Raw genomic sequence first — 144179 nt, 5'->3', positions numbered from 1 at the left:
GGTGAGACTCGAACTCACAACCTCGGCATTGCTCTGCTGTGTATTGCCTTATAAGTACCGCGCGCTAAGCGATTGTGCCACTGGAGCTACTTGACAATAACGTGTACCAAAATCCATGTGGGGATTAGCCATTTAAGCTATTACCATGAATGTATTTTGATTTGAAATGTTTTGCTGCTATAATAAGTCTGGCTTTCAAAGCCCATGCTGCAGGTGAGGCTCGAACTCACAACCTAGGCATTGCTCTGCTGCGTACTGCCTTATAAGTACCGCACGCTAAATGATTGCGCCACTGGAGCTTCTGACACATATCAAAATGATCAAACACAATGAGTGGAATCATATACAAAACGGTCCATTTTAAAGCAAGGCTACAAAGCTTGATCACACAAGCCCCTCTTGCCGAATGATTAAGACACATTCTACCTATTATGTACCTCAATTAGACATACCTATCCAATAGCCCTTGAACACTCTTTTAATGAACGATGACCATGCAGCTATATTCAGCCCTTTTGCGTTACTTTCTTAGAATTCTTTTAATTGTTTACAGCCATGCAATGCTCAAACAATCCTCTAGTAGGAATTTGAAATGCTTTGCTGCTATAATGACTCTGGCTTTCCAAAACAATGCTCCAGGTGAGGCTCGAACTCACAACCTCGGCATTGCTCTGCTGCGTACTGCCTTATAAGTACCGCGCGCTAACCGATTGCGCCACTGGAGCTTCTGACTCATATCAAAATGATCAAACACAATGAGGGGAATCAGAAACAAAACGGTCCATTTTTAACCAAGGCTACTAAGCTTGATCACACAAGCCCCTCTTGCTTTCTAAAACCATGCTCCAGGTGAGGCTCGAACTCACAACCTCGGCATTGCTCTGCTGTGTATTGCCTTATAAGTACCGCGCGCTAACCGATTGTGCCACTGGAGCTACTTGACAATAACGTGTGCCAAAATCCATGTGGAGATTAGCCATTTAAGCTATTACCATGAATGTATTTTGATTTGAAATGTTTTGCTACTATAATGACTCTGGCTTTCCAAAACAATGCTCCAGGTGAGGCTCGAACTCACAACCTCGGCATTGCTCTGCTGCAGTACTGCGCGCTAACCGATTGCGCCACTGGAGCTTCTGACACATATCAAAATGATCAAACACAATGAGGGGAATCAGAAACAAAACGGTCCATTTTAAAGCAAGGCTACTAAGCTTGATCACACAAGCCCCTCTTGCTTTCTAAAACCATGCTCCAGGTGAGGCTCGAACTCACAACCTCGGCATTGCTCTGCTGTGTATTGCCTTATAAGTACCGCGCGCTAACCGATTGTGCCACTGGAGCTACTTGATAATAACGTGTACCAAAATCCATGTGGGGATTAGCCATTTAAGCTATTACCATGAATGTATTTTGATTTGAAATGTTTTGCTGCTATAATAAGTCTGGCTTTCAAAGCCCATGCTGCAGATGAGGCTCGAACTCACAACCTAGGCATTGCTCTGCTGCGTACTGCCTTATAAGTACTGCGCGCTAAACGATTGCGCCACTGGAGCTTCTGACACATATCAAAATGATCAAACACAATGAGTGGAATCATATACAAAACGGTCCATTTTAAAGCAAGGCTACAAAGCTTGATCACACAAGCCCCTCTTGCCGAATGATTAAGACACATTCTACCTATTATGTACCTCAATTAGACATACCTATCCAATAGCCCTTGAACACTCTTTTAATGAACGATGACCATGCAGCTATATTCAGCCCTTTTGCGTTACTTTCTTAAAATTCTTTTAATTGTTTACAGCCATGCAATGCTCAAACAATCCTCTAGTAGGAATTTGAAATCCTTTGCTGCTATAATGACTCTGGCTTTCCAAAACAATGCTCCAGGTGAGGCTCGAACTCACAACCTCGGCATTGCTCTGCTGCGTACTGCCTTATAAGTACCGCGCGCTAACCGATTGCGTCACTGGAGCTTCTGACACATATCAAAATGATCAAACACAATGAGGGGAATCAGAAACAAAACGGTCCATTTTAAACCAAGGCTACTAAGCTTGATCACACAAGCCCCTCTTGCTTTCTAAAACCATGCTCCAGGTGAGGCTCGAACTCACAACCTCGGCATTGCTCTGCTGTGTATTGCCTTATAAGTACCACGCGCTAACCGATTGTGCCACTGGAGCTACTTGACAATAACCTGTACCAAAATCCATGTGGGGATTAGCCATTTAAGCTATTACCATGAATGTATTTTGATTTGAAATGTTTTGCTGCTATAATAAGTCTGGCTTTCAAAGCCCATGCTCCAGGTGAGGCTCGAACTCACAACCTCGGCATTGCTCTGCTGCGTACTGCCTTATAAGTACCGCGCGCTAACCGATTGCGCCACTGGAGCTTCGGAGACATCAAAATGATCAAACACAATGAGTGGAATCATATACAAAACGGTCCATTTTAAAGCAAGGCTACAAAGCTTGATCACACAAGCCCCTCTTGCCGAATGATTAAGCCACATTCTACCTATTATGTACCTCAATTAGACATACCTATCCAATAGCCCTTGAACACTCTTTTAATGAACGATGACCATGCAGCTATATTCAGCCCTTTTGCGTTACTTTCTTAGAATTCTTTTAATTGTTTACAGCCATGCAATGCTCAAACAATCCTCTAGTAGGAATTTGAAATCCTTTGCTGCTATAATGACTCTGGCTTTCCAAAACAATGCTCCAGGTGAGGCTCGAACTCACAACCTCGGCATTGCTCTGCTGCGTACTGCCTTATAAGTACCGCGCGCTAACCGATTGCGCCACTGGAGCTTCTGACACATATCAAAATGATCAAACACAATGAGGGGAATCAGAAACAAAACGGTCCATTTTAAACCAAGGCTACTAAGCTTGATCACACAAGCCCCTCTTGCTTTCTAAAACCATGCTCCAGGTGAGGCTCGAACTCACAACCTCGGCATTGCTCTGCTGTGTATTGCCTTATAAGTACCGCGCGCTAACCTATTGTGCCACTGGAGCTGCTTGACATAATCCTGTACCAAAATCAATGTGGGAATTAGCCATTTAAGCTATTACCATGAATGTATTTTGATTTGCTGCTATAATAAGTCTGGCTTTCAAAGCCCATGCTCCAGGTGAGGCTCGAACTCACAACCTCGGCATTGCTCTGCTGCGTACTGCCTTATAAGTACCGCGCGTTAACCGATTGCGCCACTGGAGCTTCGGAGACATATCAAAATGATCAAACACAATGAGTGGAATCATATACAAAACGGTCCATTTTAAAGCAAGGCTACAAAGCTTGATCACACAAGCCCCTCTTGCCGAATGATTAAGACACATTCTACCTATTATGTACCTCAATTAGACATACCTATCCAATAGCCCTTGAACACTCTTTTAATGAACGATGACCATGCAGCTATATTCAGCCCTTTTGCGTTACTTTCTTAGAATTCTTTTAATTGTTTACAGCCATGCAATGCTCAAACAATCCTCTAGTAGGAATTTGAAATCCTTTGCTGCTATAATGACTCTGGCTTTCCAAAACAATGCTCCAGGTGAGGCTCGAACTCACAACCTCGGCATTGCTCTGCTGCGTACTGCCTTATAAGCACCGCGCGCTAACCGATTGCGCCACTGGAGCTTCTGACACATATCAAAATGATCAAACACAATGAGGGGAATCAGAAACAAAACGGTCCATTTTAAACTAAGGCTACTAAGCTTGATCACACAAGCCCCTCTTGCTTTCTAAAACCATGCTCCAGGTGAGGCTCGAACTCACAACCTCGGCATTGCTCTGCTGTGTATTGCCTTATAAGTACCGCGCGCTAAACGATTGTGCCACTGGAGCTGCTTGACATGATCGTGTACCAAAATCCATGTGGGAATTAGCCATTTTAGCTATTACCATGAATGTATTTTGATTTGAAATGTTTTGCTGCTATAATAAGTCTGGCTTTCAAAGCCCATGCTCCAGGTGAGGCTCGAACTCACAACCTCGGCATTGCTCTGCTGCGTACTGCCTTATAAGTACCGCGCGCTAACCGATTGCGCCACTGGAGCTTCGGAGACACATCTCAAAATGATCAAACACAATGAGGGGAATCAGAAACAAAACGGTCCATTTTAAAGCAAGGCTACTAAGCTTGATCACTCAAGCCCCTCTTGCTTTCTAAAACCATGCTCCAGGTGAGGCTCGAACTCACAACCTCGGCATTGCTCTGCTGTGTATTGCCTTATAAGTACCGCGCGCTAACCGATTGTGCCACTGGAGCTACTTGATAATAACGTGTACCAAAATCCATGTGGGGATTAGCCATTTAAGCTATTACCATGAATGTATTTTGATTTGAAATGTTTTGCTGCTATAATAAGTCTGGCTTTCAAAGCCCATGCTGCAGGTGAGGCTCGAACTCACAACCTAGGCATTGCTCTGCTGCGTACTGCCTTATAAGTACCGCGCGCTAAACGATTGCGCCACTGGAGCTTCTGACACATATCAAAATGATCAAACACAATGAGTGGAATCATATACAAAACGGTCCATTTTAAAGCAAGGCTACAAAGCTTGATCACACAAGCCCCTCTTGCCGAATGATTAAGACACATTCTACCTATTATGTACCTCAATTAGACATACCTATCCAATAGCCCTTGAACACTCTTTTAATGAACGATGACCATGCAGCTATATTCAGCCCTTTTGCGTTACTTTCTTAGAATTCTTTTAATTGTTTACAGCCATGCAATGCTCAAACAATCCTCTAGTAGGAATTTGAAATCCTTTGCTGCTATAATGACTCTGGCTTTCCAAAACAATGCTCCAGGTGAGGCTCAAACTCACAACCTCAGCATTGCTCTGCTGCGTACTGCCTTATAAGTACCGCGCGCTAACCGATTGCGCCACTGGAGCTTCTGACACATCTCAAAATGATCAAACACAATGAGGGGAATCAGAAACAAAACGGTCCATTTTAAACCAAGGCTACTAAGCTTGATCACACAAGCCCCTCTTGCTTTCTAAAACCATGCTCCAGGTGAGGCTCGAACTCACAACCTCGGCATTGCTCTGCTGTGTATTGCCTTATAAGTACCGCGCGCTAACCGATTGTGCCACTGGAGCTGCTTGACATGATCCTGTACCAAAATCCATGTGGGAATTAGCCATTTTAGCTATTACCATGAATGTATTTTGATTTGAAATGTTTTGCTGCTATAATAAGTCTGGCTTTCAAAGCCCATGCTGCAGGTGAGGCTCGAACTCACAACCTAGGCATTGCTCTGCTGCGTACTGCCTTATAAGTACCGCGCGCTAAACGATTGCGCCACTGGAGCTTCTGACACATAACAAAATGATCAAACACAATGAGTGGAATCATATACAAAACGGTCCATTTTAAAGCAAGGCTACAAAGCTTGATCACACAAGCCCCTCTTGCCGAATGATTAAGACACATTCTACCTATTATGTACCTCAATTAGACATACCTATCCAATAGCCCTTGAACACTCTTTTAATGAACGATGACCATGCAGCTATATTCAGCCCTTTTGCGTTACTTTCTTAGAATTCTTTTAATTGTTTACAGCCATGCAATGCTCAAACAATCCTCTAGTAGGAATTTGAAATCCTTTGCTGCTATAATGACTCTGGCTTTCCAAAACAATGCTCCAGGTGAGGCTCAAACTCACAACCTCAGCATTGCTCTGCTGCGTACTGCCTTATAAGTACCGCGCGCTAACCGATTGCGCCACTGGAGCTTCTGACACATCTCAAAATGATCAAACACAATGAGGGGAATCAGAAACAAAACGGTCCATTTTAAACCAAGGCTACTAAGCTTGATCACACAAGCCCCTCTTGCTTTCTAAAACCATGCTCCAGGTGAGGCTCGAACTCACAACCTCGGCATTGCTCTGCTGTGTATTGCCTTATAAGTACCGCGAGCTAACCTATTGTGCCACTGGAGCTGCTTGACATGATCCTGTACCAAAATCCATGTGGGAATTAGCCATTTAAGCTATTACCATGAATGTATTTTGATTTGCTGCTATAATAAGTCTGGCTTTCAAAGCCCATGCTCCAGGTGAGGCTCGAACTCACAACCTCGGCATTGCTCTGCTGCGTACTGCCTTATAAGTACCGCGCGCTAACCGATTGCGCCACTGGAGCTTCTGACACATATCAAAATGATCAAACACAATGAGGGGAATCAGAAACAAAACGGTCAATTTTAAACCAAGGCTACTAAGCTTGATCACACAAGCCCCTCTTGCTTTCTAAAACCATGCTCCAGGTGAGGCTCGAACTCACAACCTCGGCATTGCTCTGCTGTGTATTGCCTTATAAGTACCGCGCGCTAAACGATTGTGCCACTGGAGCTGCTTGACATGATCCTGTACCAAAATCCATGTGGGAATTAGCCATTTAAGCTATTACCATGAATGTATTTTGATTTGAAATGTTTTGCTGCTATAATAAGTCTGGCTTTCAAAGCCCATGCTCCAGGTGAGCCTCGAACTCACAACCTCGGCATTGCTCTGCTGCGTACTGCCTTATAAGTACCGCGCGCTAACCGATTGCGCCACTGGAGCTTCGGAGACACATCTCAAAATGATCAAACACAATGAGGGGAATCAGAAACAAAACGGTCCATTTTAAAGCAAGGCTACTAAGCTTGATCACACAAGCCCCTCTTGCTTTCTAAAACCATGCTCCAGGTGAGACTCGAACTCACAACCTTGGCATTGCTCTGCTGTGTATTGCCTTATAAGTACCGCGCGCTAAGCGATTGTGCCACTGGAGCTACTTGACAATAACGTGTACCAAAATCCATGTGGGGATTAGCCATTTAAGCTATTACCATGAATGTATTTTTATTTGAAATGTTTTGCTGCTATAATAAGTCTGGCTTTCAAAGCCCATGCTGCAGGTGAGGCTCGAACTCACAACCTAGGCATTGCTCTGCTGCGTACTGCCTTATAAGTACCGCACGCTAAATGATTGCGCCACTGGAGCTTCTGACACATATCAAAATGATCAAACACAATGAGTGGAATCATATACAAAACGGTCCATTTTAAAGCAAGGCTACAAAGCTTGATCACACAAGCCCCTCTTGCCGAATGATTAAGACACATTCTACCTATTATGTACCTCAATTAGACATACCTATCCAATAGCCCTTGAACACTCTTTTAATGAACGATGACCATGCAGCTATATTCAGCCCTTTTGCGTTACTTTCTTAGAATTCTTTTAATTGTTTACAGCCATGCAATGCTAAAACAATCCTCTAGTAGGAATTTGAAATGCTTTGCTGCTATAATGACTCTGGCTTTCCAAAACAATGCTCCAGGTGAGGCTCGAACTCACAACCTCGGCATTGCTCTGCTGCGTACTGCCTTATAAGTACCGCGCGCTAACCGATTGCGCCACTGGAGCTTCTGACACATATCAAAATGATCAAACACAATGAGGGGAATCAGAAACAAAACGGTCCATTTTAAACCAAGGCTACTAAGCTTGATCACACAAGCCCCTCTTGCTTTCTAAAACCATGCTCCAGGTGAGGCTCGAACTCACAACCTCGGCATTGCTCTGCTGTGTATTGCCTTATAAGTACCGCGCGCTAACCGATTGTGCCACTGGAGCTACTTGACAATAACCTGTACCAAAATCCATGTGGGGATTAGCCATTTAAGCTATTACCATGAATGTATTTTGATTTGAAATGTTTTGCTGCTATAATAAGTCTGGCTTTCAAAGCCCATGCTGCAGGTGAGGCTCGAACTCACAACCTAGGCATTGCTCTGCTGCGTACTGCCTTATAAGTACCGCGCGCTAAACTATTGCGCCACTGGAGCTTCTGACACATAACAAAATGATCAAACACAATGAGTGGAATCATATACAAAACGGTCCATTTTAAAGCAAGGCTACAAAGCTTGATCACACAAGCCCCTCTTGCCGAATGATTAAGACACATTCTACCTATTATGTACCTCAATTAGACATACCTATCCAATAGCCCTTGAACACTCTTTTAATTAACGATGACCATGCAGCTATATTCAGCCCTTTTGCGTTACTTTCTTAGAATTCTTTTAATTGTTTACAGCCATGCAATGCTCAAAAAATCCTCTAGTAGAAATTTGAAATCCTTTGCTGCTATAATGACTCTGGCTTTCCAAAACAATGCTCCAGGTGAGGCTCAAACTCACAACCTCAGCATTGCTCTGCTGCGTACTGCCTTATAAGTACCGCGCGCTAACCGATTGCGCCACTGGAGCTTCTGACACATCTCAAAATGATCAAACACAATGAGGGGAATCAGAAACAAAACGGTCCATTTTAAACCAAGGCTACTAAGCTTGATCACACAAGCCCCTCTTGCTTTCTAAAACCATGCTCCAGGTGAGGCTCGAACTCACAACCTCGGCATTGCTCTGCTGTGTATTGCCTTATAAGTACCGCGCGCTAACCTATTGTGCCACTGGAGCTGCTTGACATGATCCTGTACCAAAATCCATGTGGGAATTAGCCATTTAAGCTATTACCATGAATGTATTTTGATTTGCTGCTATAATAAGTCTGGCTTTCAAAGCCCATGCTCCAGGTGAGGCTCGAACTCACAACCTCGGCATTGCTCTGCTGCGTACTGCCTTATAAGTACCGCGCGCTAACCGATTGCGCCACTGGAGCTTCTGACACATATCAAAATGATCAAACACAATGAGGGGAATCAGAAACAAAACGGTCCATTTTAAACCAAGGCTACTAAGCTTGATCACACAAGCCCCTCTTGCCGAATGATTAAGACACATTCTACCTATTATGTACCTCAATTAGACATACCTATCCAATAGCCCTTGAACACTCTTTTAATGAACGATGACCATGCAGCTATATTCAGCCCTTTTGCGTTACTTTCTTAGAATTCTTTTAATTGTTTACAGCCATGCAATGCTCAAACAATCCTCTAGTAGGAATTTGAAATCCTTTGCTGCTATAATGACTCTGGCTTTCCAAAACAATGCTCCAGGTGAGGCTCGAACTCACAACCTCGGCATTGCTCTGCTGCGTACTGCCTTATAAGCACCGCGCGCTAACCGATTGCGCCACTGGAGCTTCTGACACATATCAAAATGATCAAACACAATGAGGGGAATCAGAAACAAAACGGTCCATTTTAAACTAAGGCTACTAAGCTTGATCACACAAGCCCCTCTTGCTTTCTAAAACCATGCTCCAGGTGAGGCTCGAACTCACAACCTCGGCATTGCTCTGCTGTGTATTGCCTTATAAGTACCGCGCGCTAAACGATTGTGCCACTGGAGCTGCTTGACATGATCGTGTACCAAAATCCATGTGGGAATTAGCCATTTTAGCTATTACCATGAATGTATTTTGATTTGAAATGTTTTGCTGCTATAATAAGTCTGGCTTTCAAAGCCCATGCTCCAGGTGAGGCTCGAACTCACAACCTCGGCATTGCTCTGCTGCGTACTGCCTTATAAGTACCGCGCGCTAACCGATTGCGCCACTGGAGCTTCGGAGACACATCTCAAAATGATCAAACACAATGAGGGGAATCAGAAACAAAACGGTCCATTTTAAAGCAAGGCTACTAAGCTTGATCACTCAAGCCCCTCTTGCTTTCTAAAACCATGCTCCAGGTGAGGCTCGAACTCACAACCTCGGCATTGCTCTACTGTGTATTGCCTTATAAGTACCGCGCGCTAACCGATTGTGCCACTGGAGCTACTTGATAATAACGTGTACCAAAATCCATGTGGGGATTAGCCATTTAAGCTATTACCATGAATGTATTTTGATTTGAAATGTTTTGCTGCTATAATAAGTCTGGCTTTCAAAGCCCATGCTGCAGGTGAGGCTCGAACTCACAACCTAGGCATTGCTCTGCTGCGTACTGCCTTATAAGTACCGCGCGCTAAACGATTGCGCCACTGGAGCTTCTGACACATATCAAAATGATCAAACACAATGAGTGGAATCATATACAAAACGGTCCATTTTAAAGCAAGGCTACAAAGCTTGATCACACAAGCCCCTCTTGCCGAATGATTAAGACACATTCTACCTATTATGTACCTCAATTAGACATACCTATCCAATAGCCCTTGAACACTCTTTTAATGAACGATGACCATGCAGCTATATTCAGCCCTTTTGCGTTACTTTCTTAGAATTCTTTTAATTGTTTACAGCCATGCAATGCTCAAACAATCCTCTAGTAGGAATTTGAAATCCTTTGCTGCTATAATGACTCTGGCTTTCCAAAACAATGCTCCAGGTGAGGCTCAAACTCACAACCTCAGCATTGCTCTGCTGCGTACTGCCTTATAAGTACCGCGCGCTAACCGATTGCGCCACTGGAGCTTCTGACACATCTCAAAATGATCAAACACAATGAGGGGAATCAGAAACAAAACGGTCCATTTTAAACCAAGGCTACTAAGCTTGATCACACAAGCCCCTCTTGCTTTCTAAAACCATGCTCCAGGTGAGGCTCGAACTCACAACCTCGGCATTGCTCTGCTGTGTATTGCCTTATAAGTACCGCGCGCTAACCTATTGTGCCACTGGAGCTGCTTGACATGATCCTGTACCAAAATCCATGTGGGAATTAGCCATTTAAGCTATTACCATGAATGTATTTTGATTTGCTGCTATAATAAGTCTGGCTTTCAAAGCCCATGCTCCAGGTGAGGCTCGAACTCACAACCGCGGCATTGCTCTGCTGCGTACTGCCTTATAAGTACCGCGCGCTAACCGATTGCGCCACTGGAGCTTCGGAGACATATCAAAATGATCAAACACAATGAGTGGAATCATATACAAAACGGTCCATTTTAAAGCAAGGCTACAAAGCTTGATCACACAAGCCCCTCTTGCCGAATGATTAAGACACATTCTACCTATTATGTACCTCAATTAGACATACCTATCCAATAGCCCTTGAACACTCTTTTAATGAACGATGACCATGCAGCTATATTCAGCCCTTTTGCGTTACTTTCTTAGAATTCTTTTAATTGTTTACAGCCATGCAATGCTCAAACAATCCTCTAGTAGGAATTTGAAATCCTTTGCTGCTATAATGACTCTGGCTTTCCAAAACAATGCTCCAGGTGAGGCTCGAACTCACAACCTCGGCATTGCTCTGCTGCGTACTGCCTTATAAGTACCGCGCGCTAACCGATTGCGCCACTGGAGCTTCGGAGACATATCAAAATGATCAAACACAATGAGTGGAATCATATACAAAACGGTCCATTTTAAAGCAAGGCTACAAAGCTTGATCACACAAGCACCTCTTGCCGAATGATTAAGACACATTCTACCTATTATGTACCTCAATTAGACATACCTATCCAATAGCCCTTGAACACTCTTTTAATGAACGATGACCATGCAGCTATATTCAGCCCTTTTGCGTTACTTTCTTAGAATTCTTTTAAATGTTTACAGCCATGCAATGCTCAAACAATCCTCTAGTAGGAATTTGAAATCCTTTGCTGCTATAATGACTCTGGCTTTTCAAAACAATGCTCCAGGTGAGGCTCGAACTCACAACCTCGGCATTGCTCTGCTGCGTACTGCCTTATAAGCACCGCGCGCTAACCGATTGTGCCACTGGAGCTTCTGACACATATCAAAATGATCAAACACAATGAGGGGAATCAGAAACAAAACGGTCTATTTTAAACCAAGGCTACTAAGCTTGATCAGACAAGCCCCTCTTGCTTTCTAAAACCATGCTCCAGGTGAGGCTCGAACTCACAACCTCGGCATTGCTCTGCTGTGTATTGCCTTATAAGTACCGCACGCTAAACGATTGTGCCACTGGAGCTGCTTGACATGATCCTGTACCAAAATCCATGTGGGAATTAGCCATTTAAGCTATTACCATGAATGTATTTTGATTTGCTGCTATAATAAGTCTGGCTTTCAAAGCCCATGCTCCAGGTGAGGCTCGAACTCACAACCTCGGCATTGCTCTGCTGCGTACTGCCTTATAAGTACCGCGCGCTAACCGATTGCGCCACTGGAGCTTCGGAGACATCAAAACGATCAAACACAATGAGTGGAATCATATACAAAACGGTCCATTTTAAAGCAAGGCTACAAAGCTTGATCACACAAGCCCCTCTTGCCGAATGATTAAGCCACATTCTACCTATTATGTACCTCAATTAGACATACCTATCCAATAGCCCTTGAACACTCTTTTAATGAACGATGACCATGCAGCTATATTCAGCCCTTTTGCGTTACTTTCTTAGAATTCTTTTAATTGTTTACAGCCATGCAATGCTCAAACAATCCTCTAGTAGGAATTTGAAATCCTTTGCTGCTATAATAAGTCTGGCTTTCAAAGCCCATGCTCCAGGTGAGGCTCGAACTCACAACCTCGGCATTGCTCTGCTGTGTATTGCCTTATAAGTACCGCACGCTAAACGATTGTGCCACTGGAGCTGCTTGACATGATCCTGTACCAAAATCCATGTGGGAATTAGCCATTTTAGCTATTACCATGAATGTATTTTGATTTGAAATGTTTTGCTGCTATAATAAGTCTGGCTTTCAAAGCCCATGCTCCAGGTGAGGCTCGAACTCACAACCTCGGCATTGCTCTGCTGCGTACTGCCTTATAAGTACCGCGCGCTAACCGATTGCGCCACTGGAGCTTCGGAGACACATCTCAAAATGATCAAACACAATGAGGGGAATCAGAAACAAAACGGTCCATTTTAAAGCAAGGCTACTAAGCTTGATCACTCAAGCCCCTCTTGCTTTCTAAAACCATGCTCCAGGTGAGGCTCGAACTCACAACCTCGGCATTGCTCTGCTGTGTATTGCCTTATAAGTACCGCGCGCTAACCGATTGTGCCACTGGAGCTACTTGATAATAACGTGTACCAAAATCCATGTGGGGATTAGCCATTTAAGCTATTACCATGAATGTATTTTGATTTGAAATGTTTTGCTGCTATAATAAGTCTGGCTTTCAAAGCCCATGCTGCAGGTGAGGCTCGAACTCACAACCTAGGCATTGCTCTGCTGCGTACTGCCTTATAAGTACCGCGCGCTAAACGATTGCGCCACTGGAGCTTCTGACACATATCAAAATGATCAAACACAATGAGTGGAATCATATACAAAACGGTCCATTTTAAAGCAAGGCTACAAAGCTTGATCACACAAGCCCCTCTTGCCGAATGATTAAGACACATTCTACCTATTATGTACCTCAATTAGACATACCTATCCAATAGCCCTTGAACACTCTTTTAATGAACGATGACCATGCAGCTATATTCAGCCCTTTTGCGTTACTTTCTTAGAATTCTTTTAATTGTTTACAGCCATGCAATGCTCAAACAATCCTCTAGTAGGAATTTGAAATCCTTTGCTGCTATAATGACTCTGGCTTTCCAAAACAATGCTCCAGGTGAGGCTCAAACTCACAACCTCAGCATTGCTCTGCTGCGTACTGCCTTATAAGTACCGCGCGCTAACCGATTGCGCCACTGGAGCTTCTGACACATCTCAAAATGATCAAACACAATGAGGGGAATCAGAAACAAAACGGTCCATTTTAAACCAAGGCTACTAAGCTTGATCACACAAGCCCCTCTTGCTTTCTAAAACCATGCTCCAGGTGAGGCTCGAACTCACAACCTCGGCATTGCTCTGCTGTGTATTGCCTTATAAGTACCGCGCGCTAACCTATTGTGCCACTGGAGCTGCTTGACATGATCCTGTACCAAAATCCATGTGGGAATTAGCCATTTAAGCTATTACCATGAATGTATTTTGATTTGCTGCTATAATAAGTCTGGCTTTCAAAGCCCATGCTCCAGGTGAGGCTCGAACTCACAACCTCGGCATTGCTCTGCTGCGTACTGCCTTATAAGTACCGCGCGCTAACCGATTGCGCCACTGGAGCTTCTGACACATATCAAAATGATCAAACACAATGAGGGGAATCAGAAACAAAACGGTCAATTTTAAACCAAGGCTACTAAGCTTGATCACACAAGCCCCTCTTGCTTTCTAAAACCATGCTCCAGGTGAGGCTCGAACTCACAACCTCGGCATTGCTCTGCTGTGTATTGCCTTATAAGTACCGCGCGCTAAACGATTGTGCCACTGGAGCTGCTTGACATGATCCTGTACCAAAATCCATGTGGGAATTAGCCATTTAAGCTATTACCATGAATGTATTTTGATTTGAAATGTTTTGCTGCTATAATAAGTCTGGCTTTCAAAGCCCATGCTCCAGGTGAGCCTCGAACTCACAACCTCGGCATTGCTCTGCTGCGTACTGCCTTATAAGTACCGCGCGCTAACCGATTGCGCCACTGGAGCTTCGGAGACACTTCTCAAAATGATCAAACACAATGAGGGGAATCAGAAACAAAACGGTCCATTTTAAAGCAAGGCTACTAAGCTTGATCACACAAGCCCCTCTTGCTTTCTAAAACCATGCTCCAGGTGAGACTCGAACTCACAACCTCGGCATTGCTCTGCTGTGTATTGCCTTATAAGTACCGCGCGCTAAGCGATTGTGCCACTGGAGCTACTTGACAATAACGTGTACCAAAATCCATGTGGGGATTAGCCATTTAAGCTATTACCATGAATGTATTTTGATTTGAAATGTTTTGCTGCTATAATAAGTCTGGCTTTCAAAGCCCATGCTGCAGGTGAGGCTCGAACTCACAACCTAGGCATTGCTCTGCTGCGTACTGCCTTATAAGTACCGCACGCTAAATGATTGCGCCACTGGAGCTTCTGACACATATCAAAATGATCAAACACAATGAGTGGAATCATATACAAAACGGTCCATTTTAAAGCAAGGCTACAAAGCTTGATCACACAAGCCCCTCTTGCCGAATGATTAAGACACATTCTACCTATTATGTACCTCAATTAGACATACCTATCCAATAGCCCTTGAACACTCTTTTAATGAACGATGACCATGCAGCTATATTCAGCCCTTTTGCGTTACTTTCTTAGAATTCTTTTAATTGTTTACAGCCATGCAATGCTAAAACAATCCTCTAGTAGGAATTTGAAATGCTTTGCTGCTATAATGACTCTGGCTTTCCAAAACAATGCTCCAGGTGAGGCTCGAACTCACAACCTCGGCATTGCTCTGCTGCGTACTGCCTTATATGTACCGCGCGCTAACCGATTGCGCCACTGGAGCTTCTGACACATATCAAAATGATCAAACACAATGAGGGGAATCAGAAACAAAACGGTCCATTTTAAACCAAGGCTACTAAGCTTGATCAGACAAGCCCCTCTTGCTTTCTAAAACCATGCTCCAGGTGAGGCTCGAACTCACAACCTCGGCATTGCTCTGCTGTGTATTGCCTTATAAGTACCGCACGCTAAACGATTGTGCCACTGGAGCTGCTTGACATGATCCTGTACCAAAATCCATGTGGGAATTAGCCATTTAAGCTATTACCATGAATGTATTTTGATTTGCTGCTATAATAAGTCTGGCTTTCAAAGCCCATGCTCCAGGTGAGGCTCGAACTCACAACCTCGGCATTGCTCTGCTGCGTACTGCCTTATAAGTACCGCGCGCTAACCGATTGCGCCACTGGAGCTTCGGAGACATCAAAACGATCAAACACAATGAGTGGAATCATATACAAAACGGTCCATTTTAAAGCAAGGCTACAAAGCTTGATCACACAAGCCCCTCTTGCCGAATGATTAAGCCACATTCTACCTATTATGTACCTCAATTAGACATACCTATCCAATAGCCCTTGAACACTCTTTTAATGAACGATGACCATGCAGCTATATTCAGCCCTTTTGCGTTACTTTCTTAGAATTCTTTTAATTGTTTACAGCCATGCAATGCTCAAACAATCCTCTAGTAGGAATTTGAAATCCTTTGCTGCTATAATAAGTCTGGCTTTCAAAGCCCATGCTCCAGGTGAGGCTCGAACTCACAACCTCGGCATTGCTCTGCTGTGTATTGCCTTATAAGTACCGCACGCTAAACGATTGTGCCACTGGAGCTGCTTGACATGATCCTGTACCAAAATCCATGTGGGAATTAGCCATTTTAGCTATTACCATGAATGTATTTTGATTTGAAATGTTTTGCTGCTATAATAAGTCTGGCTTTCAAAGCCCATGCTCCAGGTGAGGCTCGAACTCACAACCTCGGCATTGCTCTGCTGCGTACTGCCTTATAAGTACCGCGCGCTAACCGATTGCGCCACTGGAGCTTCGGAGACACATCTCAAAATGATCAAACACAATGAGGGGAATCAGAAACAAAACGGTCCATTTTAAAGCAAGGCTACTAAGCTTGATCACTCAAGCCCCTCTTGCTTTCTAAAACCATGCTCCAGGTGAGGCTCGAACTCACAACCTCGGCATTGCTCTGCTGTGTATTGCCTTATAAGTACCGCGCGCTAACCGATTGTGCCACTGGAGCTACTTGATAATAACGTGTACCAAAATCCATGTGGGGATTAGCCATTTAAGCTATTACCATGAATGTATTTTGATTTGAAATGTTTTGCTGCTATAATAAGTCTGGCTTTCAAAGCCCATGCTGCAGGTGAGGCTCGAACTCACAACCTAGGCATTGCTCTGCTGCGTACTGCCTTATAAGTACCGCGCGCTAAACGATTGCGCCACTGGAGCTTCTGACACATATCAAAATGATCAAACACAATGAGTGGAATCATATACAAAACGGTCCATTTTAAAGCAAGGCTACAAAGCTTGATCACACAAGCCCCTCTTGCCGAATGATTAAGACACATTCTACCTATTATGTACCTCAATTAGACATACCTATCCAATAGCCCTTGAACACTCTTTTAATGAACGATGACCATGCAGCTATATTCAGCCCTTTTGCGTTACTTTCTTAGAATTCTTTTAATTGTTTACAGCCATGCAATGCTCAAACAATCCTCTAGTAGGAATTTGAAATCCTTTGCTGCTATAATGACTCTGGCTTTCCAAAACAATGCTCCAGGTGAGGCTCAAACTCACAACCTCAGCATTGCTCTGCTGCGTACTGCCTTATAAGTACCGCGCGCTAACCGATTGCGCCACTGGAGCTTCTGACACATCTCAAAATGATCAAACACAATGAGGGGAATCAGAAACAAAACGGTCCATTTTAAACCAAGGCTACTAAGCTTGATCACACAAGCCCCTCTTGCTTTCTAAAACCATGCTCCAGGTGAGGCTCGAACTCACAACCTCGGCATTGCTCTGCTGTGTATTGCCTTATAAGTACCGCGCGCTAACCGATTGTGCCACTGGAGCTGCTTGACATGATCCTGTACCAAAATCCATGTGGGAATTAGCCATTTTAGCTATTACCATGAATGTATTTTGATTTGAAATGTTTTGCTGCTATAATAAGTCTGGCTTTCAAAGCCCATGCTGCAGGTGAGGCTCGAACTCACAACCTAGGCATTGCTCTGCTGCGTACTGCCTTATAAGTACCGCGCGCTAAACGATTGCGCCACTGGAGCTTCTGACACATAACAAAATGATCAAACACAATGAGTGGAATCATATACAAAACGGTCCATTTTAAAGCAAGGCTACAAAGCTTGATCACACAAGCCCCTCTTGCCGAATGATTAAGACACATTCTACCTATTATGTACCTCAATTAGACATACCTATCCAATAGCCCTTGAACACTCTTTTAATGAACGATGACCATGCAGCTATATTCAGCCCTTTTGCGTTACTTTCTTAGAATTCTTTTAATTGTTTACAGCCATGCAATGCTCAAACAATCCTCTAGTAGGAATTTGAAATCCTTTGCTGCTATAATGACTCTGGCTTTCCAAAACAATGCTCCAGGTGAGGCTCAAACTCACAACCTCAGCATTGCTCTGCTGCGTACTGCCTTATAAGTACCGCGCGCTAACCGATTGCGCCACTGGAGCTTCTGACACATCTCAAAATGATCAAACACAATGAGGGGAATCAGAAACAAAACGGTCCATTTTAAACCAAGGCTACTAAGCTTGATCACACAAGCCCCTCTTGCTTTCTAAAACCATGCTCCAGGTGAGGCTCGAACTCACAACCTCGGCATTGCTCTGCTGTGTATTGCCTTATAAGTACCGCGCGCTAACCTATTGTGCCACTGGAGCTGCTTGACATGATCCTGTACCAAAATCCATGTGGGAATTAGCCATTTAAGCTATTACCATGAATGTATTTTGATTTGCTGCTATAATAAGTCTGGCTTTCAAAGCCCATGCTCCAGGTGAGGCTCGAACTCACAACCTCGGCATTGCTCTGCTGCGTACTGCCTTATAAGTACCGCGCGCTAACCGATTGCGCCACTGGAGCTTCTGACACATATCAAAATGATCAAACACAATGAGGGGAATCAGAAACAAAACGGTCAATTTTAAACCAAGGCTACTAAGCTTGATCACACAAGCCCCTCTTGCTTTCTAAAACCATGCTCCAGGTGAGGCTCGAACTCACAACCTCGGCATTGCTCTGCTGTGTATTGCCTTATAAGTACCGCGCGCTAAACGATTGTGCCACTGGAGCTGCTTGACATGATCCTGTACCAAAATCCATGTGGGAATTAGCCATTTAAGCTATTACCATGAATGTATTTTGATTTGAAATGTTTTGCTGCTATAATAAGTCTGGCTTTCAAAGCCCATGCTCCAGGTGAGCCTCGAACTCACAACCTCGGCATTGCTCTGCTGCGTACTGCCTTATAAGTACCGCGCGCTAACCGATTGCGCCACTGGAGCTTCGGAGACACATCTCAAAATGATCAAACACAATGAGGGGAATCAGAAACAAAACGGTCCATTTTAAAGCAAGGCTACTAAGCTTGATCACACAAGCCCCTCTTGCTTTCTAAAACCATGCTCCAGGTGAGACTCGAACTCACAACCTCGGCATTGCTCTGCTGTGTATTGCCTTATAAGTACCGCGCGCTAAGCGATTGTGCCACTGGAGCTACTTGACAATAACGTGTACCAAAATCCATGTGGGGATTAGCCATTTAAGCTATTACCATGAATGTATTTTGATTTGAAATGTTTTGCTGCTATAATAAGTCTGGCTTTCAAAGCCCATGCTGCAGGTGAGGCTCGAACTCACAACCTAGGCATTGCTCTGCTGCGTACTGCCTTATAAGTACCGCACGCTAAATGATTGCGCCACTGGAGCTTCTGACACATATCAAAATGATCAAACACAATGAGTGGAATCATATACAAAACGGTCCATTTTAAAGCAAGGCTACAAAGCTTGATCACACAAGCCCCTCTTGCCGAATGATTAAGACACATTCTACCTATTATGTACCTCAATTAGACATACCTATCCAATAGCCCTTGAACACTCTTTTAATGAACGATGACCATGCAGCTATATTCAGCCCTTTTGCGTTACTTTCTTAGAATTCTTTTAATTGTTTACAGCCATGCAATGCTAAAACAATCCTCTAGTAGGAATTTGAAATGCTTTGCTGCTATAATGACTCTGGCTTTCCAAAACAATGCTCCAGGTGAGGCTCGAACTCACAACCTCGGCATTGCTCTGCTGCGTACTGCCTTATATGTACCGCGCGCTAACCGATTGCGCCACTGGAGCTTCTGACACATATCAAAATGATCAAACACAATGAGGGGAATCAGAAACAAAACGGTCCATTTTAAACCAAGGCTACTAAGCTTGATCACACAAGCCCCTCTTGCTTTCTAAAACCATGCTCCAGGTGAGGCTCGAACTCACAACCTCGGCATTGCTCTGCTGTGTATTGCCTTATAAGTACCGCGCGCTAACCGTTTGTGCCACTGGAGCTACTTGACAATAACCTGTACCAAAATCCATGTGGGGATTAGCCATTTAAGCTATTACCATGAATGTATTTTGATTTGAAATGTTTTGCTGCTATAATAAGTCTGGCTTTCAAAGCCCATGCTGCAGGTGAGGCTCGAACTCACAACCTAGGCATTGCTCTGCTGCGTACTGCCTTATAAGTACCGCGCGCTAAACTATTGCGCCACTGGAGCTTCTGACACATAACAAAATGATCAAACACAATGAGTGGAATCATATACAAAACGGTCCATTTTAAAGCAAGGCTACAAAGCTTGATCACACAAGCCCCTCTTGCCGAATGATTAAGACACATTCTACCTATTATGTACCTCAATTAGACATACCTATCCAATAGCCCTTGAACACTCTTTTAATTAACGATGACCATGCAGCTATATTCAGCCCTTTTGCGTTACTTTCTTAGAATTCTTTTAATTGTTTACAGCCATGCAATGCTCAAAAAATCCTCTAGTAGAAATTTGAAATCCTTTGCTGCTATAATGACTCTGGCTTTCCAAAACAATGCTCCAGGTGAGGCTCAAACTCACAACCTCAGCATTGCTCTGCTGCGTACTGCCTTATAAGTACCGCGCGCTAACCGATTGCGCCACTGGAGCTTCTGACACATCTCAAAATGATCAAACACAATGAGGGGAATCAGAAACAAAACGGTCCATTTTAAACCAAGGCTACTAAGCTTGATCACACAAGCCCCTCTTGCTTTCTAAAACCATGCTCCAGGTGAGGCTCGAACTCACAACCTCGGCATTGCTCTGCTGTGTATTGCCTTATAAGTACCGCGCGCTAACCTATTGTGCCACTGGAGCTGCTTGACATGATCCTGTACCAAAATCCATGTGGGAATTAGCCATTTAAGCTATTACCATGAATGTATTTTGATTTGCTGCTATAATAAGTCTGGCTTTCAAAGCCCATGCTCCAGGTGAGGCTCGAACTCACAACCTCGGCATTGCTCTGCTGCGTACTGCCTTATAAGTACCGCGCGCTAACCGATTGCGCCACTGGAGCTTCGGAGACATCAAAATGATCAAACACAATGAGTGGAATCATATACAAAACGGTCCATTTTAAAGCAAGGCTACAAAGCTTGATCACACAAGCCCCTCTTGCCGAATGATTAAGCCACATTCTACCTATTATGTACCTCAATTAGACATACCTATCCAATAGCCCTTGAACACTCTTTTAATGAACGATGACCATGCAGCTATATTCAGCCCTTTTGCGTTACTTTCTTAGAATTCTTTTAATTGTTTACAGCCATGCAATGCTCAAACAATCCTCTAGTAGGAATTTGAAATCCTTTGCTGCTATAATGACTCTGGCTTTCCAAAACAATGCTCCAGGTGAGGCTCGAACTCACAACCTCGGCATTGCTCTGCTGCGTACTGCCTTATAAGTACCGCGCGCTAACCGATTGCGCCACTGGAGCTTCTGACACATATCAAAATGATCAAACACAATGAGGGGAATCAGAAACAAAACGGTCCATTTTAAACCAAGGCTACTAAGCTTGATCACACAAGCCCCTCTTGCTTTCTAAAACCATGCTCCAGGTGAGGCTCGAACTCACAACCTCGGCATTGCTCTGCTGTGTATTGCCTTATAAGTACCGCGCGCTAACCTATTGTGCCACTGGAGCTGCTTGACATGATCCTGTACCAAAATCAATGTGGGAATTAGCCATTTAAGCTATTACCATGAATGTATTTTGATTTGCTGCTATAATAAGTCTGGCTTTCAAAGCCCATGCTCCAGGTGAGGCTCGAACTCACAACCTCGGCATTGCTCTGCTGCGTACTGCCTTATAAGTACCGCGCGTTAACCGATTGCGCCACTGGAGCTTCGGAGACATATCAAAATGATCAAACACAATGAGTGGAATCATATACAAAACGGTCCATTTTAAAGCAAGGCTACAAAGCTTGATCACACAAGCCCCTCTTGCCGAATGATTAAGACACATTCTACCTATTATGTACCTCAATTAGACATACCTATCCAATAGCCCTTGAACACTCTTTTAATGAACGATGACCATGCAGCTATATTCAGCCCTTTTGCGTTACTTTCTTAGAATTCTTTTAATTGTTTACAGCCATGCAATGCTCAAACAATCCTCTAGTAGGAATTTGAAATCCTTTGCTGCTATAATGACTCTGGCTTTCCAAAACAATGCTCCAGGTGAGGCTCGAACTCACAACCTCGGCATTGCTCTGCTGCGTACTGCCTTATAAGCACCGCGCGCTAACCGATTGCGCCACTGGAGCTTCTGACACATATCAAAATGATCAAACACAATGAGGGGAATCAGAAACAAAACGGTCCATTTTAAACTAAGGCTACTAAGCTTGATCACACAAGCCCCTCTTGCTTTCTAAAACCATGCTCCAGGTGAGGCTCGAACTCACAACCTCGGCATTGCTCTGCTGTGTATTGCCTTATAAGTACCGCGCGCTAAACGATTGTGCCACTGGAGCTGCTTGACATGATCGTGTACCAAAATCCATGTGGGAATTAGCCATTTTAGCTATTACCATGAATGTATTTTGATTTGAAATGTTTTGCTGCTATAATAAGTCTGGCTTTCAAAGCCCATGCTCCAGGTGAGGCTCGAACTCACAACCTCGGCATTGCTCTGCTGCGTACTGCCTTATAAGTACCGCGCGCTAACCGATTGCGCCACTGGAGCTTCGGAGACACATCTCAAAATGATCAAACACAATGAGGGGAATCAGAAACAAAACGGTCCATTTTAAAGCAAGGCTACTAAGCTTGATCACTCAAGCCCCTCTTGCTTTCTAAAACCATGCTCCAGGTGAGGCTCGAACTCACAACCTCGGCATTGCTCTACTGTGTATTGCCTTATAAATACCGCGCGCTAACCGATTGTGCCACTGGAGCTACTTGATAATAACGTGTACCAAAATCCATGTGGGGATTAGCCATTTAAGCTATTACCATGAATGTATTTTGATTTGAAATGTTTTGCTGCTATAATAAGTCTGGCTTTCAAAGCCCATGCTGCAGGTGAGGCTCGAACTCACAACCTAGGCATTGCTCTGCTGCGTACTGCCTTATAAGTACCGCGCGCTAAACGATTGCGCCACTGGAGCTTCTGACACATATCAAAATGATCAAACACAATGAGTGGAATCATATACAAAACGGTCCATTTTAAAGCAAGGCTACAAAGCTTGATCACACAAGCCCCTCTTGCCGAATGATTAAGACACATTCTACCTATTATGTACCTCAATTAGACATACCTATCCAATAGCCCTTGAACACTCTTTTAATGAACGATGACCATGCAGCTATATTCAGCCCTTTTGCGTTACTTTCTTAGAATTCTTTTAATTGTTTACAGCCATGCAATGCTCAAACAATCCTCTAGTAGGAATTTGAAATCCTTTGCTGCTATAATGACTCTGGCTTTCCAAAACAATGCTCCAGGTGAGGCTCAAACTCACAACCTCAGCATTGCTCTGCTGCGTACTGCCTTATAAGTACCGCGCGCTAACCGATTGCGCCACTGGAGCTTCTGACACATCTCAAAATGATCAAACACAATGAGGGGAATCAGAAACAAAACGGTCCATTTTAAACCAAGGCTACTAAGCTTGATCACACAAGCCCCTCTTGCTTTCTAAAACCATGCTCCAGGTGAGGCTCGAACTCACAACCTCGGCATTGCTCTGCTGTGTATTGCCTTATAAGTACCGCGCGCTAACCTATTGTGCCACTGGAGCTGCTTGACATGATCCTGTACCAAAATCCATGTGGGAATTAGCCATTTAAGCTATTACCATGAATGTATTTTGATTTGCTGCTATAATAAGTCTGGCTTTCAAAGCCCATGCTCCAGGTGAGGCTCGAACTCACAACCGCGGCATTGCTCTGCTGCGTACTGCCTTATAAGTACCGCGCGCTAACCGATTGCGCCACTGGAGCTTCGGAGACATATCAAAATGATCAAACACAATGAGTGGAATCATATACAAAACGGTCCATTTTAAAGCAAGGCTACAAAGCTTGATCACACAAGCCCCTCTTGCCGAATGATTAAGACACATTCTACCTATTATGTACCTCAATTAGACATACCTATCCAATAGCCCTTGAACACTCTTTTAATGAACGATGACCATGCAGCTATATTCAGCCCTTTTGCGTTACTTTCTTAGAATTCTTTTAATTGTTTACAGCCATGCAATGCTCAAACAATCCTCTAGTAGGAATTTGAAATCCTTTGCTGCTATAATGACTCTGGCTTTCCAAAACAATGCTCCAGGTGAGGCTCGAACTCACAACCTCGGCATTGCTCTGCTGCGTACTGCCTTATAAGTACCGCGCGCTAACCGATTGCGCCACTGGAGCTTCGGAGACATATCAAAATGATCAAACACAATGAGTGGAATCATATACAAAACGGTCCATTTTAAAGCAAGGCTACAAAGCTTGATCACACAAGCACCTCTTGCCGAATGATTAAGACACATTCTACCTATTATGTACCTCAATTAGACATACCTATCCAATAGCCCTTGAACACTCTTTTAATGAACGATGACCATGCAGCTATATTCAGCCCTTTTGCGTTACTTTCTTAGAATTCTTTTAAATGTTTACAGCCATGCAATGCTCAAACAATCCTCTAGTAGGAATTTGAAATCCTTTGCTGCTATAATGACTCTGGCTTTTCAAAACAATGCTCCAGGTGAGGCTCGAACTCACAACCTCGGCATTGCTCTGCTGCGTACTGCCTTATAAGCACCGCGCGCTAACCGATTGTGCCACTGGAGCTTCTGACACATATCAAAATGATCAAACACAATGAGGGGAATCAGAAACAAAACGGTCTATTTTAAACCAAGGCTACTAAGCTTGATCAGACAAGCCCCTCTTGCTTTCTAAAACCATGCTCCAGGTGAGGCTCGAACTCACAACCTCGGCATTGCTCTGCTGTGTATTGCCTTATAAGTACCGCACGCTAAACGATTGTGCCACTGGAGCTGCTTGACATGATCCTGTACCAAAATCCATGTGGGAATTAGCCATTTTAGCTATTACCATGAATGTATTTTGATTTGAAATGTTTTGCTGCTATAATAAGTCTGGCTTTCAAAGCCCATGCTCCAGGTGAGGCTCAAACTCACAACCTCGGCATTGCTCTGCTGCGTACTGCCTTATAAGTACCGCGCGCTAACCGATTGCGCCACTGGAGCTTCGGAGACACATCTCAAAATGATCAAACACAATGAGGGGAATCAGAAACAAAACGGTCCATTTTAAAGCAAGGCTACTAAGCTTGATCACTCAAGCCCCTCTTGCTTTCTAAAACCATGCTCCAGGTGAGGCTTGAACTCACAACCTCGGCATTGCTCTGCTGTGTATTGCCTTATAAGTACCGCGCGCTAACCGATTGTGCCACTGGAGCTACTTGATAATAACGTGTACCAAAATCCATGTGGGGATTAGCCATTTAAGCTATTACCATGAATGTATTTTGATTTAAAATGTTTTGCTGCTATAATAAGTCTGGCTTTCAAAGCCCATGCTGCAGGTGAGGCTTGAACTCACAACCTTGGCATTGCTCTGCTGCGTACTGCCTTATAAGTACCGCGCGCTAAACGATTGCGCCACTGGAGCTTCTGACACATATCAAAATGATCAAACACAATGAGTGGAATCATATACAAAACGGTCCATTTTAAAGCAAGGCTACAAAGCTTGATCACACAAGCCCCTCTTGCCGAATGATTAAGACACATTCTACCTATTATGTACCTCAATTAGACATACCTATCCAATAGCCCTTGAACACTCTTTTAATGAACGATGACCATGCAGCTATATTCAGCCCTTTTGCGTTACTTTCTTAGAATTCTTTTAATTGTTTACAGCCATGCAATGCTCAAACAATCCTCTAGTAGGAATTTGAAATGCTTTGCTGCTATAATGACTCTGGCTTTCCAAAACAATGCTCCAGGTGAGGCTCGAACTCACAACCTCGACATTGCTCTGCTGCGTACTGCCTTATAAGTACCGCGCGCTAACCGATTGCGCCACTGGAGCTTCTGACACATATCAAAATGATCAAACACAATGAGGGGAATCAGAAACAAAACGGTCCATTTTAAACCAAGGCTACTAAGCTTGATCACACAAGCCCCTCTTGCTTTCTAAAACCATGCTCCAGGTGAGGCTCGAACTCACAACCTCGGCATTGCTCTGCTGTGTATTGCCTTATAAGTACCGCGCGCTAACCGATTGTGCCACTGGAGCTGCTTGACATAATCCTGTACCAAAATCCATGTGGGAATTAGCCATTTTAGCTATTACCATGAAAGTATTTTGATTTGAAATGTTTTGCTGCTATAATAAGTCTGGCTTTCAAAGCACATGCTCCAGGTGAGGCTCGAACTCACAACCTCGGCATTGCTCTGCTGCGTACTGCCTTATAAGTACCGCGCGCTAACCGATTGCGCCACTGGAGCTTCGGAGACACATCTCAAAATGATCAAACACAATGAGGGGAATCAGAAACAAAACGGTCCATTTTAAAGCAAGGCTACTAAGCTTGATCACTCAAGCCCCTCTTGCTTTCTAAAACCATGCTCCAGGTGAGGCTCGAACTCACAACCTCGGCATTGCTCTGCTGTGTATTGCCCTATAAGTACCGCGCGCTAACCGATTGTGCCACTGGAGCTACTTGATAATAACGTGTACCAAAATCCATGTGGGGATTAGCCATTTAAGCTATTACCATGAAAGTATTTTGATTTGAAATGTTTTGCTGCTATAATAAGTCTGGCTTTCAAAGCCCATGCTGCAGGTGAGGCTCGAACTCACAACCTAGGCATTGCTCTGCTGCGTACTGCCTTATAAGTACCGCGCGCTAAACGATTGCGCCACTGGAGCTTCTGACACATATCAAAATGATCAAACACAATGAGTGGAATCATATACAAAACGGTCCATTTTAAAGCAAGGCTACAAAGCTTGATCACACAAGCCCCTCTTGCTGAATGATTAAGACAAATTCTACCTATTATGTACCTCAATTAGACATACCTATCCAATAGCCCTTGAACACTCTTTTAATGAACGATGACCATGCAGCTATATTCAGCCCTTTTGCGTTACTTTCTTAGAATTCTTTTAATTGTTTACAGCCATGCAATGCTCAAACAATCCTCTAGTAGGAATTTGAAATCCTTTGCTGCTATAATGACTCTGGCTTTCCAAAACAATGCTCCAGGTGAGGCTCGAACTCACAACCTCGGCATTGCTCTGCTGCGTACTGCCTTATAAGTACCGCGCGCTAACCGATTGCGCCACTGGAGCTTCGGAGACATATCAAAATGATCAAACACAATGAGTGGAATCATATACAAAACGGTCCATTTTAAAGCAAGGCTACAAAGCTTGATCACACAAGCACCTCTTGCCGAATGATTAAGACACATTCTACCTATTATGTACCTCAATTAGACATACCTATCCAATAGCCCTTGAACACTCTTTTAATGAACGATGACCATGCAGCTATATTCAGCCCTTTTGCGTTACTTTCTTAGAATTCTTTTAAATGTTTACAGCCATGCAATGCTCAAACAATCCTCTAGTAGGAATTTGAAATCCTTTGCTGCTATAATGACTCTGGCTTTTCAAAACAATGCTCCAGGTGAGGCTCGAACTCACAACCTCGGCATTGCTCTGCTGCGTACTGCCTTATAAGTACCGCGCGCTAACCGATTGTGCCACTGGAGCTTCTGACACATATCAAAATGATCAAACACAATGAGGGGAATCAGAAACAAAACGGTCCATTTTAAACCAAGGCTACTAAGCTTGATCAGACAAGCCCCTCTTGCTTTCTAAAACCATGCTCCAGGTGAGGCTCGAACTCACAACCTCGGCATTGCTCTGCTGTGTATTGCCTTATAAGTACCGCACGCTAAACGATTGTGCCACTGGAGCTGCTTGACATGATCCTGTACCAAAATCCATGTGGGAATTAGCCATTTAAGCTATTACCATGAATGTATTTTGATTTGAAATGTTTTGCTGCTATAATAAGTCTGGCTTTCAAAGCCCATGCTCCAGGTGAGGCTCGAACTCACAACCTCGGCATTGCTCTGCTGCGTACTGCCTTATAAGTACCGCGCGCTAACCGATTGCGCCACTGGAGCTTCGGAGACACATCTCAAAATGATCAAACACAATGAGGGGAATCAGAAACAAAACGGTCAATTTTAAAGCAAGGCTACTAAGCTTGATCACTCAAGCCCCTCTTGCTTTCTAAAACCATGCTCCAGGTGAGGCTTGAACTCACAACCTCGGCATTGCTCTGCTGTGTATTGCCTTATAAGTACCGCGCGCTAACCGATTGTGCCACTGGAGCTACTTGATAATAACGTGTACCAAAATCCATGTGGGGATTAGCCATTTAAGCTATTACCATGAATGTATTTTGATTTAAAATGTTTTGCTGCTATAATAAGTCTGGCTTTCAAAGCCCATGCTGCAGGTGAGGCTTGAACTCACAACCTTGGCATTGCTCTGCTGCGTACTGCCTTATAAGTACCGCGCGCTAAACGATTGCGCCACTGGAGCTTCTGACACATATCAAAATGATCAAACACAATGAGTGGAATCATATACAAAACGGTCCATTTTAAAGCAAGGCTACAAAGCTTGATCACACAAGCCCCTCTTGCCGAATGATTAAGACACATTCTACCTATTATGTACCTCAATTAGACATACCTATCCAATAGCCCTTGAACACTCTTTTAATGAACGATGACCATGCAGCTATATTCAGCCCTTTTGCGTTACTTTCTTAGAATTCTTTTAATTGTTTACAGCCATGCAATGCTCAAACAATCCTCTAGTAGGAATTTGAAATGCTTTGCTGCTATAATGACTCTGGCTTTCCAAAACAATGCTCCAGGTGAGGCTCGAACTCACAACCTCGACATTGCTCTGCTGCGTACTGCCTTATAAGTACCGTGCGCTAACCGATTGCGCCACTGGAGCTTCTGACACATATCAAAATGATCAAACACAATGAGGGGAATCAGAAACAAAACGGTCCATTTTAAACCAAGGCTACTAAGCTTGATCACACAAGCCCCTCTTGCTTTCTAAAACCATGCTCCAGGTGAGGCTCGAACTCACAACCTCGGCATTGCTCTGCTGTGTATTGCCTTATAAGTACCGCGCGCTAACCGATTGTGCCACTGGAGCTGCTTGACATGATCCTGTACCAAAATCCATGTGGGAATTAGCCATTTAAGCTATTACCATGAATGTATTTTGATTTGCTGCTATAATAAGTCTGGCTTTCAAAGCCCATGCTCCAGGTGAGGCTCGAACTCACAACCTCGGCATTGCTCTGCTGCGTACTGCCTTATAAGTACCGCGCGCTAACCGATTGCGCCACTGGAGCTTCGGAGACACATCTCAAAATGATCAAACACAATGAGGGGAATCAGAAACAAAACGGTCCATTTTAAAGCAAGGCTACTAAGCTTGATCACTCAAGCCCCTCTTGCTTTCTAAAACCATGCTCCAGGTGAGGCTCGAACTCACAACCTCGGCATTGCTCTGCTGTGTATTGCCTTATAAGTACCGCGCGCTAACCGATTGTGCCACTGGAGCTACTTGATAATAACGTGTACCAAAATCCATGTGGGGATTAGCCATTTAAGCTATTACCATGAATGTATTTTGATTTGAAATGTTTTGCTGCTATAATAAGTCTGGCTTTCAAAGCCCATGCTGCAGGTGAGGCTCGAACTCACAACCTAGGCATTGCTCTGCTGCGTACTGCCTTATAAGTACCGCGCGCTAAACGATTGCGCCACTGGAGCTTCTGACACATATCAAAATGATCAAACACAATGAGTGGAATCATATACAAAACGGTCCATTTTAAAGCAAGGCTACAAAGCTTGATCACACAAGCCCCTCTTGCCGAATGATTAAGACACATTCTACCTATTATGTACCTCAATTAGACATACCTATCCAATAGCCCTTGAACACTCTTTTAATGAACGATGACCATGCAGCTATATTCAGCCCTTTTGCGTTACTTTCTTAGAATTCTTTTAATTGTTTACAGCCATGCAATGCTCAAACAATCCTCTAGTAGGAATTTGAAATGCTTTGCTGCTATAATGACTCTGGCTTTCCAAAACAATGCTCCAGGTGAGGCTCGAACTCACAACCTCGGCATTGCTCTGCTGCGTACTGCCTTATAAGTACCGCGCGCTAACCGATTGCGCCACTGGAGCTTCTGACACATATCAAAATGATCAAACACAATGAGGGGAATCAGAAACAAAACGGTCCATTTTAAACCAAGGCTACTAAGCTTGATCACACAAGCCCCTCTTGCTTTCTAAAACCATGCTCCAGGTGAGGCTCGAACTCACAACCTCGGCATTGCTCTGCTGTGTATTGCCTTATAAGTACCGCGCGCTAACCTATTGTGCCACTGGAGCTGCTTGACATGATCCTGTACCAAAATCCATGTGGGAATTAGCCATTTAAGCTATTACCATGAATGTATTTTGATTTGCTGCTATAATAAGTCTGGCTTTCAAAGCCCATGCTCCAGGTGAGGCTCGAACTCACAACCTCGGCATTGCTCTGCTGCGTACTGCCTTATAAGTACCGCGCGCTAACCGATTGCGCCACTGGAGCTTCGGAGACACATCTCAAAATGATCAAACACAATGAGGGGAATCAGAAACAAAACGGTCCATTTTAAAGCAAGGCTACTAAGCTTGATCACACAAGCCCCTCTTGCTTTCTAAAACCATGCTCCAGGTGAGGCTCGAACTTACAACCTCGGCATTGCTCTGCTGTGTATTGCCTTATAAGTACCGCGCGCTAACCGATTGTGCCACTGGAGCTACTTGATAATAACGTGTACCAAAATCCATGTGGGGATTAGCCATTTAAGCTATTACCATGAATGTATTTTGATTTGAAATGTTTTGCTGCTATAATAAGTCTGGCTTTCAAAGCCCATGCTGCAGGTGAGGCTCGAACTCACAACCTAGGCATTGCTCTGCTGCGTACTGCCTTATAAGTACTGCGCGCTAAATGATTGCGCCACTGGAGCTTCTGACACATATCAAAATGATCAAACACAATGAGTGGAATCATATACAAAACGGTCCATTTTAAAGCAAGGCTACAAAGCTTGATCACACAAGCCCCTCTTGCCGAATGATTAAGACACATTCTACCTATTATGTACCTCAATTAGACATACCTATCCAATAGCCCTTGAACACTCTTTTAATGAACGATGACCATGCAGCTATATTCAGCCCTTTTGCGTTACTTTCTTAAAACTCTTTTAATTGTTTACAGCCATGCAATGCTCAAACAATCCTCTAGTAGGAATTTGAAATCCTTTGCTGCTATAATGACTCTGGCTTTCCAAAACAATGCTCCAGGTGAGGCTCGAACTCACAACCTCGGCATTGCTCTGCTGCGTACTGCCTTATAAGTACCGCGCGCTAACCGATTGCGCCACTGGAGCTTCTGACACATCTCAAAATGATCAAACACAATGAGGGGAATCAGAAACAAAACGGTCCATTTTAAACCAAGGCTACTAAGCTTGATCACACAAGCCCCTCTTGCTTTCTAAAACCATGCATCAGGTGAGGCTCGAACTCACAACCTCGGCATTGCTCTGCTGTGTATTTCCTTATAAGTACCGCGCGCTAACCGATTGTGCCACTGGAGCTACTTGATAATAACGTGTACCAAAATCCATGTGGGGATTAGCCATTTAAGCTATTACCATGAAAGTATTTTGATTTGAAATGTTTTGCTGCTATAATAAGTCTGGCTTTCAAAGCCCATGCTGCAGGTGAGGCTCGAACTCACAACCTAGGCATTGCTCTGCTGCGTACTGCCTTATAAGTACCGCGCGCTAAACGATTGCGCCACTGGAGCTTCTGACACATATCAAAATGATCAAACACAATGAGTGGAATCATATACAAAACGGTCCATTTTAAAGCAAGGCTACAAAGCTTGATCACACAAGCCCCTCTTGCCGAATGATTAAGACAAATTCTACCTATTATGTACCTCAATTAGACATACCTATCCAATAGCCCTTGAACACTCTTTTAATGAACGATGACCATGCAGCTATATTCAGCCCTTTTGCGTTACTTTCTTAGAATTCTTTTAATTGTTTACAGCCATGCAATGCTCAAACAATCCTCTAGTAGGAATTTGAAATCCTTTGCTGCTATAATGACTCTGGCTTTCCAAAACAATGCTCCAGGTGAGGCTCGAACTCACAACCTCGGCATTGCTCTGCTGCGTACTGCCTTATAAGTACCGCGCGCTAACCGATTGCGCCACTGGAGCTTCGGAGACATATCAAAATGATCAAACACAATGAGTGGAATCATATACAAAACGGTCCATTTTAAAGCAAGGCTACAAAGCTTGATCACACAAGCACCTCTTGCCGAATGATTAAGACACATTCTACCTATTATGTACCTCAATTAGACATACCTATCCAATAGCCCTTGAACACTCTTTTAATGAACGATGACCATGCAGCTATATTCAGCCCTTTTGCGTTACTTTCTTAGAATTCTTTTAAATGTTTACAGCCATGCAATGCTCAAACAATCCTCTAGTAGGAATTTGAAATCCTTTGCTGCTATAATGACTCTGGCTTTTCAAAACAATGCTCCAGGTGAGGCTCGAACTCACAACCTCGGCATTGCTCTGCTGCGTACTGCCTTATAAGTACCGCGCGCTAACCGATTGTGCCACTGGAGCTTCTGACACATATCAAAATGATCAAACACAATGAGGGGAATCAGAAACAAAACGGTCCATTTTAAACCAAGGCTACTAAGCTTGATCAGACAAGCCCCTCTTGCTTTCTAAAACCATGCTCCAGGTGAGGCTCGAACTCACAACCTCGGCATTGCTCTGCTGTGTATTGCCTTATAAGTACCGCACGCTAAACGATTGTGCCACTGGAGCTGCTTGACATGATCCTGTACCAAAATCCATGTGGGAATTAGCCATTTAAGCTATTACCATGAATGTATTTTGATTTGAAATGTTTTGCTGCTATAATAAGTCTGGCTTTCAAAGCCCATGCTCCAGGTGAGGCTCGAACTCACAACCTCGGCATTGCTCTGCTGCGTACTGCCTTATAAGTACCGCGCGCTAACCGATTGCGCCACTGGAGCTTCGGAGACACATCTCAAAATGATCAAACACAATGAGGGGAATCAGAAACAAAACGGTCAATTTTAAAGCAAGGCTACTAAGCTTGATCACTCAAGCCCCTCTTGCTTTCTAAAACCATGCTCCAGGTGAGGCTTGAACTCACAACCTCGGCATTGCTCTGCTGTGTATTGCCTTATAAGTACCGCGCGCTAACCGATTGTGCCACTGGAGCTACTTGATAATAACGTGTACCAAAATCCATGTGGGGATTAGCCATTTAAGCTATTACCATGAATGTATTTTGATTTAAAATGTTTTGCTGCTATAATAAGTCTGGCTTTCAAAGCCCATGCTGCAGGTGAGGCTTGAACTCACAACCTTGGCATTGCTCTGCTGCGTACTGCCTTATAAGTACCGCGCGCTAAACGATTGCGCCACTGGAGCTTCTGACACATATCAAAATGATCAAACACAATGAGTGGAATCATATACAAAACGGTCCATTTTAAAGCAAGGCTACAAAGCTTGATCACACAAGCCCCTCTTGCCGAATGATTAAGACACATTCTACCTATTATGTACCTCAATTAGACATACCTATCCAATAGCCCTTGAACACTCTTTTAATGAACGATGACCATGCAGCTATATTCAGCCCTTTTGCGTTACTTTCTTAGAATTCTTTTAATTGTTTACAGCCATGCAATGCTCAAACAATCCTCTAGTAGGAATTTGAAATGCTTTGCTGCTATAATGACTCTGGCTTTCCAAAACAATGCTCCAGGTGAGGCTCGAACTCACAACCTCGACATTGCTCTGCTGCGTACTGCCTTATAAGTCACGCGCGCTAACCGATTGCGCCACTAGAGCTTCTGACACATATCAAAATGATCAAACACAATGAGGGGAATCAGAAACAAAACGGTCCATTTTAAACCAAGGCTACTAAGCTTGATCACACAAGCCCCTCTTGCTTTCTAAAACCATGCTCCAGGTGAGGCTCGAACTCACAACCTCGGCATTGCTCTGCTGTGTATTGCCTTATAAGTACCGCGCGCTAACCGATTGTGCCACTGGAGCTGCTTGACATGATCCTGTACCAAAATCCATGTGGGAATTAGCCATTTAAGCTATTACCATGAATGTATTTTGATTTGCTGCTATAATAAGTCTGGCTTTCAAAGCCCATGCTCCAGGTGAGGCTCGAACTCACAACCTCGGCATTGCTCTGCTGCGTACTGCCTTATAAGTACCGCGCGCTAACCGATTGCGCCACTGGAGCTTCGGAGACACATCTCAAAATGATCAAACACAATGAGGGGAATCAGAAACAAAACGGTCAATTTTAAAGCAAGGCTACTAAGCTTGATCACTCAAGCCCCTCTTGCTTTCTAAAACCATGCTCCAGGTGAGGCTTGAACTCACAACCTCGGCATTGCTCTGCTGTGTATTGCCTTATAAGTACCGCGCGCTAACCGATTGTGCCACTGGAGCTACTTGATAATAACGTGTACCAAAATCCATGTGGGGATTAGCCATTTAAGCTATTACCATGAATGTATTTTGATTTAAAATGTTTTGCTGCTATAATAAGTCTGGCTTTCAAAGCCCATGCTGCAGGTGAGGCTTGAACTCACAACCTTGGCATTGCTCTGCTGCGTACTGCCTTATAAGTACCGCGCGCTAAACGATTGCGCCACTGGAGCTTCTGACACATATCAAAATGATCAAACACAATGAGTGGAATCATATACAAAACGGTCCATTTTAAAGCAAGGCTACAAAGCTTGATCACACAAGCCCCTCTTGCCGAATGATTAAGACACATTCTACCTATTATGTACCTCAATTAGACATACCTATCCAATAGCCCTTGAACACTCTTTTAATGAACGATGACCATGCAGCTATATTCAGCCCTTTTGCGTTACTTTCTTAGAATTCTTTTAATTGTTTACAGCCATGCAATGCTCAAACAATCCTCTAGTAGGAATTTGAAATGCTTTGCTGCTATAATGACTCTGGCTTTCCAAAACAATGCTCCAGGTGAGGCTCGAACTCACAACCTCGACATTGCTCTGCTGCGTACTGCCTTATAAGTCACGCGCGCTAACCGATTGCGCCACTAGAGCTTCTGACACATATCAAAATGATCAAACACAATGAGGGGAATCAGAAACAAAACGGTCCATTTTAAACCAAGGCTACTAAGCTTGATCACACAAGCCCCTCTTGCTTTCTAAAACCATGCTCCAGGTGAGGCTCGAACTCACAACCTCGGCATTGCTCTGCTGTGTATTGCCTTATAAGTACCGCGCGCTAACCGATTGTGCCACTGGAGCTGCTTGACATGATCCTGTACCAAAATCCATGTGGGAATTAGCCATTTAAGCTATTACCATGAATGTATTTTGATTTGCTGCTATAATAAGTCTGGCTTTCAAAGCCCATGCTCCAGGTGAGGCTCGAACTCACAACCTCGGCATTGCTCTGCTGCGTACTGCCTTATAAGTACCGCGCGCTAACCGATTGCGCCACTGGAGCTTCGGAGACACATCTCAAAATGATCAAACACAATGAGGGGAATCAGAAACAAAACGGTCCATTTTAAAGCAAGGCTACTAAGCTTGATCACTCAAGCCCCTCTTGCTTTCTAAAACCATGCTCCAGGTGAGGCTCGAACTCACAACCTCGGCATTGCTCTGCTGTGTATTGCCTTATAAGTACCGCGCGCTAACCGATTGTGCCACTGGAGCTACTTGATAATAACGTGTACCAAAATCCATGTGGGGATTAGCCATTTAAGCTATTACCATGAATGTATTTTGATTTGAAATGTTTTGCTGCTATAATAAGTCTGGCTTTCAAAGCCCATGCTGCAGGTGAGGCTCGAACTCACAACCTAGGCATTGCTCTGCTGCGTACTGCCTTATAAGTACCGCGCGCTAAACGATTGCGCCACTGGAGCTTCTGACACATATCAAAATGATCAAACACAATGAGTGGAATCATATACAAAACGGTCCATTTTAAAGCAAGGCTACAAAGCTTGATCACACAAGCCCCTCTTGCCGAATGATTAAGACACATTCTACCTATTATGTACCTCAATTAGACATACCTATCCAATAGCCCTTGAACACTCTTTTAATGAACGATGACCATGCAGCTATATTCAGCCCTTTTGCGTTACTTTCTTAGAATTCTTTTAATTGTTTACAGCCATGCAATGCTCAAACAATCCTCTAGTAGGAATTTGAAATGCTTTGCTGCTATAATGACTCTGGCTTTCCAAAACAATGCTCCAGGTGAGGCTCGAACTCACAACCTCGGCATTGCTCTGCTGCGTACTGCCTTATAAGTACCGCGCGCTAACCGATTGCGCCACTGGAGCTTCTGACACATATCAAAATGATCAAACACAATGAGGGGAATCAGAAACAAAACGGTCCATTTTAAACCAAGGCTACTAAGCTTGATCACACAAGCCCCTCTTGCTTTCTAAAACCATGCTCCAGGTGAGGCTCGAACTCACAACCTCGGCATTGCTCTGCTGTGTATTGCCTTATAAGTACCGCGCGCTAACCTATTGTGCCACTGGAGCTGCTTGACATGATCCTGTACCAAAATCCATGTGGGAATTAGCCATTTAAGCTATTACCATGAATGTATTTTGATTTGCTGCTATAATAAGTCTGGCTTTCAAAGCCCATGCTCCAGGTGAGGCTCGAACTCACAACCTCGGCATTGCTCTGCTGCGTACTGCCTTATAAGTACCGCGCGCTAACCGATTGCGCCACTGGAGCTTCGGAGACACATCTCAAAATGATCAAACACAATGAGGGGAATCAGAAACAAAACGGTCCATTTTAAAGCAAGGCTACTAAGCTTGATCACACAAGCCCCTCTTGCTTTCTAAAACCATGCTCCAGGTGAGGCTCGAACTTACAACCTCGGCATTGCTCTGCTGTGTATTGCCTTATAAGTACCGCGCGCTAACCGATTGTGCCACTGGAGCTACTTGATAATAACGTGTACCAAAATCCATGTGGGGATTAGCCATTTAAGCTATTACCATGAATGTATTTTGATTTGAAATGTTTTGCTGCTATAATAAGTCTGGCTTTCAAAGCCCATGCTGCAGGTGAGGCTCGAACTCACAACCTAGGCATTGCTCTGCTAAGTACTGCCTTATAAGTACTGCGCGCTAAATGATTGCGCCACTGGAGCTTCTGACACATATCAAAATGATCAAACACAATGAGTGGAATCATATACAAAACGGTCCATTTTAAAGCAAGGCTACAAAGCTTGATCACACAAGCCCCTCTTGCCGAATGATTAAGACACATTCTACCTATTATGTACCTTAATTAGACATACCTATCCAATAGCCCTTGAACACTCTTTTAATGAACGATGACCATGCAGCTATATTCAGCCCTTTTGCGTTACTTTCTTAAAACTCTTTTAATTGTTTACAGCCATGCAATGCTCAAACAATCCTCTAGTAGGAATTTGAAATCCTTTGCTGCTATAATGACTCTGGCTTTCCAAAACAATGCTCCAGGTGAGGCTCGAACTCACAACCTCGGCATTGCTCTGCTGCGTACTGCCTTATAAGTACCGCGCGCTAACCGATTGCGCCACTGGAGCTTCTGACACATCTCAAAATGATCAAACACAATGAGGGGAATCAGAAACAAAACGGTCCATTTTAAACCAAGGCTACTAAGCTTGATCACACAAGCCCCTCTTGCTTTCTAAAACCATGCTCCAGGTGAGGCTCGAACTCACAACCTCGGCATTGCTCTGCTGTGTATTGCCTTATAAGTACCGCGCGCTAACCTATTGTGCCACTGGAGCTGCTTGACATGATCCTGTACCAAAATCCATGTGGGAATTAGCCATTTAAGCTATTACCATGAATGTATTTTGATTTGCTGCTATAATAAGTCTGGCTTTCAAAGCCCATGCTCCAGGTGAGGCTCGAACTCACAACCTCGGCATTGCTCTGCTGCGTACTGCCTTATAAGTACCGCGCGCTAACCGATTGCGCCACTGGAGCTTTGGAGACATATCAAAATGATCAAACGCAATGAGTGGAATCATATACAAAACGGTCCATTTTAAAGCAAGGCTACAAAGCTTGATCACACAAGCCCCTCTTGCCGAATGATTAAGACACATTCTACCTATTATGTACCTCAATTAGACATACCTATCCAATAGCCCTTGAACACTCTTTTAATGAACGATGACCATGCAGCTATATTCAGCCCTTTTGCGTTACTTTCTTATAATTCTTTTAATTGTTTACAGCCATGCAATGCTCAAACAATCCTCTAGTAGGAATTTGAAATCCTTTGCTGCTATAATGACTCTGGCTTTCCAAAACAATGCTCCAGGTGAGGCTCGAACTCACAACCTCGGCATTGCTCTGCTGCGTACTGCCTTATAAGTACCGCGCGCTAACCGATTGCGCCACTAGAGCTTCTGACACATATCAAAATGATCAAACACAATGAGGGGAATCAGAAACAAAACGGTCCATTTTAAACCAAGGCTACTAAGCTTGATCACACAAGCCCCTCTTGCTTTCTAAAACCATGCTCCAGGTGAGGCTCGAACTCACAACCTCGGCATTGCTCTGCTGTGTATTGCCTTATAAGTACCGCGCGCTAAACGATTGTGCCACTGGAGCTGCTTGACATGATCCTGTACCAAAATCCATGTGGGAATTAGCCATTTAAGCTATTACCATGAATGTATTTTGATTTGAAATGTTTTGCTGCTATAATAAGTCTGGCTTTCAAAGCCCATGCTCCAGGTGAGGCTCGAACTCACAACCTCGGCATTGCTCTGCTGCGTACTGCCTTATAAGTACCGCGCGCTAACCGATTGCGCCACTGGAGCTTCGGAGACACATCTCAAAATGATCAAACACAATGAGGGGAATCAGAAACAAAACGGTCCATTTTAAAGCAAGGCTACTAAGCTTGATCACTCAAGCCCCTCTTGCTTTTTAAAACCATGCTCCAGGTGAGGCTCGAACTCACAACCTCGGCATTGCTCTGCTGTGTATTGCCTTATAAGTACCGCGCGCTAACCGATTGTGCCACTGGAGCTACTTGATAATAACGTGTACCAAAATCCATGTGGGGATTAGCCATTTAAGCTATTACCATGAATGTATTTTGATTTGAAATGTTTTGCTGCTATAATAAGTCTGGCTTTCAAAGCCCATGCTGCAGGTGAGGCTCGAACTCACAACCTAGGCATTGCTCTGCTGCGTACTGCCTTATAAGTACCGCGCGCTAAATGATTGCGCCACTGGAGCTTCTGACACATATCAAAATGATCAAACACAATGAGTGGAATCATATACAAAACGGTCCATTTTAAAGCAAGGCTACAAAGCTTGATCACACAAGCCCCTCTTGCCGAATGATTAAGACACATTCTACCTATTATGTACCTCAATTAGACATACCTATCCAATAGCCCTTGAACACTCTTTTAATGAACGATGACCATGCAGCTATATTCAGCCCTTTTGCGTTACTTTCTTAGAATTCTTTTAATTGTTTACAGCCATGCAATGCTCAAACAATCCTCTAGTAGGAATTTGAAATGCTTTGCTGCTATAATGACTCTGGCTTTCCAAAACAATGCTCCAGGTGAGGCTCGAACTCACAACCTCGGCATTGCTCTGCTGCGTACTGCCTTATAAGTACCGCGCGCTAACCGATTGCGCCACTGGAGCTTCTGACACATATCAAAATGATCAAACACAATGAGGGGAATCAGAAACAAAACGGTCCATTTTAAACCAAGGCTACTAAGCTTGATCACACAAGCCCCTCTTGCTTTCTAAAACCATGCTCCAGGTGAGGCTCGAACTCACAACCTAGGCATTGCTCTGCTGTGTATTGCCTTATAAGTACCGCGCGCTAACCTATTGTGCCACTGGAGCTGCTTGACATGATCCTGTACCAAAATCCATGTGGGAATTAGCCATTTAAGCTATTACCATGAATGTATTTTGATTTGCTGCTATAATAAGTCTGGCTTTCAAAGCCCATGCTCCAGGTGAGGCTCGAACTCACAACCTCGGCATTGCTCTGCTGCGTACTGCCTTATAAGTACCGCGCGCTAACCGATTGCGCCACTGGAGCTTCGGAGACACATCTCAAAATGATCAAACACAATGAGGGGAATCAGAAACAAAACGGTCCATTTTAAAGCAAGGCTACTAAGCTTGATCACACAAGCCCCTCTTGCTTTCTAAAACCATGCTCCAGGTGAGGCTCGAACTTACAACCTCGGCATTGCTCTGCTGTGTATTGCCTTATAAGTACCGCGCGCTAACCGATTGTGCCACTGGAGCTACTTGATAATAACGTGTACCAAAATCCATGTGGGGATTAGCCATTTAAGCTATTACCATGAATGTATTTTGATTTGAAATGTTTTGCTGCTATAATAAGTCTGGCTTTCAAAGCCCATGCTGCAGGTGAGGCTCGAACTCACAACCTAGGCATTGCTCTGCTGCGTACTGCCTTATAAGTACTGCGCGCTAAACGATTGCGCCACTGGAGCTTCTGACACATATCAAAATGATCAAACACAATGAGTGGAATCATATACAAAACGGTCCATTTTAAAGCAAGGCTACAAAGCTTGATCACACAAGCCCCTCTTGCCGAATGATTAAGACACATTCTACCTATTATGTACCTCAATTAGACATACCTATCCAATAGCCCTTGAACACTCTTTTAATGAACGATGACCATGCAGCTATATTCAGCCCTTTTGCGTTACTTTCTTAAAACTCTTTTAATTGTTTACAGCCATGCAATGCTCAAACAATCCTCTAGTAGGAATTTGAAATCCTTTGCTGCTATAATGACTCTGGCTTTCCAAAACAATGCTCCAGGTGAGGCTCGAACTCACAACCTCGGCATTGCTCTGCTGCGTACTGCCTTATAAGTACCGCGCGCTAACCGATTGCGCCACTGGAGCTTCTGACACATCTCAAAATGATCAAACACAATGAGGGGAATCAGAAAAAAAACGGTCCATTTTAAACCAAGGCTACTAAGCTTGATCACACAAGCCCCTCTTGCTTTCTAAAACCATGCTCCAGGTGAGGCTCGAACTCACAACCTCGGCATTGCTCTGCTGTGTATTGCCTTATAAGTACCGCGCGCTAACCTATTGTGCCACTGGAGCTGCTTGACATGATCCTGTACCAAAATCCATGTGGGAATTAGCCATTTAAGCTATTACCATGAATGTATTTTGATTTGCTGCTATAATAAGTCTGGCTTTCAAAGCCCATGCTCCAGGTGAGGCTCGAACTCACAACCTCGGCATTGCTCTGCTGCGTACTGCCTTATAAGTACCGCGCGCTAACCGATTGCGCCACTGGAGCTTCGGAGACATATCAAAATGATCAAACGCAATGAGTGGAATCATATACAAAACGGTCCATTTTAAAGCAAGGCTACAAAGCTTGATCACACAAGCCCCTCTTGCCGAATGATTAAGACACATTCTACCTATTATGTACCTCAATTAGACATACCTATCCAATAGCCCTTGAACACTCTTTTAATGAACGATGACCATGCAGCTATATTCAGCCCTTTTGCGTTACTTTCTTAGAATTCTTTTAATTGTTTACAGCCATGCAATGCTCAAACAATCCTCTAGTAGGAATTTGAAATCCTTTGCTGCTATAATGACTCTGGCTTTCCAAAACAATGCTCCAGGTGAGGCTCGAACTCACAACCTCGGCATTGCTCTGCTGCGTACTGCCTTATAAGTACCGCGCGCTAACCGATTGCGCCACTGGAGCTTCTGACACATATCAAAATGATCAAACACAATGAGGGGAATCAGAAACAAAACGGTCCATTTTAAACCAAGGCTACTAAGCTTGATCACACAAGCCCCTCTTGCTTTCTAAAACCATGCTCCAGGTGAGGCTCGAACTCACAACCTCGGCATTGCTCTGCTGTGTATTGCCTTATAAGTACCGCGCGCTAAACGATTGTGCCACTGGAGCTGCTTGACATGATCCTGTACCAAAATCCATTTGGGAATTAGCCATTTAAGCTATTACCATGAATGTATTTTGATTTGAAATGTTTTGCTGCTATAATAAGTCTGGCTTTCAAAGCCCATGCTCCAGGTGAGGCTCGAACTCACAACCTCGGCATTGCTCTGCTGCGTACTGCCTTATAAGTACCGCGCGCTAACCGATTGCGCCACTGGAGCTTCGGAGACACATCTCAAAATGATCAAACACAATGAGGGGAATCAGAAACAAAACGGTCCATTTTAAAGCAAGGCTACTAAGCTTGATCACTCAAGCCCCTCTTGCTTTCTAAAACCATGCTCCAGGTGAGGCTCGAACTCACAACCTCGGCATTGCTCTGCTGTGTATTGCCTTATAAGTACCGCGCGCTAACCGATTGTGCCACTGGAGCTACTTGATAATAACGTGTACCAAAATCCATGTGGGGATTAGCCATTTAAGCTATTACCATGAATGCATTTTGATTTTGTTAGGGGTAACAGTTATAAGACCCGAGACCAGATATGTAGAAAAGATGACCAGGAGTCGTGAGGTTCAATCAAAAAGATAAAAATTTACTGAAGAATAGTTTGCAGTTTCATTGGTAGAGCGAGCGTCAAAGTCTCACCAGGAGGTCGCAAGCCAACTCTACCTTACACAAAATAATACACCAATTATACCATTTTGCAAGGGCAAGCATCGCATCATCATACATCTGATTGGCTAAGAGAATATAAGACCATAAACAATTTCACACATGTGAGCAGATAAAAGGTGCCTATCGCCATTAGTCAGGATAGCTGTCGCCAATCCTTAGATGTAGGTCAGCGTTAACCTCGCAGGTTAGAGAAGAGCGTCGATGAGGCTGAGCGTTGGGTCCCAAATGCCTACGTAGAAAGTCAAACACACACACACATAACACCACCAAATAACATCGCCAAGGCCGAAGAGTGCTTGAGCTTCGTATTATCAGTTAGCCAAAACATAGCTCCTCAGGAAGAAAGGCAGAGAAATGGCATTGCTCTCTAGAGAAAATATATAATTTCACAAGCACAAAAGAATATAGAAATGATTATGTGATAATGCATATATATATATTTGATTATTGATTTGTATAAAAGTAATGTAAGCATTCAAAAGGATATGGAATTAAATATATATATAACTGACTGAAGAGACAAGGGATTTTGACCGCCCCTTCAGTCCCCCGTTTTAGACCTATGTGGGGTCCAATACCGCCACGTCTGGTCTAACAAGTGAGGTCACTACGGAAGGTGGAGTGGTGACTTATGATTCCCTGGCGGGTCACAAGAGTCTCTTCGCCTCTTTACGGACATGCTGGAAACTAAAAATTCCAGTCCCCATTCCAAGGCTCTCCCACCTTCCACTCACAACAGGGCATCAATGTTGTTCTTCCTCAGTTTGTCGCTCAGGCGGTTCGTCAGCTTTATCAGTCTGCTTTCCTCGTCGACAGGATTCAACTTACTGCAAGAAGACCTGCAAATATATGAGAAGAAGAAACGAACACACAAAAACATAGAAGAGCCAACCCACGCCTCCACTTCTATCCCACCAACCTTTTTGCATAATGAGGGTATTACCGGGATAATTTGGGGAGTGACCAAGCCAAAAGGTCACCGTCTCATTTCCGTCCAAGCGATAGCAGCGATCATTAACGTTCTGATACATGGTTGGAATTAAATTTAGACCCTCAGTTGAATTTAGGCATGGGTATTGAACCCATGATGGACGGTTATCAATCTCCTCACAATCCCAGTGAGTGGAGAACGCATGAAGTTTACCGGTCCAAATTGAAATCTGAATACATCAGGAATGATAAGGCTATTATAATCAAAGCCACAAACGAGAGAGGGAGTGCCAATCGAATGATGGCCCACCTCACTTTCAGTCGTTTGGTATTTCGCACTTCTTCCTAAAGAATTAGCAGCTTCAATATATCGCCGGATTCCGCCATCTGTAATGATAAAACATTGTTACAGAATTTTTACACTATCACACATATAAATTACCTTTTAGAGATAGTTCGTTATTATGATGCGGTGATTTAGTTGAAACCTTTATCGAGTGGTTTCACCTGTGACCAATGTCTCCAGACAGTACCCAGAACCCCTCTGTCAAGTAAAACAGATGTATTAGTTGTCAAGAGCACCTGGTAAGGTCCATCGAATTTTGGACCTAGAGGAGAAACAATCTCTCTTTGCAACTTTACATTGTCACCTATTTCAGGCAAGGCAGGCATGTAACGACCTGTCATTATTTCACAAGGGCTGATCTGAGTAGTTTTGTTAGGACTGGCTCTCATACTTAAAAGAATCATTGGAACAGCTGCCACCCTTTCCCCCACTCCAACAATCTCTTTCTCAATGACGTTTTAAGTGTTCTGTTTGTACGTTCAATGGAGCCGCTAGACTGAGGCCTAAACGGGATGTGGAAGTGTTGTTTCACTCCCATCAATTTATGACATTTTTCATTACCTTTCCCGTGAAATGTGTACCCTGATCTGAATCCATTTGTAAGGGTAAGCCCCATCTTGGGAAAATTTCATTCAACATTATTTTTGCAGTTGCGTCTGCGGTGCAGTTTCTCAGTGGAAATGCCTCCACCTATCTGGAGAAAAGATCAACAATCATTAGAATGTATGTGAACCCTCCACTAGGGGGCAATGGACCTATGAAATCAATTTGGAGGTGTGTCCACGGACCCTGAGGTCGAGGGGCATGTCCTAAGGGAATTTTCAGCTTTGAGGAAGAATTAACCTTAAGGCATAATAAACATCTCTTACAGAATTGCAAGAAGCCCTCAGCTTTGACCACCACCAGGTTTTTGAAATCATTGCGTGTAATTTCTCAGGCCCTGCATGTGCCAACCCATGATACAAGGACATTAGTTCGGTTCGAGCAGAAACAGGGCAAACAAAGCGTCCATTAAATTTCCAAAGTCCTTCAGAATTTTTCTGTGCTCCTAACTTTGTCCACTGTTCTATCTCTTCATGGTCATCCTCTGCATAAAGTTCAAAAATGTCTCTGTAAGTCTCATTCTCAGTGTCTGCAGCGTGGTTCCCTTTGGCTTCCGGGGAGCTGTCAGTAGCGTGCCCGGTGACTTTGATGACTGCTCCTTCTGCGGGAAGATCACAGGCATTCATAAGTTCTTTTACCTGCTGTTGATGTGAGATAGGAAGTCCTGCGGTAGTCAGAAATCCCCTGCGCCTCCATACGGGGCCGAAGCGTGTACCCTGCTCATGAAAGCTGGAGCCGTCCACGAACAAGTTCATAGCATTAGACAGGGGTTCAGATTGAAGAGGGCTTTGGCTGTCCGTCTCGATCAGTCGGGCACAGTTGTGTGCAGTTCCTTCTTCTGGAAGCAAGGAGGCAGGATTGATAGCAGTTTCAATGTCAATTTGTATGTCCACATTTTTACTCAAGAGAGTGGTCTCCCATTTGGCTCGTCGTTGATTAGAGATGGAGCCTAAACGGGTATTTGTTAACAGTTTCAAAATCTGGTGTCTGGTGTGCAGTATCACCTTTTGATGTGTCACAATGTCACTGCCCACTCTGCACAGTCACATATCAACAGGCACGGATGTTGCCCTGCCATTGAAACAGGAATAGGAGCAGAATAATATCCTACCATCCCATACGAGTTCCGGCCCGGAACCTTTTGACCCAGAGCAGCGGAGTAAGACCGGGTCCCCACCCATGTCCATAGGTGGAAAGGCCTGCTGGCATCGGCATGTCGTAATGCTGGGGAGGAAGCAAGAGTTTCTTTGATACTCACGAAAGCCTCCTCCATCTCCTCAGTCCAGTCGATCAAATCCGATCCAGGTCTTCCTCCTTTCAGTGCCTCTGTGAGTGGTTTAGAGAGTTTAGTGTATTCAGAAACATACTGGCGGCAGTAATTCAAAAGACCCATCACTTGCCTTAAACCAGTGACAGTGTTTGGCTTTGGAAGTTCAATAATAGCTTTAACTCGTTCGGGGGGGGGATGCGTCGGCCACGCACCCCCACAATCTGTCCCAGATAAGTCACTTCAGGTAATGCTAGCTGTGCTTTCTTCAAGTTCACTTTGAATCCCCCGTTTTGGAGGGCCTTCAAAACAGTCTGAATAGTTTCAGCTCCCTCTCGTGCTTCATTTCTCAAAGGGTATTGTCTTTTGGCTTCATGCAAGGGACCTGGAATGCTCAGAGGCTGAATCTGTGCCAGACCACAATCATATTTGTCTTTTGCCCATACATTTGGGAATTTAGAAATTATAAACTTCCACTCAGGGCAAGCGTTAGCGATACTCACAGAATCAGCCACAGCACATCTCTCCTCATGGTGGGGGCCAGTCTGAGATAAGCGAATTGTTTCATTGCAGCCAAGCACTAGCTTATTTTTAGAAAGCAAAACATCAGCTTCAAGGTTTTTCAAAATGTAAACACCAATAATTGTTCCTACAGTGTTTTCTCCTACCCAAAATTCAGTCTAATATACATTTTCAGAGTTAGAAATGGTTAGAGGGACAGAAACAGATTTGTGATACACCTGTTTGCCATTTAGACCTTCTATATACAAAGTTTCAGAAGTGATTTCAAGATCGATTGGTTACAACAGCCACATTCAACAGTCCGCGCACCTCAGTATAGGGTCCATCATACTGGTTCTCAGTCTGACCGGCTAAAGCTGCCGCCTGAACAGTCTGAGAAGAGATGGTGGGGGCGGAGGGAGCACGAGAGACCGTCTCACATTTCGCAGCTCTCTCAGCCTGATCACACACTGCCTTTAGACCTTCACTCAAACTGCACAGATCAGATCCTATCTCTCGTCCGATAATTTTTGTCATCCTTTCAAGCTGGACCACCCATTAATCATGTCAGGGATTGCTTTTTCAGGAGTTATTGGTATACCACCCATCTTACAAATCCATGAATAGGCAAACACGGATAAAAATTTGACTTTATCAGCTTCCTTTTTTGTTTGCAGCCAGTCTAACTGCTGTGTGATTTTCCAATCAGAATCAAACCCCTGACTGACCATTTTCGTAATGAGCTGTGCGTATTTCTTTGATTTGAGCCCGTCAGAGCAGAGCTGTTTACAGCGTTCGCTCTCTTCCATTTGGTCAGGACTTTTTTCTTTATCAGTCATTCTTATTGGTCACAGATGAAAAACCACCACAGAGAAAAGATTTAGCAGCCACAACAATAAATTTGGCGGAAAAATACGTTTAGCAACAATAGTGAGACTTCTACACAATGAAACCACAAAGTATACTTCGCTTCCCAAGTCACATATACTGGTCTATGCCAATTTGGGTCACACTATATATATATTTTATTTGTTTGGGACCGTTCCTGATGCATCCCTAGCAAACAACCCTATATTTTACTATTTTTATTTTATTTTATTAATCTAACTAACATCTTGTTCCCTACCTGCCTGAATCACTAACTTCGGGGTACCCCTATCTGAGATGGAAGAGATTGATCAGGTTTTGCGGTGCCACTGGACCTAATCCAGGGACGCCCTCTGCTGGGGTGGTGTACCACACCAGTATTGCCCCACTGGGCCCCCACAGAGTGCGTTTCACTTTTGCTGTTTTAACCAAAACAGCGACCCTTTATACTCTCGTAGTATAAATAATCTTCACTCGCCTCGTCGGAGTGAAGCTCTCCCGTTCCCCTTCAAAATCTCTTCCAATCAGACAGCCCTAATACTTAATAAAAATCTTTCTACCTTGTTTGCTGATTTGCCAGAGATGTCACCACAGAATGGTTTCCCGCCAATCCTCCACCAAACTGTTAGGGGAACAGTTATAAGACCCGAGACCAGATATGTAGAAAAGATGACCAGGAGTCGTGAGGTTCAATCAAAAAGATAAAAATTTACTGAAGAATAGTTTGCAGTTTCATTGGTAGAGCGAGCGTCAAAGTCTCACCAGGAGGTCGCAAGCCAACTCTACCTTACACAAAATAATACACCAATTATACCATTTTGCAAGGGCAAGCATCGCATCATCATACATCTGATTGGCTAAGAGAATATAAGACCATAAACAATTTCACACATGTGAGCAGATAAAAGGTGCCTATCGCCATTAGTCAGGATAGCTGTCGCCAATCCTTAGATGTAGGTCAGCGTTAACCTCGCAGGTTAGAGAAGAGCGTCGATGAGGCTGAGCGTTGGGTCCCAAATGCCTACGTAGAAAGTCAAACACACACACACATAACACCACCAAATAACATCGCCAAGGCCGAAGAGTGCTTGAGCTTCGTATTATCAGTTAGCCAAAACATAGCTCCTCAGGAAGAAAGGCAGAGAAATGGCATTGCTCTCTAGAGAAAATATATAATTTCACAAGCACAAAAGAATATAGAAATGATTATGTGATAATGCATATATATATATTTGATTATTGATTTGTATAAAAGTAATGTAAGCATTCAAAAGGATATGGAATTAAATATATATATATAACTGACTGAAGAGACAAGGGATTTTGACCGCCCCTTCAATTTGAAATGTTTTGCTGCTATAATAAGTCTGGCTTTCAAAGCCCATGCTGCAGGTGAGGCTCGAACTCACAACCTAGGCATTGCTCTGCTGCGTACTGCCTTATAAGTACCGCGCGCTAAACGATTGCGCCACTGGAGCTTCTGACACATATCAAAATGATCAAATACAATGAGTGGAATCATATACAAAACGGTCCATTTTAAAGCAAGGCTACAAAGCTTGATCACACAAGCCCCTCTTGCCGAATGATTAAGACACATTCTACCTATTATGTACCTCAATTAGACATACCTATCCAATAGCCCTTGAACACTCTTTTAATGAACGATGACCATGCAGCTATATTCAGCCCTTTTGCGTTACTTTCTTAGAATTCTTTTAATTGTTTACAGCCATGCAATGCTCAAACAATCCTCTAGTAGGAATTTGAAATGCTTTGCTGCTATAATGACTCTGGCTTTCCAAAACAATGCTCCAGGTGAGGCTCGAACTCATAACCTCGGCATTGCTCTGCTGCGTACTGCCTTATAAGTACCGCGCGCTAACCGATTGCGCCACTGGAGCTTCTGACACATATCAAAATGATCAAACACAATGAGGGGAATCAGAAACAAAACGGTCCATTTTAAACCAAGGCTACTAAGCTTGATCACACAAGCCCCTCTTGCTTTCTAAAACCATGCTCCAGGTGAGGCTCGAACTCACAACCTCGGCATTGCTCTGCTGTGTATTGCCTTATAAGTACTGCGCGCTAACCGATTGTGCCACTGGAGCTGCTTGACATGATCCTGTACCAAAATCCATGTGGGAATTAGCCATTTTAGCTATTACCATGAATGTATTTTGATTTGAAATGTTTTGCTGCTATAATAAGTCTGGCTTTCAAAGCCCATGCTCCAGGTGAGGCTCGAACTCACAACCTCGGCATTGCTCTGCTGCGTACTGCCTTATAAGTACCGCGCGCTAACCGATTGCGCCACTAGAGCTTCGGAGACACATCTCAAAATGATCAAACACAATGAGGGGAATCAGAAACAAAACGGTCCATTTTAAAGCAAGGCTACTAAGCTTGATCACTCAAGCCCCTCTTGCTTTCTAAAACCATGCTCCAGGTGAGGCTCGAACTCACAACCTCGGCATTGCTCTGCTGTGTATTGCCTTATAAGTACCGCGCGCTAACCGATTGTGCCACTGGAGCTACTTGATAATAATGTGTACCAAAATCCATGTGGGGATTAGCCATTTAAGCTATTACCATGAATGTATTTTGATTTGAAATGTTTTGCTGCTATAATAAGTCTGGCTTTCAAAGCCCATGCTCCAGGTGAGGCTCGAACTCACAACCTCGGCATTGCTCTGCTGCGTACTGCCTTATAAGTACCGCGCACTAACCGATTGCGCCACTGGAGCTTCGGAGACATATCAAAATGATCAAACACAATGAGTGGAATCATATACAAAACGGTCCATTTTAAAGCAAGGCTACAAAGCTTGATCACACAAGCCCCTCTTGCCGAATGATTAAGACACATTCTACCTATTATGTACCTCAATTAGACATACCTATCCAATAGCCCTTGAACACTCTTTTAATGAACGATGACCATGCAGCTATATTCAGCCCTTTTGCGTAACTTTCTTAGAATTCTTTTAATTGTTTACAGCCATGCAATGCTCAAACAATCCTCTAGTAGGAATTTGAAATCCTTTGCTGCTATAATGACTCTGGCTTTCCAAAACAATGCTCCAGGTGAGGCTCGAACTCACAACCTCGGCATTGCTCTGCTGCGTACTGCCTTATAAGTACCGCGCGCTAACCGATTGCGCCACTGGAGCTTCGGAGACATATCAAAATGATCAAACACAATGAGTGGAATCATATACAAAACGGTCCATTTTAAAGCAAGGCTACAAAGCTTGATCACACAAGCCCCTCTTGCCGAATGATTAAGACACATTCTACCTATTATGTACCTCAATTAGACATACCTATCCAATAGCCCTTGAACACTCTTTTAATGAACGATGACCATGCAGCTATATTCAGCCCTTTTGCGTTACTTTCTTAGAATTCTTTTAATTGTTTACAGCCATGCAATGCTCAAACAATCCTCTAGTAGGAATTTGAAATCCTTTGCTGCTATAATGACTCTGGCTTTTCAAAACAATGCTCCAGGTGAGGCTCGAACTCACAACCTCGGCATTGCTCTGCTGCGTACTGCCTTATAAGTACCGCGCGCTAACCGATTGCGCCACTGGAGCTTCTGACATATATCAAAATGATCAAACACAATGAGGGGAATCAGAAACAAAACGGTCCATTTTAAACCAAGGCTATTAAGCTTGATCACACAAGCCCCTCTTGCTTTCTAAAACCATGCTCCAGGTGAGGCTCGAACTCACAACCTCGGCATTGCTCTGCTGTGTATTGCCTTATAAGTACCGCGCGCTAACCGATTGTGCCACTGGAGCTGCTTGACATAATCCTGTACCAAAATCCATGTGGGAATTAGCCATTTTAGCTATTACCATGAATGTATTTTGATTTGAAATGTTTTGCTGCTATAATAAGTCTGGCTTTCAAAGCACATGCTCCAGGTGAGGCTCGAACTCACAACCTCGGCATTGCTCTGCTGCGTACTGCCTTATAAGTACCGCGCGCTAACCGATTGCGCCACTGGAGCTTCGGAGACACATCTCAAAATGATCAAACACAATGAGGGGAATCAGAAACAAAACGGTCCATTTTAAAGCAAGGCTACTAAGCTTGATCACTCAAGCCCCTCTTGCTTTCTAAAACCATGCTCCAGGTGAGGCTCGAACTCACAACCTCGGCATTGCTCTGCTGTGTATTGCCTTATAAGTACCGCGCGCTAACCGATTGTGCCACTGGAGCTACTTGATATTAACGTGTACCAAAATCCATGTGGGGATTAGCCATTTAAGCTATTACCATGAATGTATTTTGATTTGAAATGTTTTGCTGCTATAATAAGTCTGGCTTTCAAAGCCCATGCTGCAGGTGAGGCTCGAACTCACAACCTAGGCATTGCTCTGCTGCGTACTGCCTTATAAGTACCGCGCGCTAAACGATTGCGCCACTGGAGCTTCTGACAGATATCAAAATGATCAAACACAATGAGTGGAATCATATACAAAACGGTCCATTTTAAAGCAAGGCTACAAAGCTTGATCACACAAGCCCCTCTTGCCGAATGATTAAGACACATTCTACCTATTATGTACCTCAATTAGACATACCTATCCAATAGCCCTTGAACACTCTTTTAATGAACGATGACCATGCAGCTATATTCAGCCCTTTTGCGTTACTTTCTTAAAATTCTTTTAATTGTTTACAGCCATGCAATGCTCAAACAATCCTCTAGTAGGAATTTGAAATCCTTTGCTGCTATAATGACTCTGGCTTTCCAAAACAATGCTCCAGGTGAGGCTCAAACTCACAACCTCAGCATTGCTCTGCTGCGTACTGCCTTATAAGTACCGCGCGCTAACCGATTGCGCCACTGGAGCTTCTGACACATCTCAAAATGATCAAACACAATGAGGGGAATCAGAAACAAAACGGTCCATTTTAAAGCAAGGCTACTAAGCTTGATCACACATAGGGCTGGGCGATATGGCCCAAAAAAAATATCACAATATTTTTTTTTATATCAGTCGATATCGATAATTATCGATAAATGTCAAATCTTTATTTATTTCAAGTTTAAAGACAGATTTGTACTCCTAAGTGAAAGCTGTAGAAACCAGAGCGTTGTGTTTTTAAAATACTCTTTATTGTCAGAACATATCATGACAAACACTTGCCAAACAGGTGAACATTTCACAAATCCGAGGTAGAACATTCAAACATTTGACATTTTTCCTTAACAAAATAAATATCTTTATTTCAGTAGTATTAGCTTGAGTTAGGATGCAGATTTACTTTATACAATTTATGTTCATTAACAAAAACAGTAACATCTGTTAAAAAAAAGTAACAACATTATTTTTATTTGGTAAAATGTAATATTCTTTAGTTTTATTAAAATTAACCTTTGGTCATCCAGCATCATGCATTTAGATCATGATAACCACAGATAAAATGTAACTTTATGGTTTCTATGGTATTTATGAAAACCAGTAGCCTAAATACATTATTAAAAACTGTAATTATATTCCATTAGTCTTTTAATACATTGTCTACGTTAATAATATTATACAATTCAATATATATATATATATATCCCACATTTCATGGTGCTAATCATGGCATTAATATTACTAGGCTAACGTTACAGTAACGTTAAATCCGTGGTAAATGATGGGAATGTGTAACGTTAGACGGAAAAGCCTTCTGACTGTATCGTTGCGCACAGTGTTTCTCCTGTTCGTCAGCGCGGTCTCATCTGCCTTTAAACTGGTTTAAATCACTGAGACATTTGTGTTCCTCGCTGAATACAAGCGCTTCTCACTGGATCTAGTGTCAGAGACCATAGACAGTATATAAACTGGACACAGCGACCCCATAGGTTTCAACGGAGAGCAGTGAAGTCAATTAGAAGCACTTACTTCCTGATCGCAAGGCGAACTGCGCAGGCTCAAACTGAGCTTGACGACGTAGATGTGACGTGAGCAACCTGTAGGTCTTCTAGTAGCTGTGCCGAGAGAAATCTGAATCATTCCCTTCCGAATCTCGCAGAGACGGAGAGCGTGGGTATTTGCTGTCCATGAGCTAGCAACGGGAGCAACTTTATCACTCTCTGTGGGCTTCTCCCTTGACTTTATGCCTCCACGTCCTCCCGATTGCTTGCGAGCTTCTCTGCCTGTCCATACGGTAATTTTTCGACTTGTGCGACAGAGTCGCGCGGGTATGACGCAATCGTTAGCCTGTTTTTACAAAAACTGCTTCTACGGGGCCATAACGTAAGATACAAGGTAATAGAGCCTTTTATACATTTTCGTGTTTCTTTAGAAATAAACAATGGACAAACGGTGTCTTTAAACGCCTCAGATGTAAAGTTATTCGCTGTCAAAGTGACGCCAAAATGAATGGGAGTCAATGGAATGCTAACAGCAGGTGGGGGTCCGCTAGCCAATGGCGGCGCCCAGGTCGGCTTCAATATCTTTCGGAACACTGCCCCCCTGTCAGAGACCGATCAGAGTAAACGCGTCTGCTCGAGGGAGCTCGCGCTCGCGCTGTCGTTTGGACTTTGAGCCGAGCGGATAAACGGTCCGTGTGGCGCGCGCGGTTCAAATGAGATTCATTCCGCTTTTGGCGCAAAAACATTATCGAACATTTATCGAGCTCTTTATATCGTTTTATCGAGAAAAATTATATCGCGATAATTATCGTTATCGTTTTATCGCCCAGCCCTAATCACACAAGCCCCTCTTGCTTTCTAAAACCATGCTCCAGGTGAGGCTCGAACTCACAACCTCGGCATTGCTCTGCTGTGTATTGCCTTATAAGTACCACGCGCTAACCTATTGTGCCACTGGAGCTGCTTGACATGATCCTGTACCAAAATCCATGTGGGAATTAGCCATTTAAGCTATTACCATGAATGTATTTTGATTTGCTGCTATAATAAGTCTGGCTTTCAAAGCCCATGCTCCAGGTGAGGCTCGAACTCACAACCTCGGCATTGCTCTGCTGCGTACTGTCTTATAAGTACCGCGCGCTAACCGATTGCGCCACTGGAGCTTCGGAGACATATCAAAATGATCAAAAACAATGAGTGGAATCATATACAAAACGGTCCATTTTAAAGCAAGGCTACAAAGCTTGATCACACAAGCCCCTCTTGCCGAATGATTAAGACACATTCTACCTATTATGTACCTCAATTAGACATACCTATCCAATAGCCCTTGAACACTCTTTTAATGAACGATGACCATGCAGCTATATTCAGCCCTTTTGCGTTACTTTCTTAGAATTCTTTTAATTGTTTACAGCCATGCAATGCTCAAACAATCCTCTAGTAGGAATTTGAAATCCTTTGCTGCTATAATGACTCTGGCTTTCCAAAACAATGCTCCAGGTGAGGCTCGAACTCACAACCTCGGCATTGCTCTGCTGCGTACTGCCTTATAAGTACCGCGCGCTAACCGATTGCGCCACTGGAGCTTCTGACACATATCAAAATGATCAAACACAATGAGGGGAATCAGAAACAAAACGGTCCATTTTAAACCAAGGCTACTAAGCTTGATCACACAAGCCCCTCTTGCTTTCTAAAACCATGCTCCAGGTGAGGCTCGAACTCACAACCTCGGCATTGCTCTGCTGTGTATTGCCTTATAAGTACCGCGCGCTAACCTATTGTGCCACTGGAGCTGCCTTATAAGTACCGCGCGCTAACCGATTGCGCCACTGGAGCTTCGGAGACACATCTCAAAATGATCAAACACAATGAGGGGAATCAGAAACAAAACGGTCCATTTTAAAGCAAGGCTACTAAGCTTGATCACTCAAGCCCCTCTTGCTTTCTAAAACCATGCTCCAGGTGAGGCTCGAACTCACAACCTCGGCATTGCTCTGCTGTGTATTGCCTTATAAGTACCGCGCGCTAACCGATTGTGCCACTGGAGCTACTTGATAATAACGTGTACCAAAATCCATGTGGGGATTAGCCATTTAAGCTATTACCATGAATGTATTTTGATTTGAAATGTTTTGCTGCTATAATAAGTCTGGCTTTCAAAGCCCATGCTGCAGGTGAGGCTCGAACTCACAACCTAGGCATTGCTCTGCTGCGTACTGCCTTATAAGTACCGCGCGCTAAACGATTGCGCCACTGGAGCTTCTGACACATATCAAAATGATCAAACACAATGAGTGGAATCATATACAAAACGGTCCATTTTAAAGCAAGGCTACAAAGCTTGATCACACAAGCCCCTCTTGCCGAATGATTAAGACACATTCTACCTATTATGTACCTCAATTAGACATACCTATCCAATAGCCCTTGAACACTCTTTTAATGAACGATGACCATGCAGCTATATTCAGCCCTTTTGCGTTACTTTCTTAGAATTCTTTTAATTGTTTACAGCCATGCAATGCTCAAACAATCCTCTAGTAGGAATTTGAAATGCTTTGCTGCTATAATGACTCTGGCTTTCCAAAACAATGCTCCAGGTGAGGCTCGAACTCACAACCTCGGCATTGCTCTGCTGCGTACTGCCTTATAAGTACCGCGCGCTAACCGATTGCGCCACTGGAGCTTCTGACACATATCAAAATGATCAAACACAATGAGGGGAATCAGAAACAAAACGGTCCATTTTAAACCAAGGCTACTAAGCTTGATCACACAAGCCCCTCTTGCTTTCTAAAACCATGCTCCAGGTGAGGCTCGAACTCACAACCTCGGCATTGCTCTGCTGTGTATTGCCTTATAAGTACCGCGCGCTAACCGATTGTGCCACTGGAGCTGCTTGACATGATCCTGTACCAAAATCCATGTGGGAATTAGCCATTTTAGCTATTACCATGAATGTATTTTGATTTGAAATGTTTTGCTGCTATAATAAGTCTGGCTTTCAAAGCCCATGCTCCAGGTGAGGCTCGAACTCACAACCTCGGCATTGCTCTGCTGCGTACTGCCTTATAAGTACCGCGCGCTAACCGATTGCGCCACTGGAGCTTCGGAGACACATCTCAAAATGATCAAACACAATGAGGGGAATCAGAAACAAAACGGTCCATTTTAAAGCAAGGCTACTAAGCTTGATCACACAAGCCCCTCTTGCTTTCTAAAACCATGCTCCAGGTGAGGCTCGAACTCACAACCTCGGCATTGCTCTGCTGTGTATTGCCTTATAAGTACCGCGCGCTAACCTATTGTGCCACTGGAGCTGCTTGACATGATCCTGTACCAAAATCCATGTGGGAATTAGCCATTTAAGCTATTACCATGAATGTATTTTGATTTGCTGCTATAATAAGTCTGGCTTTCAAAGCCCATGCTCCAGGTGAGGCTCGAACTCACAACCTCGGCATTGCTCTGCTGCGTACTGCCTTATAAGTACCGCGCGCTAACCGATTGCGCCACTAGAGCTTCGGAGACACATCTCAAAATGATCAAACACAATGAGGGGAATCAGAAACAAAACGGTCCATTTTAAAGCAAGGCTACTAAGCTTGATCACACAAGCCCCTCTTGCTTTCTAAAACCATGCTCCAGGTGAGGCTCGAACTCACAACCTCGGCATTGCTCTGCTGTGTATTGCCTTATAAGTACCGCGCGCTAACCGATTGTGCCACTGGAGCTACTTGATAATAACGTGTACCAAAATCCATGTGGGGATTAGCCATTTAAGCTATTACCATGAATGTATTTTGATTTGAAATGTTTTGCTGCTATAATAAGTCTGGCTTTCAAAGCCCATGCTGCAGGTGAGGCTCGAACTCACAACCTAGGCATTGCTCTGCTGCGTACTGCCTTATAAGTACTGCGCGCTAAACGATTGCGCCACTGGAGCTTCTGACACATATCAAAATGATCAAACACAATGAGTGGAATCATATACAAAACGGTCCATTTTAAAGCAAGGCTACAAAGCTTGATCACACAAGCACCTCTTGCCGAATGATTAAGACACATTCTACCTATTATGTACCTCAATTAGACATACCTATCCAATAGCCCTTGAACACTCTTTTAATGAACGATGACCATGCAGCTATATTCAGCCCTTTTGCGTTACTTTCTTAAAATTCTTTTAATTGTTTACAGCCATGCAATGCTCAAACAATCCTCTAGTAGGAATTTGAAATCCTTTGCTGCTATAATGACTCTGGCTTTCCAAAACAATGCTCCAGGTGAGGCTCGAACTCACAACCTCGGCATTGCTCTGCTGCGTACTGCCTTATAAGTACCGCGCGCTAACCGATTGCGCCACTGGAGCTTCTGACACATATCAAAATGATCAAACACAATGAGGGGAATCAGAAACAAAACGGTCCATTTTAAACCAAGGCTACTAAGCTTGATCACACAAGCCCCTCTTGCTTTCTAAAACCATGCTCCAGGTGAGGCTCGAACTCACAACCTCGGCATTGCTCTGCTGTGTATTGCCTTATAAGTACCGCGCGCTAACCTATTGTGCCACTGGAGCTGCTTGTCATGATCCTGTACCAAAATCCATGTGGGAATTAGCCATTTAAGCTATTACCATGAATGTATTTTGATTTGCTGCTATAATAAGTCTGGCTTTCAAAGCCCATGCTCCAGGTGAGGCTCGAACTCACAACCTCGGCATTGCTCTGCTGCGTACTGCCTTATAAGTACCGCGCGCTAACCGATTGCGCCACTGGAGCTTCGGAGACATATCAAAATGATCAAACACAATGAGTGGAATCATATACAAAACGGTCCATTTTAAAGCAAGGCTACAAAGCTTGATCACACAAGCCCCTCTTGCCGAATGATTAAGACACATTCTACCTATTATGTACCTCAATTAGACATACCTATCCAATAGCCCTTGAACACTCTTTTAATGAACGATGACCATGCAGCTATATTCAGCCCTTTTGCGTAACTTTCTTAGAATTCTTTTAATTGTTTACAGCCATGCAATGCTCAAACAATCCTCTAGTAGGAATTTGAAATCCTTTGCTGCTATAATGACTCTGGCTTTCCAAAACAATGCTCCAGGTGAGGCTCGAACTCACAACCTCGGCATTGCTCTGCTGCGTACTGCCTTATAAGTACCGCGCGCTAACCGATTGCGCCACTGGAACTTCTGACACATATCAAAATGATCAAACACAATGAGGGGAATCAGAAACAAAACGGTCCATTTTAAAACAAGGCTACTAAGCTTGATCACACAAGCCCCTCTTGCTTTCTAAAACCATGCTCCAGGTGAGGCTCGAACTCACAACCTCGGCATTGCTCTGCTGTGTATTTCCTTATAAGTACCGCGCGCTAACCGATTGTGCCACTGGAGCTGCCTTATAAGTACCGCGCGCTAACCGATTGCGCCACTGGAGCTTCGGAGACACATCTCAAAATGATCAAACACAATGAGGGGAATCAGAAACAAAACGGTCCATTTTAAAGCAAGGCTACTAAGCTTGATCACTCAAGCCCCTCTTGCTTTCTAAAACCATGCTCCAGGTGAGGCTCGAACTCACAACCTCGGCATTGCTCTGCTGTGTATTGCCTTATAAGTACCGCGCGCTAACCGATTGTGCCACTGGAGCTACTTGATAATAACGTGTACCAAAATCCATGTGGGGATTAGCCATTTAAGCTATTACCATGAATGTATTTTGATTTGAAATGTTTTGCTGCTATAATAAGTCTGGCTTTCAAAGCCCATGCTGCAGGTGAGGCTCGAACTCACAACCTAGGCATTGCTCTGCTGCGTACTGCCTTATAAGTACCGCGCGCTAAACGATTGCGCCACTGGAGCTTCTGACACATATCAAAATGATCAAACACAATGAGTGGAATCATATACAAAACGGTCCATTTTAAAGCAAGGCTACAAAGCTTGATCACACAAGCCCCTCTTGCCGAATGATTAAGACACATTCTACCTATTATGTACCTCAATTAGACATACCTATCCAATAGCCCTTGAACACTCTTTTAATGAACGATGACCATGCAGCTATATTCAGCCCTTTTGCGTTACTTTCTTAGAATTCTTTTAATTGTTTACAGCCATGCAATGCTCAAACAATCCTCTAGTAGGAATTTGAAATGCTTTGCTGCTATAATGACTCTGGCTTTCCAAAACAATGCTCCAGGTGAGGCTCGAACTCACAACCTCGGCATTGCTCTGCTGCGTACTGCCTTATAAGTACCGCGCGCTAACCGATTGCGCCACTGGAGCTTCTGACACATATCAAAATGATCAAACACAATGAGGGGAATCAGAAACAAAACGGTCCATTTTAAACCAAGGCTACTAAGCTTGATCACACAAGCCCCTCTTGCTTTCTAAAACCATGCTCCAGGTGAGGCTCGAACTCACAACCTCGGCATTGCTCTGCTGTGTATTGCCTTATAAGTACCGCGCGCTAACCGATTGTGCCACTGGAGCTGCTTGACATGATCCTGTACCAAAATCCATGTGGGAATTAGCCATTTTAGCTATTACCATGAATGTATTTTGATTTGAAATGTTTTGCTGCTATAATAAGTCTGGCTTTCAAAGCCCATGCTCCAGGTGAGGCTCGAACTCACAACCTCGGCATTGCTCTGCTGCGTACTGCCTTATAAGTACCGCGCGCTAACCGATTGCGCCACTGGAGCTTCGGAGACACATCTCAAAATGATCAAACACAATGAGGGGAATCAGAAACAAAACGGTCCATTTTAAAGCAAGGCTACTAAGCTTGATCACACAAGCCCCTCTTGCTTTCTAAAACCATGCTCCAGGTGAGGCTCGAACTCACAACCTCGGCATTGCTCTGCTGTGTATTGCCTTATAAGTACCGCGCGCTAACCTATTGTGCCACTGGAGCTGCTTGACATGATCCTGTACCAAAATCCATGTGGGAATTAGCCATTTAAGCTATTACCATGAATGTATTTTGATTTGCTGCTATAATAAGTCTGGCTTTCAAAGCCCATGCTCCAGGTGAGGCTCGAACTCACAACCTCGGCATTGCTCTGCTGCGTACTGCCTTATAAGTACCGCGCGCTAACCGATTGCGCCACTAGAGCTTCGGAGACACATCTCAAAATGATCAAACACAATGAGGGGAATCAGAAACAAAACGGTCCATTTTAAAGCAAGGCTACTAAGCTTGATCACACAAGCCCCTCTTGCTTTCTAAAACCATGCTCCAGGTGAGGCTCGAACTCACAACCTCGGCATTGCTCTGCTGTGTATTGCCTTATAAGTACCGCGCGCTAACCGATTGTGCCACTGGAGCTACTTGATAATAACGTGTACCAAAATCCATGTGGGGATTAGCCATTTAAGCTATTACCATGAATGTATTTTGATTTGAAATGTTTTGCTGCTATAATAAGTCTGGCTTTCAAAGCCCATGCTGCAGGTGAGGCTCGAACTCACAACCTAGGCATTGCTCTGCTGCGTACTGCCTTATAAGTACTGCGCGCTAAACGATTGCGCCACTGGAGCTTCTGACACATATCAAAATGATCAAACACAATGAGTGGAATCATATACAAAACGGTCCATTTTAAAGCAAGGCTACAAAGCTTGATCACACAAGCACCTCTTGCCGAATGATTAAGACACATTCTACCTATTATGTACCTCAATTAGACATACCTATCCAATAGCCCTTGAACACTCTTTTAATGAACGATGACCATGCAGCTATATTCAGCCCTTTTGCGTTACTTTCTTAAAATTCTTTTAATTGTTTACAGCCATGCAATGCTCAAACAATCCTCTAGTAGGAATTTGAAATCCTTTGCTGCTATAATGACTCTGGCTTTCCAAAACAATGCTCCAGGTGAGGCTCGAACTCACAACCTCGGCATTGCTCTGCTGCGTACTGCCTTATAAGTACCGCGCGCTAACCGATTGCGCCACTGGAGCTTCTGACACATATCAAAATGATCAAACACAATGAGGGGAATCAGAAACAAAACGGTCCATTTTAAACCAAGGCTACTAAGCTTGATCACACAAGCCCCTCTTGCTTTCTAAAACCATGCTCCAGGTGAGGCTCGAACTCACAACCTCGGCATTGCTCTGCTGTGTATTGCCTTATAAGTACCGCGCGCTAACCTATTGTGCCACTGGAGCTGCTTGTCATGATCCTGTACCAAAATCCATGTGGGAATTAGCCATTTAAGCTATTACCATGAATGTATTTTGATTTGCTGCTATAATAAGTCTGGCTTTCAAAGCCCATGCTCCAGGTGAGGCTCGAACTCACAACCTCGGCATTGCTCTGCTGCGTACTGCCTTATAAGTACCGCGCGCTAACCGATTGCGCCACTGGAGCTTCGGAGACATATCAAAATGATCAAACACAATGAGTGGAATCATATACAAAACGGTCCATTTTAAAGCAAGGCTACAAAGCTTGATCACACAAGCCCCTCTTGCCGAATGATTAAGACACATTCTACCTATTATGTACCTCAATTAGACATACCTATCCAATAGCCCTTGAACACTCTTTTAATGAACGATGACCATGCAGCTATATTCAGCCCTTTTGCGTAACTTTCTTAGAATTCTTTTAATTGTTTACAGCCATGCAATGCTCAAACAATCCTCTAGTAGGAATTTGAAATCCTTTGCTGCTATAATGACTCTGGCTTTCCAAAACAATGCTCCAGGTGAGGCTCGAACTCACAACCTCGGCATTGCTCTGCTGCGTACTGCCTTATAAGTACCGCGCGCTAACCGATTGCGCCACTGGAACTTCTGACACATATCAAAATGATCAAACACAATGAGGGGAATCAGAAACAAAACGGTCCATTTTAAAACAAGGCTACTAAGCTTGATCACACAAGCCCCTCTTGCTTTCTAAAACCATGCTCCAGGTGAGGCTCGAACTCACAACCTCGGCATTGCTCTGCTGTGTATTTCCTTATAAGTACCGCGCGCTAACCGATTGTGCCACTGGAGCTACTTGACAATAATGTGTACCAAAATCCATGTGGGGATTAGCCATTTAAGCTATTACCATGAATGTATTTTGATTTGAAATGTTTTGCTGCTATAATAAGTCTGGCTTTCAAAGCCCATGCTGCAGGTGAGGCTCGAACTCACAACCTAGGCATTGCTCTGCTGCGTACTGCCTTATAAGTACCGCGCGCTAAACGATTGCGCCACTGGAGCTTCTGACACATAACAAAATGATCAAACACAATGAGTGGAATCATATACAAAACGGTCCATTTTAAAGCAAGGCTACAAAGCTTGATCACACAAGCCCCTCTTGCCGAATGATTAAGACACATTCTACCTATTATGTACCTCAATTAGACATACCTATCCAATAGCCCTTGAACACTCTTTTAATGAACGATGACCATGCAGCTATATTCAGCCCTTTTGCGTTACTTTCTTAGAATTATTTTAATTGTTTACAGCCATGCAATGCTCAAACAATCCTCTAGTAGGAATTTGAAATCCTTTGCTGCTATAATGACTCTGGCTTTCCAAAACAATGCTCCAGGTGAGGCTCAAACTCACAACCTCAGCATTGCTCTGCTGCGTACTGCCTTATAAGTACCGCGCGCTAACCGATTGCGCCACTGGAGCTTCTGACACATCTCAAAATGATCAAACACAATGAGGGGAATCAGAAACAAAACGGTCAATTTTAAACCAACGCTACTAAGCTTGATCACACAAGCCCCTCTTGCTTTCTAAAACCATGCTCCAGGTGAGGCTCGAACTCACAACCTCAGCACTGCTCTGCTGTGTATTGCCTTATAAGTACCGCGCGCTAACCTATTGTGCCACTGGAGCTGCTTGACATGATCCTGTACCAAAATCCATGTGGGAATTAGCCATTTAAGCTATTACCATGAATGTATTTTGATTTGCTGCTATAATAAGTCTGGCTTTCAAAGCCCATGCTCCAGGTGAGGCTCGAACTCACAACCTCGGCATTGCTCTGCTGCGTACTGCCTTATAAGTACCGCGCGCTAACCGATTGCGCCACTGGAGCTTCTGACACATATCAAAATGATCAAACACAATGAGGGGAATCAGAAACAAAACGGTCCATTTTAAACCAAGGCTACTAAGCTTGATCACACAAGCCCCTCTTACTTTCTAAAACCATGCTCCAGGTGAGGCTCGAACTCACAACCTCGGCATTGCTCTGCTGTGTATTGCCTTATAAGTACCGCGCGCTAAACGATTGTGCCACTGGAGCTTCGGAGACACATCTCAAAATGATCAAACACAATGAGGGGAATCAGAAACAAAACGGTCCATTTTAAAGCAAGGCTACTAAGCTTGATCACACAAGCCCCTCTTGCTTTCTAAAACCATGCTCCAGGTGAGGCTCAAACTCACAACCCTCGGCATTGCTCTGCTGTGTATTGCCTTATAAGTACCTCGCGCTAACCGATTGTGCCACTGGAGCTACTTGATAATAACGTGTACCAAAATCCATGTGGGGATTAGCCATTTAAGCTATTGCCATGAATGTATTTTGATTTGAAATGTTTTGCTGCTATAATAAGTCTGGCTTTCAAAGCCCATGCTGCAGGTGAGGCTCGAACTCACAACCTAGGCATTGCATTGCTCTGCTGCGTACTGCCTTATAAGTACCGCGCGCTAAACGATTGCGCCACTGGAGCTTCTGAGACATATCAAAATGATCAAACACAATGAGTGGAATCAGATACAAAACGGTCCATTTTAAAGCAAGGCTACAAAGCTTGATCACACAAGCCCCTCTTGCCGAATGATTAAGACACATTCTACCTATTATGTACCTCAATTAGACATACCTATCCAATAGCCCTTGAACACTCTTTTAATGAACGATGACCATGCAGCTATATTCAGCCCTTTTGCGTTACTTTCTTAGAATTCTTTTAATTGTTTACAGCCATGCAATGCTCAAACAATCCTCTAGTAGGAATTTGAAATGCTTTGCTACTATAATGACTCTGGCTTTCCAAAACAATGCTCCAGGTGAGGCTCGAACTCACAACCTCAGCATTGCTCTGCTGCGTACTGCCTTATAAGTACCGCGCGCTAACCGATTGCGCCACTGGAGCTTCTGACACATATCAAAATGATCAAACACAATGAGGGGAATCAGAAACAAAACGGTCCATTTTAAAACAAGGCTACTAAGCTTGATCACACAAGCCCCTCTTGCTTTCTAAAAGCATGCTCCAGGTGAGGCTCGAACTCACAACCTCGGCATTGCTCTGCTGTGTATTGCCTTATAAGTACCGCGCGCTAACCGATTGTGCCACTGGAGCTACTTGACAATAACGTGTACCAAAATCCATGTGGGGATTAGCCATTTAAGCTATTACCATGAATGTATTTTGATTTGAAATGTTTTGCTGCTATAATAAGTCTGGCTTTCAAAGCCCATGCTGCAGGTGAGGCTCGAACTCACAACCTAGGCATTGCTCTGCTGCGTACTGCATTATAAGTACCGCGCGCTAAACGATTGCGCCACTGGAGCTTCTGACACATATCAAAATGATCAAACACAATGAGTGGAATCATATACAAAACGGTCCATTTTAAAGCAAGGCTACAAAGCTTGAACACACAAGCCCCTCTTGCCGAATGATTAAGACACATTCTACCTATTATGTACCTCAATTAGACATACCTATTCAATAGCCCTTGAACACTCTTTTAATGAACGATGACCATGCAGCTATATTCAGCCCTTTTGCGTTACTTTCTTAGAATTCTTTTAATTGTTTACAGCCATGCAATGCTCAAACAATCCTCTAGTAGGAATTTGAAATGCTTTGCTGCTATAATGACTCTGGCTTTCCAAAACAATGCTCCAGGTGAGGCTCGAACTCACAACCTCGGCATTGCTCTGCTGCGTACTGTCTTATAAGTACCGCGCGCTAACCAATTGCGCCACTGGAGCTTCTGACACATATCAAAATGATCAAACACAATGAGGGGAATCAGAAACAAAACGGTCCATTTTAAAGCAAGGCTACTAAGCTTGATCACACAAGCCCCTCTTGCTTTCTAAAAGCATGCTCCAGGTGAGGCTCGAACTCACAACCTCGGCATTGCTCTGCTGTGTATTGCCTTATAAGTACCGCGCGCTAACCGATTGTGCCACTGGAGCTACTTGACAACAACGTGTACCAAAATCCATGTGGGGATTAGCCATTTAAGCTATTACCATGAATGTATTTTGATTTGAAATGTTTTGCTGCTATAATAAGTCTGGCTTTCAAAGCCCATGCTGCAGGTGAGGCTCGAACTCACAACTTAGGCATTGCTCTGCTGCGTACTGCCTTATAAGTACCGCGCGCTAAACGATTGCGCCACTGGAGCTTCTGACACATATCAAAATGATCAAACACAATGAGTGGAATCACATACAAAACGGTCCATTTTAAAGCAAGGCTACAAAGCTTGATCACACAAGCCCCTCTTGCCGAATGATTAAGACACATTCTACCTATTATGTACCTCAATTAGACATACCTATCCAATAGCCCTTGAACACTCTTTTATTGAACGATGACCATGCAGCTATATTCAGCCCTTTTGCGTTACTTTCTTAGAATTATTTTAATTGTTTACAGCCATGCAATGCTCAAACAATCCTCTAGTAGGAATTTGAAATCCTTTGCTGCTATAATGACTCTGGCTTTCCAAAAAAATGCTCCAGGTGAGGCTCGAACTCACAACCTCGGCATTGCTCTGCTGCGTACTGCCTTATAAGTACCGCGCGCTAACCGATTGCGCCACTGGAGCTTCTGACACATCTCAAAATGATCAAACACAATGAGGGGAATCAGAAACAAAACGGTCCATTATAAAGCAAGGCTACTAGGCTTGATCACACAAGCCCCTCTTGCTTTCTAAAACCATGCTCCAGGTGAGGCTCGAACTCACAATTAGGATATTATGTCATGGTAATCTATAAATCGCTCATATATGAACTGTTGTGAGATGCACACAGAGTGACTTTCTATTGCATGTGAAAAGATGGATTCTAAAGTTTGAGCTGACTCACAAATGTACTCTTACAACAACTTTTCCTCTTCTCAACATGGACTGAGTGTTCCCGGGGGCGGGGTTTATGTACATTTTCTTGCTGATGTTACTAATGCTGCGTTCCAGGCAGGTTTTTGAGCACGTAAATTGTAGTGTTCCAGGCCAGTCACGCCAAACTACCTGATATAACATATAAGCATGATCAATGCTGTCAAGTTCAGGTTTACGTCACCTAAACATTTACATGTGGCAATACACTTTCACGACATACTTATTGTTTCAGACACATAACATTATAATACATAATCGTGTGTGTATTATTATCATTATTATTATATTATTATTAATTTGACCGCAACGTTATATTGTCCTAAAGTGTATTCTCACCGTGTACCGCCTGCAGAAACATTGCATAGGGGCTGCCATTGACATTGTTGTTTTGTATGGTTTCGCAGGCTATGTGACGTCAGAGCTCGTAACTGGGAGTACATCGATCCAGTACGAGTTCACGGGTGATTTGTGATTCTTTTGGATATCCCCATTCGTTGTGCGCTTGCAGCCAACACCTGTTACAACAAGTTTGAAGGGAAACAGTAAAGTTAATTTGTAATCATTTATTGTGAAGAATGTTACTGGAAACTACCTTGAGCACTAGTTTGGACTCATCATAATCATAATCTGATTTATTCCACTGTTAAATGGAATAAATCTAGAATATTTTATATATTTATAAGGGACATCTTTGACTTGACCTGCATATATTAACCTTCACCCTAACAACAGCGCTGTGCTGGCATTCTAAGAATTGCAGAGTGATTCAGAATCTGGTATCATCAAATATAAACAAGTTCAATCTAAAAAATGGGGAAAATATAAGAATTGTGCAATTGTTTACTCTGCAAATAAGGACCATTTGAAATCCAGTTACCGTCGTGCATGACACAGCAGACTAAAACTCATTATGAGGCAATATGACCACTGCTGTGTTCACAGTAGAATCTTGATTGCAACAACAGCCCAATCTAAACTCAGTGCTTGACATGCGAACAGTTGTTTTCCTCTCTGTTCACTCTTCACCAACTATAATTGATTGCGGTTATTGCTGACAAAGCTCACCAGGCTCATTTAGACTGTGTATTTTCCTACTTAAAGTTGAGTATGTCCTCAGGGCTAAATGTGATTGTATTGAGTATTCTTAATGAAGAACAATAATCTGTAAACACTCTGATGGAGTCATTATCTTGCAAGAGAAATCAACATTCACATATCATAGGGCCTTGATCAAGCTTTTACTAGTAAACTCTGTATTTAAATATGCTATTGAGACATCTACTGTTAGCAACATGTAGTAATAATGGAGGCATTTTAAAATTGGAAATTTACTATGAGAATGGGACCCAACCCTAAAACTCTTTTAAAACTAAGAGTTCAAAGATAAAAATCAAGACTTGAATAGCCATATAACTTTATTTTTTGTATTAATCAGTGATGGTTTAGAGTAGCTGGGCCTCGCTGCCTCTAGCAGCCGTTTCACAGTCTGATGGTTCTTGATTGGATTCTCTGATATCATTTGCCAGATGGTTATAGTGAAAATAGTCTGTGATGGGTGAATGTGGTCCTTAAGGAATGATCCAATCCTCATCTGCATCGAGTAGATGTCCTGGGTGTTTGACAGAATCTGCTACAATTTGCATTTCAGAATGAAACATCTGCCTTTATATACTGTGATAACACCAGTTGTTGAAGTTGGCCAGGATATTTGTTAGCTTGCCAAGCCTTTTGTGGAGAAAGAAGAGGCACTGCTATTCTTTTTCGAGTATGAAGCTATAGGTGACTTTTTTCTGGTTATTTAACAATAACTGAATCCAGATAATTAGCTTGAGAAGCAAGTTTACTTGAGACTTTTCAGAGAACGTATATTTAATATCGGTATATTTGCAAGTGAACAAAATATGTCAGTGCATGAGAGACAATTTTGTCCTATTTAGGATAGGATCTGTAGAAAACATTAAAAACACATGCAGTGTTGCTTAATTGATCATGTTTTAAGGAATTTTAGATTTGTTTTAATTATTTTATTTATTGCAGTGTGTTGACAGAACAGCAGGAATATTAAATGTCAATGAAGACAGCTGGCAGCTGATTGGCACGTGTCTTCAGATGAATGTCTCCATGACTGTCCTCATGGTGTAATTCATCCAGTGTCCTCAATATTTTCTCCTGCAGTAGAACATACTGTACACCAATGAGACAAACTCCCTCAAAACAGACATTTTACTTTCAGACGTTACAGTGAAAGGAGTTGCAGAACGTTGGAGCCGCATGTGACATCTGGCACCTATTATTATATTCTGTACTATATTCATGCTCTGTTTGGGTCATGCCCCTTTATAATATGGTCAGAACAACCAAACATCTTTGCCATTTTTGCACATTTCATAATTAATTTTTACCCAAAATCAATTTCTTTATTAAAAAGTTTTTTAAAAAGTACAAAATAAATAAAGTTTGTCTATATTGATATTGTTGTTGGAATAATGAACCAATAACATATACATAATCTGATACAGACATAAGCAAATATTTATACTAGAACGAACAGTCTGCGTATTTTAACTGATAAAACTGAAGGAAAAAAGAAAAGGAAATTAATTTTTATTAAAAAGGAAATTAAAATGAAAAAATCTTACCAATGCTGAGTGGAAAAATATGACCAGGAATGAGTCTCACTCAGCCTTGGCTTTGTTCACACTGGTGTTTTGACACTTAAGTAATATTTTCTTAGCTACACTTCACTTTCCTGTGTACACTGCTGAATAGCAAATACCGTATATCCTTTTCATCTCCCTCTCATCAGACAAGAACCGCACTATTTATTAAAGCTGTATGCAGTTCTCAATAACACAGCAGCAAATCTACGTGACCTTAAAAAACATAGTTGGTATAATTTCAATTTGAAAAACTAAGAAACCATAAACTCAATTGGAAAAGAAGGATTTGTTCAATGGAAATATTTATTTACAAACACCCACACATGCTTAATAATGATGATGTGATGGTCAGATTTTCAGAGACAAAATGTTATCGAATGACATGGTCATCAGTTGTAACATGAAAACAACAAATATACAACACACCATCTGGCTCACGTGTCTCGTTGGGATGACACAAGGGTCACCTTCAGATGTAGTGCGGGAGAACCACTGAAACATTCACTGAATTTTCCTGATCTGAACCGTTTACATTTGTCGTTACTGTTCAAAGTCACATATGAGGAATACAAGTGATTCTTTTTTTAGGTTGATTTAATGTTATTTAATAATATTTAATAATTATAATAAAATAATAGGCTACCTAATTGAATAAAATCAGTTAAATTATGCTACCACATGAACAGATTTATCTGACCCAAAAACAAAAATGTGTGTTTTTCAGTATTGTTCGAGACCCTGTGATGAGGGAAACCCAATAAACCCCACCATCAGAAAAAATCTGAGCCTCTGTACAGATTATGTTGTTTTTTGTTGTTGTTTTGTACTGGCGTTGCCAGCTTAGCTCACTTCCAAAACAAGTTTTATTGCTATCGCTCAATCTTCTCAGGTCTTTATCTCTATGAGGCTTAGGCATGAAAGTAAAACAGTGAAATATGATCAGTGGGATGCAGTGGTGGCAGATGGATGAGCTAGAGTCCAGTCAGGTGGACATACGAGATTGGAGGCGACAGGAGGAGTTGGGCTCCATGATTTAAAGATGAGGGTTAAAGTAGGATTCCAAGAAGTCCAGCTTATTCTCCAGAGGTATCACTTATTATTGCACTGTCGAGAAGAACACCTTGGAACAAACTTGTGAAGTTGAAAAAAGGACAGACAGAAAAAAAAGTGAGAGAGAGGGAGAACTAGTCTGAAAACCATATGCATATAAGCCAATCATTGTCATCCTGTCATTTTCCTCGAAAGCAATTAGTCACCCGACATATACGACAGTAACCTAGCCTGGACAAGAAATGTACTTTATGAGCATAATTAAATGATTTCAATATTTTTTTATATATAATTAAAAAAAATATGATGGGAACAAATAACACTGCACTAACCTTTTTTTCCGGCTTTCTCATATTGTCACAACTTTCATGTTGTTTTTGTTAAATGTTGATACGTCTCTAGATTATAAACTGTATATATAGAATATTAAATATATAATTATGCACTTTAAACTAAAAGTAATTTTTTCGCCAACTAACATTATAACATTTTATTTGGTCAGAGTAAAATTGCCTGAAAATAATCAAATTTATCTAAATGAAAAAATATATAACTAGAATTTTTTTTTTTAAATGAACACTGAATCTGGGAAATAACCTTTTTAACAGAAAAAATACAAGGCACAAACTTGGACACAGATCATAAAACGTACAACTTGAATTATGATAACAACCCATAAGCAATGGACATCTTGACCTATTTCACTGCAGATTCCCACCTCATTACTGGCACGCATGTACAGAATGCTCAAAAGCTCATTTAGCCTCTGGGTCATCTGAGGGCCACTTTCTCTGAAAGCAAAGACGGCTGACCTCCTGCTGCTTTATACACCTCTGAGAGAAATACCAATTACCGACCATATCACCGTCCATATCACAGCGCCGTCAACACCATAAGCCTCATGACATCAGCATGTTAACTCCATTTTCCATTATACCCTGAGCTACACAAGCACACACATAAGCCCACACTACCAAAGGTGCCATGTTTATGATGCTATTGTGGCCCCGGGGTCTCAAAGGATTCTTCAAAAGCATGCATGGGGGAGGGAGGGAATTAGAGCAGATAGAACAGAAGTACTTCATCTCCCGTATGTCTAACCACACCACTGTGAAAGGAGCTACGAAAAACCCAGCGCTAATCAAAGTGCATCGACAGTACGTGCTGCATTAATGCACACTGCAAATTGCCCTGAGAAATTATAGATTTGAAAATAGGCTCTTTCCCTGCCACTAGAAACAAAGGGGGGGAGAAATGAAAGAGGGCTATTTTCTGAGGATGTTACTTTTTTGGTTGCTTGCAGTGGGCAGGAATTGTCTTGGTTTGATTTATGATTGGCATAAAACAGTGGCAAATTCACACAAAATACCTGATATTTAATTACAGTGCTGTAAGTTTAACCCCTGTGGTGACTATAAATGAAACATGCTGTTGACATTCTATAGTCACAATTAAAGTGGGGGAAAAATAAGAGAATTTGGAAATGCAAATTGAAGGTATAGGAAATTGTACGTTGCTGTTGTGCTCAATGGGGTCTGTTTGTGGAGCTTTCTGTGTTCCTTCCACTGTAAATGTTTCTCTTTGTAAGCTTTGGATAGGCGGGTGAGAAGTTCTTGGTTCTAGGTTCGACTCCAGCGGCTTCAAATACCTTTGTTTGCTGCTCAACTAGTGGCTTTTTTTATAGCTGCCTTTTTAACAATGAATTTGTTTGACAGAAACTTTCCCTAATAAGCTTTTATCTGACTGGGTTCTTCTGTGCTCTAAGTCTAAATCACTCACAAATCATCAGTTCGATAATCTCTATTCACTTTGTGCAAAATATTAGTTTTCATGCCTTTTGCAAGACATTTCATGCTTTTCATCTCCAGAAAGATCTTTTTCCTCCCCATATTGTATGAGAACTGTGACTTGCTTAATAATGTGCAGCATTATTTTCCAGTCAAACGGAATTGCAGTCCCATATTTTGAATTACGCATTGCATAGTCCAACATCACTAATATTTATGAACAACAACAGAACTGATATTTTTCTGACATTCATTTTTTATGTTATTTTGAAGGGCATTATGATAAGTACTTAGATTATTTACGTATATCTGCAACATTTAGCTGTAAATTAATCATGAATTTAAGCTAACAACAATGTATGTTTATGTTGAAATATAATTAAATAATGGGTTTTTTTTTAAAACATCTATTGTGTGTCACTATATGTGTTGAGTTGGCTCGCGTGATTTATGTTTCACACTTCAACATAGTAAGCATCGATGCTCCCTGGTTTTCAAGGGTGCATTGTGGGACTTTTTAGGGAGCAAACGTTTCAGTGCATAGGAAGGATTTTCAGATTGAGACGGCCCTTTAAATGGCAGACTCCCTGATCAGTGCCCTAGGGAGCTGATTTAGACGCACCACATATGATTCACATAATTGGGCATATAGTGAATTAGTTGCTAAATCAACACAGGCAGCATATAAAACTAAATGGTGCAATCAGCAGGCATAATTAATTATGAATTCCTCCTCTGTCTGCTTTACAATACCCCTGGCAAAAGGTCAAACCTAAATGGCAATTTTTGTTCATCTTCCAGCTAAAAAACATTAGTTATTATGACTAGACAGTGAGACAATTAGCTGTCACAATAGTCTAATGCAGAGCACAAATAGTTTTCTACTAGAAATTAACATCAGCACACTTTCTCTAACTTAGCCTCTCCTTCTATTAAAACAATGAAATGACTTTGTATTGACTAGTGAATATGAGTCATCATGGATGTCTGCTCTCTCTCTCTCTCTCTCTCTCTCTCTCTCTCTCTCTCTCTCTCTCTCTCTCTCTCTCTCTCTCTCACTATACTAAAGAAGTCAGAGTTACTACAATATATAATTTTTTTCAATTATATTATTTCAGACCATTTCCTTTATTCTGCAACTAAGCAACCCGATCACACTAAATGCGTCTCTATAGCACGAGGTGTGTTTATCGTGCAATGTATACGCGAAAATGAGTTTTTACGTGCATAGGATACGCATGGATTGAATAGGGTAGGTTTAGTAGTGGTGTGGGTGCGTGTGTATTAGTCATTTATATAAAAACTGACAAAAAAAATCCTCTGTTACAGTAAAAGAACAACTTCTTTCTTTTTTTCATTGAACACACAGGGATGGTAAATGTTTAAGGGATAGTTCACCCAAAAAATTAAATTAGCCCATGATTTACTCACCCTCAAGTCACAGGTGTTTATGTTATGTTTCAGACGAATACAATTGCAGTTATATCAAAACATGTCCTGGCTCTTCCAAGCTTTATAATGGCAGTGAATTGCTGTTTCTGTTTTGAAGTCCATAAAAGTGCATCCATCCATCATAAAAGTGCTCCACCACACGGCTCCAGGTAAACAGGTTTTGTCTCATTACCAAAATTTTACAATGGACATCAAGTAGCAACCCAACAAGGAGTCAAATTTGTTTTAGCATGCAAAATGTCAACAAAATTATACTTTAAAAAAATTGATTCCAAACGTAGATTTTTTTTAAGCGCTCAAATCACTCCCACATGCACCATCGTCCGTATACGAACATAAATATTGGGCTACACGCGGACGTCCATAGACCCTCCTGATGACAAAAACCACGAAAAGAGGACCGTGCTCGAACCACCGCGGAACGCAGGCAGCCGAAATATTGCTGGGGCTTTATATTACAATGTTGATGCATAAATATGCCATCTGTGCCATGACCAGTTACTCATTTTGGGTCATGACACACCAGTTGAGAACCACTGCTATTAATTATTTATGGTTTGTCATCAAAAATAAGTAGACTATGTCCAGACTAATGTGATAAGAAAGTTTCAATTCGCTGTAACACATTGTTGCATCTTCCTTAACCTTGTAGTTTAATAAGGTCATGACATTGAAACTCCACCTTGCTGATTCTAGTAACATTATTGCTTGACTTTCTAATTTAGTAGGCTATATGAACAATCCACTTTCCTTGAATTAGTTTCCTGAGAAACAGTTCATAATAAGGAACAGACATTTCTAGGCCAACAAAGGTGGAGACGTAGACGATGTGATATTGTTTTTGAAGGGGCCAACTTTCAAGAGGAGAAGAAATGACCACTTCTGATGAAAGCAGAATGGGTGTTTTTTTTTACTGAAAAGGGATGGGGGAAAATAATGTTTTTATGGATTTACACTCCCTATCCAGTAAAGCATGATGACATTTAGCCTATGAAAAAAGACCACCATAGAAATTTGTGTGATTGCTTGTAACACATTGAGACACGAAAATCTATTTGGTTTTCATTTTCACATTAGGAATTGTTGCTGGGGATCGAATTAATTGAAAATTCCAATAGCCATTGGTTATATCAAACCATGGGAAACATACTGTAACCATGGACTGCCTCAGAAGTGCCACTGAATTTTCCTTAAAAAATAAAGATAAAATAAAAACGTGAGAATTTTGTTTATTAAATGTCAACGGTTGAGATAAATTACCATGGAAATACAGGTTTAACAGAGCTGACATTCAACAGCACATATTACATTAATTAAAAAATAAAATAAAATAAAAGTGCTTCTGACCACAATTCAGTGAAGAAAGGGAGACTTAAAACATTTAGTTATTCAATTGAACAAAGTGTGATAAGCGCCACATGACAAAAAATATTTCAATATTTTAATTAATCAGGCCTGAATGTACGTCCTTTCTTTCCTCTGAGCTGATAAGAGCACAAGCATTTATAGATTGAGATTGCCTTACATTTGCTTAACAAAGGCACGGACCAGAGCCTTTAATGCCGAGAGGAAGATGGTATGAAAAAGGAGCAAACACAGATGTTACAAAAAACTGAGATGTGAGTTTCAAGACTTGACATCAAAAGAAAGAGTCAATGAGAAGAGAATGAGATATCGAGAGAGGGCGAGTGATTATTATGCCTCTCTGGGGCTTTACTGACTTCATTTTAACACCATTGTCAGTCATCGTTCATGCGCTCACTCTCCTTTATTTCTTTCAAGTCTTAATCTCATTTTAATTCCTGAAGATTTCCATTGACAGACAATGACCGACAATATTAGACAGCCACAATTAACCAGAGACACCGAGAGGATCAATGCAAGTGATCAAAGCGGATATTCTGACAATCTCCTGTCAGCTCTTGAGCCTGATGAAAGAGCGAACATTGTCACCGGCTCTTCCCTGTTTGACCTGACAGTTGAAGTGAAGCAGATAAATTCCCCCTACTTTCAGAATGTCATTGAGTGCTTGCCTAACTATGTTATAGCCCTGTTCTTCCCTAACACCACTTTTTCCAGCATTTCTGTCTGAGACTCAGTGGGAAGGCTTTTCAGCCTACCACTCAAGGGTATGGTTTATATTTTTAGCTCATTTTTATTCCTGGCCAAGTGTTTCAAGGCTGGTTTCTTTGTGTTCAACAGTGCATTCAAGATCTTACCTTGTGCACACATTTCAAAAAAGAAGTTTGAATGTCTGCAGATCAGGCTTTGTGCTGTGAATCAGCAGAGAGATTTCATTCTGCAATTTCTCTGTCATGTTCTTTTTAACTTAAATCCATATTTTAACCCTTTAACGGGCATCTTAACTATTTGAGTTATTGTACAATATCCTTTTTTTTAGGAGCATGGTGCTGGCAAGGTCATGGGTTTGATTCCCAGGGATAGCCAGAACTGATAAATGTGTACCTAGAATGCAACATAAGCCGAATGTATAAATGTAAATTGAATATGTTGTCGTTTATTTGTTTTTGTACTAAAATTGTTTTCAAGAACTGACCATTTTACTAGAATAATTTTAGGATGTAAGCACCAGTGAAATCATGAATTTTTCAAAGGCAAATATTGTATTATATTGTAGTTTTAAATGGCTTACAGAACAGATTAAATTATGGGTAATAATCTTTGGAAACCCTCTAAACCAATTGGTGGAGATTTCCCCTAATCTGAGGGGGGGAAAGATCATTTTAATTTGCTCTAACTGTTGTCTCACTGCTGTCTAGAAAAATATTAGAGAATAACCCTCAGAATAAAGGGTTAAAATATTCTTAAACAAATAAAAAGACAGAATGATTTTTTTTTCATAATTTCTATTTGAATATGATTATAATATTACCAATTCATGTGTAAACAAACATTGTGTTTAATTCAAATTAAAAATAAATCTTAGTACACTAAATTAAATAAGATTCTGACCTCCACGTTCTCACGACAGTTGCAGACTCAATTCATACTTTGCCTTGTTTAAAATAAAATTTTATTTATGGCATGTATTTCCCAGGTTTAATGAACTGCTGCCCTTTCCATAGCTATCATTTTCACAGTAAAAATAAGATGACATTCACAAAAAATGTGCAATAACTGAGAAAATGCCAGTAACCATTGCGACAGAGTTTTTAGGGGTGGGCGATATGGCAAAAATATCATATCACGATTTTTTTCAGGAAAATCACGATTTTATCAGGATTCTTTTTCATGTTAGTTTTACTATTTTGCAAGTGACTGATCATTACAGCCAAACTAATGTCCCTATTTTAAAAACAAAGGTAAAAAAATATATAACGGTACCAAAATATAAAATAAAAACTAATGGCAGACATTTAGGCCAAAGTGACGAAGATGAAAAAAATGGTCATTATTTTCTTTGTTATTAAAAGATAAGAACAAAGATACACATTACAAATACATACACAACATAATATGCGAATAAAATAAACAGTGCTTTATTTTTTCATCTGGTGTATTTAACAAAAAACAATTAAATTAAAAAAAGAATGTAAAAATAATACACAGACTTCACTATATAAATTATACATTGATACTTATTAAAGCTACTATTAAAGTTCTCAGAGCAGTGAGTGATTTTCTCTTTGTGTTTTGTTGTTTTATTAACATTAAAGGGATAGTTCCCCAAAAAATAAACATTGTCCTCATTTACTCTCTCAAGTTGTTTTAACCGCAAATAAAGTTTCTTTCTTCTGTTAAAAATAAAAGGACGGTCAAGACAGTCAACCAACAAAAATATGACACATAAGACTATAGGGAAGCACATGACAAACATGATGCTGAGAATTTCAAAATAGACATGAAACATGAACATTAAACAAAAATCCCAAAACTAAATGTGACAATTATTACAAATTAAAATAACTGTTTTCTACTTGAATGGATTTATATAATGCAAAAATGTAATTTATTCCTGTGATGGCAAAGCTGAATTTTTAGCATCTACTCCAGTCTTTAGAGTCACATGATCCTTCATAAATGCTGATTTGGTGCTTAAGAAAAATGTTTGTGGAAACAAACATCTTATTGACCCCAAACTTTTGAACGTTGGTGTAAATTTAAACAGACATGGGCAGGACAACGGTACAGACACCGGCATGGACACGGACACTGGCACAGACACCGGCATGGACACCGTCATGGACACCGGCACCAACTCCGACACACTGGCACGGACACCGGCACGGACACAGGCACGGACACAGGCACGGACACCGGCACCAACTCCCACACACTGGCACGGACACCGGCACGGACACAGGCATGGACACCGGCACCAACTCCGACACACTGGCACGGACACCGGCACGGACTCTGGCATGGACACCGGCACGGGCTCAGGCAAGGACACCGGCACGGACACTGGCACCCACTCCGACACATTGACACGGACACAGGGGCACGGACAACGGTTAGAACACCGGCATGGTCTCTGGCACGGCCACGGCCACCGGCACGGACACTGACATGGACACCGGCATGGACACTGGCACTGACACGGACACTGGCACCCACTCCGACACAGCAGCACGGACAACGGTAAAGACACTGGCATGGACACTGGCATGGACTCTGGCACGGACACTGGCACGGACACCGACACGGACACCGACACGGACACCGACATAGACACCGGCACAGACACTGGCACGAGCACCGGCACCAACTCCGACACACTGGCACGGACACCGGCACAGGCTCGGACAAGGACACCGGCACGGACATTGGCATCCACTCCGACACATCAACACGGACACACCGGCACGGACAACGGTACAGACATCGGCATGGACACGGGCACGGGACACCGACGAGAACACCGGCACGGACACCGGCACCAACTCCGACACACTGGCACGGAGACCGGCACGGACACTGGCACGGACACCAACACCAGTACAGACACTGGCACCAACTCCGACACATTGACACGGACACACCGGTACACTTAACAATGACAAACTAGTTGTCGACTGTTCCACTCACACAGCACATACTGACCAATCTCGCTCTTCCTCAAAATTTGGTTGTGAATTCACTATGCATAATGCCATTCTCCCGTTCAAAACCAACCAAACTGTGTCTGGACAAGCACATTACACTCCAAACAGGACTTATGACTGTATTATTCATCTGTAAACATAGTAATGAGGGTTCAGTTCATCATTAATGAAGTAGTGCATCATCAGAAAGATGCATTATGGGACATGCAAGAGCCTTGATTCTCTCAATATGAAAGCTAGGACAGAATTGGTGTGGAAAGTTCAAAAAGCTCTTATGACATCAAAACACATAACTCCCTCCAAGCATGAAATTGAACAAGTCATTGTATACGGCCCGCAACAGGATGAATATACAATAAGGTAAATTGGGTAGAGCAACAAATTCGAGTCGCATGAGTGAGAGGAATGTGGTTCATTCCTGCTTGTCATATAGTTATATATTCATTCTGACTCAAATGTTTAAAGCAACCTGAGAAAGCTATAACATTGAGAAGTTGATTTAGTGGTATTTCCAGCTGTGAAAGACTTTGTAGAAAAGTAGAAATCAATTTTGTTTTGCTATTCCATTTGTTTTCCCACTCATTGCTCTGTTATCAGAGATATGACATAACTCACAAGAGCTAAATCAATAGAAGGATACATCAAACTTCACAGAAGAATTAAATTGTTTATTTGGCATCCTTTCTTTGATCTGACATACATTTCCCCCACTGCTTTTCAGCAGACCATGACCCCCTGACTTTGTTTGTTTATTCCATTTTAGTTTTTTTTTAAGTAATTTTGAAATACTATATTATTCAAATAAAAAAAATCTAAATTCACACAAGGCTTAATCCAATCAAGGCTTCTAACTTGACGTAAACTCCTGTAAACTATGCACATTTCAGAAAGATAAAGAGCATGTAAAGTTGTATATCATGCCTGTTTCTCTGATGCCCGAAAAGACGATGAATAATGTACAGTATAAGACAGCTTTTGTTCTAGGGGGGATAAATGAAAAAGACTCATGCAATGATAAAAACAAATAGATTAGAAGATCATATTTCATGTTTTTAAGAAAATCACATCTCAGTTTTTTCCATATATTTTCCCTGGCTCTATATATCAATTATATAGATCTCATTCACCAAATAAAGTAGTAATGGGTTTATTTCAAGTAAACTGTCGGCTTGAATGACAACTAAGTGATGAATGTTATTTGAGTTCAGTGTTTGGTATCAATCCTTCAAATGTTGACTACCATCTGCTGGTCATGGTAGTCTATTACAAGACAACCTCTCTTGCCAAAAGCCAAACCACAAAAATAGGGGTGTGAACAAACAAACAAAACAATACAAATAAATACATCTTTAGTTGACATAATAATGCAAAAATGATACAATAAGGATACATTGTTACAGAAATCTCACCATTTCAATTTAATATTTGTCTGCTTAAAAAAACAGTGAGATTTTATATTGTATTTAGTCTTATTGTAACTGATTGTTGCATGTTTTGCCGTTTCAAGCACACCATTTGTAGGGCCGTATTTGTATGCCTGGCCTGTCAAATTCAATTTAATAATGTGAGCACAGATTTTTTTTTACTGTCCATTCTCCATTTACTGTCATTAAGGTATTGCAAAAAAAAAAAAAAAAAAATCATTGTCTTTGTTATATTTAATAATTATAATGTATTTTAATTGTCATTATAAGTAAATCATATTTTAATTCTGCTGATTGATAGCATGAGTTATTACTGATTATGAGTTTAAACCACTTTTTTGCAGCTGAACTCTTGTTATATTTGCATGTAGCACAAGAAGTGTAGATCTGATTTATCCGAATCAGATATCTGTATGACAGTCTGGCACACTAAGTAAAAGATAAATTAACCATTAAAAAACTTTTTTTTAAGAAATGCCTATAGGCCTAGTACATCAGAAATATTTCATTCTAATCTATAAGATGTTTCATCAGTGCCCAATTATTTGCAAGGTTATTAAAAAGTGGATGAAAAGAGCTTACTCGTCTCAAAAAGGTTTGTCTTTGGGCCAATGCAGCATTCTCAATGTGCTAGCCGTGGTATTGAGGCCTTTTCGTTTCATTTCATATAATTTCCAATATTAAAATTACTCTTAAACTATTATCCCTTAAGAAAAGAAGTTTATTCAAGTGTGCTACGAGTTTACTCCCTTTAAACTAAAAATAAGAAATTATATATACTTTCCGTCTATTTTTTATGTACTTCTCAGAAATATACTTAAAATTGCACTTAAATACTTTTTCTGACAGAAAAGTCTAAGTATTTTTGCCATATACTTGTATATGCCATTATACAAGATTATTGGCTTGTATTATTGGCATTATTGGCTTGTAGTTCTGTTTAATCTTTTGATAAAGCAGCCTACATAATAAATACTTTTTTCACATTTACATACTGTCTTATAAACTTATATTGTTTGAAAATATAGATTTAAAATTAAAAATTTAAAACAGATATGCTATGTTCCTAATTCTGAGTATCTGAATTTTTGTGTAGGAATTTACTTAATACACTATTTCACTCTATTTCACTCTTTCACTCTTTAAAGTATCCAAACTCGTAAAGTTTGGATACTTTAACAATACATCCACGAATAATCTGGTAAATAAACTCTGATGCCACTTCTACTTTAGGTAGAAGTCCTGAACTGAACCCTCATTGCTATGTTTACAGATGAATAATACAGTCATAAGTCCTGTTTGGAGTGTAATGTGCTTGTCCAGACACAGTTTGGTTAGTTTTGAACGGGAGAATTGCATTATGGAACCATAGTGAATTCACAACCAAATTTTGAGGAAGAACGAGATTGGTCAGTATGTGTTTTAAAAATGGACCTTTAAAAATGATGGGGAAATGTCAATCTCTGTTTATTCTGTATATTTATCAAATTCCACAAATACAGACAAACTGTCTATTGATGTTGGAAACATCAGTAATATCCATATGACATTAATTTACCTGCCTTTTTGTCTTAAAAAGAGTATGATAAGAGTAAGTTATAAATCTGCTAATAAAAAAATAAAACTAAGGGGCTAGTTTATGTTTACAAATACACATGACACATAAAAATTGCAACATAACCCGTTTGTTAGATAACATTTGAGAATAAACCCAACAGCTAAATTTGAAGTGCAGAATTTTGACATTTTGTAAATTCAATATGACTGAGAAAACACAAAATAAAGAATGTGTAAATACTTAATCACAAAAGAGAGTCACAAATTCATTGATGATGACAAGTTTCAACATGAGCATCTGTCTTTAGGTGTCTTCAGGTGACTCTCACTCTTGTGGGAGCCTTACCAGTCCCAGTGACTTTTGGTGTCCCTCAACGTCCCAAATAATTTCCGGTGATCCTCACATGCCCTAGCGTCTTCCGGTGACACTCACCGTACCCAGCGTCTCCTGTGACCCTCACATACCCCAGCATCTTCCGGTGACACTCACAGTACCCAGTGTCTTCCGGTGACCCAAACCGTCCCTAGCGTCTTCCGGTGACACTCACCGTACCCAGCTTCTTCCGGTGACCCACACCGTCCACAGCGTCTTCCGGTGACCCTCACATGCCCCAGCATCTTCCGGTGACCCACACCGTATCCAGTGTCTTCCGGTGACCCACAGCGTACCCAGCACCTTCCGGTGACCCTCACATGCCTCAGCGTCTTCCGGTGACCCACACCGTATCCAGTGTCTTCCGGTGACCCACAGCGTACCCAGCGCCTTCCGGTGACCCACAGCGTACCCAGCGCCTTCCGGTGACCCACACCGTCCACAGCGTCTTCCGGTGACCCACACCGTATCCAGTGTCTTCCGGTGACCCACACCGTATCCAGTGTCTTCCGGTGACCCACACCGTTTCCAGTGTCTTCCGGTGACCCACACCGTACCCAGCACTTTCCGGTGACCCTCACATGCCCCAGCGTCTTCCGGTGACCCACACCGTACCCAGCGCCTTCCGGTGACCCACACCGTGCCCAGCGTCTTCCGGTGACCAACACCGTACCCAGCCCCATACCCAGCGTCTTCCGGTGACCCACACCATACCCAGCGCCTTCCGGTGACCCACACCGTACCCAGCGCCTTCCGGTGACCCACACCGTGCCCAGCGTCTTCCGGTGACCCACACCGTACCCAGCGCCTTCCGGTGACCCACACCGTGCCCAGCGTCTTCCGGTGACCCACACCGTGCCCAGCGTCTTCCGGTGACCAACACCGTACCCAGCCCCATACCCAGCGTCTTCCGGTGACCCACACCATACCCAGCGCCTTCCGGTGACCAACACCGTACCCAGCCCCATACCCAGCGTCTTCCGGTGACCCACACCGTACCCAGCGCCTTCCGGTGACCCACACCGTGCCCAGCGTCTTCCGGTGACCCACACCGTGCCCAGCGTCTTCCGGTGACCAACACCGTACCCAGCCCCATACCCAGCGTCTTCCGGTGACCCACACCATACCCAGCGTCTTCCGGTGACCCACACCGTACCCAGCGCCTTCCGGTGACCCACACCGTGCCCAGCGTCTTCCGGTGACCAACACCGTACCCAGCCCCATACCCAGCGTCTTCCGGTGACCCACACCATACCCAGCGTCTTTCTGAAATCACAGATTTCTGTGTTTTCACCTGCGTAAAAGTTCAGAAAATTTTTTCAATCAGGACGGTTTACTAGGAAATGTAGGCTACTGTACAGGACAAAGTGCATGAGAAAATATATTTACAGGAAGCTGTCTAACAAGTGCACATTTTAGAAACAAATGATGTGTAGTCAGTAAACAACATTTGTTACAGCATTTCTCTTAGTTATGTGGGCTACATTATCACAAATGTCATATGTCAAGTCGTTTGTTAATTGCAATACTTGACAATAAAAACAAGACAAAATGCTGATATTTAAACATTCTTGAAACAAGTTCTTTAGTGGAAGTCATCATTTTTTAATTGTTAATTTGCTATGTGCGTTTTTCTTGGCTATTCGTTTTTTTTTTTTTTTTTTTTTACTGTTTTCATTTAAAAAAAACATTTTAATGTGGCATATTCATTCAAAATCAAACAGCAAAACAATATGTATTTACAAACAAATCAAATTAAACAAAACAATGACTGACTGTGACTGGTATACAGTACAGGGGGTGTATCACAGAAAGATGCTAACTTTAGAATCCTATCTTATCTGTTTGGTAACCATGGCAATTTCAGTTAGAACCTCATTTAGAAAAGCTATTACAGAATGACATTTCTTAAGTGCATAATTTTATACAGATATGAAAAGGGTATTCTATTACAGAAGCATCCTAACTGTCTAAACTTTAGAACAAGCCCGCTGGTGTCCTAACTTCAGAATTATGTGAAAGCCAACAGTAAAAATCATATAACAATACCCCTGTCTGAGAATGGTGTCACATTTATTGATGATACAAGATGAAAAAAAATGTCTGAACACTCAAATGATGTGCTGAACTTTGACTTTTGTACAAATACGAATTTGTAATATATCGTAAATTAACTAGTCAGATCTTAACTAAAGACTTAATACGCCCCCTGCAGAAGATTTACTTAGATACTAATCCTTAAATAGCCTATTACAAAAAGAAAAACAATGAGATGCTGCTGAAGTATACAAAACAAACATGGGCATAAAGTGACTTTGTATAAAGTTTAACATTTAATTTTGTAGATGCAATTGAGCTTGAAGAGGAGTGGTCACCTCAGTCTGAGGTGTGGTGACATCAGCAACAGCTAATCCTGTCCATCAGCCAATCCTAGCTCTTCATCACACACATCTTCTTTCTTTTTTTCTTTTTCTTTTTTGCAGATGATGGCTGGAAAGTTTTGCTTTCTTTACACTTAGTCTGAAAAATCAGATAGTTATACAGTGGGAAATGCACTTTAAGAAAACAGACATCCACAAAGTAAAAGACTAGCTGCATAAGCTCAAACCGGAACGGTAACACTGTAAAAAGTGCTTTAATGTTTGAGTAGACTTGGTGACACTCAGTTGCTCTCTCTCAGTCTTTTGGCACATCCACTGAATATGAACTCACCGTCCAGACAGAGCAACAGCATCTGCAAATAATAATACACAGCCGTGAAACATATAGCCTAAATCAGTCGAAGACCATGGCTGCAGATTGTTGAACTTCCTGTAAAAATTATAACAGCATAAAAATATGTTAACATTGTGGTGTCAAGTTAACCATCAAACTATTCCCCTTTTGTCTGAAAACATGGAACCATGATTTATATCAGAATGCTGTGTCCACTTTCTGGTCAAAATGTTTACATTCACTTTACATTTGATCAGTCGGTGGATGTGAAAAAGGGCTGTGTTTATATTTGCATAGAAGTCCTTCACTGAACACTAGAAAACAATTTAACATCTGTCATCACTCTCCTGAGTTGTATAAGTTTGGAGAAAAACAGTGAGCTTGAGAGTAGCTCTGAAGAGAAAATAATATAATTTTAAACAACAAATACTCATTGTGTTGAGTTAACATATACATATATATGACCATTTAAAAAGTAAACTAAAAGCTTGAATATGTCCTTTCTAAGGGTCGTGGGGAAGACGAATTGCAACATTAAATGGGGTCTACCCAAGATAAGAATGATCATTAAATATTTTTAATCTTAGCTATATCTAGAAATGAAAATAAAGAATGCATAATGCAAATAAATACATAAAATATCATTAAAATACATACAAGGGATTAGTCTTCAATTCTCTCAACATATCTCTAAAACAGAGTTCAAGTCAATTTCGAACAAGAAACTTAAAATTCTTCCTCTCGTTCTCCGCCAAAATAAAAGCTCGTTGGTTAACGCGTGACTGAAGAAATAAAGGTAGAAATGAAATATATTGCTGTATTATTAAAAGTGTATTTTAAGATGATGATGATGATGATGATGATGATGATGATGATAACTGAACTGAGCAAAGTGAATTAAGTAATATTCTCAAGAATATAGAGCGTGAACAATATGTTCAACTTTAGACATTTGTAATACAAGGTGTTTTTGGCCTATAAACATGAGAAGTATCATGTTAATGTATAAGTAGGCTATATGTTATAATGTTAATCATATGGCAGTTCAATTTGCAATTTGACTAATAATCGCAATCGCAATTTTAACTTTTGGCAAAATCGAGCAAATAGGCCTATGTGTTTTTAGAGCGACAGATTAAATTGTGAGCATTTCATAACATAACATCAAACAAGCTTTATTGTCACCTATCATACTGGGAGTGTCCAATCAATGAGAAGAGAGCGGAGCGCTGTCCGAGGTGCTGAAAACGGCGACTCTCTTGTGGAATATCAATTTCTCCTGTTTCTCTGTCGAAGACTGTCATACGATATCTTATTAGGCGTATCATACGTGAAGCAAACTCCCATTGTGTGCTTGTTAATTTAGGTTGGGTTATTATTTTGAGGGTTACCTTGAATCGTTCTGTTTAACATTTGTTTCCATCCATTTACTTTTTGGCAATGGGTTTTGGCAGTTTCAGAGATTTCCTCTTTAGTAGCTAATTTGCACAGTGATGTCCAATGAACTTATCTGCTGGTTGTAAACAACTTTGATTTTACTTTTAAAATGTGTTGTAGGCACATATATCGCGTGTTTGGGGCGAGGGGGAGGTATTTAATTGCCTTCATTGGCCTATATTTCAATAGCGTAATGAGCACAAAACAGCACTAACATGCTGTTTATTTATAGTATACAATATAAAATGTAGATAATCTAAAAAAAATATTTGAAAAGTCCACCCTCGGAAATAAACGGAAACAGGAAAACAAAACACCATAGGCTATGTCCTCAGAACTTCAAGTGGTGTGGTCCCTTTTAGATCTTCGTAATATTACTCATCTGCTTTCATATCAACGCGCGTCCTCCCTCACGAGGCTCTCAAACAAACCTCACGCACCAGAATCCTCTCACTATCATCAGCAGCACCAGCACCCGCCCCGTCGACTCGACTCGCCCTCCCGACCAGCGGAGCACCGCTGTGGCGGAGTCCTTGACGGGGACGAGCACGGGTAAACACGGCAAAACACTGCTGTTTACATGAAGGCAAGCTGATTCTCGCCGGAAGGCTGCTAGAAGGTAAATGTAAAACGTTTTTGTATTGCAGTATGTCATGCAAATCGTGCTGCATCTTTGTAGCGAAGGACTCCTTGTGTATTTCCCGTGTGTAGTAGGACACACCAAGGACTGTGACGTGCCAGGTGCACGGTTTTTATGATATCTGGGTGTACCGAGCAAAACGATATCTTACATTCGCACGCTAAATGATGTTTATTTGCACCGTGTTTGCACACATCTATTTTTCTCTCTCTCGGTGTTTAGATGTGCGCGCGCACAACAGATGATTCCCTGCAGCGAGCATGCGTGTGTATCTTGCGTTTGTTATGGTTTTGCCTCTATTGCGATTTCATACTGTGCTAATCCTAGGACTGTGTTTCATAACTTGAAATTTGTGGTTTCCTAGCCCTGGAAATTGGTCTAATTTCTGATATGGCTTTAGCACCTCTCGTGCGCTGTGAGTCGTGACAGGGACAGTGTAGTTTGTACGGCCTAGGGTGCAGTATGACCTTGCATCCCTGTAAGGACTTGTCAAATTGCAGAGAAAGTGTGCCTAAAAGTGGATTTGTGAGAATCTAGAAAGATCATCATATGTAGTATTTATCATATCTAAGAAAGTTTACATAATTTAGAACATATTAAAACCGGTCAAACTGTACAGATTGTCTCAAGGTGCATCACTATTAATATCTTTACTCTCTCTCTCTCTCTCTCTCTCTCTCTCTCTCTCTCTCTCTCTCTGGTATCACAATAATGATCACCCTCTTCTTTGCAGGATGTTATTTGTTGCTCATTGACTTGCCATTGAGCTTGCTTGCCTTGCGGTTGTGTAATGTCAGCATCCCTTCTGTCTGTCTCACCACATACACACCAGCAAGGAAAGCCAATCACACCACTTGTGGAGCTCACGTTCTAGAATAGTGGCTGTCTCCATGGTGACTGCTCTACATCCTCTCAGCATTCAAGCCAATCTTCCAAAACATTTCCTTACCACATTGGTTGCAGCCTACAAAGAGAGCACTCAATATATTTCACTCTGTAAGCCAGTGAAAACAATTAGTGCTTTATTAAGATTATAGGTGAACGTCATGGAACATATTAAAATAATATTTAAAATAAATCCATGCCATGACCCCTTTAACTAAACAAAAATTAGAAAAAAAAATTAGAACTATTTACAAATATTAGTCTAGCTCCCATTAGATTTAAGAAAACATAAGATAGGCAGCACCCTACTCATTCATTGTGAGTGGTACCAGATTTGTTAGTTCACCTAAGGGATAGGTCACCTAAAAACAAACATTCTTTCATTTGTTTCACATTGTTTCATTTCCAAATAGCATTTTCTTCTGTAACAAAAACAAAGTATTTTCCATACAACAATCATAGTGATCATGACTGTTTACTCAATGATTTGTTTACGAATTAGACTGATTGTATTCTGACTGTATTCTCAATTTAAATAATATGAATGCATCTTATTTTAGAATTATTTATATACTATTAGTATATACTAATATTTTGAATGATCTTTTATTTAAAGATTTTCTTTTTTCTTTTTCATTTTAGATTAAGCTTTAGTAGTTTTATGTTCTTTTGTCGTTTATTTGTCGTTTTAATTCTAATTAGCGTACATTTATTTAGTGTTTTGGTCATTTTAATTCTTCAACTACAAATTATTATAATTCAGTTAGTTAACATTTCTGAAGTCCATCTAATATTTAAAGTTTAAGATTTTCCATCCAATATTTATATTTTATCTCAGATTAATTTCAATTAATAAAAATATTCGTTATAGCTTTAGCTATCAATAACATCACTGAAATAATGACTTAAATTTATGTCTGTTCCTCACATGTGACTCTTGAAGTCTTATAGAGCATGTATGGATTCATTTATGGTGCTGCTTTTATATTTCGTTTTGTTGTTTTGCAGCTGGACAGTCATGGTCACTGTAAAGTGTTTTTGTATGAAAAAAACCTGCATGAAGAACTACGTTGACAAACAGATCTTCTGTTGTGCTGCTTTGTTCTTTTCCATTATCATGCTTTATATTCAAGTCATCATCTACTTGAGTTCTCTCAAGCCACCAGTGTGTGATATTTGGTTGTTGGAATTTTTTGAGAGGTAAACATTCTTTCTTCAGTGATACTCTATGGCCCAGTTTCACAGACAGGGCTTAGATTAAGCCAGAATTAAGCCTTAGCTCAATTAGGGCATTCAAGTAGCTTTTAAAAACGTGCCTTAGAAAAAAACATTACTGGTGTGCATCTTCTTGAGACAAAACAATGGCACTGACATATTTTGCAAGTGCAAGTTGCTTTCTGTTAAAACCGATCAAATTTTGCATTTTAGTCTGGGACTAGCTTAAACCTTGTCTGTGAAACCGGGGGTAAAAGGCTTGAATGTTGGCTGTGATCGAGAAAAGAAGTGCTGGGTCATAATAATCGCTCTTCTGCAGCTTTCTGCACCTTTCATTCGACAGCAGACAGAGGTCGTCCAGTGCTGATGACACTGTAGCAGGAGCATGACGCAGCAGATTTCAACATCAAAATGTCACTGAATCACCAGTGAGCTGATTATACATTATCTTTATTAAGCCTAATAAAAATTGTTTAAAAAAAAATGTATTACGCATTTCATGCATTATGCTGCTACTATCTGTATAAGCTATGCTAATACTCACCTATGATATTTATGTTAGTTTGCAGTTGTGTATTTGATAAGAAAGAGTTAACTATACAGACGGAATAAACTGTGTAAGAGACTGAGACTCTAGTCTTCTGCATCGGTGCAAAGTTCAAGCAGATAGGATAGATTTAGCTGCTGCGCTACACATTATGACTCACACTGCGTCAGAGGGAGACCACACTGTCCCGATACTGACTCAGCGGTTGCACATTTTATAGCAAAATGTGCATGGTTTCTGTGGTTTTGTTCATTTTTGTCACCCAACCAAGCCCAAGTGTTTAAAAGGTCATGTCATCAAAGTAAAGGATTGAGTTGCTTATTTTTATGAGTATATTGCTGTGTATTGCTGCTAATACTGAGCTGTGCCAATGGCTTTTTAATTATTTAGATCATTAATCCCTCTTCTCTTCTTCACCATGTGTCTCTGTCTGGATGCACTCTGTAGCAGAAATATCTTTTTTACACTCTTATAAGTAAAGGAAGGCCTCTTCTATATAGAGGCCCTGTTTTACTTACTTACACGTTCAATGCATGAAAAAGGTCTGTAAAGTGACAAAGCACAAAGGTCAGTCCAAAGGGAACAATTATGCTTAGTTCTTTTTTTGTCCAGAAAGCTTATTTCATTTCACTTTTTATAATAGTATGTTGATAGTGAGAGTATTCCTCATTTAAATAAGTCCTGCTCAAGGCATGTGCAAAACAGAGACAAGGCCAAATTGAGTTGTGTTAGTAGTATATTGAAACTCGTGGTTATGTCAGGGGGCGTGACATTTCCGAAACACGCTCGAAGCAAACCAATCACAAAACATTGGTCCAGACGACCAATCACATTGTCGCTTTTCGGAAGGAGGGGCTTCATAGAGACCGGAACTAAACATAGTGTCACTGACCGACTGGGAGGGGAGATAATGAAACAGTGGAAAATAAAAATAAAAATTATCATATAATTTACAAGCCATCCTAGGTGTACTTTCTTCTTTCAGGCAAAAAATTCAGTTACAATCAGTTACAAACACAATCGGAGTTTTATTAAAAAAATATCCTGGCTCTTCCAAGCTTAAATTTATAATGGGAGTGAATGGCACCCTAGATTTTGAAGCCCAAAAAAGCGCATCCATCCATCATAAAAGTAATCCATATAGCTCCAGGGTTTTTAAAAAAGCCTTCTGAAGTAAAGAGATGCGGTTTTTTGTAAGAAAAATATCCATATTATAACTTTATAAACTATAATCACTGGTTTACGGAAATGGCCACACTCAAGTCTAGCGGAAGAGTGACCTCTGACCCGACGCATGACGTATTGATGAACGCGGAAGCACAAAACAAAACACCATTAGAAATCTAAAACGAGAATTTTTAAAGACAAATGTTGAGTTTGTTGCCCAGCCGTTACCGAAAGCCAGTGATTATAGTTTATAAAGTTATAAATATATATTTTTTTCTTCTTGTTGGGCTTCAAAATCTAGGGTACCAGGATAGATTGTGTTAGGCTGAAAGAAGAAAGTCATATACAAATAGGATTGCTTGAGGGTGAGTAAATTATGGGGATCATTTCTTTTTTAGGTGAACAAACCCATCATGTGATTATTTTATGGATCAAGTTGGTAAACATGTTAAACAACGTTAAACATCTTAAATATTATGCAATCATTTAAGACTCCGTATATAACTTTTTTGGCATAAAGGTTCTTTAAAACTGAGTCAAGAACTCTAGGGTTCTATATTGAACCCCACTGAACCTTTTGTTCTCATTTGCTTGTTTGTCTGTTTCTCTCAATTGAAAAATGCTTGCTGCATCATGAAAACATTTTTAGAGCTTCAGCCGGACCTTGATATCTCTGAGTAGTCCGAATGTGAAAGTTAAATCTCTATTACTGTAGTTCTGTTGTCTGGCTTTGCACCAGCGCAGAGTCAGAGATCAGCAAGTCCGTGTCAGCACAATGTTAATTTATTACAGCTCCGCAAGCAATGCTGCTGCCAGGTCTGCTGAGTGTGAAGAGGTCAAATAGATTAAATGAAATGGGCAGATTGTTATGTTTCCTTTTGACTTTGATGGCATGATCTGCCTCACTTGATCAGAGATAAAAATTAGAATATGTGCAATCATTTAGTAGATGTCTCAAAGGGACAGGTCACCTAAAAGTGAAAGGTTTATAAAATTGTTTACTCATTCTTTCCTCTGTGGATCACAAAATTATTTTCTCCCCCCAAAACTTATCTTCTTTTATGCTCCACAGACCAAAGAAAGTCATACAGGTTTGGACCAACATGGAGGGTGAGTAAATGATAACATACTGTAATTTTAAATTTTGGGTGAACTGTTTCTTTAAAGGAACACGCCGACTTTTTGGGACTTTAGCTTATTTACCTTATCCCCCAGAGTCAGACTATACAGTTGTATAGTCACAGCGTGTACAAATAACAAGGTCACATGAGACACAGCCATCTTCTAACCAAAGACATACTGGGAACTATATTCTCAGAAGGCGAAGTACTGTTACACTCCGTCCAAGTAGCAGTGCTACGGTGAATAAGCTAAAGTCCCAAAAAGTCGGCGTGTTCCTTTAATAGTATTACAAACGTTTTATTTCCTTTTTGACTGTACCTGCTTGTGACACTGCTGTTATGTAAATGAGATGAGGGTTAATTTATGGTTTGCTATAGAGAACCATTTCCTTTTAGTCAAAATGACTTCATTGTCTGTGTTCTTGTATTTTATTCAGGCTGGCTGCAGCTGAGCGTTTCATGCTGTGTTGACAGGGAGGAGGACAGATCCAGCTGAAGAAGGAGAAAGAAGGGAGAGGACTGCTGACTCCATGTCTTCGCCTTCAAATAAAAGATCTGGATCTGGATCACGCAAGTAAGGCACATCTTTTGTCTGTCATTAATCTTCTTTCGAACCAACATTCTTTCAAACTTGCAGCTGTGTTGGTGCTTTGCTGTAATATCTAACCCATGTGGCAGCTCTTCATCACACTAATGTCTCTGCTGCAGTTTAATGACCTTTTGAGCTTCAAGTGCTTCAATAATCCTCTCTCTCTTCTGCTGCTGTCATTAATACATCAGATGTTTAACTCTTTCAATTGATCTCCCTGCTGTCAAGATTTTTTAACTCTTCAACTAACAGGTTGTGTAAAAATATCTTTAAAAGAAGTCACTGCAGAAGGCTGCATTTATTTGATCAAAGATACAGTAATATTCTGAAATGTTATTTCAATGTATTCCCGTGATGACAAAGCTGAATTTTCAGCATCATTAATCCAGTCTTATGTGTCACATGATCCTTAAAAAATCATTATAATATGATGATTTGATGCTCAAGGTGCTCTAAGCGATGTCACGCGTTTTTTAGGCCAAAATATTTTTTGTCACATACAGCAAACATCTCCTCACGATCCGCTAGCTGCCTGTCCCCTGAACACACTGTAAAAAAACGCGGTCTCTGTAGACAGCCCAGGCTCCACAAATGGCAACAAAAACAAACTGGCCCAGCCTGGACCACGAAACATAACAAACACAGTGTTCCAGCCAATAACCAACAACAATGATTTGGGGGTGGGGGTTGGGGGTTTCTTGCCCGTACACATGAAGGTAGAACGGAAGGGAGGGGGTATGGGGGGGGTATGGGGGGGTATGGGGGGGGGGGGATGAGGAGGAGGGAGGGTTTATCTAGCCTCCGTTTTGTTTGACAATACTTCGAACGACAACATGAAGTGATGTCACCCAACATTGCTTAGAGCACCTTTAAAACAGTTTTGCTGCTTTTGATTAGTGCCACCTTTCTAAATAAAAGTAATAAAGTCCATATACTGTAGCACCACAGATATAAGACCTTTCATTCCTTTGCACAGAGTAAAAAGAATAACAAAACAAATAACAAATTCCACCAAATTATATAAGAAATATCAGATTTTTCATGAAGCACAAGGATAAAGCAAAATTTGTAATAAACTTAACTTACATCAGGTTCCTTTTAAAATAGTGTGCGTCGCAGAAATGTTGTCATGAGTAACTTTAAACTACAACATACCACTGTGTCTCACTTGCTCGCTTTCTTTAATATAAATGACAATTGTATGAATTGTACAACAATGGATGAATGGAAAAGTTGTAGTTTCCACACACTTTCGGTTAAAGCCAAGCCAACATCAGATCTGTCTGAATACAGATAATTTTGTCTTGGCAAAATATGTACCCGTATGAGCAGTGGGTATTCATGGAAACAATGCAGTCGAGCCCAGCTCTGTGCCTCTGTCTCATCTTTTTCCTCAGATTCAACCTGCTGAAGGCCCTACAGCCTAAGCACCGCTTGCAACAAATGCTGTCGTCTCCCACTGCATCCCCTGTGTGAGACTCTGGTTCAGTACCCTACAGTAGGGCATGTCTGTAGTAGACCACATTGCTGCACTGGGCATTCACACGCTAATTTAACACCAGTTTATAACCTGATTCCACTGATGCTGATGTTGAGGATCTGAGAGGGCAGTTCTGATACTCTCTGGTCTTTGACAGAGGCTCAGAGGAAGTTAATAATCTGGGAATCTGTCCCATGAGAAGCCATTTAGGCTCTGACTGAATTGAAAATCTGAGACCTACAATGAATGTGATATATTGTCAGTGATTCTAATGAGTGTGTGGCAATGCAGTGCACATAGGCCTATTCACTACACCGCATTACCCGACTTTCCCTCAATAAGTCCATATCACTGGAAACATGATGGACGTACCTGGTCTGTCCAACTACCCTAGCTGCTTTTCAGTTTCCCTTCCTTTCCTTGCTATCATTATTGATAGCTGAGTCCTCTTTTTTTCTCTCTCTCTCACTTTCTCTTTCCTAAAGCACGCTTTGTTTGTATAAGCTGTTTTACTTTACTTTTATTTTCTCTGCTTTGCTCTCACCTTAACCATGACCTTGGCTTGCTTTCATGGTTAGGTAGTTCAGCTAACCTTCTACAGCCCACCAGTGGTGGTCCTGGTGGACAGTATAAAGTGACTTGTCACTGTAAATGTGCTGTTATGATTGGTCTATTTTTACATTAAAAAAAATTTTTGGACCAGTGATGTTTGAGCATTGTTAAAATATGAATGTATTTATTTACATTTATTTTATTTTTAGGTTTCAAGTTTTTCATCTAATATTTATATTTTATTTCAATTAACACAAATTAAAATGACCATTTGATAGACTTTTGCCAACTTAACTAATGCATATGGACATTTATGACCTGGTTTGTCTAATAATTATTTCTGGTTTTTCTATTTGATATTGCTTTGATATGACTTTTTAAAGCATCTGCTGCAACTGTAGCTTTAAAAGGTGGTCAACTGAGTTTTTCAACAGTTAATGCTGATAACGATATTTACTCAAAACTCACAAAATTTAAATGAAACTGACCAAATATCAGCTGATTAATACCAGACTATCACTAGATTCCAAGTTATCCATCATGAACGCATCACTCTGCACCACTTAAAAGAATTGCTTTCATTCAGTGCTGCTAACCTGCTTGTTCCCAAAAGAGAATGTTTCTGGGAGATTAAAGAGTCATTATGCTCTAAGCTACCCCATGATCCATTGGTCCAGAATTTGACAGGTGATTGTGTACTGTTTTGCCTCAGCTTTATGATTTTGGTAGGCTATGTGAGGTCAGCATAAAGCTTGAAACTGCATGTTCAGGAGGTCATGATAACAATCTTTTTTTTGTTTACATAATGCCAGTAATGCCAGAAAAGATGAAGGAAACAGTGTAATTCTGTCAAAAATAATCTAGTAAGCCTTTGTACAATATGTCCAGCATGTCTTTTATTCTCCTAAGTGTGGCAAAGCGGCTCTAATCCTAGCCAGCCCTTTGCTAGTGTTTCTGACCAGAATTAATTATAACAAGCTCCCTTTTATCTATCTCGCTGTCTATGACTCAATTAATTAGTCAGACAATCTGTTAAATAATCTGTCAGATCTGCAACCTCATGTTTCATGGACATAAAAAAACAACTTTCATCTAAATGTTCATTTTAATTGAATGTTTTAAATGGACTTTAGAATGATGCATACCCAGAGGTTGCTTTAACCAAATATTTTGTACATTTAAATGATTTACAATGTTATTATGAGTGTATCAAAACAACCAAATCTGCATGTCTATGTATTTTTTCGGGAAACTGAAAAAAGTGAAAGAAATAGAGCATAATTGTTACAACCCAGCGCATAAAAGTGCTGCGTAATGACTTTTTGTAACACAACCTCTACTTCTACCCAAATTCATCCCATTTTTATAAGCACAGATTTCAATAAAATGTCCACAGAAACATTCATTTGAATATCTACAATACAGGTCAAGCTATTAAGGTGAACTTTAGGTGTGTGCTACCCTGTGTAATGACTCCATCTTGTTTGTGGGTCAGTTTTGACTATTGCAGGTTTATAGAGCTAGACTACACACCCATGGAGTCAGGCATTATGGTCTCTATGAGACAGAGCAGAGGATTTCTGACACCAAAGTCCCCGGAACGCCACTGTCGGTCAGCGCTCCATTATCCCTCTTTCTTTCATCAGTGCTGTCTCTTTCTCCTCCTTTTTTCTCTTCATTTCTTCACTTTTCTTTGTTCTTTGTTGTGGCATTGTGTCAGCATGGATTCGAACTCTTCAACCACTGCACAATATCCCTATAATATCCAACTTTTGATTTTATTGGGGGGTTTAAAGCTCGAATTGCATATGTGTGTCAAAGTTAAAGATGATTTGATATTTGTGGTGTGCAAAGTAAATCTTTGCTATCATCAGATCATCATAATGGAGCTGCTGTCAGTTCCTGCTTATTCAGCTGCAAGATTCTTTCTCATAATTGATTCATGAATGATATTTATCATGATCTGTGCCTCAGCTTATAATACAACTGCTTGTATTACTTTGCAATTTGTGCCATTTTTGTAATTTTATGTGAGCTGGTTGTCTTTTTCCTTTTTACATCCATAAAAGGTGTTTTCTCCAGACTATCTTTAGAGGCATGTTAGTCATTTTGTATCGGTGGGCATGTTTTGTTTTGTGTTTCGTGGAATTTTACTTTTTGTTTGTTCATGTAAGTGTGTGTTTGTGCACTGTTTATACCTACTTGTCTTGGGTCCTCTTAAGTGGCTTTGAAGGTGACTCTGAGTTTGTGATTCTGTTATGGCACAGACGAAGTCCAGCACCTGTCAGTAACCGCGATCCCTATGGAAATGCCTCTCTTAGCAGCAGTAGCAATTCAGGGTCATGCAAGGGCAGTGATGGAAGCCCAACCCATAGGTGAGACACAACTAACCCAGAGATCAATGATGCATTGCTCCTTTTCAAACGTCTTCTTTCTTGTTTGTTTATATATTTTTTGTTTTTCTATATACCACTTTTCTCATTCATATCAGGCGTCACATGAAATACACCGCCTGCAATGATAACCATGGTATCCGGCCCCCTCCACCTGAGCAATATCTAACTCCACTGCAACAAAAAGAGGTGTGTATCAGACACCTGAGAGCACGGCTTAAAGAGACCATCGACAGACTGCAGGACAGGTAAGGCATGCTTCATTCAAATGAGGACCAATGCACTAATGATCTCATCAGTCTATGATGAAATTAGTTTTTATCTTTAAGCAGCTGCTTTGAGCAGCAGTTAATTAAACTGTTTCTTTTATTTGAAATTGTTATGCAAATTTGCAGTTGGTTGATGATTTCCAGACCATGTAACAATTACAAAGACTGATTTGCCTATTCAAGTTGCTTACCACTGTATATTAGCATTTAGACTGTGCAATTTGTCATTTATTTCCTTCTAATGCAAGTCCTCTAAACGAAATATTTATTACTTCTAAGCTGTTTTTTTAATGGCAGCCTCTATTTGTCTAATAGCAATGATCATATAAGTGGTAATGCATTCTTAAAGCTGATGTGTGTAATGAGTTAATCACTTGAGCCATAAAGGCCACATGAGTAATTACTGTCGAGCCACAGAAAAATTCACAACAACAATGCTGATTGGCTGGTGGCATCACAAGAACATGCAGTGGCAAACAGTGAATGGCGTTCAATGGAGAAAGTTGTTGTTGTTGTTTTGCACCATGCTAACCAGACAAACCCTGACCCCTGGCTCTTTTCAAATAGGTTTCCTTGGCACACTCCCCTTCTGCCACTGGTCAGACAAACATAGTACCATTCCAAACTCAAACAATTGATTAAGCCAGGATGTTGCTGTGTTGGGCCGCTCTAACAGACCACTGTTGAAACTGCCACAGAGCCATGTTGCTTACAATTTTCAAGAAAAGCCAACTATATCTGTGACTGACATATAGTTGGCAAATTTAGATGAAGTTGGGATAGGACAAAGTATTTTCGGTTCCACTTTATTTTACAGTACATGCACCTATGTGTACTTACAGTGTACTTACCTAAGAAAGTACTGTGTAATATAATTAATGTAAGGTTTAGGGGTAGGTTCAGGGTTAGTACCTAGTTATTGCCAATTACTATAATAAGTACATAGTATGTACATGGGGAACAGGACTGTAAAATAAAATGCTACCATATTTTCAAATCGAAAACATTTCACACAACAGATTTAATTTTGGTCTTTTCTCAACCTGCTGCTCACTACTTTTGTACATTTGTGCCTTTCTTTTCTCTTTTGACATCCTCTGTTTCTTTCTCACTTTTTCCTCCTCCTTCTTTAGGGACACTGAGATTGATGAGTTGCGTACTCAGCTGTCTCGTATGCAAGAAGACTGGATTGAAGAGGAGTGCCACCGTGTAGAGGCCCAGCTGGCTCTAAAGGAGGCTCGCAGGGAGATCCAGCAGCTTAAACAGGTTGTAGATGTTGTCTCATCCAGTCTGGGAGACACTGACACTGGGGTGCAGAAGTGCTTCCAAGACATAAACCTCCAGAACCACAAGCTGGAGTCTTTATTGCAAAGCATGGAGCTGGCTCAGGTCGGGACCACCAAAGCAGGAGAAGCCCTTGTGGGTGGAGGGGTGGTGGGGGCAGGGCTGGAGGTCAGCGAGGGCCTGGAGGAGTCTTCAGAAGGCTCCCCAGCTCGCTCGCTTACCCGCAGCTCTACCTACACCAAGCTGAGTGACCAGACCGGCCCGGAACATGGGGGTAATGAAAACGGGTGTGACATTCCATGTTTGTCAGGCGAGGGCACGCAGGACAGCGGGTTTGTTTGCTGCGGAGACAGTGGAAGAGGAGCCAGCAAGGCAGACCTCCTCCTGGAGGCTGCATTTCTGTCCCAAGAAACTGCTTCGCTGCTCAATGCGTACTCACGCCTGCCACACTCCTCCACCTATGAGGCCCTGTGCAACAGTGAGACAGGAGTTGTACCACTCCTCTGCAGTGGGATCGGAATGGGGACTAGTGTTAGCGTAAGTAATCCATGTCTGTCACATCATCATTTATACCTGCACCACCTGCGTGAGCAAGGCATTCAGACCGACCATTCTCCGGCTTCAGCGCCAGCACATGGCCCCAGTACATCTTTTAACTCTGATCTGGACACTATTGCTGAGCGTACCTTCCGCTCTCAGGCCTGCAGCCCGACCTCTACCTGGATGTCTGATGAGGGCGATGATCTGGAGTCGGTAGCTACAGAGTCAGCCATTACAGCAACAGTTGCCACAACTTCCATTGTCACTGATTTTTCCACTAAGTCTGCACCGGTTGTTGCAATGGAGCATTGTGCACCAACTGCATCAGTTACAAAAGGACCTGCATCTTTAGCGTTGATCCCCATAGAGTCCCCGGTCAAGGATACTACTGTTTCAGAGTCCCTTACAGACTTGGCAATCACAACAACAGCTTTGACCACAGAGACCATTGGATCTCCAGTAACCAACTCTGTTCAACCTCAACTTCTAACAGACCCTTTGCCAAACCCTGGGATCTCCCCTTGCTCTGTGCAGACTTTGGTTGAGACAGAAGAGGACACCCTTCCACAGACCACTCAGCCTCGTAGTGTACTTACAGAGGCTGGGGTTGCAGGGGATAATGTGATCAATATAGGTTCAGATGATGAAGATGAGGTTGATGAGAGTGCTACGAACACAGATTCCAAGTCGTCTGGCTGCAGTTTACCTGTAAAGAACTACTGGAGCCGGCATTTCCTAGTGGATTTGCTTGCAGTGGTTGTGCCAGTGGTCCCCACAGTGGCATGGCTCTGCCGGGGTCCACACCGTGATGGTCAGCCAATGTACCATATTGGTTCTCTGTTGCGGGGTTGCTGCACTGTGGCCCTCCATTCCCTGCGTCGAGGAGGTGGTATTCGGCACTACCCCGCAGGAGGAGGTGGTCCAGGAGGAATGAATATATGAGACCTTCTCTTCTGTCTTGGGAAGCCCTGAAGCCAGTGATATCACAAGATGTGCAATAAGAGAGTGGTTAAAACCTAAAAATGAATTGAGGCAACCACTGGAAGCATAGTGTCTGAGCACAGCACCTTAATGCTGTGGTTCTCTATGGTCTATATTCAAGAGAAGATAAGAATGAGGAAGAAGAATCACTAGCATGTATTTACACCTACAAATAAGATGCTCATGAAGACTTGCGAGCTTTCACCTTTCTCCACAACTGCTACACTGCAAAGAGGCAAGATTACGTGTTCTGAATGACTGAGACAATGACTCAGCTTTGTGAGTGACATTAAAAGATCCCCTTTAAGATGATTGTGTTACCCTTATTTCGAGTGAAGAGACGCAATAAGTGATGGGAAGGAACTGACCTTTTGTGCGTCACTCTCACTGTCACTACGGAGGGTGTGTGTGCTGTATATGTGAGTTGATTTATCTGAGCAAGTGTTTTTGTTGTGTTAATGTACAGTGCAGCCAAAGTGGATTACTAATGGCCATCATTGTTGTAGCCGTGAGTGCAGTAGTTAGCTGTCCCACTACTGTTGCCTGTGTGGCTCGGAGCAGTCATCTTTTCCCCTTAAGGAGCCAGGCAAGCGCCTTCTCGTCTATTTATATATACAACTAGTGTCCTAGTAAATGCTGTCACAAAATGATACTTAGTCCATCTGGAGTCTTTTAGAAAATGTGCTCTTTTTTTCTAGGCTCAAATGAGTGGGAAAGTGTTGATGGTTTAAAAATGCTCTGTATGGTTGAATGCTAAATTGTGTATTTAGGAAAAGGGAAACACATTTTAAGTAATAATATTAACAGTAAAAAGATTCAGCGTTTATACAATGATCAGGGTTAAATTACTCTAATCGGGTCATGGGAGCTTCACCAGAAATGAATTTTGTGATTGTCTTTCACTGTGTGATTTTTTCACTGTGTGACCATCAAAATACTGTCATAGCCAAATGTTTTTTTGGATAAAAGACTAACCTTTATTAATAATAGGTGTAATTTTAATGTTGACTGTTGGTCTAGGTTATATAATTAGCGATTTTGCTCTGCCCGCTCTGGGGTGCGTTTCCAGTACAACGAGGTAACTCACCTTAATAGTACTTTAGAGTACGATTGCATCGTTGAAGAAATCAGCTAGTAACGACTGTTTCCCGAAACCCTATTGTCACAAAGTGGGTGTTCAACCACGTTGGTTAAGGTTGTCACGCACATGGTGGAATAATAACTTATTTTAATGAATCTGTTTGAGATCGAATTAATGCTATATGTTTAGCTATTTCTCATTTGTATCAGTTATTTTGCTTTATTTACAGATTCAATCATAGGCTCATTCTTACTTACTAAAGCACATCCGCACATTCGTACTCTTCAAAAAACGACGCTTTAAATATCTTGACAAACTAAAAGACGTAAATGAAATGTATTCTAAATAAAAGTCAGATAGTAGGCCTACTGAATGTCAGCTTGCTCATTTTGCTCAAGATAAGGATTTATTGAGTCCACATACATAAAAACAAGAAACTATGCTTCTAGCCACAGGCCGAGAGCTGTCGTTCCAACCACACAACTTTGCGATGCTGTTTGGAACTATGGTATCGGGACTGATAACGACGTAACTTGCGACCATAGTTGGCTAACCAAGCTTTTAGGAAACGCACCCTAGAGCGGGGCTCAATCTGGCTACAGCCACCATGTGAGTTGGGAGCTCTAAAAACAACTCTAAAGAGTGTAGCCTCTAGGATCAGTCACTGCACCTGTTGAGGTTTACCTCCAGACGTCATACCAGCTGAAATTAATTTATCTTTACACCTTACTAAACATGTTGTTGCTATGCTAATATGGTATTGACGTAGCTAATATGTTATTTCAGAAATACTATGTAATAATTCCACTAAAAATATCAAAGAAAGACTTTTTTTACTATGTATTGTTACTTGATATGAAAAGAGGAATATAAAACTTGTTGAAAGTTAATTAAAAAAAATAGCATGCAGAAACAAATCTGATTTTCCAAACATTTGGCCATGACTGTATGTTCATGTTGACCATTTATTTGACTGACACTAAGGTGATGTCGATTGCACTATAATTCACTTTATAAGCAATTACTTGAAGTAAACTTGATTGTGTGTTTCTGTCTGTCTAAAAGCCAATGCATACATGTGGATTTGTGGTTCAGTTAGATTTCACCAACACCACCATTTCAAAGAATCATCACTGATTTACAAATTTACTTAAATATTTATACTTTGTGTATGTGAGAGCTGGATTGATCAGCTAGAAAACGAAAATAAGCCAGATGAACACTAATTGTAGTTATTTGCATCTCACTATCATCTTATCTTCTGTCCCTATAAAACCATTAATAGCCGCTGCCTTTCGGTCTACCTCCTCCCTCTGATATTGTGTACAGTATATGCAGTTGGATATAGTCTTTATTTGTTGTCTGTTTGCAAAGTTCTCTTACAAATAATTTGCTGCTTTCTGTTGTGCAGATTTTGTGCGGCATCTGTAAGGTTTTCAGCGCTTGATATTTATTCTGCTTGACAATCTTAATTTGTGCTTTATGTGGTGTCAAGTGCATACACATGTCTTTCATTTAGTCTAGTCCCAGCACTTTTTACCTCATTCCAACTAGGCACTTATTAAAGAACCTTAGATTATAATAAAAGAAGGCATATATGTTCCTGATTTTTGTTTGTTTAAACTATGAATGTGTGGTTTTCAGATGGTTGTCTTTTGGCTTAACGGAATATGAGGTTAATGAGATTGTAATCAAGCGCTACTCCAAGAACAGGAGGTTTCCTCCAAACTGCTACTGTCTGTTTGTCAATGAAATGTACGTAAATAACTATTGCATTAGTTATTTGACCAGATAAATGTTTTACGCTGATGTAAAGCTTTGTATAACTGCTGAATTGACACACAAGGCCTTGATAAGATTTTCTTGAATTTTTTGAAGCCATATACGAGCAGAGATGTGTATGTTGGCCCTATATGCTGGTAAATTTGAGTAATAATATTTCTGTCATATTATATATAGTTATTTTATAAAAAAAATAATACTTTTAAACCGCATTCAACACTCTTCTTTTGGCAGAAATAGGAGCTGCAAGTGTGTACTGGAAATTTGTGTTGCAGCATCAGTTAATTTTTCTTTCTGCATTTGGATGGTAACTGATAATCACAGATTATTTGCTTTAAAGCTTCAGATCCACCATTAAGAAGTCTACAGATATCAATACATGTTAGTTTACTAATAAAGTATTTGTTAATTATCTTCCGAGGTTAACAGGCTTTCCATAGTGGACTGCATTGTGTCTGAGCATTGTAAGTGTCCGTTTCTTTTTATCACCTTCACATATGGTTAGAAGAAGACTTTAATACCACATATATTCTGCAAATGATTTGGTTAAATGAAAAGATTGAAAGTGGTTTAGCCGCTAACAAGTCAAAAGTCGTAAGCCATGTTTATTTCTTTCAAAGTGAATATTGAAATGTAAAATTGGTGGCAAACTGACACTCATATCAGTAGTTTAGTGTCTGTTAAACAGGATTATACGACTGTGCCTAGAAGATTAGATCTCAGAGAGGTACATTTGTTATAGAGATTTTTTCTTACATAGTAATTCCAATGACGTTTACATTTTTCATCTGGCACTTCAGTTTTGGCTCTGTATTGTCTAACAGTATCAGCACCCTATAAGTGGAACCAGTCTTGTAAGTCTGGCAATGTTTCATATTGTCTGTTGATATTTTTGTGTAGAATAATATTTTTTATGGTAATATTCATGTGAACAGACATCACTGCAGCACATTGCTCTTGACCCACATTGCTCTGTAAAAGGATCTATATTAAACAGCATGGTGAACAAAGACTTCTTGCTATTTTTGACGTTTTTACATCCGTTGTTTCAAATTCCTAATCATCTGAAAAAGAGCAAATGTGTAAACCATCTTAAAACATTTCGATTTTTTATATATTTGAGCAATATATTCCAATGGTATCACCAGAATGATTATTTATTTTTGTAATAATTTCAGTCTTCAGGTTACATTCGTATATAAATTTTAGAGACACTAAAACATTTACAGGATAATGACAGAATATCATCAAAGATTAAACACCTAAAAAACATGTTCAAAATCAATAAGAAAGGAGTTGTGAAATTACAAATTCTGGCCAATGATTCGTTCTGGCAGAGTACAGCTGTCTTGGCATGTAGATGTTCAAAAAACAAAAACAAAGTGTTTGTGCATAGTGGGAGAAATGGAAAAGATAGGAGTGTTGAAGCTAACGCTTTTCAAAAAGGAAGCTCAGATTTAGATTTCAACCCCTTGCCTCCCAGCCAAATTAAAATAATTGGATTATAATAATACTCAATTATGACAATGGATTATTATATAACATGTAATATGACAACAATTAAAGAATGGCAACAATGACATGAAGGACAGAATCAAGAACTAGAAGGCAAAACAATAACAGCCAACAAGTAAAATAAAAAAGGCCATTTGTACATGTTATAAATGAACGTGATTGAGGAGGTTTATCCCATCAGTGATAGACGACCGATGTGGTGGAAGGCTCCAATGGGAAGGCTAGAGATTGTAGGCATTGTGGAAGGGGGTGTGCGTGTTCTCCTGTGTTCAGACCTCAGGCACAGAGTGATCCATTGAGGACTTCAGCAGGCCGCTTGACATCCTGCAATACACAGATTAGAGCTGTCATCAGAACATTTCGCATGACAATTATTTTGAATACAAATTCTTCAGATTATTGATGTTTGTTTTTGTTCATGTCCCACTGTAAGCTTAATAAACATTAATAAGTCATTTATTTACAAGTACGGTCACAGGGAACATTCAAATCTGTGTTGGCGCTACTGCTGACCCAGAGAGAGCAGTTGCCATGTATAGATATGAAACAGTTTTACAAACTGTCATTTCAACAACAAGGTATCATTATTTCTACAAACTCAAATGATCATAAAAGCACTGGGATTATAGTTCGGGTATAAACACTGATGACTACAGTAGCGATCAAAATAGAGTAAATCACCATTTGAAAGTAACTTGATGCTTCAAATAACTATTGTATCAGTTATGCTGTTGCACCAGTAGATGGCGACAAGTGACTTAAAAAAATGCATTTGCAATTAAATCATTAATTCAAGAGATTTGTTAAAAAATGCTGATTCATGGGGTATTGAAAGTCTTTACGAGTGAGTCATTGAATCAATCATTTAAACTGATTTGTTTTAAATAATTCATATTAACTAAAAAACAATTTTTTAAATAGGCTAATTTACTCAAGGTTTTGACAAAATGTTAATTGCTGCAGTCTATGTTATTTTGTTCAGTTGTCTATTCAGAATAATGGGGAAAACGTGATCCCTATTTTAAACAAAAAAAATCATGATTCTCAATATATTCTGAGTCGTGCAGCTCTACTGGGTAGATTTGATTTACGGGAAGGTTCAACAGTGAAATTATAGATGTAAATACAGAAATTATTAATTAAATTTATTAATTATTATTAAATTAGTAATTTCATGCAGTTTAAAAAAAACAAGTACAATTTATTTTTTGTAACGGCTATACTAAAATTATTAGATAATTTAGGAGTATAAAAAAAGCTGGGTCTCACTTCTTAATCATGTGGTCGTAGATGAACTTAGGCATGATGGTGATGGTCATGGCAGTAGGAGATGTGGTCAGGATGTCCTTGATCTGAGTGTCCTGGAGACAGAAAACAAAATACTTTATCGATCACAAATCTCAAATTGATCAACTAATTTGATTTCTTACAGTAAGTGATAGATATGGATCTCAGTCTGATATTGTAATGGCTTTTTTAACATTATATTTATGGGTTTGTGATTTTATTATAAAAACAATTGGTACTGGGACATGACAGAGACCACATTTAAAGGCATATCCTGAAAAAACCCACCTTGAGTCCAATGACGTTCTGGCCGTTGATCTCGCAGATGTAGTGATCTGTGAGCAGGCCATTGCGGGCAGCAGAACCATCCTTCACTAGAGACGTGACGCGCCCGGATTTGAAGATGAAGCCCACGTGGCCGGAGCTGTCCTTATGCATGGTGATTGTGCGCTGGAATGGTCTGGAACACAAAATATATTAATATAATAAAAAGTTGATCTAAATTTGCATAATCTGTGGCATGATGTTGAAAATCATTTTGATTCAACCCTTTTTTATGTGACCATGATATTGCATATAACTTCAATGCCAACAGTAAGGTCATTAAGTGATTGATGTCTCATGTCAACATGCAGTTTGTCCTGTGGCCATACTTCAAAAACGGTGTATTTAAATGTTTACTGCTTGTAGGTGCCTTACTGTAACTGAATTTAGTTTAATGTTTTTATAAAATTACTTTGTGGTAATTGCCACTATGCCACAGAGATGTTACAGAGCTTAACTTGGATCAATTAGGAACTTTCCTTGTTTTCATATAAAAAAAAAAAAATAAAAACAATCAACCACCAGGAGGCAGCAAATAACTACAAAAATATAGTAATACACCTGTCATGCTGATTCTGTAGAATTTCTACAAATATGTTGTTAGATATATATATATATATATTACAATTTACAATTTAACATTTTACAATGGTACACTTTTTCTGCATTTTTGATCAGCCTGTGTGAACATAAGAGACTACCGGTACTTAAAAGAAAAAATTTGTACTAACCCAAACATGTACTCTATAGATACAAATGACTGACCTGTCACGGACGATGAGCTCGATGCGTTGTTCAGCTGCTGCCTTCAGAGCTTTGTGGGCCTTATCTGAGTTCCAGCCAGCAACATTCTTCCCGTTGATCTGCAGAACCTGATCTCCAAAACGCAGACCACCCAAAGCCGCTGGAGAGTTCGCCTGCACTAGCTGGACAAACACTCCCTAAAGACAATGACATGAAAATGACATGCATGAAGATAATGACAACTGGCTGCTGTGGATGAGAACAATGACACATATGCTGAGAATGAGGGTGTAATGCCTTAGAAAATATTACCACATAACCTACATACCAATTACTCACTCCAAACAATAAATCACAACACCAGTCATGACTCTGAGAAAGTGTGAGAAAGTGTTTCCCACGAAAGGCTCTACTCACATTATCGATATCTTTGAGTCGGAGGCCGACCTTTCCTTCCTGGTCTTTGCAGATGATGATCTCCCGAAGACCTGGGCGAATCTCGGCCCTCCGAATACCCACATCTGCACCAGTCACGGGCCGCACCATGCCACCCAGACAACTTGACACTGCCACTTGCTGCCAGGAGAGAGAAAACTATTTGAATTAATTCTCATATGTGAGTGTAATGGTCACATACAACACTAACATTTATTTCTGCAGAATATGCTCGTGAAGTCTGACATCACACATCACCTTTTCTGGGTTAAAACCCGTAGCCCAGAGCATGTAGTATATGCAACGTGACACGCGAGTTTATAAAACTCACATCACATATAGATTACTGCATCACAACCTGGTCACTCACTGGAAATACAATTTTAAAACCCATAGAAATGTTATTCAAAAAATCTATAAAAATACTTGATCAAAAACCTCTGTCACACCATGAGTGTAATATTTTGAGAAAATACAATATGCTCAATTTTGAATTTTTTTAAAATAGCTGTTTGATTTTTAAAGTTTTACACGGATTGGCTCCATCCTCATTTTCTACATACATTAAACCAAGGTCTGACAGAGGTTGTTGTACCAGAGCTTCATTTAGAGGAGATATAGAGATCCCGCATAGAAAAACTACCTTTGGACAAACTGTTTTGTCTATTAGAGGAGGTCATTTTTGGAACAGCATCCCAACAAACATTAGAGAATGTCCCACTTACTGCACATTTAAAAAGCACCTTAAACAGTTTCGTAAAAGTTCTCAGTTATGTCATAATTTTGAATAATTGTATTGATATAATGTAATCTGCCTGAATGTGTGCTATTATGTTTTGTGCTTGATATTGTATATTGTTATATTCTTTTGTGTTGCATTATCGTGTATGTTGTTGTCTTCCTGCTTCGGGACTACAGGTGACATGGCTCATTTACAGTCTGTACAGAAATGTTCGATTGTTCATTAATGTGCACTGTCCCGAATAAATAAATAAAAATAAAATAAATAAAAGCTGACCTTTAATGTCCAATATGAATAAATAATGTTCATAAACTGCTGTTGAGCTAGTATTCTCACTTGAAACAACTGAAGGCTTGGACCTGGACAGTATTCCATACACACGATCTAACAAGTGGATAGCAACTGCTGTCCATGCAAATGGTCTAATGCAGTACGAATGCAGATTCTGCCTTATTAAAGCTGGATTTGAGTTACTATTAGAGCTAGCAGTGTCACATGATCCTTCAGAAATCATTCTAATATGCTGATTATAAAGTAGTTCAAACGACTTGTATAATAAAGTGATATCTGATTTGTAACCAGGCACTAAAGCGATTACTTAAAAAACGTGCATTGAACCAATCGGATTGCTTGGGTCCTAAGCTGAGACTCATCACTTCGCTGAGACTCATCTCTTCACCACACCGGACTTGAACTCGGAATCGCTGCCCACAAGACTATGGCTCTAACTAATACTTTTTTGTGTGTGTGTGTGTAGTTTCATTATGAGCAGTATATTAATTAAATATATTAACCTAAACCTAGATCAATTCGAACTGTAGTTTATTGTTATTGATAATGCATTAACTAATGTGAACAAATTAGTTACCAATTAAATGATTGTGATTAAATTATAAATCTAAAGCTTCTTTTTAAGGAATGAAAATAGATATTCTTCAATATTAGAATGTTCTGGTTTGTGAGTCTGTTTTCCACCCACAGCAATAACAATATTAACAATAATGCTGAATGTATGATATCCAGCAGTATTAGTGAAGAGAAATGCATTTCTGGTTTGGTGTTGATAAATGGGTACTTGAGCCTTATTGATGGGGCTGTGATGGTACAAAAAAGATTGAGAGATGCTGGTCTAACGTTTAGTACTTGAACAGAACAGCGAGTATTATTTTAAGATGCCTTTAGAAAGCAGCCTACATTAGCAACACTCCAACACAGGCCTTATGGTGCATGAGTCATTCCTGAGCTCTGCTTCCAGGAATGATGCTGAAAAGAATTATGGGTTATGCTAAGACACCCTGTGGCCAGTTTGCGCTATTCACAGAAAAAGAAGGGGGAAAAAAAGCACAAATGCTAACACGCATACATAATTGCCGCCTTTTTCAAAGCTTACACAATTACCTTGGCTGCTTTAACAGAGAAAATATTGTACAAGGCAACAGTGGCAGGGATGGAAAAACAGTGTACAGCAAACTAAACCAGGAAAGAGTGGTTTAGCTTGCACTGCTAGGAAAGCATTTGAGACTCTGAAATGTCATTGTTTGCATACAACAAATATTTCTTGATGAGTGGCAATCCTTAGAACAGGGAAGAGAAACCAACACTGCATTTAGAGAAACCAACTAGAAATGCAAATGTGTACTCAGAGACAATCAACCTTTGTTCTACTGTTTTGTCATTTGTACTTAACACATTTATGCCATGCTAAAGCAACAGAAACATGCACATACTTACACTGTCAGCCACCGGGACCAGCGCGAGGTTTCTCTGGACCTCATCACTGTTCAGACTGAGGCCCATATAATCTCCCAGCTCCTCGAGATTCGGATACAGAGCTGGATGGAGAGAAAGAAAGCATTTCATATTGAAGTTTTGAATTCTCTATACGATACACAGCTAATAGCTAACATAGTAGCGGAGTGATGATTAGCCATGAACCTGTAGATTTTTTTATTATTATCATTTAGTAGTTTTAAAAATCAGAGATTGCTTAATAACAGCATTAAGCAAGTGAAAAAAGCAGAACATAGAATAACAGAGAACTGTGAAGAACAGAGTTCAAGTGTCAGTCATCCTACAGTCGCTGGTTTCAGATTCTGGCCATGAATGTTTCCAACCAGTAATTATTTCCTGAGTTGAATCATTGGCTACAATGCTTGTTTCTCTTTCTCCTGCTTTCCCCAGCGCTCAGATAGGAAAATGTCTGCCTGCCTGCCTAGCATCGCATACAAATACTGTATATTTCTGCCTCATATGGTGATCAGAATCGCCACCGGATCGCAAGTTATTTCAAACACTCGCTGGTGTCTGAAAGTGAGTTATGAGCTGAAAATTGTTTGGTAGCCTGATATAATAACATGGGAAATGAGCCGTGGTGTTGACCCTCTCTGCCTTTGTTCATGACCACTCCTCAAGCCCCAGTTGGCCCGCTTTGGAGCAAGATATTCGGCGGGCAAAAAAAACCTGGGTGTTGGCCCTGATGAAGCCCCGGAAGTGACTGGCATGCACTAGCATGGTCGCTTTTGGCCCGACAGTGGAAACACGGCTAATGAGAACATATAGGTGGCTGGATAAGAGGGGTTCAACTTGAGCACTTGTTGTACACTGACATTTTAAAAAAGGAAATAGGAAAGGCTGATGCACTGTTGTTGAATTGCTCCAAGATCCCCTAAGGCATGTCTTCATTTCCTGCTTGACAATCGCACTAAACACTAGCATGCCTTTCATCTCTATAAAAACAGCTCTCACTCAGCACTCCAGAAATGAAAGAGAGAATGGCATGATAAGGGAAGCAAGACAGACGACGTAAGAAGCATAAGAAGACAGACAGGCAGAGCCCGGACTCACTGGAGCTTGGCATCCCCTGTATGGCAGGCTGTGGCTGGTAGACCCCCTCCTGAGTGATGGCTGGGGTACTGGAAGTGGCATCAGCAAACTGGGATTGTGCCTACAGGAGCAGACCACATGTGAACATTGAATTATACTTGAATCCTAGATCTTTTAAAGTGCCTTAATCATGGGGACGGCTACCAACCCTTTAAAAAGCATTTGTTTTTTTAATTATAGTCTAAAGCTGAAATAAAATAAAATAAAATAAAATAGAGATATATTGGCTTGGCAAACTAACTGAAATAAGTTCAAGTACTGAAATAAAGAAATACAAATACTTTGAAAAACATTTAATAGAAATTTAAAATAAAAGGTAATTCAAAACAATGATTATATTATATAGTAGTATTTAAATAATACTAAAATAACACTGCTTACCCTAATGACCTTGTCCACTTTAAGGTCCTCTAGGGATGGGTACAGTGACATCCTAGAAAAAAACAATTGTACCAGCATGAAAATGGGGGAAATAAGACAGCGGGCATATGAAACACAAGAAACCATGCTTTCAGTGAGCTCATATAGAGCCATATTGCCTGAGTTCATTTTCCAGCTGACTAGCAACCATGACTCCAGCGGGAATTGAAACCTATACTAATTAGATGGGATAGAGCAGGGAGTGTATTAGGAGACAACGACTGAGCTTTAATCAGGAACAAAAACACAGTGAATTTATCAGGATTCTCCATCCTGACTGACACCTTCACGAGTGTGATTCTCAAAAAAAATCAAACACCCCCCACCACACACACACACACGGATGTGTCACGTTGTGAAATAATCCACCTCTTGAGTCCATCTGTGTCTTCTGAGCAATTATCCTCATTGACATAAAAAAAACATGCCGATAAACCACCAGAAATTATAGGCTATTAACTCCTACAATAACTCTAGCTGCGCTTTCAGACATAGGAGCTAATTTCACTTCACAAGAGGAAGAGGCAAATATAAAATACTCAGTCCATATGCACAAATAAAATTATTTGATTTGACTTAAGACAGTCTTGCTCCAATAACTCAAACAGAAGAGTATGATGCTAGCAACATCAATAATCATGAGTTATTTAATTCATTGGTAGCATCAATTTCAACAATTGCAACTAGTAACTTCCACATCCAAAACATCCAATAACACATCACTACCATACACACATAACATAAACATACATTTCAGAACTATTCATTATAAACTGAACACTCTGGAACTTTACAATCACTTTACTTTTGACTTTATATCAAATGGTTGACTTAAAATGTTTTAATGATTACATTAAAGTTCATGATTTAAAAAAATGAAGAGGCGTACGCCACTTCCGACGCATAAGTTGTGATTTATAAAAACAAACTTGACGGGAAAATGTGCGCACCTGCACGCAAACTCTGACCCATGCGTACGAACGTTTTGGAGACGGAGCAGTTTGGCGACGCCGATGGTGAGCCGGAGTTAAATGTCTTTTTGGTCATTTTTAGACAGAAAATCTAAATAAAATTAAACATATACAGAAAGATAATACAAATATAATTTCACTCACCAAGCCTATCACTTGAAGCAAATATCCACACCTTAAATGCGCGCGCCAGCGAGCGAGTTGGGCCGTTTAGTGAAACTGACACATATCTAACGGCAGATGAAGTAAAACTGTAAATCTTCAATATGAGTCCTAATCATAAATAGGCTACAGTGCATGTTCACAATAACAGTTTAAATAAAATAATGATTTAAACTATGTTTTACTTCAGATATAAACATTCAGATTAAATATGACATTCTCATTAATTAGCTACATGAAATTTACTGAAAAGTTACAATATATATATAAATATTTGTTGTGGATGCAATGCTTTTGAACACTTTTCCTTTGGCATGCTGTGTTTCAATGTTTTAACTACAGAGATAATTGCTTATGATAATAGCAGATTGTGCAAATATAATGCACAACAAGGTCTATCTGTTTCCATTACAAATATAAATCAATTACAAATAGGCTACTATTTGGTCAGTAGAAAAGATTGAGAAAAACTTTATCTGAAATGTATTTTACACTATTTGATTTATTTATTCAAAAACAAGGCAAGGATAGGCTACTAAATGATTTTTATTAATGTAATATGACGGCACATCCGTATTTCATATTTTCCTAATGTCTTGTACCGTTAAACATGTTATCACGTGGATGAATAATCATATGCAAATGATATGCAGATGAGGATATGCATAGTAAAACTAGGCGTTGTAAGCTTCATATATGGTTATTTTGGGGAGGAGACGCATGTGCGCACAATCTTCCGCTGACTGGGATTTATAAAGTGAATCCTGCGCAGGTTCTGCGTACGCCATTTTTGGCTTTCGGGCGCACGTACACTTTTAGTAAGAATCCTACGCACAGTTTTATAAATGAGGCCCCTGAACATCCCCTCCACATTTAACTAGGAACATCCCACCAGAAATCATCACTACAGATCCAAAGCACTAACTATGTCCAAACCCAAACAGAATTAAACACGGCCTGACTGCGCTCTTTATCTTATAGTGGAAGATCAATGAGAAGTTAAGTGCTTTACTGGGAGCAAATCCATTACTGGGATGGGAAGGGGGAGAAAAAAAGGAGAAAGAAGGGAAAGAGAATGAGCAAGAGTTAAGAATTTAACTACATAAAGAAAGAAAGGAAGACCATGAATGGAAGATATGAGGGAGTGCTTTACAAGTTACTAGAGGAAAGGCCAAGAAGCATGTGATTGATGGGCGCTGACATTAGTCATAATCATATGACAGTGATCACATGACGTATTGTGCATTTCAGTCAACAATACCACTGCATGTAGATCATCGGGTTACTGTACGTCACTAAAGCAAAAGCAAGATGCAGGAAATGCTCAACAAGAGCCTACAGCAACACCCTACTGTGGATCATATGGTTATATAGGCATTGGACAAAGCTAAAACAAAAAAAGAACGTAGGTAGACATGGCTACATGTTGGGAAATGGGAGAAATTGCACATTGCCTCACTTCCCTAAAGAGACATCCCACATGCTAATGGAAATAGTTAGTCGCTCATTATGTGAACAAACTGAAATAGGAAACGGGAAGTATTTAGTTAGAATCAGTCCGACTGGAGCACTGCCAGTGACTGGAAATGAAACAAAAGCCTGGAGATTTAAGTCTCTAACGCATGTAGGAACATACAGGTTTACAACCAGATTAAAGAGACTGGAGTTGCTTATCCCGTAATGTCAGATTCAAGACTAAAGCTAAAGCACATGCTCCTACACCCTGACATTTTGTACAAATCTGAGAAACGTTCACAGACAGACATGACCACAAAAAAAAAGTAAAAAAAGAAAACTCACCCACACGCTCATGAATAAACTCCCACACTAGTGCACACAGAACAGCTCATGCAAAACAACACATACGCCCTCTTCCCATCATACACAGACCGTGATATGTGAAAGCAAACATGCACTGAAATATCTGCTCTGACGATTCAACCGCAACCAACATGTCAGAAAAAGGCACTAAATACATCAGACAGGCTCCTACAACACAAACACAGTCTCTCATCACATGAAAATGTCTCTGTGGTACTAAAGGGCCATTATTTCCTGTCAAGAGCACTCCACTAGAGATGTCTCCAAATAGTGGCCTAATGGAGACGGTGAGCAATCTTCTCACAGACATGTGTGCCTCTATTGTTTGAAGCTCGATCTAGATCAGCTTCTCGCCAGAAATCAAGTGAATCAACTGTGGGCACAAAGTGTGTCATAAATCAAGCAGGCATAAAGGACAGCTGGGAAACTCATCATTGAGGCTTTAAGTCATCTGAGGTCAACACCTGTTATCATCAGTATTTTCATTCAGGTCACAAAGAAACGGAAGTAGCGGGCCGGCAGATCTTTTTTTCCATATTACAATATACCCTAGTGAAAGGAATTATCAAAAAAGAGAAGAAAGTGAATGGATGGAGTGGAATCTGAATGTGAGCTTGCAGTCGATTGTAAGGAACGGGTGAGTTTTATGTGGAGAAAATGAATGGAGGTCTCTGGGATATATCACTGGAAGATCAATGATAGTTTAATTAAAAATACTGAGGTGGAGAAAAAAAAGAAACGTGCACAGATGAATCATTCACAATAAAATAGGTTAGAAAATAGATAGGCTGAATTATCATTTCATTCCGTCTTTAACACAAACATTTGTTAACTGTTAATAAAATAAAATAAAATATAAACAAATATAAAACAACAGGGAAACAGAAACTATGATTCCAAAATTAAAATGAGCACAAGTTACTTTTAAGTTTCAGCAACAAAAAACAATACAAAAATAAAATATACAACTAAATTTATAAATGGATAAATAACCATGCCTGCTGTTGTTACCTTAGTGTAGCCTAAATCTGAATAGATCAACCAACATTGTGTAAAGCGCCACTAATGCAAGATAATGCAGAAGCAATAGAATGATTTCACACTGCTTGAATCGGGTTTAGATGACATCTTTGACTAAACGTGGACTACTTTCCACGCAATTTATTAAAGAAAAATCACCAAATCACCAAATGCTTAAGGGGCAAAGCCAGTGGATAACTGTCCGGTCGAGTGGATGAGGGGCCTTTGGTATGGGGGACAAATGGGCAAAGCTCATTTTCAGGCAGACTGAATGAGTGCTGAGCATAATAAACAGATCTCCCATGACAACAGTCTGCAACTCTATTGACTGAGACCAGCAAAGGATTCATGTTGCAATATCCCATCCACAGCTTATGGGGAAATATAATACCGCTGCTGTCATTAACTAAATAGCCTATGATTTTATTATGACTATACAGACTATCATTGTGACAATGAGCTGATGTCATTATGCAGGAAAGTCCCTTAATCCAAAAAAAAAACAAGAACAAAAAACAATGGAAAACTAGGTTATAAGCCTTCAAAGGTTTGTTTGTTTGTTTGTTTGTTTTCAGCTATCCAGTCATAAATAATTCAATTCTTTCCATTATTGACTGAACATACAGGTATAATCGAAAGTAAAACTTGTTTCTCAAGAAATTACTAACTTTAGGTTTCATAAGTCAGTGACACATATCCTGAAGTTATCAACATTCAATACGCAACATGCGTCACCTGGACATTTTTTTTGATTGAATGTTAACTTACGTGGCAAACATCAAATCCACATTGTCATATGTTTCACTGACGAACAATGTATATTGTTACAATTATGTTAACTGGCTAAACGTGCATTTAAAGAGAGTTGAGTTATAAATGTGCTTTATATTCATCTCTCTTAACGTTATATAAAATCTAACAGTTTATCTAATAATGACTTTATAAATATTTTCTCCTCTAAATTACCCAAAAACTGTAAACAAAGGCGATAAAAGCACGTCAACTGTTTTAATATAAACTGAGATTTTATATTCCATGTCACCACAAAGTACGCAAAATTAACTCAAAATATCAGACGAACTGTTTTTGTTGTTTAGCTCTCGAGCTAGTCTCCGTTAGCAAACCACACAATCATGCTAATTACACGAATAAAGTTTGATCTCTTTCTCCTTAAAATAATGGCCAGGTAATGTGTTACACAAAAAAATATCATCAAAAACATAAATATAACGCAATGGCGAACACGGTAAAGTGAATACTAGCACGTCTTTGTTCTTCGTGTATGTTAGCAGCAGCCTGGTCAAGTTTAGCTTCGGTTAGCCAGCGAGTAACGTTACCACATACCTGACTGACTGAATAAATCACTCTAAAGATAATTTAAACAACACTATTCAGATTAGAGAGTGTCGCGTCTTACCTTTCGGCTTTCAAACGAGTGACTTCTGAAGAAATGGGGTAAATGTAATGAGAAGGAATGTAAACAAGCTGAGCACAGTAGACGGGACCCTTTTCCTCTTTAGGTTGGAGCAGAAGTGAACAACATTAGACGGGAGGTGAGAGACAGAAAGTGTGTGTGTGCGTGCGTACAGTTTCTATTAGGCTTTGTAGCTCAGCTCACTTCCTGCTTTAGACTTCATTTTGTTTCATGACGTTGTTCGCTTCTCATTGATATTTAGAGGCTTACTCTAATAAAGGCTTACTTATTAACTTAAGCTCAGCCACTCTGACTGCCAAAAACTAGCATGGTAACCAGTTATTGTTAATACGGTAAAATTATTGGACTGATCAGAGATCTCGATATTCTTGATGGTAGTGGTGGAAAACCAAATTAACTACCAATGTATCACATTTACTAGATCATTAACTATAGAATATAATCATTCAAATGTTTTGGCTGATTCTGTTTTTCTTGGTTCATCATTATAAAGAATACAGTGCTGAACAACATCAGCTGTCAATTCATTGACCTGTTGAATCTCATTGTTGTAAAGCAACTTAACCTCTGTAAGAATGTAGAAGTCTCCTGCACTTGTGCCAGTCCTCTGAACACAAATATGATTTGCATAGTCATAAAAACAGTGAAGGCACTAATGTGAAATAACAGAAGCAAGCAACATTTTCCAAAACATGTAAAAGCACTTAGAAGCCTACATTTTAATAATTTCTTATTATTTTTTATTGTATACGTAAATATAGCCTACAGAGCATTACACAAATATCATTTGACGCTTGACCTGCAATCACAGAAATAAACAGCATCGACTCAAGTATTTATGCGTCTGCAGATTTCATTAATTAAAAATTATTTTCATGTCAATACAAAAAGTACTGTCACTGTATCTGCATCCAATAGCAATTGTCTATAGCCAGCACGGTCTACATTTACAACAATAGATGGCTGCAAATAATTTAGCATAAAAATTTATTAAAGAGATAATTCACCGATTAACATTAAACTTTGTATCAGTAGAAAACCTGTAGTATTTTTGAATTACCATGCTTCCCTGCTTCATGTCCCCCTGAGACGAGAGATTTATGTATTTTTTGTCTAGAAAAAATCTTCCTATTGCGTCATCTGTGTATTTCCTGACCAGAGGCTAAAACCTACAGCCAGTAGTAGGAGCTTGTTCCGCATGTTTTAAACCCACCCATAGAGGGTGAGATCTCACTCACAGAATGTACAAACAGTGTCAACCATCTTTTTTTAAAAAGCTAAGCTAACAGGCTCTTGCTCTGTGGATAAAGCTGAGTAGTAGGGGTGACCTTACGTCCTCTTTTTCCCGGGACTGCCCGGGCTCTTCCTCCCGACCGCCAAGCAAGTCTCGCTCCTCCGCTGGAGCAGCTGCTCCGGCCGCCTCCCGCTCCCCCATCATCCGCAACTGCTTCTGGCTGCACTGCGGCCCGCACAGGCAGCCACTAGCATCGGACCCGCGCACCAGACCAGAGGTTGAGATCGCCCAAAATGTCCGGGACTCGGCTCCTGCTTTCCACAGTGTCCATTTACTACGCCTACATTATTACATATAACATTATTTGACACTGACACGTACGTGCCAGTTTTGCATTTCATGCATTCTGCTTCACAATGCTAAAACGCACATCAACCGATCACTTTTTAAGCGTTCATGTAAACACTACATTCAGATTCACCAATCGGAATAAATTCAGTCCGATTGAAACAAAAGGAGTGCATGTAAACATAATGAATGGCGACCGCAGAAACCAAAAGCCGAATCCCGGACATCCCGAAATCCGGCGTGCGAATCCGAAGCTCGTGGCCACCATAGACAGTATATAAACTGGACACAGCGACCCCATAGGTTTCAACGGAGAAAAGTAAAGTCAATTAGAAGCACTCACTTCCTGATGGCTGAGCGTAGTGCGCAGGCTCAAACTGAGATTGACGACGTAGATGTGACTCTCTATGGGCTTCTCCCTTGACTTTATGTCTCCACGTCCCCCCGATTGCCTGCGAGCTTCTCCGCCTGTCTACACGGTCATTTCTTGACTGTGCGACAGAGAGTCGCGTGGTTATGACGCAATCATTAGCCTATTTTTACAAAAACTGCTTCTACGGGGCCATAACGTAAGATACAAGGTAATGGAGCCTTTTATACATTATCGTGTTTCTTTAGAAATAAATAATGGACAAATGGAGTCTTTGGACGCTTCAAATGTAAAGTTATTCGCTGTCAAAGTGACGCCAAAATGAATGGGAGTCAATGGAATGCTAACAGCAGGTGATGGCTTGATAGCCAATGGCGGCTCCCGGGGAAGCTTCGGTTTCCGGCGGATGGATTACCCCCTTGGTGGCCACCCGCACGAGCCGCAACACAGCGAGGAACAGCCGCTGACGATGGAGGAACAAGGCGGCCGGAGCATCCGCTGCAGCAGAGGAGCGAGGAGCGGCAGTCAGGAGGAAGAGCCCGGCAGGCTTGTCACAGAAATTTACGATAAAACGCCGTCTTTTCAGTTTCGAGTCAACTAGTAACCTATTTGTATCAATTCTTTTGATACTGGCCTCAGTAACCGGTAGGCGTGCCCTCGTAGGGCAGCGAAGCAAGTGCATTCTGGGAGTTGTCTTTCATCCACATGAGCCAAAAATAAATTTTCTGGCTTTTCTCAGTCTAGAATAGCCTGGCTCCGCCCTCCTACGTACTTCCGCTTAATTTTTATTTTCCTTCGGTACTAGGTCTGGGATTGTGGTATATTCTTGGGTTTTCTCCGATCAATTTTTTGCAGGTCCAATCAGCGAACAGAGGGAGTGGCTGAGAACGATGACGTTGAGGTTGTGCGCTAGTTTGAGTCGTCATACGTCACGACCAAACGTTAGCGATTGGTTATGGCAGATCCAGAGTGACTCTTGGCAGATCCAATAGTTTTAAACTTCAACAGAGTACCCGCCTTCAAGGAAGTTAACGCTTGTCAATGGAGAGAGGCCAGACTCTCTGTACAAATGAAATGTACGAGAAGGCACCAACTTCTAAAATAATTTAACATTTCTACTACATACATGACCCAATTTGAATACACATTCATCTTTCCAGCGGTTAAGTACCCCTTTAACGGTAAGTAGTGTGATGAAAATATGGTAGAGCAGGTCACAATGTCCTTTTCAGACATTGTCCATCTTTGAGAACTAATTGTTCCAGCTCAATGAGAACACAGAGTGCCCATCTTTTATATGTGTTAGCAAGCTAATTGTTTGTTAGAAGAAGAGTGAAACATGATCAGAAAATCTTTAAGCACTAAATGAGGCATGCATCCATACGCTGCCAAATGTGCCAGCTCAGCAACTCAACAACTACACAACTCATCATACACAAAACAAAGTAAACACATCAAAAACATTTCCAAATAGCTATCGACAACTATCAAAAAAAAATGTTACGCACCAAATTCACAGAAATAGCTGTACTATCATACTTCGTCATTTTAGTGTGATTACAGGATATGACAGCACTTTATCAGTTGATCACTGTGAACACTTCTGATCACTTTATACAAAACCAGTGAAATTCTGGAAGGTGTAAAACACACAAGGAGGCACAAGGATTGTTCAAGAATTTGATTCTTTGTACTAATCAAAACCAGTGAGCCTGTGTAAAGTCCATCTGTTCAAAGCTAACAATTCAAAACTGACTGAAAATTAGGAAACATTTTATTTTGATATTTAGACATTCTACTAACTATAAGTATCTTTGCATCTGTATGTCAAGTCATTGGAGTATTAGTAGACTGATTGTTTAAAGGGATAGTTCACCCAAAAATGAAAATTGTGTCATCGTTTACTCACCCTCAAGTTGTTCCAAATCTGTATGAGTTTCTTTCTTCTGTTGAACACAAAATCAGACAGTTGACGGCACCCATCAACTTCCATAGTATTTTTTTTTCCCCATACTATGGAAGTTAATGGGTGCGACTACTGTCTGGTTACCAACATTTTTTTAAATATCTTCTTTTGTGTCTAGTAGAAGAAAGAAATTCATACAGGTTTGAAACAACTTGATGGTAAGTAATTACAAAATTTAAATTTTTGGGTGAACCCTCCCTTTAATATCCGCTAACACATTATTTTGATGCTCCCCAACAGACATTCGACTGATTTTGAGTAACTTTGCAACCCTAACCCTAACAGTCTATTACAGTCTACTAATACTCTAATGAGAGTTAGTTGACATGTAGGCTAGTTGCTAAGTTACATATAGTTAGTGCATGTCTAAAGTGGACTATCGAAATAAAGTGTTTAAATACTTTAAATTACCTTCTGTATTTTTTAAATGTAAAAAAATATTACTTGTAATTTATTAATTTATTCAATCTAAAAAGTAACAATGCAACAAATATTCAGATTTTTATATCTCAAATATAACATATTTAAGGCAGATTTATGGTTTTCTTGGGGGGGGGGGGGGTTCTTGTACTTGGTCTCAAGCCAACAACAATCACAGTGTGAGAAAAAGTCACAAGAGAAACAAAGTCTAAAGGCCAATTCACACCGACAGACGGCGACCAACGGCAATAGATGCTGTTGGGTTTTGTCGGATCAATGTCTAATTCCCTGTCAACATCTGTTTGCGTTGGTCGCCAATTCAACATTCAAGTTCAAGATTAAGGACATTGCAAGGTTTTTGATGATTTGGTTATATATCAATTACACAGGAAGAATTCTGGACTGAAATTAAAAGAGTTTAAGAATTAGTTCTGATGTAATGTGACCAAAGCAAAATGTGAAATGTGGATTTAGATCAAATTAAGCACAGATCTTTATATATAATAATTTATATAATATAAGAGTGGAATGCTGAATAAGATAAGATGTGAGAAGAATGGCTAAAACTGACTAAACTTGGTAACACTTTATTTTACTGTGTAATTGTTACATATGTTACATGTGGTTACCATAGTAATAACTATAAATTATGCATAATTGCATGCAACTATCCCTAAACCAAACCCTAATCATATAACCCTATGTAGTTTCTTAATATTACTCAGTACTTAAATGTATAATTACAGTGTAACAATATAAAGTGTAACCCTAAACTTTTGACACTTGAAACATTTATAAAGTAATGAAAATTAACAGAAGGCAGTGAATAGCATTAAATCACTCCAAACTGAGAAGCTCCACATCGAAGATGAGGGTGGCATTTGGGGGAATAATCCCAGGATGGCCTTTATTACCGTAGGCAAAATCAGGTGAACAGGTCAGCTTTGCGCGTTGGCCCACACTCATCTAAAAGTCACAAAAATATATGCATGAATTATAAAAAAAATTATTCATTGAAATATCAATCCTAGACAGACTGGATTTGGTAGTTCTTTATTAAGATATTATTTAAACTTCTTTAAATCAAAAAAGTGTTACCCTATGATTTTCACACACCTGCACAATACCTTCCTCCCAGCCACGGATCACTTCCTGTTTACCAATCTTGAACTTAAATGGCTTTTCACGGTCACGGGAAGAGTCAAACTTTCGTCCATCCGTCAGAGAGCCTGAAGATTTGAGAGGAAAAGGAAGAGGCCATGAAAGACAGGAAATGAGGTTAGAAAAAGAATGATCAGATAAATGAGCAACTTTATTATTGTTCTGTTCTGTCAGGGGGGTTTTCCGTCCCAACCCATATCTAATAGCAGTAAATTATCAAGATTTGAAACAATAACATGGAGTGGAGTGACATATCCACAGACATAAGACTGCTGTGAGTCAGTCAAGCAGAAAATGGATCCACTAATCAACACAAATCAGGGATCAGTTCAATTTATTCTGTATACTGTAGTACACAGCAAATATTATAATGCTCTTTAACAACAATGGTTCTTGGCCTTATGACCTGTTGCTATGACTAATAAGGATAAATCAAGCTAACAGACTAAATATATGTGACCGGTTTTCCATTCTTTTTCCCATGTAATAAATTATGAGACTTAGTTTTAAGTGCTTTAGTGCCTTCATGAGTCTAATTTCCTCATTATTATTATTAATTTTAGTTCTATGTACTTTTTTTTCAACATTTTTCCTCCATTTTTATTTTACCTTTATTTACTCGTGTAAATTAACAAAATAATAAAAATGAGAAATAATAAATTAATAAATTAACTTAGAAGAAATAAGTAAATACTCTAAGTAAAAATAAAACAGTTTTATTAATAATTAAAACAAATGTATGGAGAGAAAAAAAGATGGGGAAAATGCATCACAAATAATTAAAAATTCCAGGAAAAATATGTAAGAAAAATCAAGTAAGGGCATTAGAATGTAATGCAAAGTTAAAATGACAGATATGTGGGCTGTTTTTGGCACAATGTTGAATATTATATCAAGGTTGCATATAGCCTAATCATCCAATAATCGACTTGACAGACAGCGATGTCTAGTTTAGTATGAACAATTAAAAGACAATCACAACATCCCAGGGGTCGACTCACTCCAGACAGTGATAATCCGTCTATCCGACGCGATCCAACAAAGACTAAATCTGTTCAGTCTCAGCTGTCAAATGAGGATCATGTGGGGACAAATGCTATAGTGTGTGCAAACAATACACAAAACTAATGATGCATATTGGCTTGATTTTCTTCCTCGTTTGTTTTTTTACTTCTAATTTTTACTATATCTTTACGGCATTTCGACTTTTCAGATGTTATATTTCTTAATACATTAACCTTTTTAAAATTAAGCCATTGATCATTTTACCACAAAGCTACAAAATATCAATATAAACACACAACGTTCAAACAGGGCAATATTACAACATCCATACTGTACACCGACCAAGACAAAATCTGAAATTCAAGTTATTCAACTCACCAACATAATGCACCACACATGTCTGTCCTTTTTTGGGAAAAGTCCTCCCTGTGATTGCAGCGCGAGGAGAAACAGGGAGCAAGAGAAAGATGAATTATACAAACAAAGCTGTTAAACGCGTGCAGCGTGACGAATAGTAGGCTATGCTACTTTAAATATGATAAATGATAGAGGCAGCACTGGGGTAATTTACCATCGCCGGGTGTTATGGTCTCGATCTCCACTCCCATTTTATCCCGCTCGTGTGTATGTTTCTGAAGAGCCCTCCCGCACACTGTTTCGCTCACAGCTGATTGCGGGCAGAGAGAGAGAGGGAGAGAGAGGGAGAGGGGGGGGGGGGGGGAGAGAGGGAGGGAGAGAGGGGGGGAGGAAGAGGAAGGGAGAGAGGGGGGGGGGGGTGCTGTCGGGTCACGTGACTGCTACGAGAAGACGCGTTGTGCTGTGTGTGTCTGCTATAAACTCAAAAGAGGGGACACATGACTGATGTGGCCCGTCCCCTTTCTACGAGTGAAAAATATAACTATTGTATTGGAGGACTAGTCATATTCAAAAGCAAATAATGGTGTTTTAAAGCCTATTATTCTTATTATCAACTTTGATGTTAGCATGCAAAAAGTGTTAGGATGGATGTTTTGATGAATTAATGGATGGAAGATAGATAGATAGATAGATAGATAGATAGATAGATAGATAGATAGATAGATAGATAGATAGATAGATAGATAGATAGATAGATAGATAGATAGATAGATAGATAGATAGATAGATAGATAACATAGGGAGTTATTGCAGATTTTCACCTCTCGTCCAGCATTCCCTTTTTGAATCCTCCAGCTCATTGTAATGTATTATAACCTGTTATATAACATGTTCTCAGCACTCACTTTATAGTGGTGTAATGTGGGTGACTGGAGTAGCACATATGCACCTCCCACATCCATCCCCTCCATGAACAACTTGACAGTCACCCAACACATGTTGATCTTAAAGGGATATATTTCAACTAAAAATTCTGCCACTATTAATTCACATCCATGTCGTTGCAAAACTGTTTATTTTTCTTCTGTGGAACTTATAAGAACGTATTTTGCCAATGGAATGGATGCAATGGAACTGGATGGGCACCAAAACTGTACCAACATTCTTCAAAACATCTTATTTTGTGTCCGTAGAAGAGAGAAAGTCATAGTGGTTTTGAGTGAGTAAATTATGACAGAATTTTCATTTTTGAATGAACTGTTACTTTAAATTTGGCATGAAAAGGAAATTGAAAAAGTATTTTATTCCCTATTGTGATGTATATATTGAAATAGCTTCTCGGACAAGAAAAAAAATGTAGGGCACACTTGATTTTGTCCATGGGGAATTGATTAGGTGATTGTGGTTTGCTATTGCTGTGATCTCATGTGAGTGACAGTTGTTCCGTCTTTATCGAAACACACATCTTCAGAGAAAATGGGAATACGAGGGGCGGGCACATTAATTAAAAATAATAATAATGTGCACGGATAAAATGTTTTGATTAAATACTGCAATTTCAAAAACAAGACCTTTGTCAACTTTGATTTCATGGTGACTTTAAGGCCTAATAGCTATTGGCCACAAGAGGGCGCTGAACAGTTTTCTGCAAGGCAAGATGACAAAAAGATGACCTTGGACATATTTACACATGGCTGTTTATTTATACACTTTTACATCATTATCATCATTACTATTTCTGAGCAAAAAATATGACAAGTAGGCCTACATACATACACAACAAGCTGTGTGTAAGTTTTCAATGTTAATACTCTCTCAGCTTAATAATAATAGACATGTATCAGCAGCAAGCCTTTCATTGGTTGAATTCTCTAAAGAGTGTAAACACTTTGCAGCAACATTGGTTTCACAAGTGGTCTAGGTTTTAGGCGGGTCATTTCTGCTCTGGATATATACAGAAAAGACACACTGCACATTTTTTCTCAATCCTGTGGCCAGTTGCAAACTGCTTAGACTAGTCTTACAAGTCTTACTAGTCTTACAAGTTACTCATATAATTTTTTACTTCAACACTGGTAATATTTTTTTTTATGTCAGTAACATAAAACAGTAAATTGGTCTAATTTTAATCCAAAAAAGCAAGATTGGTTACCCCTGGACTAACTCTCTAAAAATTATTGGGTTCTTTTATCTACCAAGTCCTGGGTTTAGCCTTTTGGGTAAATTGTTTGGGTAGTTTTCTGTAACCCAGATCCTGGGTCAGATAACAACCCCGGGGTTGAGTTATTTATCAAGGCTTTCTACGGGGGAGAGCAGTGCAGCTCCGTCAAATTGGTGCAGGTCTTTGGTCAAATACAGGTTTGTGTAAAAAATGTAATCTATAAATTTGTTGTTGCTCTGTATTCGTTTCATTTTATGCAAAGCAAATACAGGACCCAGAATATAAATACATAGAAAGTTAAAATATGTTATTTGAACAGTGCACTGATTGTTTATGAACAGGTTATGGAGTCAGTAACAGCATATTTTGGGACAACACAGACTGGTCGATTACACTTTAATTACTTCTAAATGTTTAATTTTACTTCTAATATTTGTTAAAAGAGCTTAAATGTATGCAATATGTATTAAAAATATATAAAATATGCTACTGTAAAATATGATCAAAAGTAAAGGAATTATCATGCAAACCAGTTGTGTTGTTTTAACCCAGTGTTTTTTAGAGTGTAGGCTAGTTGGCCAGACTTGTTATCAGTGACTATTTATGCAACTGGTCTTGAAGCCAGGTAGCACTACACACTTTAAATGTCTCCTTTCATCTCGAGTGTGTAAGATTTGTGAGATTCCTAAACCGTGTTGGGGTCCCTCCAGAACAGAACTGAGAAATAATCACCATGCACAATACAAAGCCAAAACAAAACATGTTCATTATTAACAGTTCCACAACAAAAGTAGTGGAATCCTTGTGACATACTGAGTGATTACTTCATAGGCTCAGTTCTTCTTCTTCTTTCATGCTGGTCTCTGTCCTGTAAATGTCAAGAAAACAGGCAGTAAAGGCACAGTTTAAACAGTTATTACAACCTAATGCAAAACTGGAACACAGTTTGAGAACATGAAGACATCACTGAATATGTTACTTAACATAGTAGTGTTGAAATGAATGCAAAGACTAAAATAAAATTAACCTTTTGTAAGTTTGAACGAAGTTGCTTCCGTATAGCAGGAAGATGTGGCAACAAAAAATGTCACTATAGTTCACTAAGAACATTGCGTATCTGTCATTATTTTATTAGTATGTAGAAAGAATGAATGCATCACACATCAACCCCTCAACCCAGCCACTTATTCTCGAAAAATATACCTCTCAATGTTATACAAACAGAAACACATACCCTGCTTTCCTTAAAGCTTTCTGGATTTTCTGCCGTCGCTTTTCATTGATGGGATAGAAGCAAAAAATCACCAAACTGATGAGCAACAGGCTGATGGGCACAGGAGCGAAGAGTATCCGCAGCGAGGATATCACCTCTGGATTATGTTTACAAGCACCAGGCTTGTATCCTGCGAAGCTGCAGAGTTAAGGATGAATGTTATTGTGTTGATGTATCAGTCACGGAAGGTTTTGGGGGGTTCAAATAAAAACTTTGTGCACAGGAGATGTTGAAATATAACATTTATTACCATTGTTAGCCAACAAAAAACAATCTGATTGAAGGAAGCTCTTACTGTAGTACCAAAGTTGAGATTCCAACAGACATGCCTCCACCAAATTTGTTGAAGAAAACATAACAGGAGTAGAATAGTGGTTCTAGATCCTGGCAAGATGGGTTCTTGACTTTGAAGTCATCCACTACATCTGGCAGCATTGACCTAAAATAAACAATTAATCTGGTTTTATAGTATGCCGCTGAAGAACCACTTTTTTTTTAGAGTGTATGGTATGTTCAATATATATAATTTGACCAAAAATACTGTAAAAAAAAAACAGTATTATTGTGAAATGTTTTATTTTCAGCAGCTATTGCTCCAGTTTTCAGTGTCACATGATCCTTCAGAAATCATTCCAATAAGCTTATTTGTTGCACAAGAAACATTTCTTATTATCAATGTTGAAAACTGTTTTTGTGGAATGATACATTTCTGATTAATAAAAAGTTAAACCGTAAAGTATTTATTTGGAATAGAAATCTTTTGCAACAATGTAAAAGTTGTTTTTTGATTAATTGAATGTGTCCTTGATGAATAAAAGTATTAATTTCTTTCTTTTTTTAATCTTACTGACTTACAATCTTACTTATAGCTTGACTATGTGCATTACAGCATGGGAAGGTATGCTTTCCAAGTCATAGGGGACTTGGGGACCAGTTTCCGGATAACATCATTCTAAATTGGCCCAACCACTGCCAAGCATATCGTAGAATATTTCCCAGCTGACCACTATCTGGGCTAGCGTAATGTCTCAATAATGCAAGAGAAGCTGGTGTGGAGTATGTGTTGGAGCAAGTAAGGCCTTTAACAATGAAGAAGAGATATTTTATAAGGGTTACGTTACCAAGGGAGTAAAAAGAGGGCTGCCATACTTGTGCCGGCTAACATGGACATTATAATGAAGACGGGTAAATTACTGTTCACTAGGGATATCACAATTAGAGCTGGGATGTAAATCTGTAGAGGAGAGGAGAAAGAAAGATGAAATCGTGGAAACAAATATACAGCTTTAATTGTTAAAGCCATTAAAAAAACAATTAACAAAAAGTGGTGCTCACTGAAAGGCCGATGAATATAGTGGTCTTCTTGCCTATTCTGACCAATAATGTCTGCCACACTGGGATTGATATTGTGGCTGATGTCTGTAGAAGAGCAGAAAGGATACTACTTATAATTATCCCTTCAAATTAACAGCTAAACCTGCCTGAATATTGTATAATTTGACATGGGTTTAAAGGAACACTCCGACTTTTTGGGACTTTAGCCTATTCAACTTATCCCCCAGAGTTAGATAAGTCCATACATACCTTTTTCATCTCCGTGTGTGCTATAAGTCTGTTTGACGCACCCACCGCTAGCCTAGCTTAGCACAAAGACTGGATGTAAATGGTTGCAGCTAGCATACTAATCCAAATAAGTGACAAAATAACGCAAACATTTTCCTATTTACATGTTGTGATTTGTATAGTCACAGAGTGTACAAAAAACAAAGTCACATGAGACACAGACATATTTTAACTGTATAAATACTGGGAACTATATTCCCTCATTTCCCTGAAGGCGAAGCACTGCTACTTGGGCGGAGTGATAACCGCAGCACCTGAGACGCGCTCTGAACGAACTCTCTGCTCCTCACCACGGCGCATCTCATGTGCTGCGGTTATCACTCCGCCCAAGTAGCAGTGCTTCGCCTTCAGAGAATATAGTTCCCATACAGTTAAAATATGTCTGTGTCTCATGTGACTTTGTTTTTTGTACACTCTGTGACTATACAAATCACAACATGTAAATAGGAAAATGTTTGTGTTATTTTGTCACTTATTTGGATTAGTATGCTAGCTGCAACCATTTACATCCAGTCTTTGTGCTAAGCTAGGCTAGCGGTGGGTGCGTCAAACAGACTTATAGCACGCACGGAGATGAAAAAGGTATGTATTCAATTCAATTCAATTCAAGTTTATTTGTATAGCGCTTTTCACAATACACATTGTTTCAAAGCAGCTTTACAGAAAATGCATTTCAAAAATATACATACAAAAATACAGTTAGTTAATCATGAAATTTAGGGCATAACATGTATGGACTTATCTAACTCTGGGGGATAAGTTGAATAGGCTAAAGTCCCAAAAAGTCGGAGTGTTCCTTTAAGATAAAACATTCAAAAACATATAATGGGCCCTATTTTAACGATCTGAAACGCAAGTGTCAAAGCGCAAAGCGCAATTAACTTTGTGGGCGGATCCCGGCGCTGTTGCTATTTTCCCGGCGGATAAATGACTCGTGCGCCCGACGCAAATCTAAAAGGGTTTGGTCTGAAGTAGCTTCATTATTCATAGGTGTGGTTTGGGCGTAACGTGAAATAAACCAATCAGAGCGTCCTCTCACATTCCCTTTAAGAGCCGGCGCGCTTGTTCCACGGCGGATTGCTATTATAACGGCGGGTTTGCCGGCGCACGCCAGGAGCGGTTCACAGCCGAGGAAACCGACGTTCTCGTCAGGGCTGTAAAACACAGAGAAGTGAGACTGGGGATGATGGGAGAAACTCACTCAAATAAGCTTCGGTTAAACAGGCGTATAATTTGGGTAAATGTGTAGCTTAATCTAGATTTTTTTTTTTTATCTAGATAGATCTTTTTCACATCTTCACGGACACAACCTCCCTCGTGTGTTAATATTTTTCCTTGGAATAATGTATGATTTGCAAAAATGAAAACTGCTGCGTCTGTTTATAATTATTAGAGAATCAAAGTGGATGCGCGTTAACACACTACATTATGGCCAAGCACGCGCCCTTAAAATACCATATCACTAACGCGCAACGCGCCACTGTCTTTAGACTGTTTTTTTCCTGGTCAGTGGCGCAATTGCTTTCTAAAACTGGAAAATAGCACCATGGAAGTTTTGCGCCGGAACACGCCTCCTCTATGCGCTGAACCGCCCCCGCGAGCGCAAGTTCATTCCCTAATTTACCGACGTGCGTCTGTGGAGGGAAAAGTCCGCTGTGCGCGGGTGCAAAATAGGAATGATACATGCGTCGGTGTTCAAAGTCCATTGCGCTGGGTGCAAGATAGGGCCCAATATGTTGTGCTTTAATATAATTTTATTATAATATAATTAATATAGAAGTAAATAATACTTCATGTTGTAACATCAAATTGAATGGGTCAAGTCAAACATTTTATTTACTATTTAATTTTATACTATTTAACATGTAAAGCAGCCTGACACATTTTTTAGATAATGCAGAAATAGCTACATGCAGTACTTCATACTATAAACTTTTGAAATAATGGATATCTCACCAATAATATGAGAACAAGATGCTGAAAATATGATCCCATATTCGCTGCATGAGTACAGAAGAGGGCGAAATTTCCCTGAGCCATCTGAAACAAATATTCTTATCATCACGACTACAGTCATACTTTATAAATTAAATTTGTTGTCTTTACTGAATGACTAATATAAAAATATAATACATAACAGGGCATCTTTATAGGCAATACAATCATGTTCATTTTGGTATATTAACTACAAACACTTCAAAATAAATTCATGATTTAAACAGAAAAACGTCTGACCTGGAAGGCAAGTGAAGCAAAGAGGAAGCCAAATACAAGCCGCACATATGGAGTGTGTCCCCATATCATCTTCATACCAGTAAGATAGGAGACATTTATGCGGTCCAGTTTACTCAGAGGGGCTAAAGTAAAATGTAGACACATGCAAATCATTGAATTACTCAAGACGTCACTGCATCAAGTCATTTGTCCCCAAAAATAAATAAATATAGCTATAGGGCCCTATCTTGCACCCAGCGCAATTGACTTTGTACACCGACGCATGTATCATTCCTATCTTGCACCCGATGCACAGCGGACTTTTCCCTCCACAGACGCACGTCGGTAAATTAGTGAATGAACTTGCGCTCCCGGGGGGAGGTTCAGCGAAAAGAGGCGGTGTGTTCCGGCGCAAACGTTTCCTGGTGCTATTTTGCAGTTTCAGAAAACAATTCCGCCACTGACCAGGAAAAACCTGTGGCGCATTATTCAGATGCTATTTTAAGCATCATAATAGCAATCCGCCATGGAACAAGCGCGCCTGCTTTTAAAGGGAATGTGAGATGACGCTCTGATTGGTTTATTGCACGTTACGCCCACACCTATGAGTAATGTAGCTACTTCAGACCAACCAGATTTGCGAGATCCGCCCACAAAGTTACTTGTGTTTCGCGTGTGATACTTGCGTTTCAGATTGTTAAAATAGGGCCCATAGAGTGTTTGAAACTGATGTGGAACTATTAGTGAAGCTTGAAAGAACATGTGGCATGGTATTTGAACTCATGTTAATTCATTTGGACTTACCCAACTGCTCCTTTACTCCAAGAAAAAGCACGAGGCAGCACAGAAAGTACAGCATTCCTAATATCAATGCACCAGTCATATAGGCTGTTCTCTGTAAAAATGACAAGACAAAAGGCAATATACCTTTCAAAACACTTTAATTCTGCATGGACACGTTAAATTGATCAAATGTAAGAGTAAATAATTTTTTTAACATTACAAAAGATTTATATTTCAAATAAATGTTGTTCTTTTAAAATTTCCATCAGTCCAAGAATACTGACAAAAATGTATGATGGTTTCTACAAAAATATTAAGCATTAAGATAATAATAAGAAATGTTTCTGAAGCATCAAATCATCATATTAGAATGATTTCTGAAGAATGTGACACTGAAGATTAGAGTAATGATGCTGAGAATTCTGCTTTGCAGAATAATTTACATTTTAAAGTATATTAAAATAGAAAACGGTTATTTTAAATTTGAATAATATTTCACAATATTACTGATTTTACTGTATTTTTGATCAAATAAATGCAGCATTAGTACGCATAAGAGACTGCTCTCAAAAACATAAAAAACATCTTACTGACCCCAAACTTTTGAATAGTAGTGTTAATTCAACTAAATCTTCAAAAACCATTGCAACTTTTCATTTTCTGTCGGTCTTAGTACACGATGTAACTACAGAAGAGTCCAGTTTTAAATAGGAAAAATATCGAAAAGGTTGGGCTTTGGTAATTTTTTTGAGAGAGATGCTAATGGTCTAATCAGATTCAATGATCTATGCTATGCTATGCTAAAAGTGCTACCGCCAGTCCCGGAGATCGGCTGAATGGATTAAAAAACGGTAAAACTCAACTGTTTAACTCTAGGGGAGTTGAATAATTAGTGTTTCCAAAAAAATTCCAAAAAAAGTGGAGTGTTCCTTTAAAGCCTATTGGAGGCATGCGTTGCACCCACACTGCATTCTCTGGTACAACACTTCCAGAGAAAGGCCTTACGTTTGCTCAAAACAGGAAGCATCTTATCTTCTACACATGACTGAATTATGGATTTAAGAAAAACAGTTGCCTTGATAGTTCGCAGTCAATATGTGTGGCCATTTCACAAGCAATAACTAATAAGAACTTCCACTATATCCGTCAATGTGCTTGATACAATGGTAAAAGGGTATTTTTTGTGCCTTACTGTATTTTGTAGAGATGTGTCATCTGTGTGGTTCCCAGAAGGCCCATACGTATCATTATTAATTATATTCTGTAAGCTGCAGGCTTGTGTTTTTTTGGCATGGTGCACCCCCACTATCTGACCCTGAATGGCAGCTCCCGCCAGGGTGGCAAACACTTCCATGCCCATTCCTGTATCGTGACAGAGAGTAAAGGTCTTGACTGTTTTCTCTTTTAAACAGGAAACAGATTTCAGTTAAGGTTATAGCCTTTAAATCCAAGTAAATATAAATAATCCCTGTAAATTCCACTGTATCCTGCTTACAAATAATAATAACAAAGGTAGAAGAGAGTGAAGTTTCTTCATTAATAAATTTGATCACTCTTTCTATATTGCTCTCTCTATGTCAACGCTTTTTCAAAACTCAAGACAACATTCAAAAAAACATTCTTTGTATTTCTTTGAATTCCAATTAATTTTAATTTTACTTCCTTATAGAATTTTGAATATTTTTTTTTTTGCTCTCTCAATTCAAATTAAATTCAAATTAAAAGGCATTCTAAATTCAATTCTGAAAGGCACACAACACTGTTATTACACTGAAAAAATGATTTGTAATCGGCCTATTTCTTTTGAATGCTTTTGAATGTCCAATCTTTGGAAATTTCTAGATTATCAGCCATTTTTTGTCACTGTAAATAACGGATGAAGGCTGTAATACTAATTACACTAGAGACAGCCACAGGATATGAAAAGTTAAGATGCATGGCAATTCTATCAACTTACACTTATCTCCTACAAAAGCTATTGGTGGTGCTTGAACCACAAGTCATTTGAGGCTATATTTTCTTACTGTAACCAGTGGCTGAGTCTCTATCCTTCTCATTCCCCCCCAGAAACATGTTGAGGGAAGAATACGGCACATGGTAGCACTGTGCAAGACAGAAAGAGAAAGAAATGTTTTGGATTGTGAACTTGTGAATCATATAACACGTTATATTAGCAAACATAGCTGTTTGAAAACTACAGCAATGAATATTTAATCACCATAAGTACTTCAGAAGAAAGAGCTGATAGTGACACTGTATTTTTGTTTGCAATGTAAAATGAATTTACATTCTAAAGCATTATTACCTCAATTCAAAAACAAATTTAAATTGGGTCATCCCCCTAGGCAGGAAATGTCCTTAACAGCTGAACATTTTTAACACTGAATGTGTAAAACAACTGAAAACTGTGGGCAGATAATAGTAATAGTGGGCTTACACTCATGAATGTGTCAAACAAACAGCACCATATGAAGTACCAGCTGAAACTGAAGGCAGAGGACATGGTTTCCTGTGGGGTATACCAGAGCATGACGTACGATAGGACCCCAAGTGGCATTGTGAAAATAATCCTGTGTAAAGAGGGTGGATCACATAATAATGCACATTTGGCATATTAAAAAAATAATATAAAAAAGGACAAGATCCTCATTTATATGCTCAAAATATGTAGTATAAATGTAAACTATGGTCTGATTTTAGGAAGTGCTTCACAGTCAGGTATTAACCAGTGCACTCACTCACCAAGGAATAAGTTTGCCAATTCTGGTCCGGCCACTCTTGCTCACAGCATATCCAATCAGAGGATCCGTAATGGCATCCCAAGCTCGACCGAGGAAGAGGATGATGGATGCAGAGAAAGCGTCCATCTATGAAAAACATTTGGCCAGAAGAAAATTACTTATTTCTCATAAAACACTCATTATATCACATTATTGTAAAATATAATATGTTTATGTATAATATGTAAATACTTTTGAAATAAAAAAAATATTTACCAAAGTGTTAAAGTACAACATATATTAACTTTCACAGGATATTTCACATACTCTGTTTGTTACTTCCTGTGCTAACCAGTTCAGTAAAAAGTGTTGAGTGTGTGGCATGCAGACATGCAAATTGAGGAAGAGTTGAGATGGACCATGATAAACCTCATGCGTTTAATAAATGCTCAGTTGTTCTAACTTTGCAGAAACTACAGCTCACACAGTGATTGTATCTCATGATGAGTGCCTCAAAACTCCCTCAAATAGCCCATTAGGAAAGTGAATACAAGGTTTGAACCGACGACCTTTAATTTATCAGCCTAGATCCTTTAACCACAACGGGATGTTTTTATTGTCTTATTGTTTTTTTTATTAGATTTGAATGGAAAATAATGCTCAGTTAAGTTATACATTATAACTGGATTATATTTAGTTTAAAAGAAATCAAACAATATCATGTCGCACATTCACAGTGAAAAAGCCAACAAATCATAATTATTATGTAAACAATTGGCGCATTTTGTATTATTAAACAAATAACATTCATATTCCTGTTGTATAGGGTGATTTCCTGCATCACTAACCAAACTAATGGGTGTGGTAGTGTTAACAATCTAAATGTTTTTCCTTTATGTATAATTTATGTATATTTTGTTCAGAAGGTCAATGTATTAGGTATGTAATGTTTTACCAAGAGTGTCTGGCAGGCTGCTGTGAAAATGAATTTGTAGAGAGGACATCTATTTATATGGTGTTCACCACTGACAGCTGCTGAAGAACATCACATCTTCTATTATTTTATACTCACCTTCACAACATCCAGTAAAAAGATCTGCATGAAAAAGCCCTTGGCGGTTGCAGTCATTTGATAAGGCATTCCTCCAATGGCATAGCACAGTTTCCTGGACAAAGGGATGCCTGGAGTTATCTGCACGAGATTAACATGTAAGCATCAATGTCACATGTGAACGCTTTAGTGAATGATGTGAATGACTTATTCTCATGTTGTTCTAAACCTGTAAGACTTTCGTTTACCTACAAAACAGAAGATTGAAGATCTTTTTGATGAAATGTGAGAGCTTTCTGTCCCTTTATAGACAGCTACGCAACTACCAATTTGACACTTCAAAAAGTTCATAAATGAAGTTTTATGTAACAAAGTTCGGGAGGAGCATGTTCAGGTAATCATCCAATCAGCACAAGAAGGAGCCATAAATAAAGCCTTTCCTTACCTCCTGTCTCATGACTAATTTCTCAGCATCCCACCTCCACCCCTTCACCCCACATTCGGCTGGGTCCGTTCATAGATACCTATGATCTCTAAAGTTATGGGTGGGAGTACTCTGGGGTCGGGCCGAATTCTGAGCTCGGAGCCCTCCCCCCGGACAGCAAGCCAAATACGCATTATAATATTACATCAGATTTCATTAACATGTAAACTTGTGAAAGAGATCTTAAAACTAATCCATATTAATAGAGCATGCAGCAAGCAGGTCGGGGCCCAGAGCCGTGGGAACGGAGTGAGGCCGGTGGCGCGATTGCTATCGCTGTGTGAATTCCACGTTGCTATCGAGCTGAGCCGACTCTACTGCCATAGACACTCGAGGTGGTGGGCTGGAGTGACTTGCCGGGGAGACGGACAAACTCGCTGTCGGCCACCTGGGTTGTGGAGGGGCGGCTGGAGCCAGAGAGGGAGCGGAGTAGTGGCCGCCATTTGCTGAGGCCAGTGCCTGCTGCCGTCCGCCATGATGGGGAGGAGCAGGGAACGGGAGCCTCCTGCTGGAGGAGCCGGAGGCGTTCACCAGGTGGCTGGTGGACTGAGCACAGTCTAGTAGGTACCCCCGGCCTGTGAGGGTCGATGGGGGTACGTAGCAAGCAGGGCGGGTCCAAGAACTGTGGGAACGGGGCGAGGCCGGTGGCATGATTGATAATTAGCATCACCTGTGCTCCACACCGGTCTCGAGTGGCTTTGGATTGAGAAAAGGAGTGACGACAGTAAAGGATGAGAGAGTCCATGCCTGGACTATTTACTTGGTGTTTTAACAATGTTTTTATGCGGAAGTCGTCCATGAGGGGCTGTCGCTTTACTTTCGTTTTGTGTTTATTTATTTTGATATTAAAGTGTGTTGAACCTTCGCCGTTTCCCGCCTTCTTCTTCCCTGAACACTAACCTTGCCACAGAGCGGTTTAGTCAAAATTTTCTTAAGAGACTCTTTTATTCTTGCTTTATATTGCTTTATATAATGAACAGATATAATTTAGGCTTTTATTAACATTTAAACATTGATCAGTAAACATAAACATGCAAGAACAAACCTCAATGGTTCTTACGGAAGCTTAAACGTGCTGCGTAAAAGACGAGAATGAACCTCATTTGTTCTTGCAGAAGCTCAAGCGTGCTACGTAACACACGAGAATGAACCTCATTGGTTTTTATGGAAGCTCAAACGTGCTGCGTAACACACGTGCATAACACATGAGAATTAACCTCACTGGTTCTTGTTGAAGCTCAAACGTGCTGCATAACAAATGAGAATGAACCTCACTGGTTCTTGCTGAAGCTCAAACATGCTGCGTAACACATGAAAATGAACCTCATTGGTTCTCGCACATCAAGCGAACATGCTTGAGCTTCCCTTTACCACAACTGATGTGTGAGTTGATGAATGTTTATACACTACCAGTCAAAGGTTTTTGGACATGAAATGTTCATGTTTTATTTTCAAGAAACAACATAATACCATTACAATCACTGGATATTCTTTACCAACAATAATATACAGAACATTTTAATTAAAGAACAAAAATACATATTTTGTCTAACAAAGAGCCTAGATCTTAGACTCTTCAAAATAGCCACCTTTTGCAGCTCTAACTGCCTAACAAATTCTAGGCGTTCAATCAAGTAGAGATTATAAATATTGTTCTGGGAAGCGTGATGCGTGTTTCGAATCATTGTCCTGTTGTAGTATGAAGGACTGTCCAATTAGTCTCAAGCCAGATCTTATGGCATGACTCTGAAGAATACTATGGTAACCCTCTTTGTTGAGAATTCAGGTCACCCTATATAGGTCACCAATTCTAGAGCCCGCAACACACCCCCATAACACTTCCGCCTCCATGCTTGACTGCTGGTACTACACAGTCTTGTATCATCTTCTCAGCAGTTCTGCGACGCACGTAAAATCTTCATTTTAGACCCAAAAATATCAAACTTTGATTGATCAGACCATAAGACATTAGGCCTACTCCAGTCAGGAACAGAGCAATTGTTGTGTTCCTTTGCCCAAAGAAGCCTTTTGACCTTGTTCTGCACTCTCAGCAGGGGTTTCTTGGCAGCTACACACCCCATCAAGCCAGCTTCCCAAAGTCGAAGTTGATGTGCTGTGATATCTGGTGCAGTTAACTTTCTGTTACGGCTGGAGACTTGTCCTTTGATTTTGTTGTTCATCGAGGTGTCACCATTCTTCCCTGTTTCTGCATGCCTCTTAATGGTGTATGCTAGTACTCACTGGTATTTTTAGTTTCTGGGCAATTTTTCTGCAGGAAATGCCTTCATTCTTCATGAAGTTAGTTCACGTTTGCCTCCCGGTTGCCACTCAATATATAAAAACATGCAAATATGACCCTAACCTGGGGTAAAGCACACCCACTATTTGACAAACCGTTAAGCCCTAATTCATTTCAGCTGGACAGCACAGTCAGCCAACTGTGACTGAGACACTTCACTTTTATAGCATCATACCTGTATACAGGTACATGCAGTTGTACATTTACAAACAAAATTTAGGCCATCATTGGAAAAGTTCAAGAGTTATGCTGTTCATGTTATTTCATTTCAAATAGCAATCAAAAATGTTTTGTTGTGCTGCAGAATAATATATTACTAATTTTCAATACAATATTTGCTAAATTTCATATGAAAAACGTCTCGGTTACTAACGTAACCTCGGTTCCCTGAGATGAGGGAACGAGTGTTGCGTAAGCTTGCTTGGGCATCGGGAAAGCCCCTTTCTCGAGAAGAGTGGAGCCTAAAATTATCCTTATAATTTGCTTTAATTTAAAACGCACTTGCTGCAGCAAGCAGACCCAAGCGAGACGGCTCGCGCGCTTATTGGCTGCTCTGCGGCAATTTCTGCAACCTATGGAGAGGCACGGCTGACATGAGAGCCAATGGGGACGCTTCGCGCCCTCTATGGGTCACAGCCCGCAAAAATGGGCGTGGCTTCGTATTATAAAAGGCCGCGCCGCCCATAGATGCCTTGTTTTCATCGACTGAAGCGATACCAAATCGGAGCACAAACACGGCAAGGTTACGCAACACTCGTTTCCTCATCTCAGGGAACCGAGGTTACGCTAGTAACCGAGACGTTCCCTTTCGAGAGTACTCTCGTGTTGCGTAAGCTTGCTTACGCATCGGGAACCCCGTGTAAAATGCTGAGTGTGCTCACAAAGACTCCCTTCATTACTGTCCCAGGGCAAGTGCCCATGGCTCATAAGACGAGTAACTAATGTTTAGGCCAAAAGGGGGGCCTGAACAGGGAGTGTGTAGGGGTGGGGCCGAATGTGATTGGACCCTAAGTGCTACATTAATAAATAAAGAATGCTTGACACATTATAGCACAGTTATGCCGGACCTAAGTCGGGCAGAATAACTGCTATAGCGTGGCTAGACTGCTAACAGTCTAGCTTGTAGCGCGGGAACTTCTAGGTTATAAAACCTGATGAATGTAGACAGAGACGCCCAGCCTGCCGCCTTACAGATATCCTGTAGTGAAATCCCACTGGACCAAGCCCACGACGAGGACATGCCTCTAGTAGAGTGAGCTCTGACGCCCAGAGGGCAGCAGAGGCCTTTGGATGCATAAGCCAATGAAATAGCATCGACTATCCAACGTGAAAGGCTCTGCTTAGTGGTAGCCAGCCCTTTAGTGCGGCCACCAAAGGATACAAAGAGCTGCTCCGTTTGTCTGAACACAGCAGAGCGATCCACATAAATTCTCAGGGCCCTGACAGGACAGAGAAAATTCACGTCCCTCTCCCAGTCAGATACAGGGAGAGCCGACAGTGAAATGACTTGCGCTCTGAACAGAGTGGCAAGTATTTTGGGAACATAACCGTGTCTCAGTTTGAGGATGACTTTAGAGTCGTTGGGCCCAAACTCAAGACAGGTAGCGCTCACGGAGAGCGCATGCAGGTCACCCACACGCTTAACTGAGGCAAGGGCCATCAGGAAGACGGTTTTGAGTGAAAGATATTTTAAATCTATGGACTGCATTGGTTCAAATGGGTCTCCTTTCATGGCCTCTAGGACCGTGGAAAGGTCCCAAACAGGAACCGACGGAGATCGAGGAGGGTTTAACCTCCTGGCTCCTCTGTGAAAACGGATGACTAGGTCATTTTTCCCCAGTGACTGACCAGACGTTGGCATTAGGAAAGCCGCAATGGCCGACACATATACTTTGAGCGTGGAGGGGGATCTACCCGCGTCCAAAAGCTCTTGGAGGAAGGGAAGTAACTCCGTTACTCCACAGTTTTTTTTGGATCCATGTTCCGTGTTGAGCACCAGCTCGAGAACACTGATCATTTTAGAGCATAAAGTCGCCTGGTAGAAGGCGCTCTAGCCTCTGTGATGGTGTTTAACACTCCCTCCGGGAGGTTAACGGGTACCCGTTGAGAGCCCATGCATGCAGGGCCCACAGTTCGGGGTGGGGATGCCAGAGCGTCCCTTTGGCCTGAGAGAGGAGATCTTTCCTCACTGGGACTTGCCAAGGGGCTGTCCCTCCTAGCTGCGTCAGCTCCGGGAACCATGTTCGGTTCCTCCAGAGCAGGGTGACTAGGAGCACCGCGCACCTGCTCTCCCTGATCCGTTTGATGACCTGTGTTAACAGCGCTATCGGTGGGAAAGCATTGAGCGGGCGATTGGGCCAGTTGTGGTCAAACGCATCCGTGTTCTTTGTAGAGTATGTTGGGCAATGAGCGTTGTCTTCTGAGGCGAAGAGGTCAACCTCTGCCCTGCCGAAGATGCTCCATATCAACTGATCCACCTGGGGGTGAAGAAACCATTCCCCTGGGGGAATGTTGCCCCTGGATAACATATCCGGACCCAAGTTCAGGATGCCTGGCACATGCGCCGCTCTCAGCGAGCGCAGGTTGTGCTGAGCCCACACGAGAAGGCGTTTGGCCATGGTAAACAGGCTCCGGGATCTGATACCGCCCTGGCGGTTTATGTAGGATACCACCGACATGTTGTCCGATCGGACTAGCATGTGGTGACCCCTCAAGCGTGGGAGAAAAAACTCCAGAGCTAGCTCGACCGCTTTCATCTCTAGACAGTTTATGTGTAGGCACTTCTCCAGGTCTGACTATAGACCGGAGATCGGCCTGCCCTCGTGCAGGGCCCCCCAACCGAGGTTGGATGCATCTGTCGAGACTACTTTTAGCTTTGAGACAGTTCCCATATCGACGCCCGACTGGTACCAGTCGGCTGCCTTCCAAGGTTCCAGTGCTTCGACACACAGTGCTGGGTAACCCTGAGACAAAGGCGACCCGTCGTCCATGCGCGAGGCAGGACTCAGGACTTTAGCCATAGCTGGAGGGGGCGCATGTGTAGCAGCCCCAGCTGAAGCACTGCTGAAGCCGAGGCCATGCGGCCCAGAATCCTCTGAAAACTTTTGAGAGGAGTGACGTTGCGGGTTCTGAATGATGCCACTAGGCGCTGGATAGAGAGCACGCGCTGTGACCTAAGCCGCACTTTCATTGACACAGAGTCTATTTCTATCCCCAGAAAAGAGATTTTCTGACTGGGCAACAACAAACTCTTGATCCAATTGATTTTGAGACCCAGATTTTCCAAATGACTGGGTAACAAAACTTTGTGAGAAATCAGTTCTGCCTCTGACTGAGCTAGAATTAGCCATGCACTTCGTGAAGGTACGTGGTGCTAAAGACAGGCCGAACGGTAGGACAGTGTACTGATAAGCTCGACCCTCGAAGGCGAATCTCAAGAATGGCCTGTGACGGGGTGCTATTTGTATTTGAAAATACGCGTCCTTCAGATCCACAAAAAAACTTTTTTCAGCAGTTTCGCTATTTCGGCGCGAAGCAGATATGCTACTTCGCTTTTCACCGTCGTTTCGACCACTGCTCGAAAGCGTGCGAACTGCAGCGAGTAACCTTGCTTTATTGTCTGTAGCACCCATTCTGATACACCCGGGATGATTTCCCATGCTTTTGCACGTATGGCTAGGGCTCGGATCGCTGTGTGAAAGGGATCCGGTGACCTGAACTGTTTGTGCTTGTGACACTGTATTTACAGCGCTTATATGATGAGGCGCGCATAGAGTTATGGGCGTCTGCTCTGCATATGATATACATGCCGCGAGAGCGGAGAAGTGTTTTATGGGAGGGAGCCCTAAGTGTGTGTGGGACACTGAACGGGCAGTGTTTATGAGTAGGGGTGAGCACTGAATACTGAATAGTGGGCACATTTCCTACATTTAGAACACATTTGGCATAAACCGGATAAAAAAGACATTTTGCTCTTTTTCAGATTTATTTGGGTCGCTTTGAAAACGGCATTTGTGTGCAGGCGAGCATGTTGTGCAACGGGCTTGTTTGTTGCAATATGAACAGTCACCTTTGAAGCGGGAACTGGGGGAAGTGTGCGCCAACTTTTCGACGGTGGTCCGGCCGCAGCGAGACTTAACCGTCGACGTTTTCCCCTGGTGGTAGGAGGGCTTCAGAGGCTCGGGGTTCACCACAATCCTTGGTCTCGGCCCCCTAGGGGGAGGCGGTCTTCGACGGCTCGACGAGCGTGAGCGCTGGCGAGCGTCGGTGGGCTGACGGCGCTGGAAAGCTGGCGGCGGAGGCGGTGGCACCATTGAAGTCTGGGCAGGCGGCTTCTTCTTCGAGCGGCCTGACGCAGAACTAGAGCGCCGTGGCAGAAAGTGTCGCAAGGCCTGTGACGCTTTCTGAGCTTCGGTGAAGCTCTCCGCGAAGCCCTTAACGGACTGGCCGAACAGACCGGCCGGTGAAATAGGAAGGAAGCTCTATCCGTGTCCTTCATCTCTGTGAGCATCAGTCCTCACCCTCCGGTGCACCGAAAGTGATGGAAACGGAGGCGGAAGCAGATGGGTGTTGGCCGTCAGGGACGTCCTCACCCTCCGGTGCACCGAAAGTGATGGAAATGGAGGCGGAAGCAGACGGGCGTTGGCCGTCAGGGACGACCGGTGAGAGCGAATCAGAGAGTGAGGCATGCGGGGAATTATCCGGAATGAGCTTGCGAATCCAGTCCCGCAGAGCTGGATAATCAAGTTATAAGGATAATTTTAGGCTTCAATCTTCTCGAGAAAGGAGCTTTACCGATGCGTAAGCAAGCTTATGCAACACGAGAGTACTCTGGAAACGGAACATAGGGTGTCCAAAAACTTGTGACTGTGAATAAAAGCCTAAATTTAATCTGTTCATAAAGCGATCGTGTCTCTTCAGAAAATAAATTTGGACTTAGTTTTAAGATCTCTTTATGAACTTTTTGAAGCGTCACAGTCAACGTGTCATTGGAGGGACAGAAATCTCTCAGATTTAATCAAAAAGATGTGTTTAGAAGATTAACTGGTTTTATGGGTTTGAGACGGCATGAGGGAGTGTAATAAATTACATAATTTTTGGGAAGTGTATGTGAATAAAAGCATGTAAATCTGTTCATCATATAAAGCAATCGTGTCTCTTCATTAAAATGGGACTTAACTCAATAACTAGTTTTACGATCTCTTATTAACTTTTTGAAGCGTCAAAGTGTCAGTTGAGCTGCCAATGGAGGGACAGAAATCTCTCAGATTTCTCACAAAAAAGATCTTCATTTGTGTTTAGAAGATGAAATGGTTTTATGAGTTTGAGACGATATTGAGGGCGCGTAATTAATGACAGAATTTTCTTTTTTGGGTGAACAATCCTCTTAACAAAAAAAAATATGAAGCATTTTAATATAGCCTAGAACAAGTCAGAAAATATAAATAGGCTATATATTTGATATTTTGGTAAAACTTTATTTTACAGTGTCCTTGTTACACGTTTGTGCATAATTATATGCAACCAACACTAAACCACACCCTAATCATACCCTAACCCTATAGTAAGTATAAGTATAGGCTACATGTAGTTATTATTAGCCTACTCAGTAGGTTACTTAAATAATTACACTGTAATACGGACACTTCAAATATTTTTTTAAGTCACCCGCAAAATGAGCATAGACTCACATGCCAATTGGCCAACTGTTTTTAGATTTGTTCCAACATATTTTAGAGTTTCCATGTTGCCGAAGCCATGTAAGTTATACCAAACCCACTGATGTTTACAAATTCTCTCTTAAAGTGATATGTCATACCTGCTGATTGTCGTCATTTTCTGTCGGGCAGTTTATGCTGTCATCTATTCGATTGTTCAGTATATTCCCCTTATTGTTGGCCATCCTTCAGTTATCGTGAAAAAGAGTTGTAGGCTACTTTAGATTTTTTAGCGCTTTTATACTTGATGCAAAGTAGGCGCGGTTCAAGTTCCACTACGAAAGCAGTTGAGGATGCCAATATTGCCCAAAAAGTTTCTCAGCCTACGTAACGACATTTTTATTCTCTCTGGCTTACAAAAATGGTTCTGATACAAACCGAGTCAAAAGTTGTGTTTTCTCTGAGAGTGTTTTATTATTATTGTTGTTGTTGTTTTGCAATCTCTTCATTTAGAATATTTTCTTTACTCCAAATGTTTAATCGCATTGCTGTTGGATGAATAGGCTAATTGTATCCAAATGTAGAACTGTGTTCTCAGGACAAGCATATTTTTTTCTTAAATGTCAGGTTGGGGCAAGTTGTCACGTGTTTTAAATCTTTATCTTCTTTCCTAGAAAGCAGATTTAAATAATGTTCATGCTGTTCTTGGAGTGATCACGGGTCATTATAACATAGCT

General features: G+C 41.1%; 4 protein-coding genes across 12 annotated transcripts; 1 reads left to right on the top strand and 3 right to left on the bottom strand.

The window, feature by feature from the left end:
- Positions 1–86483: 86483 nt before the first annotated feature.
- On the top strand, positions 86484–100194 carry snphb (syntaphilin b). 7 transcript variants are annotated; one of them, XM_079587819.1, is made up of 8 exons: positions 86506–86650; positions 91558–91595; positions 92081–92180; positions 93593–93667; positions 95723–95839; positions 96495–96602; positions 96719–96868; positions 98023–100194. In XM_079587819.1, the coding sequence occupies exons 2-8, from the start codon at positions 91589–91591 to the stop codon at positions 99653–99655; spliced, it is 2190 nt and encodes a 729-aa protein (XP_079443945.1). In that variant the 5' UTR covers positions 86506–86650; positions 91558–91588; the 3' UTR covers positions 99656–100194. The 7 variants fall into 7 exon arrangements, with proteins under 7 accessions (XP_079443950.1, XP_079443945.1, XP_079443946.1 ...); XM_079587820.1 differs by having other exon boundaries at positions 92044–92180; XM_079587821.1 differs by lacking the exon at positions 91558–91595 and having other exon boundaries at positions 92044–92180.
- Positions 100195–103152: 2958 nt separating this feature from the next.
- sdcbp2 (syndecan binding protein (syntenin) 2) lies at positions 103153–116850 on the bottom strand. The gene is made up of 9 exons (XM_079587827.1): positions 116299–116850; positions 110869–110920; positions 110449–110548; positions 109336–109436; positions 106845–107003; positions 106449–106624; positions 105648–105819; positions 105342–105433; positions 103153–104396 (listed from the first exon to the last, which is right to left on the bottom strand). The coding sequence occupies exons 2-9, from the start codon at positions 110917–110919 to the stop codon at positions 104342–104344; spliced, it is 906 nt and encodes a 301-aa protein (XP_079443953.1). The 5' UTR covers position 110920; positions 116299–116850; the 3' UTR covers positions 103153–104341.
- A 4375-nt stretch (positions 116851–121225) lies between these two features.
- On the bottom strand, positions 121226–123648 carry fkbp1ab (FKBP prolyl isomerase 1Ab). The gene is made up of 4 exons (XM_079587818.1): positions 123392–123648; positions 123199–123246; positions 121771–121883; positions 121226–121620 (listed from the first exon to the last, which is right to left on the bottom strand). The coding sequence occupies exons 1-4, from the start codon at positions 123426–123428 to the stop codon at positions 121492–121494; spliced, it is 327 nt and encodes a 108-aa protein (XP_079443944.1). The 5' UTR covers positions 123429–123648; the 3' UTR covers positions 121226–121491.
- A 1208-nt stretch (positions 123649–124856) lies between these two features.
- On the bottom strand, positions 124857–143779 carry LOC306985415 (sodium-dependent lysophosphatidylcholine symporter 1-like). 3 transcript variants are annotated; one of them, XR_013794793.1, is made up of 14 exons: positions 143604–143732; positions 135024–135143; positions 133974–134098; positions 133669–133801; positions 133256–133334; positions 132424–132593; positions 131253–131343; positions 130470–130591; positions 130191–130274; positions 127947–128030; positions 127733–127845; positions 126915–127050; positions 126573–126749; positions 124857–126206 (listed from the first exon to the last, which is right to left on the bottom strand). XR_013794793.1 is itself a non-coding variant. In XM_079587651.1 (14 exons), exons 1-14 carry the CDS (start codon positions 143685–143687, stop codon positions 126164–126166), a joined length of 1569 nt encoding a protein of 522 aa, XP_079443777.1. In that variant the 5' UTR covers positions 143688–143779; the 3' UTR covers positions 124857–126163. The 3 variants fall into 3 exon arrangements, 2 of the variants coding, with proteins under 2 accessions (XP_079443777.1, XP_079443778.1); XM_079587651.1 differs by having other exon boundaries at positions 126907–127050; positions 143604–143779; XM_079587652.1 differs by having other exon boundaries at positions 126907–127050; positions 135024–135117; positions 143604–143727.
- Positions 143780–144179: the final 400 nt, after the last annotated feature.

Source organism: Phoxinus phoxinus (assembly GCF_949152265.1).
Source record: "Phoxinus phoxinus genome assembly, chromosome: 18".
In the NCBI taxonomy this organism is placed as follows: domain Eukaryota; kingdom Metazoa; phylum Chordata; class Actinopteri; order Cypriniformes; family Leuciscidae; genus Phoxinus; species Phoxinus phoxinus.
The sequence above is the reverse complement of the archived record's forward strand: the minus strand, read 5'-3'. Positions and strand labels throughout refer to the sequence as shown.

Bases quoted from the DNA above. Each gene is read 5' to 3' on its own strand.
- snphb (XM_079587819.1), top strand. The intron at 96,603-96,718 runs GTGAGACACAAC...CATTCATATCAG, and splicing joins GATGGAAGCCCAACCCATAG to GCGTCACATGAAATACACCG. The intron at 96,869-98,022 runs GTAAGGCATGCT...CTCCTTCTTTAG, and splicing joins ATCGACAGACTGCAGGACAG to GGACACTGAGATTGATGAGT.
- sdcbp2 (XM_079587827.1), bottom strand. From the start codon at position 110,919: ATGTCACTGTACCCATCCCTAGAGGACCTTAAAGTGGACAAGGTCATT. The intron at 107,004-109,335 runs GTAAGTATGTGC...CTCTCCTGGCAG, and splicing joins TGGTCCCGGTGGCTGACAGT to CAAGTGGCAGTGTCAAGTTG. The intron at 105,434-105,647 runs GTGGGTTTTTTC...TTCTGTCTCCAG, and splicing joins AGAACGTCATTGGACTCAAG to GACACTCAGATCAAGGACAT.
- fkbp1ab (XM_079587818.1), bottom strand. From the start codon at position 123,428: ATGGGAGTGGAGATCGAGACCATAACACCCGGCGATG. The intron at 123,247-123,391 runs GTAAATTACCCC...CTGCAATCACAG, and splicing joins GACCATAACACCCGGCGATG to GGAGGACTTTTCCCAAAAAA. The intron at 121,884-123,198 runs GTGAGTTGAATA...TCAAATCTTCAG, and splicing joins ATGTGTGGTGCATTATGTTG to GCTCTCTGACGGATGGACGA.
- LOC306985415 (XM_079587651.1), bottom strand. From the start codon at position 143,687: ATGGCCAACAATAAGGGGAATATACTGAACAATCGAATAGATGACAGC. The intron at 133,802-133,973 runs GTGAGTGAGTGC...CTCTTTACACAG, and splicing joins ATTGGCAAACTTATTCCTTG to GATTATTTTCACAATGCCAC. The intron at 127,846-127,946 runs GTGAGCACCACT...TCTCCTCTACAG, and splicing joins CTATATTCATCGGCCTTTCA to ATTTACATCCCAGCTCTAAT.